This window comes from Kogia breviceps, chromosome 2 (genome assembly GCF_026419965.1).
Source record: "Kogia breviceps isolate mKogBre1 chromosome 2, mKogBre1 haplotype 1, whole genome shotgun sequence".
Lineage (NCBI taxonomy): Eukaryota > Metazoa > Chordata > Mammalia > Artiodactyla > Physeteridae > Kogia > Kogia breviceps.
The window spans coordinates 145,103,711-145,247,889 of record NC_081311.1 but is presented as its reverse complement, the minus strand read 5'-3'; the positions used below and the strand labels follow the sequence as shown (position 1 = coordinate 145,247,889).

The 144,179-nt window shown below is 35.8% G+C and overlaps 1 protein-coding gene and 1 long non-coding RNA gene across 2 annotated transcripts; both read right to left on the bottom strand.

Moving 5' to 3' along the window:
- Positions 1-37,203: 37,203 nt before the first annotated feature.
- Positions 37,204-51,432, bottom strand: LOC136793604 (uncharacterized). Its single transcript, XR_010839142.1, has 3 exons — positions 51,375-51,432; positions 40,999-41,111; positions 37,204-40,367 (listed from the first exon to the last, which is right to left on the bottom strand). It is a non-coding gene; the product is annotated as an uncharacterized lncRNA (long non-coding RNA).
- Positions 51,433-68,538: 17,106 nt separating this feature from the next.
- On the bottom strand, positions 68,539-128,960 carry MTX2 (metaxin 2). The gene is made up of 10 exons (XM_059052975.2): positions 128,658-128,960; positions 107,198-107,245; positions 106,102-106,148; positions 85,755-85,827; positions 80,667-80,743; positions 79,310-79,402; positions 78,764-78,802; positions 78,248-78,373; positions 76,745-76,821; positions 68,539-69,085 (listed from the first exon to the last, which is right to left on the bottom strand). The coding sequence occupies exons 1-10, from the start codon at positions 128,695-128,697 to the stop codon at positions 68,911-68,913; spliced, it is 795 nt and encodes a 264-aa protein (XP_058908958.1). The 5' UTR covers positions 128,698-128,960; the 3' UTR covers positions 68,539-68,910.
- Between the last annotated feature and the right edge of the window lie 15,219 nt (positions 128,961-144,179).

The following is a 144,179-nucleotide window of genomic DNA, read 5'->3' as shown; positions in this document are numbered from 1 at the left end:
TCCTGCAGTTATGAGTCTCATCATACTCCAACTGATAACAGGAAGGATCCAAAAGAAATTGCAATTTATCTGACATGTTTTTATATAGTCTGGTGAGGTAGAAAGAATATCGTGGCAGAAATTGAGAGAGCTGAGTTTTACCCTTATTGAGAAGAAGTAACTTGCTTCAGGGCCCTTGTAGCTTATTTCCTCAGTAGAGTGTAGCAGTTAAAAGAGTAGACTTCTGAAGTTAAAATTACCTAGACCCAAATCTACCATCCATTAGCTCTGTGATCTTGGACAAACTACTTAACCTCTTTATAGTTCTGTTTCCTTATCTGTAAACAGCAATAGTAACCTACCTCAGAGGCAGTGAGATTAAATGATGCTGTATATTCAAGGCACTTATAATAATGTGTATCATCATCACCCCTTTCAAGGTGATTTCTTTCTTGGAGTTGAAACTGGCAAATAGTTAAAGGTACTTCTTCCCAAACTTCAGCATGATCAGAACCATCTGGAAACCTTGTTCAAACACAAATTACCACAATTGCAGCTGAAGACTTCACCACTCCTCTCAGCAACTGATAGAACCACTAGACAGAAAATTAGCAAAGATGTAGAAGAACTGAACAACACCATCAGCCAACAGAATCTAAATGATGTTTATAGAACTCCACCCAACAAGATAATACACATTCTTTTCACATGGCCATGAAACAAATACCAGAGTAGACCATACACTGGATCATAAAACAAAATTCAACAAATTTAAAAGAATTGAAATCATACACATATGTTCTCTGACCATAATAAAATCAAACTAGAAATTAATAACAGAGAAACAACAGGTAAATCTCCAAATACTTGGAAATAAAACAAAATACTCCCAAATAATCCATAAGTGGAAGAGGAAAAACTCAAAAAGAAATTTTTTAATTTCATAGAACTAAATGAAAGTGGAATGCAGTATAATAAATTTGTGGGATGCAGCTGAGAGGGAAACATATGTTTATATTAGAAAAGAGAAAGCTCTCAAATTGAAAATCTAAGTTACTATCTCAAGAAACTAGAAAAAGAAGATCAGATTAAGCCCTAAGCAAGCAGAAGGAAGGAAATATTAAGAAAAGAAATAAATGAAACTTAAAACAGGAAAACAATAGAGGAAATCAATAAAGAAAAAGCTCTCTTTTTTTAAAGCAATAAAGTTAATAAACCTCTGATAAGACTAATAAAGACAAAAAGAAGACACAAATCACCAATATCAGGAATAAAATAGAAGATTTCAATACAGATGTTGCAGCCATTAAAGCGATAATAGGGGGTATACAAATAACTTTACACATAAATTTGACAATGTAGAAGAAACTGACCAACCAAACTAGAAAATCACAAACTACCAAATCTTAGCCAAGATGAAATAATCTAAATAGTCCTATAACCATTAAAGAAATTAAACTCATAATTTAGAATCCCCCTTCCCAAATTCCTGGTTCTGTATAGTTTCACTGGAGAATTCTATCAGACACTTAAAGAAGAATTAACATTAATTTTGTACACTCTTTTTCAGAGACTAGAAGAGGAGGGAACAATTCATCTTATGAGGCCAGTATACCCTAATACCAAAATCAACAAACAGCACAAAAAAAGGAACCTACAGACAAATATGAACTTAGACACAAAAATCCTCAACAAAATTTAGAAAACTGAATTTATCCATATATAAAAAATAAAAATTATATATTACAATCAAGTGAGACTTATTCTAGGAATATAAGGCTGGTTCATTATTCAAAAACAAAACAAACAAAAAGAAGGCAAGGCAGTAACTCAACAGGCTAAAGAAAAAAAATCATATGACCATTTCAACTGATGAAGGAAAAGCATTTAACAAAATTCAACAGGCATTCATGATAAAATTCAGGAAACTGGTTTTTGCTGATGAGAACTTTCTCAACTTGATAAAAGCATCTGCAAAAAAATTTACAGCTAATATCATACTTAATGGTGAAAGACTAAATGCCTTCTCCCTAAAATTAGGAACAAGGTAAAGATGTCCTCTGTAACTGCTCTTATATTTAACTCAAAAGGATCAGAGTCTTAAATGGAAAATGGAAAATTATAAAACTGTTTAAAAAAAAAGAGAAAATCTTTGGTACCTAGACTTGACACCAAACAAATAATCCTTAAATGGAAAATTTGATAAATTGGACTTCATCACAATTAAAAACTTTTGCTCTGCAAAAGACTCTGTTAAGAGAATGAAAAGATAAGCTACAGACTAGGAGAAAATATTTACAAATCACATATCTGAAGGACTCTCAACACTCAATAGTATAAATCAAACAATTCAACTAGGAAAGAGGCAGAAGATGAACCAGTATTTCATCAAAGTGGATATACAGATGACATATAAGCATGTGAAAAGGGACTTCCCTGGTGGCACAGTGGTTAAGAATCTGCCTGCCAATGCAGGGCACACGGTTCCATCCCTGGTCTGGGAAGATCCCACATGCCTCAGAGCAACTAAGCCCGTGTGCCACAACTACTGAGCCTGCGCTCTTGAGCCCATGAGACACAACTACTGAGCCCATGGCCTAGAGCCCGTACTCCACCACAAGAGAAGCCACTGCAATGAGAAGCCCGCACACCACAAAGAAGACGCAACGCAGCCAAAAAAATAAATAAATGAAATAAAATAATTTTTAAAAGCATATGAAAAGATGTTCAAAATCATTTCCTATTAGAAAAATGCAAAGTAAAACTACAATAAGATATCAATACACACCTAACAGAATAGATGACTAAAATTAAAAACAGTGGCCAGAAACTGGATCACTCATACATTGCTAATGTAAACATAAAATAATACCATCGTTCTGGAAAACAGTACGGCAGTTTAAAAAAAAAAAGACAACTAAATATGCAACTACCATATGACCCAGTAATTGTACTCTCGGGTGTTTATCCCAGAGAAATGAAAACATGTTGACACAAAAACAGGTACAAGAATGTTTACAACAGCTGTATTCATAATAGTCAAAAATAGGAAACTACCCAGTTGTCTTTCAGTGAGTGAGTGGTTAAGCAAACTGTGGGATATCCCTACCATGGAATATTACTCAGCCATTAAAAAGGAACGAACTGTTGATTCATTGAACAACCTGGATGAATCTCAGAGAATTATGTTGACTTAAAAGAATAAAAACCAATCCCAAGAGGTTACATACTATATGATTCCATTTACATAACAAAAATAAACTTACAAATAATAAATAAAATTGAAATAATGAAATTATAGAGATGATGAATGGATTTGTGGTTGCCAGAGGTTAAGGATGGGGATGGAGTGGAAGGGAGGGGAGTGGGTGTAGTTACAAGGAGAGAACACAAGGGAGCCTTGTGGTGATGGAACAATGGTGTATCTTGATTGTAATGGTGGTTGCATGAATCTATGCACGTGATAAAGTTGCATAGAAGTAAACACACACAAAATTGAGTGCATATAAAACTGGTGAAGGCTACATAAGTTCTGTGGATTGCCCCAGTGCCAATTTCCAGGTTTTGCTTTTGTACTCTAGTTATACAAGACATTAACATTGGGAGAAATTGGAAGAAGGACCTCCCTGTACATTTCTTTTATGTAGCTTCCTGTGAATCTATAATTATTTCAAAATTTAAAATTAAAGAAAATAAGCTCAACTATTTTAACAAAGGATGAGGCACTCAGGAGAAGAGGTTGGGTGGGTCTTTCTTTCACTTTTAACTTTATACATTTCTAAAATTGGTTGAGGTGACCATATCATAAAAATACAGATCTCAGGAGAAAATAAAACACAGAGTGATGGACTGCACTCCTAGAATTTCTGATTCAGTGAGTCTGGAGTAGAGCTTAAGAATTTGCATTTCTAACTGGGTCCAAGGTGAGCTGGTCTGGAGCCCATACTTTAAGAATCACAGATAAAAGGAAGTGGGAAATCATTTCAGTCCTTGCTTGTTTGGTCTGATCTTAAAAGTGCTTCTTAATCTGATGGTTAGATAGCTGTAGAAACTAATCTGAGCTCTCATTTCAAATTTCACAGAGGCCGTTCGTTCCTCTCAAACAGACAAATATAGACAAGTATCAGTTCAGATCAAATGTCTTTCAACTCAGACAAATGGCTGCTCAATCCAGTCCTGGAAAATAAATAAGTTAATAAAAATAAAATAGAATGAAATCAGTCTGTAAAGGGAGATATCCCCATCTAATCTGTATCTTAAAATGAATCAATCCTTCTAAAATGTCAGGCAAAACAGCCTTTGTGAAAAATCTCCTGCTCGGCCAGGTAATCCAGAGCCTCATATTTTTATATCAACCTCCCACAGGAAGGAAGGACAACCACTGTCTCCCTGAGAGAGAAGCTGAGGGTAGCTCAGTGAATAAAATGTTATTTTCTTTTTCAGTTCTTTTCTCAGTCACATTTCCTGCCCTCTTCTCAAAATGTTTATCACCACTAAGAGTCATATTTCGGTTGGACTATCTGGCAAGTGACTCCCTGCTGAACGGGCGGGGGAGAAGCCCCATAAATCAGAGACCTGCAGTCCACATGCAGCCTCCCAGCCAGTAGTGGGACGCACACATATTCTTCAAAGCTAAGTACTTCAGAGCAGCCCTCTTAAAAATGAAGATCCAGTTACTCAGAGCTGGAGAACATTAGAAATACCCCCAAATGTCCAAGTAAGTGGCACCCTGAGGGGCTGGGAATTGTTCCCTTGGTTTCCCAAGAGCCCTGATGAGTGCTGACTCTGGGAGCTCAAGGGAAGCATGCCTGTCTGCAACCCGGCCCTCTCTGATGTGAGGATGGGGTTCCCACTGGGACATCAGCAGATGGAAATAAAGTTCAAAATCATGGGTCTGTAATTATCAATAAGAGATCATGATAATTCAATATATTTAGGAAGTTCGGCATGTCTGCAGCACTTTACTCTTAAAAATAACAGTTTGGAGCATGAGCAAATTCTTCTAATTATTCCTACATCTAATGATTCCTTACTATTCAAAGTGTGTTCCTCAGATGCTAGCAGTGGCATCACTTGGCAGCTTCTGCAGAACGAGACCCTCCAGGTCCACCCAGGCCCAACCCATCAGAATCCGCATGCTAACAAGATCCCAGGTGATCCCTGGTAGGTAGCATATACCTGTGGATTACAGTGGGGGGAGCTGCTGAGAAAGGGGGAATACAGAAGCAGAGATCTCATGAGTGATGGGGTCACCACGACAAACACTACAAGACCAAGACGACACTGGTAAATTAAGTAATGTGGAGTTCAGACCTGAATGATCAGGGAAACTGCTGTAATCTTGACACTCTACTTGCCCTTCTAAAATGCCCCCGAAGGCTAGAAAGCTCAGTCCAAAGGTCAAACCTCACACCTTCCCAGAGAAGCATTAATTCAACCCCACTTACCATTTCCTAACTGAATTTCTTCCTTCCCAAATAACTAGGAGTTGGGCAGTTTGCAGAGGTTTCTTGTTGGGAAAAGTTTGGAGTAACTGAATAAAATTCCAGGTGAAATAGTCTGGAAAGACTGAAAAATGTATCAGAGAATCATTATGAATTGTTGCTTGTTCTTTCTTTGCTTTCAAACCTTTTGTTCTTAGTGCTGAAACCATAGACATTCACCAAGGAGGGAGGCTGGAAAGTTGAGAGGGTCTAGAGAGATCTTATTGGAATTAGTAGAGGGTTGAGTTTGGTAGGGTTTTAGAAAGCTTCTTGCTGTCTTACATTATATGAACCTTTATGTAAAACTATAGTTTTGTAATAATCATAGTAATCATAAATATATTTTGAATGACTAAAGTTTAGGTTTTATGCACAGTTTCAGCACCCAGTTTAACACATTTTATCTAATTACACAAATTTTTAAAAATGTATACTAAATAATGAATCTGATATTGGATTGGGGTAACTATGCAATACCTTTTCTTTTGAAATGATATTATTTTGATAAGAAGATAAATTTGTCCTTCTTTCGCATGGATAATAACTATTGTGTAAAACATTGGAGGAGCTTTTCTTACTTATTAAGGAGAATTTGTGAGACTTCTATTTGCTTAGGACTTCACAAGAAGCCATATTCACACATGTGTCTTTCCTTCCAGGAGCCTACAATCTAGATGAAGAGCCAGACATAAAAATATGAGATAAATTTTATGGGAAAAATTAATAGAACTTTAAATCAGAATATCAGGGGTGGGGGGCAGACAAATGAATTTCGCTGACAGATTAGAAATGTTACTGTCAGAAACGAGAATGAAAGGTAAGGAAAAGATAGGTGGATTGTGAATGGAAAGATGAACCTGGCTTTGCGCCAATGAGTAGGACATAACCACGAGGCATGGATTGCTGTATGTCAGTGTAAAATTAAGTGTAAAATGGACAATTAGTACTAGAGGGACTGAAAAGGGGAAGCTAAACAGACTAGTCAGAAATGAGCAGTGACTCAATGCTTCCTGAGGGAACTATGACGTATATTGTGCCTTAAAAGGGAAATGAATCAATTCAAGGTAAGGTAGAGTCAGATGATGGGGGTTGTGAAAGCACAGCAGGCATTTTAGATTCGAATGATGAGGAAAGAGACACCAAAGATTTTTAAAGAAGTGATGAAAACAGTGTGAAAGGAATTTGGGAGCAGGGAAAGTTTTCATCCAAGGCTTCCAGAATTAAAATCCCCATTGAGAGGAACAGATAAAAGATATATTTTAAAAGAAAAATAGATAAAACCTTGAGTCCAACCATCAGGGAGTTGGTAAGGGAGAGAACTGAATCTGACAGGGAGATTGGTAGTGCTAATGACAAAGACCAGAGGTATAGATGGGGGAAGAAAGAAGGATTGTGAATAGAGAGATGATGAACTTGGCTTTGGACATCAATAATTTGGAGGTGATAATAAGATAGCCCAAAGGGTAATAGGTACAAGCCAGCAGGGCTGCTCAGGTCTCAGGTCACACACCCCTGGGAGGGACTCTGCCTCCTTAACTTTTGCAACTGGGATTTCAATTGCTTCATCCTAGTCCCTGCCCTGCTGGGCTGATGGAAATATGGAACTTGAGTTTAGATGAAAAACAAGATTGTAGATACAGGCTTGGAGGTAGCAGCACAAGAGCAATTGTCATATTCATGAGGTCTTCAAAGTAGGCACTAAAGGGAAGAAAGGAAATAGGGCTGAGCCTTAAAGACTCCCTTTTGGAAACCAGAGAAGAAAGAACAGGCAAGCCTAACATAGGAAGGACAATTGAAATTAGGAAATTGGACACTTCTACTTAAACATGATAGACTTCCTAGGTGTTCTTCCTGCTAGTTCCTTCCAAATAGCCATTGAAATGGTAATTAAATGATTTTTGAAAAAGCATTTACTCACAAGGATTAAGAGAACAGGAGAGGAAGTGGCCATAATAAAATTGTGGAAGCTTAGAAAGCAGTGGACAAGTCTTAACTGTCCAGGCAGACTCAAGAAAACAGAAACTGAAGCCAGCAGCGGGGAAAAGCCCCACAAATATATTTGCACCATAGAAACCTGAAAGGTTCAGGAATTGGAGGCACTTGATATTTCTGGAGTCAGGGATGTGGGTGAACAAAAGGATTGGTTAAAATTCTATATATTCTATAGCAGTTATATACAGCAGGTCCCCTTCCCCAGCCACCACAGTTAGACAATACCCTAATATACCCCTAATCTGGCAGAATTCTAGAGTTCTAGCCTCTAGAAAAGTTGAATTAGAATAACTTTGGACACAGGGCTACAATCACAACCAAGCACAGAATTTCCTTACTAAAAACAGAAGGATTAAGTGAAAGTCTACTTATGGAACAGTACCCTTCCCCAACTGAACTCCAAGAATGCTGGGAGCCTGGCTTCTATCTCCCAGGCAGGAATCCTCTCTGAAAAAATAAACTGACCAAGCTGAAGAAAAGACAAGTAAATGTGAACAGCTGAGTCACTGCCCTAATGGAGGAATGCTGTCAGGTCTCCTGATATCAAAGCCTCGTGGTTATCGAGCCCGGAGCTGGGCACACGTGCACACAGCTTCCAGATTGCATGGTAGAGACTCACTCTTACAAATGGACAGACAGCCAAGGATCATTAGACATTTAAGAAACACTTCTAACATGAAAGACAGAAAAGAGATAAGGAAGGAATGCAGGATGGGTGGATCACTTGGGGAAAACAGAAACAATGCAGGAACAGAAGAAACAGTGACAAATAAGAAAGATCCTAAAAAATATACGTTATTAAAAGACATTCAACGAACAGTGAAAAGATTTTGGAAATAATGATCACTGACATTTTTTTTTTAAGTAGTAGCATGGTTGGCAGATAAAGTTGAGAAAAATTCCCAGCAATCAAATTTTTAAAATAAATATAAGACTGTGGAAGATATAAGATGAAAAATTCAGATGACCGGTTTGGAAAGTTTATCTTCTGATTATAGCAGCTTAACAAAGAAAGAATGGAAAACGAGGAGGGGAGGAAATCATTGAAGTAACTCCAGAAAAGAACACACAGAGGAGTAAGACATGGGGTTCCATATATGAGGGCTCTTCAAGTATCCAGCATAGTAAGTGAAAAAAAGGTTGATATCAAAGCTCATAATCATGAAATTTCAGAACTCTGGAAACAAAGAGGAAATCCAGAAACTTTGATATAAGGGCCACATACAAAGCATGGCATAGGAAATCTTAACAGCAAAATTGAAAACAAGAAGACTTTGAAGAAATGCCTCCAAAAGACTGAAGGAAAGTTATTCGCATATAGGAATTCTGTTCTCAGCTAAAATACTGATCAAATGTAAAGAGAGATTAAAACAGTTTTGGAAATGCAAAGAACAAAAGATCTCCTCTGTTGTTTTTTTGTTTTTTTGATTAGGAATCCAATAGGCTAGAGGCTTACTACCCAAAGGGGTGGTAAAACAAGAAAGAGGAAGATTTGGGATCCAAATCTACAGGGAATCTACATGATGATGGTAAAGGGAGCTTCTAGGGCTCCAGCCATGAGGCAGTCTAGACTGTGGCAAGGTGAAAAGGGGATTCTGGAGGGACGTATCTAAGAAAAAGGTTACCTGATTTGTTTGACTGTAGTCACAGAAACTTTACCCCTTTGTCCAAGATTTGGGGACAAATTAGAACAAAACCAGAAAACTAGGCAAATGAAAAAGAGAAAGAGAGTATTAATTCCAGGGGAAACAACAAAGTAGACAATAAAGGAAATGATGTCATACGTATGGCTCAGCTGTGAAAAAGAGGTACATAGTTATAAACTTCAAATATTGATCTAACCAAAATGGGAAAACAAATATGGGAAGGTGTCTGGAGGCAGGAAGTGTATGAAAACCAAACCTCATCATTAAAGGTAGGAAACCAATAGAAAATATCTAAAAGCTGAAAAAAAAATTTTAATTAAGGTATAATTGATGTACAATATTATATGTTTCAACTGTACAACATAATGATTCGCAGATTTTTTTTTTTTTCGGTACGCGGGCCTCTCCCTGTTGTGGCCTCTCCCGTCGTGGAGCACAGGCTCCGGACGCGCAGGCCCAGCGGCCATGGCTCACGGGCCCAGCCGCTCCGTGGCATGTGGGATCTTCCCGGACCGGGGCACGAACCCATGTCCCCTGCATCGGCAGGCAGACTCTCAACCACTGCGCCACCGGGGAAGCCCTGATTCACAGATTTTTAAAGGTTATATTGCATTTATAGTTATAAATATTGTCTGTATTCTCTGTGTTGCACCATATATCCTTGTAGCTTATTTATTTTATATATAGTAGTTTGTATTTCTTAATCCCCTACCCATATCTTGCCCCTCCCTCCTTCCCTCTCCTCACTGGTGACCAGTAGTTTGTTCTCTATATTTGTGAGTCTGTTTATTTTTTGTTATATTCACTGGTTTGTTTTATTTTTTAGACTCCACATTTAAGTGATATTATACAGTATTTGTTTTTCTCTGACTTATTCCACTTGCATAATACCCTCCAAGTCCATCCATGTTGCTGCAAATGGCAAAATTTCGTTGTTTTTTATGGCTGAGTAGTATTCCATTGTATACCACATCTTCTTTATCCATTCTTCTGTTGATGGACACAAGTTGCTTCCATATCTTGGCAATTGTAAATAACGCTGCTATGAACATTGGGGTGCATGTACCTTTTCAAATTAGTGTTTTTATTTTGAAAAAAAAATTTTTAATAGTCGTGTAAGGAAGTTATTCAGAAACATGATCACAAATACTAGAACAAATTAGAAGAGTTACAGGCGGTTGCCACTGGAAAGGACTCAGGAGCGAAAAGTTGAGCCAGGGGCTGCTGTTCTTAATTCTAAACCTTTAAAATATTTCACCTTTTAAAATTGTTATCTATGTACACCTCTGTAAGAGTTTAAAAAGTAAAGGGACCAAAATAAGTAGAATCAAGATATCAAAATAAGTTCGTATTTTAGAATCAGATGCATTTATGATAGTGAATGCATATTTCAAATTTAATGAAAAAAACTTGCTAAATAACCTTTCAAGTCTTGTAATTTCAAGTCCATATACTTTTAAAGGAAGAAAACTGAGAGGATTGTGATGGAATGGTATAGTCACAGTATTAAAAAAGTGGTTTTTAAGGTAGTTTCAATTACATTAAGTATATTTCAAAATCATAAGTGTGTTGTATTCTTCTTTATAACATATATTAATCACTCTTTGCCAAGTATGTGTTCATTCTTGTGAGTATTTAGAAACAACACTGGTTAAGTACAAGATCTCCAGTCCTCAGAGGTTTAAAAAAAATTCATTTCCCATGTTTTCCAGATGTTTATCTGCTAGAATTTTTCACTGATTTTTTTTTCAACTCACTGTTTGAACAGTTTTTCCCATTTTTAAATATGAATACCTCCAAACAGAGGCTCACAACACATTTCAACTTAGACACAAACATTTCGATGGGACAGAAAACTGCAGTTTATTCAAACAATAGATTAGGGATGAAATAGTGTCTTTAAGGTTGTTTTTGACATTTTAAAAGGCCTGAAGTATTTTTTATCACATTGCTGCCTGTTGTTCCTCTAGATACCTAATAACTTTGAAGAGAAGATCCCGGCACATTATATACACTGAAACCCTGTCCAATGCAAAGTGATATTTTTCTTTCTATTTTTCATTTGTGGATGCTGGCTCGAGTCAACAATATAATCACTTTCTCTTATTGATTTTCTTATAAAATGCATCCTTGTTAGATTCACTGATGACTATACATTACTGAAGTACCTGGTAAAATTTCATTTTGTTATTACCACCGCACAGGAGATGCTTTTTGCTGGATGAAAATAACTACTTCTCAAGAAGAAGATGAAACCGGGTTTAATGCAGAATTCCAGAGAATGGCATCCTTATTTGAAAGCTAATCACCAAGAACTCCTACCCTCAAATCAATTCAATATTATTCTCCGTTGAGAAGCTGCACTGTATCACTCTAGCTTGACCTGGGTTTTCCGATTGAAAGAAAAGATGAATTTTCCCACTTTAAACACTTAACAATTTAAAGCTTTAGCTCTTCAAAAGAATTCTGATTCTCTCATGACTGGCCTGTGCGGTGCACCTCCTAAATCACTCTGGATAGTTTTCAGTGGCCTGTATCTGATTAACTTGAATTGATTTGGGCTAGAAGATTTGTTAAAACAGCTCAAGTCAAATAGTGACTTTGTATTTGCAGGCCTGAGTAATATATAACCAATAGTTATTTTTCCTTCTTATTTGGGGTATGAAAATAAATTATGATATCACTTGATCCTCCTTTTTACTGAGAAATACTGAAGTAATCTCTTTCATTTTGCCAGAATTATAGGCTTCCTGAAATTCCTGAAGCACCACACTGACAAAAACAACAAAAGATACATTTATTTAAGTTTATTCAAAGGTTATGGATTATTCCTAGGAAGTCTACTTAAAAAGGAAAATAGAATGTTCATATTTATAAATTTGACAGGACATACTCTTACCCAATAATTTATTTTTCAATTAAATTCCATCTCAGCCTGTGCTGCTCCCTTATGGACTGTCTCATAGAGATAACTGTTTTAAAAAATAAAGTTAAATTTTCTTCTTGGTGGGAAATGGTTTTTAAAATCCATTTCTTATCTGAAATTAGAATGATTTTTAATTCTAAATAATGAAAGTATTCGGAACCCCACATATATTTGATATCAGCAAATTTATGAGTAAATCTTTAAAACTTAATTTTAAAAATTAAGACACTTAAAGCTAGCACTTTGCTACATAAAAGATGGCATATGATAATGCAACACTTAGTCTAATCTGAATAAGAGACTATTTTATTGTTTGTTTTTGTTTTTTGCGGTACGCGGGCCTCTCACTGTTGTGGCCTCTCCCGTTGCGGAGCACAGGCTCCGGACGCGCAGGCTCAGCAGCCATGGCTCACGGGCCCAGCCGCTCCGCGGCATGTGGGATCCTCCCGGACCAGGGCACGAACCCGTGTCCCCTACATCGGCAGGCGGATTCTCAACCACGACGCCACCAGGGAAGCCCAAAGAGGCTATTTTAATTCAACGTCATTTTATTCCTTTAAATTAGGCACAAGAACTCTAATTAGGTATTGCTAATAAGAGATTATTCAGGGACCTGATTGACAAATAGAGAAATGATTCACAATTATCATGCCAATTGCACAAGGCTGGCTGCTCCCCCAGACTTAAAGGCTGTCGTTTGTAGATCATTAATTTGCTTAACAAATCCTTTCTCCAGCCTAGATGTAAGAGCCCCATTCTTGTCTCCATTATCAGAGCTCTTCTGACTAAGGTTTCCTTACAGTCTACAGGCAGCACACTGGCTAGATTTTCCAACAATCTTACTTTGCTCCTAATTACCCTGCTGTCTTTGGATTAAACCGGAGCAAGTTATTCGTATATCTGCAAGCCTTAGTTTCCCCATTTGAAAAGTGGCGCCGAGGATCTGTACAAGTTCAAGTGAATCAAGTGTTAAAATCGAATCTGATTCTAAAAAAGATGACCAGGCAGATAGCCATTTTCTCCATAAATCATTGTGAGGGAGTTCTGACCACAACAACATCCCACTTGGCCATTGTATTAAATATGTAAACGAAGCTACTCTTTTAGGCCTTTCTGAAAAATATGCACTTAGGGACTTATAAACAGCATATTTTTATTCATTAAATCATTTTAAAAATAGGCTGTGAATGAGAACTTAAAAAGTGCTTAAGAAAATATTATTCATTCTGCAAAAGTTACTATGGCCCAGAATGCAAACTGGTCACTTGAGACTATTTTAAAGCTACGAGGGGCTTCCCTGGTGGCGCAGTGGTTGAGAGTCCGCCTGCTGATGCGGGGAACACGGGTTCGTGCCCCGGTCCGGGAAGATCCCACATGCCGCAGAGCGGCTGGGCCGTGAGCCATGGCCGCTGAGTCTGCGCGTCCGGAGCCTGTGCTCCGCAATGGGAGAGGCCACAACAGTGAGAGGCCCAGATACCGCAAAAAAAAAAAAAAAAAAAAAAAAGAACTACGAGAAGAAGGAGGCGGAGGTCACTGCCTTCCTCCCTCTGTGACAAGCCAAACTTCCTCAGACTTGGCCTGTCTACTCCTCAGCTGGGCTGGGCCCTCCACAGGGACTGATACAGCCTCCATGTGACCAAGATCTTTGATTTGAACAAGGCAGGAAATCACAAAACTAAACACAAATCTGCTGTTAAGGACAAAAAATGTACTTTGCTTTCCAGATTTTATTTTAAAACATTTATTCAGGCTTCCCCATGATTTCAAGCCCCACAGCCCAAAGGCATTAAACTGTATTGAAGCTTAATGGCCTGAAAAGTTTCCTTTTGAATTAAAGCACATCCAGTTACAAAGGGGGAGGGGAGGGCATCTGCAACTAATCTGAAAATTCCATTTCTGATCCTGGACTTTGAGGACATAAACATAGCCAGCAGAATACTTTCAAATCACATAGGGGAGAATATGACTTCTGGGAGCTGGGTTTCTATACCAATGCCTAGTTAAGAGAATTTTCCATGAGTGAAGAATGACCTTTAATACAGAGAGGTTTAGATGGGCGTTGAGAAGAAAAAAATAAGCTACATATGTTTCTCTAGACTCTGTTCTCACTAAGTGATTCACTTATTGTCGAGGAAAATTCTAGGAGCTTTCATTTTATAGGTAAAATGGGGACCTTGTTTCCAGACCAGTGGGCTCCAAAATAGGAATGAGATACTGGGTACAGGTAGAAAATTAAATTTTTTAAAATTTAGGTGTAGTACCTAGATCATCTTTAATTTTTCATTTGGTACATACAAAGTACATGTAACAACATCCCCTTAAATAAATAAATGTACCTATGCTGGGTACTTAAGTAAATCCAGAGACAACTCCTCTAGACACTACACCTGAGGCACAGTGAGATTATTCCCAATCTCAGTCCATAAAGGAATCCCTAGAATGCTGCAGGCACGGACCCCAAAACCCCAAGAACCAGATCAACAAGAGCTCTACCCACTGGTTTTCTGTTATTGCATTCTGTTCTTTTCCCTTTCATAAAAAAAAAAATGTGTACAGTATATCACCAATAATGGGGTTATAAGAAAGGTACAAACAGATGAGTCCTGTGCAAATCTTTATTATCAACTGTCATTGTAAAATATGTATACTTGTGTTTGTGCAAAACAGAGAAACTCTGACACAATCGTGTTCCATTTGATGCCCTATTTATTATGGGAGCATAGATCATCTCAGGAACAGAGACAGAGAAATGCTCACTATCAAAGTGGACATTTCTAATATCAACTTCAATCTGTTATTTTTGAAGAGCTATTTTCATCCTACATACAAACAGGATATCAAGTACAACTTTCTTTTGTTGACTAAATGTCAGTGTTTCCTCTTTTAAGTGTAAGTTGCCTGAATGGTTATTTAGCAAAAAGAAGAAGGGAATAATCTCTGAGAAATTCTTTTTCTAAGCTTCAGAATGTTCAAAGGAAGACAGAGTAACACAAACTGCTGTTTGAGGATTTGAAAAACATATTTTTAAAGATCTACATGACTTAAAATTTCAAAGTAAGGAAGAATCTCCACCCTCCAAAAAATGTGCAATCACATGAAAGTATTCCAATGATCATTGCCAATGGACATTGTATTTAAACAGTTTTTGTTTTTAAAAAATTTACATGCTCATAAGGTTTAATATATCATACTTCTTTGAGATATAATTGACATATAACATTAGTTTCAGGTTTACAACATAATAATTTGATATATGTATATATTACAAAATGATCAGCACAACAAGTCTAGTTAACATCCATCACCACACATAGTTACAATTTTTCTTCTTATGATAAGAACTTTTAAGATCTACTCTCTCAGCAACTTTCAAATATACAATACGGTACTGTTAACTATAGTCACCATGCTGTACATTATATCCCCATGACTTATGTTTTTATAACCAGATGTTTGTACCTTATACCCAGCAAAGTTGTTTAAGTCTCAAGGAAAACTAAAAACAATTAATATGATCAATTTGCTTTGTAACAACGATAGCCTTTCCTCAGGACCTTTCCTCTTAGCTCAGATGGCCAACCCTCACTCCCTCAAATGTCCCTCTGTTATGAACCCTCATATCTCTTGGAGACCCTCTCATAACTGTATTAAATGATTGTACACTTCTGGTTTTAAGATGCTATAGACTGACTTTTCTGTTCTGCCACATCACTTCTGAAAACCACCCCCAAAACAGTAAATGAAACAAGAAACAAAAACACAGGCTCCATCTCTATTGAGCCTAGGAGCCATCTGAAATCCTCAGCCATGGTTATATACACATGGAAAGCAGATGGAAGGTGGTAACTGACTTAACCAAGTGGAAAGGTTAAAGCTAAGTGCCTGCAGAGGGATGTACTGAAGAGAAGCCAGCCAACAGAATCCCAAAAGCAGGAAAGCATTTCCTCTAAGATCAGACAAGATTGTCTAGAGGAACAAGACAAGGCTGTCTACTCTGACCACTATTATTCAACATAATTTTGGAAGTTTTAGCCACAACAATCAGAGAAAAAAAAGAAATAAGAGGAATCCAAATTGGAAAAGAAGAATTAAAGCTGTCACTGTTTGCAGATGACATGATACTATACATAGAGAATCCTAAAGATGCCAGCAGAAAACTACTAGAGCTAATCAATGAAATTGGTAAAGTAGCAGGATACAAAATTAATGCACAGAAATCTCTTGCATTCCTATACACTAATGATGAAAAATCTGAAAGAGAAATTAAGGAAACACTCCATTTACCACTGCAACAAAAAGAATAAAACACCTAGGAATAACCCTACCTAAAGAGGCAAAAGACTGTATGCAGAAAGCTATAAGACACTGATGAAAGAAATTAAAGATGATACAAACAGATGAAGAGATATACCATGTTCCTGGACTAGAAGAATCAACATTGTGAAAATGATTATACTACCCAAAGCAATCTACAGATTCAATGCAATCCCTATAAACTACTAATGGCATTTTCACAGCACTAGAACAAAAAGTCTTAAAATTTGTATGGAGACACAAAAGACCCTGAATGGCCAAAGCAATCTTGAGAGGAAAAAATGGAGCTGGAAGAATCAGACTCCCTGACTTCAGACTATACTACAAACCTACAGTAATCAAGACAGTATGGTACTGGCACAAAAACAGAATTATAGATCAATGGAACAGGACAGAAACCACAGAGATAAACTCACACACATATGGTCACCTTATTTTTGATAAAGGAGGTAAGAATTTACAATGGAGAAAAGACAGCCTCTTCAATAATTGGTGCTGGGAAAACTGGACAGCTACATGTAAAAGAATGAAATTAGAACACTCCCTAACACCATACAGAAAAATAAACTCAAAATGGATTAAAGACCTAAATGTAAGGCCAGACACTATAAAACTCTTAGAGGAAAACATAGGCAGAACACTCTATGACATAAATCACAGCAAGATCCTTTTTGACACACCTCCTAGAGAAATGGAAATAAAAACAAAAATAAACAAATGGGACCTAATGAAACTTAAAAGCTTTTGCACAGCAAAGGAAACCATAAACAAGATGAAAAGATAACTCTCAGAATGGGAGAAAATATCTTCAAATAAAGCAACTGACAAAGGATTAATCTCCAAAATATGCAAGCAGCTCATGCAGCTCAATATCAAAAAACAAACAATCCAATTCAAAAATAGGCAGAAGACCTAAATAGACATTTCTCCAAACATGATATACAGATTGCCAACAAACACATGAAAGGATACTCAACATCACTAATCATTAGAGGAATGCAAATCAAAACTACAATGAGGTATCACCTCACACCAGTCAGAATGGCCATCATCAAAAAACCTACAAACGATAAATGCTGGAGAGGGTGTGGAGAAAAGGGAACCCTCTTGCACTGTTGGTGGGAATGTAAACTGTTACAGCCACTATGGAGAACAGGATGGAGGTTCCTTAAAAATAAAAAATAGAACTACTATACAACCTAGCAATCCCAGTACTGGGCATATACCCTGAGAAAATCATAATTCAAAAAGAGTCATGCAGCTCTATTTACAATAGCCAGAACATGGAAGCAACCTAAGTGTCCATCGACAGATGAATGGATAAATAAGATGTGGCACATATATACAATGGAATATTACTCAGCCATAAAAAGAAACGAAATTGAGTTATTTGTAATGAGGTGGATGGACCTAGAGTCTGTCATACAGAGTGAAGTAAGTCAGAAAGAGAAAAACAAATACCATATGCTAACACATATATATGGAATATATTTTTTTAATGGTTCTGAAGAACCTAGGGGCAGGACAGGACGTAGAGAATGGATTTGAGGACACGGTGAGGGGAAAGGGTAAGCTGGGACGAAGGGAGAGAGTGGCACGCACATATATACACTACCAAATGTAAAATAGATAGCTAGTGGGAAGCAGCCGCATAGCACAGGGAGATCAGCTCCGTGCTTTGTGTCCACCTAGAGGGGTGGGATAGGGAGGGTGGGAGGGAGACGCAAGAGGGAGGAGATATGGGGATATATGTATATGTATAGCTGATTCACTTTGTTATAAAACAGAAACTAATACACCATTGTAAAGGAATTATACGCCAATAAAGATGTTAAATATATATATATATATCCTTAAGGGAAAAAGAGAAAATATTGTATCCATGAAATAAGAAGAAGCTATAAAAAGGGAACAAATAAGAAGGAAGAGCTTTTAGAAAAGAAAAATATGACAGCAAAAAGAAAAAGTCCAGTAGAAGAACTGGAAGATTAAGTTAAAAAAAAAAAAAAATCTGCCAAGGAAATCCACAATGAAAGAAAAACATAAGAGAATTTGAGTATCAATGTAGACTGTTGTTGAACAGCTGATGAACAGAACTGACAGAAAGAAAAGTGAAAGTGGTTGGGGGAAATTATCAAATAAATAATATAAGAAACATTACCAGAACTAAAGTTTACAAATCTGAAAAATGAAAGGCCTTGTGAGAGTCTGGTATAACTAATGGAAAATATCCATATCAAGAAATTTTAGGACACTAGGGATAAATAGAAGATCCTAATAACTTCCAAATGAGAGAGTAGTAATCCCGGGACACACAAAGGGTCAGGAAGAAGAATGGCATCAGACTCCTCAAAAGCTACATTGGAACACAGAGGACAATGAAACAATTTTTTTTCTCAGGAACTCTTTTTTTCTCTCAAAACAAGTGAGCAAAAGAAAGAGAAAAATATGCGCTTCAAGAAAACAGAAAATCCAATGAAGGAAAAAGGCAAAGGAAAATCCCAGGACCGTAGGCCTCCAGAGCTGCTGGTTCAGATCAGGGCAAGAGGACCCAGGATCCAGGAGAGATGTTTCCAGGGAGAAAATGTCAGGAGGGAGGGTACAGGGAGAATGTGAGAGAGAATCTGATCGATTAACTCTGAGGGAAATTGTACTGGGTGACCAGAAGAGAGTATAGAAAGACATATTAATGGGTTCAAAGAAAACAAGTCCAGTGAAAATCAAGGGAGTTAGTAACTCCAGAGAAAGGAAAACATACATGAGAGAAGAAATGTAATCACGGGTACACTACTTAGCTCAGGCAACAATATTTATAGTCATATTTATAAACTCTGAAATACTGAATGAACCAAAAATCATGGGGAAAGACTGGAGGGTTGTGTAAGAGAGCTAAGTTCTCTCTACCAGAGGAGATATTCCACAGATAGTGAGTAAAACTGATGACTCAAGGGGAAGGATCATGCACTTACTGAGAAATATGGAAGTCATTCCAAGAGAAACAACTAAAAGAGCTGAAAGTAGTCAGAGGATGGGAGGCAGAGCTTTATTATGTAATGAATAAGACAATTACTCTTCACGGAAGACTTTTATAGCTTTTACCTAGCGATGAACATCATTCTGATATGCTACTACAAAGTGCCTTAGTTCTACACTTTAAAACGTAGATTATCATGTCCCTGTAAACACTTAATATCAAAAGGCAAAGAAATTCCTCCCATCCTACCCCTTTCATCACAGGCCTGCAAAGCCCTCCGTGCCAAGATGAATTGAATCAGATTAGACAGTCTTCTGCTTGTCTGAATAAAATACCAACTGTCTCCAACTTGCAGATGGATTTGTTTCAGAAATCCCCAGGCCAGTTGTTTGGAACTTGGGAATGTTTTTTCTTCCCCATCCCTATCCCAGGAGACATATTTTAGAAGATTATTCATCACAGGATTCTGGATGTGGCTTCCTTGGATTGAGGAGCAGGCAAATGGATGGGGGGAAGGGGGGATGACCATAAGTAAGATGTAGGTTATTGTTAAGACTGAGCTTTTGTGTTGGATGGTGGTTTCACAGATACTTATTACTTTATAAAATTATATTAATGAACAAGTAAACAATAAAAGCAGGACCAATGATAAGAATGTGTCATGAACCAAAAATTATCAACCCATTTCTACACACCTGAAGCCCAGTGGAGACAAAAACATATTATCCCAGATCCTGTTTAACTGATAATATAATATATGGCACATTTACCTATACAATCAGCAATTACCTGAAATAAATGTTTATTAAACATATCCTCAGGGGTAACACACTGAGCAAGTCCTATGGTTATAGTAATCCATAGAGACATGCCCCAGGGCTGTGGGTATTGGAGAATCATCTTTATCTTTCAGAATTCATAAATTATATGTAAATATATGGACCATTTCAAAGGTCTTTAAAACATACACGAAGTAGTTCCCTTATGTATCCCATGACTAGTCGTCCAAAAAAAAAAAAGAAACACAGAGTAAAATATGTTAGGAAAAGTATATTTTTATATTGATTGTTGGGATTATGAAAGCAGATTTGATTAGGAATATGGAGAGTTCCAAGAAGATCCAAGCAGGATCTGAAGAGATACCAGGGCCCTTTTGAGGCCTATAGTTGCTGATGATGCTGGTCCTTCCCTCTCCCTTGACACACATGTCCTTGAGTGCTGCTTTAAGCCTATCAGTCAAGATTAGGGACATATTTAGGTATAGTAAGTACATGTTAATACTGTGAAAGTAACTAAAGTCTCTAAATTCTCTACAAAAAGCAAATTTTCCCATTATTTCTTGATTCCTCCTCTCTTTAAAACACATTCTTTTTCCAGAGTTTCTCTCTAGTTCTCTTGAGTTTCGTTCTCTCATTCTAAAAATGTCTCTGAGAGTCTCGAGTACAAAACAGGCTTTAACCCAGAGAGATTCTGGTTTGACACCGTATTCCACACACCTCACAGACCACACACACTCACCTCACATATACCTGCTGGCTGCTCCATAGCCTGCAGGACCCTGAAGGTCAGGTCATACATCAGGGCCAAGGCTTCACATGGGCTCATTCAGAGAAAATGTACTAACCCTGCAGTTACACCTTTGCTGAGGGCTGGGCCTGTAGGCAGGCGATGCCTGATTCCTGGTCCCAAGACACACAGCCTTGTCTGCCTGCCTCCCAAAGGAACAAAGCTATAGGAAAATAATAGGCGAGGTGGTTAGCAGAAAGGTTTAGGAGGAAAATGTTCTCATGATTTGAGCAACACTTCCATAGCATTTACTCTTTGCCAGGTCCAAGTGCTTTACGAAAACTATTAACCTGTGAAATAGACACTGTTATACGCATTAAAAGATGGAGGCCAGAGAAATTAAGTAACCTGTCTAAGGTCACACAGCTACAAAGTGATGGATTTGATCCAAGCAGTCTGGCTGCAGAATCTGTGCTCTTAATTATGACTCTGTGCATCCTCCTTCAGCCTGAGATAGGAAGCCTTGTCTCTACCCTTATAATTCCTGGAATCACTAATGAGCTGATTTTTCTATAAGAACGAAGAGAGTGCTTAGCATAAACCCAGAAGCTACCTTTCCAGCCAAGCAGAGGGGCAGAAGCTACAATGGGGAGTGAGGGAAGGAGGGCCAGGGAACAGGTGCTTTGGACACTGAGAATTGGGTCTTCCTGACCAGACACACATGCAGTGGATAATCCTAGTGGCCAAGGGAGGGAGAGTTGACGCCCGGTGTGGAGGTCACCCACAGATAGAAAATAAACTATAAGAATCCACCTGCCAATGCAGGGGACACGGGTTTGAGCCCTGGTCGGGGAAGATACCACATGCTGCAGAGCAACTAAGCGTCACAACTACTGAGCCTGCGATCTAGAGCCCACGAGCCACAACTACTGAAGCCCGTGCATCTAGAGCCCATGCTCTGCAACAAGGGAAGCCACCACAGTGAGAAGCCTGTGCACCGCAACGAAGAGTAGCCCACCGCTCCTCGCAGCAACTAGAGAAAGCCCGCACACAGCAATGAAGACCCAACGCATTCAAAAACAAATATAAATTTAAAAATTAATTTAAAAAAGAAAAGAAACCAGAAGTGGAGGTTAACGTCTGTCTGAACTGAGAAGAGGATGTTCTGGCTCTCTGTGGATGGAGCACATTGAAAACTGAAGCCAAACCACTCTCATCAGAGAAGCATATAAATAACATTTACAGACCTTGGCTTCTGTGCCCATTTAACTCTGTGAACTCTCAGAAAAGGCCTACTATGAGGAAAGCACGACATACGACAGAATGGAGTAAAGAACACGGCCCAGATTTTTCTCATTTCAGTGAAATCTTGATTGTGGGCTTGGTATGCGTGAGAGGAGACCTCAGCTGCCAAGGGCACTTGAGAGCATCTGACAGCACAGTCTGCGGGGCTGAGAGCAGCTGAGCTTCTTGGAAGCACCACCAGTTGGAGGGAAAATAAATAAATAAATGGGGAAAAAACAGAAGAACCAACGTTAGTCAAGATAAAAGAAATCCACAATAGGAAGGTCAGCCACTCTAAGAATAACTGTCCTGCAAACACAAAACCAAGGCAAATATAACGTCCCCTACCTCAGCCCCAATCATCTGCCTTTTGAAGTCAGTGTTATGTTTCTGTATTTTTTTCTCCTTTATTCCCTATGGGTTCTTCTAAGGTAGGCCATTCTCTGTGAGAAGATATACGTGGGAAGGAGGGAGGTTTCATCTGACATCCTTTTTCCAGCTATTAAATTTGTGGTGGTTATTTTTAGAACAAAAGATAGTTTAAGAAATAATTAGATGCCCATATGTGATACAGTCCAGATAGCGGCAAATGTTTTTAGGATTACGTCTAAAAAATTCAAACTGACTGAAAAGGAGGAAAAAATAATGTGGATTTGAAGTTTATTAAAATGATCAGGTTTTTAAAATTCAGCAATATCATGTAGCTGTACCTCCATTTCCCCAATTGCATGCCTCACTGTTTGCATAAAACAACTGCTCTGACCCCTCCCAGCCCCCAGTCTGTGAGGCCAGGATGATCAGGTGGGCTTCCAGCAGTGGTGATGGATTTGCTGTGATCCACCCTCACCCTCTCCTGTTTCTGCCCATGATGAATGGACACCATTACAAGATGGCGTCTGGGGTTAGGAGTGCAGCCTAGGGGAGCTCACCCCCATGGGGGAATCAAACACTGGACCTTGGCCTCTTTTGTGTGATGCCTTAACCTACAGAACTAATCAGCCACGGAAAAATAAGGATGCTTATCACTGACTTGCCAAATAGCAGTGCTGTGAGAATATATTCTTTTTTAAAAAGAAAGGAAGAAAGAACGGTGATCTTAGAAGCTTTGCTTCCAAAGTAAAACATCTATTTAAATACCAACTAATATTATTTTAAGTCAGGGACAGAGGCAGTGGCAATAAAAGTGGTTTCTCTAAGTCAACAACTGGCTAGAGACTACATGTGCCTATAAAACGAGTTTCATAAGATCGTGCTTATTTTAGAAACATCAATACTAAAACAACAGTAACAGTTTTTCCCCTTAGTTTAAGCACTGCTTGGATATGCATTATATCCAGCCAAGCAATAACTGAACAAATTCCCCTCTTAAATTTCCCCAAGTTCAAGTACAAGGCTTTGAGCATACCACAAGCTTTATAAAACAGCCCAGCTTTAAGTATGCAATAATCGCTCATTTCCTGGCCATTAATTCAGACATCATGCAATCACTCAAAGGCATCCATTTTCCTTTGCTGCTATTTTGGGGACTGCCGCCCTATTGTCATCCCTGCCTTAGACCCCTGACTTCTCCGTCTTTTAATTAGAGCAGCAAGAACGACAGGCGGAGTCAGTCTGCTGAGGGTGATCCATCACAGGGCTCACTTTGCTCCCTGGCCTCGTAGATGACAGTTTATAAACAGGACATCTTGGATATCAAGATAACTGGTTAAGGAAACAGAAGAACAAATGGTGACCATCTTGTAAGCTACTTGCCTAAGACTATAAACTCTAGTCTAGGGCTGTATTTACTGACACTGTGTTTTGATTAAATATCCAAATAGACTTTACCAATGATGATACTTTAGAAGATGTTTTGTCTGAGCTTGCTCTCAAACTGATGTCATAACCTAAGAGTTGCCCAAGGTGTTAACTCATATTCTCACAACTAAGCGACAGGATCTGCTTTTGAGCTAAATCCTTTCCACATTGGTCAACGGCAATAGTCCCGGTCCTGAAAAAGAAAAAAACTCAACACTCGTGGGCTCATTCATTGTCATTACAGAAAGCACTACATATTAGCCTGCAGAGTATTGAATACTACTATTCAACAGTATTTTCCAGGTAAAAATAAAGGACTGATTTACGCCTGCTGTAATCTAACCCCATTATCCGGAAGAGAAGACATAGGACCCAAAGTTATATTGTGCTGTAATTCAACTCTACAATGTGGTGAGGTGGTGCGTGTGCTAGGTGCTGGATTACAGATACCCAGCCTTGCACTGCAGAAGCTCTCTGTTACAGGGAGTGGTGCTGGTGAGGCTGAGGTGTACAGCATGACACACGTAAAACCAGCAGTGTACAGTACAGAAGATGCTAAGATACAGGCTAGAGCCAGTCTGCCTAGGTTTGACTCCCAGCTCCTCCATTTAGTGTGCAGTTTACTTAAAACATCTGTATCTGTTTCATTACTATTTTGATGTGTTTCCTTCCAGTCTTCTGAGTGTGTCTGTACCTAGTATATATATATATATATATATATATATACACAAATATATACAACAAACTTGAAATCATATTTTTGCATATTTATGTATTTTATACACTAAAGAATACATCAGAAGCATTATTCCATGTTAATATTATTTCTCATGCCTTATAAGAACACACTGTATAAACACCCATTAACTTATCAAGCAACTCCCTATTGTTGGACATTTACACTGTTTCCATTTTTCACTATGGTAAATTGTGATGCATATTTTTTCCTATCTTCTAAAAGAGTTTAACAGTATTGGGTTGAAATATGCCATGAAAGATTTAAAAATCTCAATAAAATTGTTAAAACCCAATAGTTTAGGAGGTAATTATTCCATAACTTTTTCATTTTTCCTTGGTGATGTTCTATTCCATTTTTTAAAAACAATGCAGACTTTAGATACTGTAAGATAGAAAATAAATTCGATATTGAACAATGAATGTTGATTGACTTCCTAGGCTATTTCCAGGCATTGATTTAAGTGCTGAAGATACAGCAGTGAACAAAACAGACCAGCTTCAGCCTTCATGGAGTTTACCTGCTAGCAGAGGAGACAGAAAAACAAACACACAAATAAACATAAATTATTTACATCAGTAGGTGATGGTACTTGAGAAAAAGCTTGAGAGGGACACAGGTAGTGCCTGACAGGAGGGGGGAGGTGCTATTTTTTTCTAGAGTAGCCAAGGAATAATTCAGTAAGAAGGTGATATTTGAGCAGTGATTGAAGAAAGAGAGGTGAGAAAGTGGTCCCGGCTTAGTGAACAAGAAACAGCATGGAAGTCCGTTTGACTGGAGCCTGGTGGGTGAAGCAGGATGTGATAAAGGTGTGTTCAGAGAAGTAGGAGTGGCCAGATCATGTTGGGCTTAATACAACTTGTAAGGACTTGGAGTTGAGTTGGTAGACATGAGTTCTGAATAGATGCTTTCATATACATTCTGAAAGTATCCACTTCTTTCTAAAGTCCTTACACTCCAAATAACATTATCTGGTACGCATTCTCACTGATGCATTTTTATAGACCTTTCTCCCATTCTAATAACCCAAAATAAGTCCTATTAAAATCATTCTTATCCAAATGGCTATTCATGAGTTTAAGAGCTCTGTTCTTAAAAGCTTTGTGATTTTGTCAAGGAGAGAGAAGTATAAAGGCTAAAAACAAAAAGCAAGTAGAAGTCAACATTTTCCTGTACAAAAAATGAGTTTCCATAGAGATCAGAATTGGGACCATCTGATGTTTTATAAGTATCCTGCAAGAGAGCACAAGAAAAAGCTCCTGGATTATAAATGATACTAAGATAGCTAACATGTGAAATGCCCATAGAAACAAAATACTAGAAGAATCTCTCAAAATTCTGTGATTTCATGTAAATGAAATGAGTGATGAGTGTCAGCATTTAGAAGTCATGGGATAGGGAGGGTGGGAGGGAGGGACACACAAGAGGGAAGAGATATGGGAACATATGCATATGTATAACTGATTCACTTTGTTGTAAAGCAGAAACTAACACACCATTGTAGAACAATTATACTCCAATAAAGATGTTTAAAAAAAAGAAAGAAAAAAAAAAAGAATCTCCGGGATCTGGGCTTTCGGTTTTACCAAAGAATTCAGGAGCTTTCTCTACAGATACTGTCCCCCTGCCATGGGTACAAAGAAGTGAATAAATGCAGGATGGCATCAGAAAATGTAACAAATAAACATTCTTTCAAATAAATATGTACTGAACACAGACTATGTGCACTGTGTTTGCTGTTGGAAATACAAAGCTTATAGTCTCACAGCATGACAAATTGATGGAATGTGATGAATTCTTTCCTAGATGACATCACATGATACTACATGGAAAAAGAACACATAGCCTAGATGGTCAGGGGCAAGGAAGGTAAAAGAAGTGGTGGGAGTTAGCTGGATGCAGATGGGCTGAAAGGATTTGGTGTCCCAGAATGAAAAAACTAGAAGAGAAAAGGCCCACAGGGAACCTAGGAGGTGTTGAAGCTCTTTGAGTGGCTGGAATAGAAGTGGAGAGATGGGGCCTGGGAGTGATGAGCAGTGAGAGGTAAATACTTGTTCTGATCCTCCTGAGTACAATGGTACATCTGTATCTGGAAAAGCGCATGCAATTCTGTTCCTTGTACTTAACATCCACACATGGCCAGAAGCTTAGGTAAAAGGCAAGTAAAATGATCATGTTCATGAAGCAGTTTTCATAGAAAGAGAGTCTTAATAAATTAAGATTCCCTACCTCACAAAGACTAAAAGGGAAAATGTACCAAAATCTATGAAATTAAGATAAACAACTAGTAGGGTAACATGATGCACTTACTCATTAAATCGCATAGATCAAATTCTAGACAAAATCCAGCCAACCAGAGTATTTCATACATTAACCCTATCTAAGTCGATATCTCCTAAACCTGCAGAATCTCCAAAAGATGGGCCTTGAAATTTATATTTTAACAAATGTCTCAGATGCTTCTTACACTTAGGCAAGTCTTATACAGCTTAATGAATATAGTATGTAGGTGCTTCTAAAACATACTTAACGTTTCAATAGTTTGTAATAAATGAATGTGTTCTAAGAGCTAGGCTAACTAGAATCACAGATACAACTGTTTCACAGCCCAAATCCCAAACTCCAAATGTTTGGAACAAGGGTAAGAGCTTCACTAGTCTGAGTCAAATTTGATCCCTTGTTTTTTGGTCATTTCACTGCTTGCTAAAGCCTTCAACAAATGGCAGAGGAAACGTCACAAATCAACCAAGGACAGATGCTGATTCACTATACAGGGACACCCACAGTCCGAAAAGTCCAGAAAGACCTATTCCTGGATAATATAGGAGACCAAGAGAAGTTTCTTCTGGGCAAAATTTCTCATATGCTAAACAAGTGTAACAACTGTACAAACTACGTTTACAACATAATAAAGGTTACCAGCCAAGATCAGGATCACCCTACTACAGCCAAGTAACTTCTTAAGAGAATTATGTGAACTTCTTATATAATAGGGAAAAGACACTATCGCCAAAAGAAGGCACCTGTTATTTTTAAAACACGTATTGCCCTCACATGATGAGTGTGTAGGCCATTTGATAATGGTAATTCACCTATTCAGTTGCTTTCCCAGGAATGGGTTGTGTTCATTCTATCATTTCTGTTTCTCCATATAATTAAAGACTGGCCACTTGTGATATAGACCCTTATTTAGAAAAGGGGATAGTTCTCTAAAAATGTCAGCCCTAGTCATAGGTACCTATCAACTATCTTTCATTACTAAGCACTTTGTATTACAAGACCCTTTTCAAAATAAATTATGAGCCAATATACTTGTTCATCTGGTATATTTGTGGACCCCAGACACACATCAATGTTATTTTCTTATTTCCCCTTCAGTTCACTGGATGATAGATCTTGGCGCTGAAATGTTTCTTTCAATTAAGCTTGAAGTAGATCTAAAGATTCAGGATTGTAAACTCATTATAATGGGGGTAACATAGGAGAACAATACCACTGCTGGTGGCCCTGGATATCCAGATGTAAGCAGGTAGGGGTCCCTTATAACAAGTTTTAAATTATATCTTTGTGTGACTGGATTCAATGTCTATGAAGGAGACAGAATCAAAAAATCAAAATCCAATAAAAGGAACACTGGGCATGCAAAATCCGTAGTTGTGAAATATTTAACAAAAGACAAATATTGAACTTGGACTGGGGAAAAAAGACTTTGCTCCTATTTTGACCTGTTGGAGGTGAAGTGGAAACACCCAGTCTCACATCAAGCCAGAAAGCAGAAAGTGGCTGTGTGATCCAGCTCGGAGAGACTTAACTCCCTACGGAAGGGGGGTGTTTTCATTCTCAGAACATTGTACCTTACTATTTAATCATTCTAAAGGTTCTAAATGCCGAACAGGTAAGTTGTACCAGGGCCTCTGGACAAGGATTACAGACAGATGTCTATAAAGACAAAATAAACACATAGGTTTGGGCTTATTTTAGCCACAGTTCTGTGTTAAACTTTATAGACAGTAAATTCTTACCATATATGGTAAGAAGGGTCTCTTGCCAAGAAGCCCAACAACTAGGGTTGCCAAATTTAGCAAAGAAATATACTGAACACCAGTTAAATTTGAATTTCAGATAAATGATAAATAAATTTTTATTATTGAAGTAGGTCCCATACAGTACTTGGAACATACAAAAATATATTCGTTCTTCATCTGAAATTCAAATTTAACTAGGCATCCTACATTTTATCTGGTAACTCTACCAGTTCACTTCCACAAAGGGAGACCACACTTGAGTCTACTATAAGAAACTAAATTTGAACTAATTTGCGTGGTTCAATATTAGCTGAAGACCACGAGTGCTTAAGCCAAGAGCAGTAGATTTGATACAAAGGAAAACCCCAGTGATAATCTTGTCCTTTCCTAAAGTAGAAGGACATTGCATGTTAATGTAATGCTTTTATTTTTGTTAAATTCCCTTGAGTTAACATAATACAAAAACATAATACTTTGCATTTTATAGTAGCCTGTGTGAGGAATGTCGTCTCTACGCGAGTTTATGCACATTTCTCACGAGACTACAGTGACAAGGGACTAAGTACACACCTGAATTATATTTAACATAGGGAAGGAAGGAGTTGTTGATATGACCCTTAACACTTATAAATAGGCAAATTTGGGGGGGGTTGACTTGTTTGGGTTTAAGGTTTGTGTATATGCGTGTGTTTCAGGGTTCCCCCTTACAACAAAATAAATCTCAGAAAAGCACTGACAGGACTCTCCTGGTGGCACAGTGGTTAAGAATCCACCTGCCAATGCAGGGGATACAGGTTAGAGCCCCGGTGCATGAAGATCCCACATGCCGCGGAGCAACTAAGCCCGTGCACCACAACTCCTGAGCCTGCACTCTAGAGCCCGCGAGCCACAACTACTGAGCCCACGAGCCACAACTACTGAAGTCTGCATGCCTAGAGAACATGTTCCACAACAAGAGAAGCCATCACAATGAGAAGCCCACACACACCGCAACGAAGAGTAGCCCCTGCTCCCCGCAACTAGAGAAAGCCCACGTGCAGCAACAGTGACCCAACACAGCCAAAAAAAGGAAAAGAAAAGCAGTGACTATTGCACTGATATGAACAAATTATTTTTTTAAGTCGGCAATAAAAAATAAAAGTATAAATATTTTGGGCAATGCAGAATACGTTTATCTCTTGTTATAAAAAGGTAACTGTAAAGGGCACAGAATACCTCTAATTAAACATTTATTTGATTTAAGAAATTAATTTGTAGTAAAAAATACCAAGGTGACTCAAGATCAAAGATTACCATATATCATTCATTTCCAATTATATGGGATATCTTTGAGACTGAAGAAATTATTCAGCCAGCTACTATATTTCTTGGGTATTTGGATTTTTTTTAGTATACATAGAATCCTATTATTTCCCATTATGCACCTGGAAATCAGAAACTGATTTCAAAATAAAACTGAGATTGCACTTTATTACATACATTAGTTTCCCTTTTTTTAATCCAGAAATCACTTAAGCAAAAGAAATTCACCTTAATTGTTTTTTATGTCCCGCAACCTGGCAGTGCCTTACTCACCATAGGCACTCAATAAGTTGTGTTAAATGGCTGAATCAATGATTCCAGCAAGATTTGTTTGGAAAATAATTCAGATATTATATACAATATTAAAAAGTGTCGAATGCCTTTTGGCATGGGTTTTAACAGATAAGATTTGAAATGAGTTTTCTTTTTTGATCTCTATAATTGAGGAATCTAAAAAACAACTGAAGTTAAGCTTGAGCTCTAAGCCAAAATGGTGTATTGGTTTTCTCTACATCGGGGAAGGATTCCATTTGCATCTGTGGAGGAGAGCAGCAGACATTCCTGGATCTATTCATATCTTCAAGGAGACTCCCTCACGAAAGGAGGAAGTTTACCTACCACTTTCTAATTTGCCAGCTCTTGTTTCAAATACCATTCTAGCAAAAAGACAAACATTCTTTTTCTTCTATAACATTCTAACTCCAAATAAAATGAAATAAAAATTAAATGTGAGTTTCTTCACCAACACAGTGATAATAAAGCCAAGATCACAGTTTTAACTCCCAGATGTGTCCACTGGCATACTACAGAGAAGAACCAGGGCATGAAAATAAACCATAGCCCTCTCTACTCATACCTGCACTCATGATGCCTTAATAAAAGAGACTACTACACACTTTATATTTAACTAGCTCAGCACCTATAAGGTAAGCATTACATACTCATCTTACAAACAAAGAAACTGACTGCCCAAGGTCATAACCAGAAAGAAGTGCTAAGATTTGAACCCAGGTCTGATTGATTCCAAAAGCAGTGCTTTTGCTAAAGCATCAGGATGCCCCCCATTATACCAAGGGCAGATGGTTTACAGCAGGCCATCACTGCTAGTGGCTAGTTACTTTGGTACACATATCTGATTAAGATTGGATCAGGGGTGTCTTTTCCTATCTGAAAGGGCAGCAGACAATTCTGTTCTTTCATGGGGTGAGAAATGCCAAAGTTAGGACAAATCAGCTTTCACTAAGAACTGCAGAGGGGCACATAAAGTCAGATTAGCACAAAAAGAATGAGATACATTATTATTTCTTTCATTGTTATTTTTGGATGTCTGTTCTCTGTATTTTTCATACTAGCTTGCTGAAACATCAAGGTTAATGTCTCAGTCAGGTTCCAACTTCCCAAATGACCTTTATCCCAATTACTCTTTGATGCAACACCTGCTTCAGAAAAATTAACCTTCAAAGTGCTCCTGAAATGGAGCACTCTATAGATCTGTATCCCCTAAAAAATAAGCACTTCCCTCTCATCTTCCACTCACTTTTGGAGTTAAACAAGTTGAGGTAGCTGGGCTTACTGAATATAGTACATACTATCAAGGCTCAAATATTAAAACAGTATCATTTTGGTACACTAATAAACAGAACAATGAAACAGAATGAAAATCCAGAAGTAGATTTAGCTGCATATGGAAATTTAGTATATGATAAAGGTGATATCTCAAATCAGTAGGGGAAAATGGATTTTTTAATAAGTAGCATTGGATGAACTTGAGAGCTATATGTAAGTTTTCTAAACCTGAGAATGATATAAATCCAGAGATCCCAGAAGTTCAATAAACCCCAGTAAGAATAAGTGTACATGCATTCACACACACACACACACACCACCGCCATACCAAGGTATCAAATTGATGAAAACTAGGAAATATTAGAAAATCTTAAATATAGACGGAGGAAAAAAGATACATTACATAAAGAGAAACATAAAAAGTATGACCACAGATTCACATCCAAAAGAATGTAACAAAAAGACAATATCTTTAAAATGTTTAAAGAAATTATTGCCAATTAAAAATTCTATGCCTAAAAAATCCTTCAAAATGAAGGCAAATAGACAGTTTTAGAGACAAATAAAAGCTGAGAGAATCTGTCATCAGCAGACCTGCACTGCAAGGAAGGTTCTCAGACTAAAAGCACAAAAAAGAATGAAAAATACCTAGCAATGGCAAATATGAGAATTTATGTGAAAGACTTTTTTTTCTCATTTATTAATGTCATTAAAAGACAATTGACTAAGAGCAAAAATAATAAAAATATATTTTGTGGTGTATAACATATGTTTCAATAAAATAAATGACAATAATAATCAAAGGATGGGAAGGGGAAATGGAAGTATATCATTGTAAAGGCCTTATGTTATACAGGAAGTGGTACATTATTATTTGAATCTAGACTGTAACAAGTTAAAGATGCTTATTCCAAAGCCTACAGCAACCACAAAAATAAATAAATAAATAAATAATAATGAGAGAGAGGGAGCAATAAAAAGCCAATAGTAAAATTCAAATGGAATACAAAAAAAAAAATTACTTTCAAATAAAGAAAGAGAAGAGGAAAAAAGAAGGAATGAAGAACAGATAGGATAAATAGAAAACAAAGAGGACTATGGTAGACTTAAAGCCAAATACATTGATGATTACATTAAATATAAATGGAATAAATATTCTAATTAGAAGTCAGAGATTGTCACACTGGATTTTTTTAAAGCAATATCCAACTGTATGCTGTCTAAAGAAATGTACTTTATAAGCTAAAAAGTAAAAGTATGGGGAAAGTATACCATGCAAACACTAACTATAAGAAAACTGGAGTAGCCACAGTAATATCAGACATAGTAGATATCAGAACAAGGAACAAAGAGGAACATTTCATAATGATAAGAGGGTAAATGTATCAAGAAGATATAACAATATTAAATGTGTATTCACTTAATAAGAGAGCTTCAAAATATAGGAAAGCAAGAACTAACAGACCTGAATGGAGAATTAACAATCCATGAGTATAGCTGAAGACTTCAGTGCTCCTGTTCTAATAATTGATAGAACAAGTATATATAAAATCAGTAAGAATATAGAAGACAAACAACACTATAACCAATTTGGTCAAATTGACATTTATAGAACACTACAGACAAAAACAAAACGTAATTTTTTTTCAAGTGCATATGGAACATTCACCAAGATAGACCTTAGGGTGGACCATAAAACAATAAACGTAAAAGGACTGAAATCATATGGAGCATGTTTTCTGACCGTAATGGAATTAAGTTAGAAATCAATAATAAAAAGATACTTGGAAAATCCTCAAATATTTGTAAATAATACATATATGGATTGAAGAAGAAATCACAAGGGAAATGATATGCTATTTTGAACTGAAGGATACTAAACAGGCATCATAAATCTAAGCAGTGGCAAGAGAGACTTTATAGCTTCAAATTCTTATATTAGCAAAGAAAAAAATGTCTAAAATAAACTATGCTTCCACCTAAGGAAGGTAGAAAAAGAAGAATAAATCAAACCCAAAGTGAGTAGAGAGAAGGAAATCATAAAGCTGAGTATGGAGCTAATTGAAATAGAAAATGGACAAAGTATAGTGAAAATCAATGAATCCAAAAACTGGTTCTTTAATAGCATGAATAAAATTATAAACCTTTGACCAGACTGATGAAGAAAAAGCAGAGAAAACATAAATTAATAATACTATGTATAAAATAGGGGACATCACTACATATCATACAAATATTAAGAGGATAAGAAGGGAATTTTTATGAACAAGTTTAAACCAAAATATTTGATAACTTAGATGAAGTAGACAACTTCTTTTAAAGACACAATCACTAAAGAAACACAAGAAGAAACAGAAATTCTCAATATTCCTGTATCTACTAAATATATTGAAATCATTAACAAAACTCCCAGAAAGAAAAGTTCAGGACCAGATGGTTTCACTAGTGAATTCTATCAAACATTTAAGGAAGAAATAATGTCTGTAGAAAATAGAAGAGGAGAAATTTTTTAAAAATTATTTTATGAGGCCAACATTAATCACATTGATACCAAAATAAGACAAAGACACTACAAATCCCTCAAGAACACATGTGCAAAATTCCTTAATAAAACATATGCAATTTGAATTCAGCAATATCTAAATATAACATACTATACTATGACCAAATGGGTTTATCTCAGCAATTCTAGGGTGGATTAATACTTTAATCCAACTAATGTAATTCATTATGGTAACAGAACAAAAGAGAAAATTTTGTTTTACTAGAAATTAAACAGAAAGAAAAAACCTCACAACAAAATATTGGGTTGGCCAAAAATTCATTTGGGCTTTTCCGTAAGATGTTACAGAAAAACCCAAACGAACTTTTTGGCCAACCCAATACAACTAGAAGGGAACTTTCTCAACCTGATAAAGGGAATCTATGAAAAAAATTACAAAAAAATGTCATGTAATGGTGAACATATGAGATTCTAATATTGAATAATAACTTGGATTACTTAGTGATAAAATATTTTAAAAAGTGTTAAGAACTGTACACTAAAAAGTATAAAACATTGCTAAGAAAAATTAAAGAAGACCTAAATATATACTATGATAATTAGATGGAGGAAACAATATTATTTAGATGTCAATCTCCCTAAATTTAAGGAAATCCCAGTAAAAATCTCAGAAAGTTTTTTTTTTGGTAAAAATTGATTAATGGATTCTAAAACTTATATAGAAATGCAAAGGACTTAGAATCACCTAAACTATTTTGTTAAAGAAGAATAACATAGGAGGACTTACTCTGTCTGATTTTAAGACTTACTATAGAACTATAGTAATCAAAACAGTGTGGTATTGGCATAAGAACAGACATATAGATTGATGAAACAGAGTAAAGTGTCTAGAAACAAACTATTACATATGTGGTCAACTGATTCACAATAAAGGTGCCAGAGTAATTCAATATGGAAAGAATTGTCTTTTCAACAAATGGTGCTACAACAGCTGAATGACCATATGAAATAAAAAAAGGTCACTGACCCTCACACCATACACAGAAATAAATGTAAAAGTTAAGACTAAAATTTCCAGAATAAAATAATAGAAAATTTCCAGAATAAAATAATAGAAAATCTTTGTGGCTTTGTGGTGAGGAAAATTATTTTTAAATGGGACACAGAAAGTACAAACGTAGAAAGAAAATAATAATAATTGTACTTTATCAAAACTTACAACTTTTGTTCTTCCAAAAACATTCTTTATAAAGTGAAAAGGCAATCCACGTCCTGGGAGAATATATACATAATGATGACAAAAGGCTTATACCCAGGGTATTTTTAAAAATAAACTCTTAGAATCCAATTGAAATTGGACAAAAGATTTAAAGAGACACTTCACAAAAGGCGACACATGACTGGTCAGTGAGCCTACAAAAGATGCCCGATATAACTGTCATCAGGAAAATGTAAAATAAAATCACAGTGAAATACCACTACTCATGCACTAGAATGGCTAAAATGTAAATGGCTGCTAACACCAAGTGATAGCAAGGATGAGGAGCAACTGAAACTTGTAAATATTTCTGGTAGGAATGCCACATAGTACAACCACTTTGGGAAATATTCTGTAGTTATTAATAAGTTAAACATACATGTGTCATATGACTCAGCAATTCAACTCCTAGATGTTTACCCAAATGAAAACATATATCCACACAAAAACTTATACACAAATGTGAATGTTTATAACAACTTTGAACAAAATAGTCAAAAACTTAAAACAACACAAATGTCCATCAACAGGCAAATGTATAAACAAACTGTAGTATATCCAAATGATTTATAAAATGGATTTTTAAAAATGAACAACTGATACATGGGACAACAGGGATGAATCTCACATAGTGTTGATTGAAAGAAGTAAGACACAAAAGAGTACATATAATATGATTCCATTTATATGAAATTCTAGAATAGGTAAAGTTAATCTATAGTGATAGAAAGCAAATTAGTGGTGGTCTAAGATCAGGAGTTGGGTAGGGAGTGAGGATTGACTGCAAAGGGTCATGAAGAACTTTGGAGGATGATGGAAATATTCCATAGGTTGATTTTGATGATAGTCACCCAGATGTGTACTTTTCTAAACCTGAATACTGTACACCTAAAATTTACATTTACTATATGTAAATTATACCTCAATAAAATTGATTTTTAAAACTAGACTGAGATACTATTTCTTACCTATCAGATTAGTAAAAATCAAAGAGTTAGAAAACATGCTTTGTTGATGAGGCTGTGAGGGGAAAAGGAACTCTCATACATTACTATGGACAATACAGAATTGGATTAACCATAGGAAATTTGCCAATAGTTACCAAACAACATATACATTTACCTTTAACCTGCATATCTCACTTCTAGGACTCTATTACAAAGGTATATTAGCAAAAATATGGAAAAATATGCACACAAATTTTTATTAAAGCACAGTTTGTTCTGCAATAGAATGCAGAACAATGAGAAAACACCTAGATACCTAGAGAATATGGTATATTCAGGACAGAGATACAAGCTAGACTTCTCTGAACATGCCTTGTGTATCATTTACATATATGAATATACTGCTATTTATAGTTCCTAGTTCTGTTCACTGAAAATACCTAAAATGATGATCAGCCCCAGGAGCAATGAGTATCACTAAATACCACTAACCACCAAAAAGAACCAGAGTTTTTAAGAGATACAGCTGATCCCAGGTCTGAGAAAGAAAATGTATAAATGGATCACAATAAAAACCAAGGAAGCTGCCAAATACTACCTCAGTCAAAAGGACTCAGAGGTCAAGCTGAAAAACCTCCCACTGGCCAAAGATGGGACCATCTGAGCATCAATAAAGATGATAAATGCGTGGATTAAACAACAAACTTTAAAAAATCAATTTGTTCATAATGACTCTAAAATAACAACAACAAATACACTCATTGGTCACTGAAGAGAGTTAGGGAACAAATTCATTTATTTGGAAACTGGTAAATAAAGGGAAAGAAGATGCCATCAGCAAATTCAGACTGCAGAAAAGGTTACAGGACAAATACCTAGTTTTTGCCACAACTAAATGCCAAGAAAAAATAAAGAGATGGAGGAGTTCTCTATAGCTTAATCAAGAGTAAGTGATGCATCAACCTGACAGCAATGTGTGGACTTTATTTAGATCTTTATTCAAACAAACATAATTTTCAAAATACCTTTATGAGACAACAAAGGAATATGAACATTGACTGCATATTAGATGATAGTCAGGTATTATTGTCAATTTTGCTAAGTGTTATAATGGTACTTAATAAGGTTTCAAGAGAGCCCTTACCATTTAGAAATATATACTATGTTTAAAGATGATATATATCATCTAGGATGTGATTCAACACAATGACTTACAGAAAAAATGGGAAGAGAGGTATAGATGAAACAAGACTGTCCACAAATTCATTACTGTAGAAGATGGGCAATGGGTACAGGGAGTTTATTACATTAGTCTCTCTAGATTTTTGTATGTTTAAAATTTGTCATAATAAAAAAGATTTTTAAAGTGCCAAATGTTAACAGTTGAAAGAAAAAGGAAAATCAAGAACTGGACATGTGAGCTAAAAATAGATGTCACGCACAGGAGAGATCAGACTCAGTGAAAGCTATAATAAAATGTAAAGAAATAGTTCCAAAACTCAATCAAAGCAAAAAGTTAACAATCAGATAATATTTGATAAGTCCTGTTTGATTAATTAATTAATTAATTAAAGCCATGAGGTCCCTGGAGCAGGAAGGGAAAAGCAGCATATGGACCATGAGGAAACAGGTGCCCAACTAGAGCAGAGACAGAAAGGGGGCACCTCAGTCTGGAGGGAATAGTTAGCAAAAAATAAGAGAACAGTGAGGATCGGAAACTAGGGACAAAGCAGTGGAATGAAGATGATGGGTGAATTCTAGAGACTATTCATAAGAACAATTGACAGTACTTAATATTGCAACAAGGAAGAGAGAGGAGCCAAAGCTGATTCAATTCAATTCAACAAATATTTACCAAGTATCTGCGTGCCTTTCAAGATCTTGAAGAACTAATGGTCTTCTTGAAGAGATAAATAATTCAAACTATAACATATACAAATGTTTTATAACAGAAATTAGCATGAAATTTCTAGGAGAACAGAGATGAAGGAACAACTGAATAAATATTGATATTAACCAAAATGGGGAAAATACTGGAGGAACAGTAGTTTTAAAAGGACTGGTTTTTTTTTTTTAGGTTCTTATGGGACATTCTGTTGAATAGGTTCAACAGAGATGAGACATAGAGGTCATACATCAGCATAACGGCAATGACTTTCAAAATAAATAGACTAGTTAAGTTTGTTGGAAGACAATTGCCACCTTTACACTTTGGTCCTATGAGTAAAATATTTGCTACTATCAGCATCTTCATCAAGTCTAATTATTTATTTATTTAAATCTTTCCTGAATGCTAAGTAAAGAATATTCTAATTTAATGTTACAATAAAGAATTCCTGAAATCACCTAAACCTTAATGTCAAATTCCCTGATGTAACATTTAAGTGCATCATTTAAGAGAGATTAAAACAATTTATTTATATATGCTTGCCTCACTGTACTTATCAGTACAGATATAAAATAGCATAGTGATAATGGCTACCTTCAATGAGAAAAAATGTTATTTCAAAGATGGAAATGTAATAAAGCTTTGTTTTAAATGTTATATAATGAGAGAAGGCAGATGCAGCTCTGCTGATATAACTGAATGGAAGTAACTTTTCCAAATGAAAACAAATCATATTTCTCTTTAGAAATTTTTGTACTCAATTTCTGAATGCCCTGTTTTAGAATTTATAATTTCCTATAATTAGAATTTATAGTTTTCTTGGAAACTCTGGGAAATTGAGAAACTGTCTCTAAAGTTCATTTATCAGTGATCCAAATACATGCAATAGAGCAATGACTCAGGAGTGTTATAACATTTGCTGTGAATGTTTACACTGAAAAACACAATTTTCAATATCAATTGGCATCAAGAACTCAATAGTAAAAAGTGCCATATGGTATTACATTCATTTGGTATAAACAGGGACAATGCTGTCTCATTTTAATTACCATTTACAGTCATTTTCTTGGGTTGAAAAAGAAATCCAATAATACCATATATAAAATTAAAGGTGACTATGAGGTATCATTGAACATTTGCACATTAACTTCTTAAATTTATTAGAAAACAAAAATCCTTATGATGAGTCATTGTCATCTTATACACATTCTACATATCTTTATAGTGAGAAACAGAAGTCAATAGTTTAAAAAATAGCCTTGCCAATTTGAAAAATGAAGTAAAGTTGAGTAATGGTGTGGATGGAAAAGTTTATTTAACTTCAACCTCACCTAGATATGAAACGGAAGACTGCCTCAAGATCCCTATCCCATACAATGCACGTTTTTATTTTTATCTAAGCACGATACAGTCCATGACTAAACATAATCCAATTTGATTTGTGTTGCCGTGATTCTCCAAAGAACAAATCTATAAAATTACAACATGTGAAAGCTTAACACAGTGATATAAAATGGCAGTGGCATGGTTCATATCTTAAACTGACAGACTGATGGTGATTATTGCAAGGACAATGCCCTGCATATGTCAAACGATTTGCAAATAATTTATGTCACCTTCCCCTCCATTATTGTTTTTGCAGAGGACATAAACTGTGTCACCAATATTAAACTGTCTGCAGAAAGAGCCGAGCTCAGCTCTCTCCTCTCTGAGAACGCAGAGCCATCTGCACCCAGACAAACATGCACGTGGCCATCATTTGTCCAACATCTTACACAGTGTGAAGGTTTTTTACTTGAAATGCCAACCTGTGTGGCAGATGATGTATGTGTTTCCTCAGTCCTGTGATTACCGGGCCCGCGCCGCTGCGCCGCGCTCTCACCTCATCAGTTCCACAAGCTGTGCTCCAAGGTGCGTGAGGCATTTGCCGCAATATGGCTTCTGACACGCGCGGGGCGGAGGCGCTCTGGTGTGAATACCCGACTCCGGATTTTGTTCCAATCAGGGTCAAAGTCTGACCCGCAGAAATTAGTGTGGGTAGGGATTTAGGACTCAAAAACAGCGATTTAAAAACTGGAATGAATATATTTTGATAAAGGGGAAAGCAAAGGGCACTCTTGCTATCCCCTGGCTAACTACTGTGTCAAATGCCTCGGAAATGGCCTTTGTTTTGTTCCTTTGGAGGAGAACGCGGCGTAAGGTATACTTGAAATCACCGGTGGTAAACCGAACTGGCTACACCTACAACCAGAAGGTGATTAGTTTTAGGGATTTGCCATTGCTACAGACACGAAGTAGAGGGAATTGTCATCCCTGCAGACTCTCTCACAGACACAGATGGTAAGAGTGAGATCGTAAAACATAATTTCTAAACTATTAAGATATCTTTTCTTTTAAGAGCTCTGCAGAATCCAGACACTCGATTCAAGGCAGAATACAGCATTTTCCTCTGGTTTTATCAGGGAGGGAGAGGGAACCACAGAGGAAGAGAACTAAGAAGTTTAAAGATTGTCCCAAAGGGATCCGTTTAGACATCGAATAGCTTTTACAAAACCACACATTTTGATGAGTGAAGTGTAAGTTCATCAGAAACAAATGGATTTATTTTCCTATAAAATTCACGTGGACATAAAATATCTCCCCAACCTCCCTCTTTCAGTGATGGGTGGGCAGCGGGGATGGGGAGGAGCACTAAAATCAGACATGATATTTAGTTCTTGTCCTCCACCATTTATCAGATTTGGACATAAACAAAAATGTTTTCAAACATGGACATTGAAACTTCGACCCAAAGTACCTAATTTTAATTTAAGAAAATAATCCCTCAAAATTTTTGTTTGATAATCTGTAAAACAAAAATCTATGTACTTACCAAAATGAAACATCCCACTTAGGACCAGTTATGCTTATGGAAGTAGTGTAATAGAAGCCATCGAGGCCATCTTCGTAGTGACTCAGTATGATATGATTTCCAGAAATTGAACACTATCAATTGAGAATAACAGGCAGTTAACAGAATTTCCATCAATATTTGTCACTTCTGATTACCTGTAATTCTTTCAATTAATGACAAGAGGGAAGAAAATGGAAACATACATATGTTAATAATAAAATTATGAAAAAACAAGCATGATGGATTTTGTGAATTTACATTTGGGGACTTTTTAAGATGTGGCCAGCAGCCCCTCAGGAGTTTATCCTGACAGGTCTAATTTGCATGTTTTTAAATGAGCATTGTCAAGGTTGGCAGAGCCAAATTATACGCGGTTTACCCCTCCCCCATCCCCAGGCTTTTTGTTCTCCTACACCCTAAAAATACCAAGGAAATGCTTATTAAAATTTTCTCTATGTACAGAAGATTCTTTGGGAGATTCATTAAATTCGAATTGTGAAAACTAACGTCTTTGTAAACTGCCTACTGGATATTTCCATTTGGATGTCCAGAGTAACATGCCTACACTGGCCTCCAAACTGTCAACCACTCGTGAGACTGCTTTTCTAGAAACTATACTTTTTATGCTACTGAGGCTCAAAACCTTTGGCGCTACTTTTTCTTTCTCCACATCTGATTAGCTATCAGCCCTGTAAGCTTTTCCTTTCACACTTTTCTCAGATCTGCCCTCTATTTCCTTTTACTTGGTGACCTTCCTAATCCAGGTCTCTTACCTCAATTTAAATTAATGAAACGGTCTTTCATTTTTGCCTCCTAGCTGCAGGAAGCATCCAACACCTCACTTCCTGATCAAGCTTACTTGATTGGCAACAGCCAATTTAATCATATCTTATTCTTCTCTCCAATAACGATAACACTTTGGATTTGTGGAATGCTTCATAATCCACAAAGCACTTTCACATTAATTAATTTGTTTGATCGTCACAACAATCCTGTGAGGTTGGCGGAACGGGTATTCACATTTCCACTTTGCAGACCAGGAAGCTAAAACTTGGAAGGGGAGTGACTTGCCTGAAACCATGTACATAGCTACCAACTGGAGCCAAGGGTCCAACTCAAGTCTTTTTGACTCCAAGCCTGGAGACATTTCCATTATACCATTCTGTGTAGGATGACTGCATATTGCCTAATGTCAAAATTTCTGAAGTGCACTCAAAGCATTTTGTAATCTAGTACAAATTTACATTTATAACTTCATCTTTCATGCCTATCCTACAGAAACCTTCTGATCCAACCACATTGATTTACCTACTGTCCATGAACTTGCTGGGCCCTTTTTACTCATACTATGACTTTCTAAGAAAAGTTTTCCCCTATTCAAAATCTACCTACCTACATTTAAAAATGTAATTTAGTTGACCTTCTCCATGAATCTTCCCACAACCATTCTATTAAATGTCTATAATTTTTCACACGTTTAAACTCAGTATCATTTCTTGAATACTTAACTCTGTATTACCATGTCCCTTCTTAAATTGTTGCTTTTTTGTACTCTCATTTAACTATTCACACATCTTTGTCTGATCTACCCATATAGATTATAATCTTTTTGACAGCAGGAGCTATGTCTATCTTTGTACCTCCTTCAGAACCTAACAAATGCAATACTAAAATGTTCAACAAATATGTTTAATTGAACTGAATTCATTTTGATTGAGTTTTGTTAGTAGATGGTTTTTACACTTGGAATTTCCATTCTGGCATTATAATAGGATTCCATATACAGATATCCTGACCACCCTCTCTTAGATACTTTCAATCTAATTTGATATATTATTTAAAATATTATTTAAAATACTATATTATTAACCATCATTAAATGAGGAGTTTAAAATAAACTTTTTCTTGGTCTCTTCTAGAAATCAACTTTTCATGTGACACATTATTTTCTGATTACGTTTACACAGAGATGGTGTTCACTGACTCCTATTAGAAAACCACTTGAAACAACTTCGCTAGGAGAAATGTGTCATTAATCAGTGGTAATTATGTCATTAATCAGTGGTAATTATTAAATATATTGTAAAGCTTTGATGGCATACCAAATGAAAAGAACATAAACCTACATTTTGTTTATTCCTTTGTATATTTTTAATCATTTTAGGATAATTTTAACACAAGCATAAATATAATAAAGTTCAGCATTTCAATTTGCCATTCAGGATAATTTTCCTATTGTTTGAAAATATAAATGACAAATGTTTCAAGACTTTCTCTACTTACTAAAATGCATCTTCTGAAAAGTCAATCATATTAATCCTGGCTTATTTGCATTGATTCAGTCCTTAGCACACTTTCAAAGCTCTAACATCAATTGTCTACCTAGAATAACACTTATTTTACATAACATTCTCTCATCTACCTTCTTGTACATAGGGAGTATAACAGCTGTTGTAACATCCTTATGTACTAATTCTGTCACCTCTGTCATTTCTGGGTCTATTTCAACTGACTAATTTTTCTCCTCATGTTCTTTGCATGCCTGGTAATTATTTCTTGCAGGCCAGACATTGTGAATTTTACATTATTGGGTGCTGGAGATATTTATGTTAAGGTTTTGTTCTGGGATGCAGTTAGTTATTTGGAATTAATTCAGTTCTTTTGACACTTGCTTTGAAGCTATAGTAGGCAGGTCCAGACAGCCTTCAGTCTAAGTCTAATTTGGCCCTAATCCCCTTCTGAGGCAATGCCCTTCTGAGCACTCCATTTGATCCCCATGTTTACCAGGTAATCTTTCCAATCTGAACTGGTGGGACCACAAGTTCTTTGCAGCCCTCCATGAGCTCTAAAGATTGTTCTGCTTGTTCTTTTCCAACAGTTTTTTTCCTGAGTCTTGGTAGTTTCCTCATACCCTTGTGATGATCAACACTCAGTTGAACACTAGAAGTGGAACCCTCTACAGCTCTCCAGAGTTCTCTCTCTGTGCAGTTGGCTTATCTCCAGTACTCTGCTTTGTGAATTCTAACCACCTTGGTCTTCGTGAACTCTCAACTCTTGTCTTCTCAACTCAGGGAATCTACTGAGCTCTGTTTGGGTTCCTCTCTCCTTTGCTGCGGCATGGAGATGCTTTCTAGGCAGAAGTGGGGGTAAGTGAAGGCTCACCCTGTGTTTCCCTTTCATGCAAGGATCACTGTCCTGAACTATTGTTTCACATCTGAAAACCATTGTTTCATCTATTTTGTCTGGATTCTTTAGCTGTTTAAGGCAGGAAAATAAATCCAGTCCCTGTTACTCCCATAATGATGAAGTGGAAGCTCTTAGATGGCATTAATGAAAGGTAAAGATTACTCTAGAAGCCAGAGTAAAAATGAGTTTTTCTTATTTGGAATTGTGAAAAAAAAAAAAAAAAGAAAACCTAATGAACAGAAATGAAAATTTACCCTTGCTAAAATAAGCCCTTCAGAAATGGTATTTAGTTCAAAGTAGAAAAAGTAGAATACATTGACTGTTTATAGTAAAATCTTTAATTTATACATGATGAGGAGATAATTCAACATTTAAAAGGTTATTTACCTAACTTCTTTTGAACTCAGTTTAATTTCTTAATGGTCACAAAAATCATTGCTTTGATAGCCAGAAATATTTCCTTATGTACTATTAAAATATAAAGTATTTGTCCATTTGTTTTATTTGGTAGCAAAAAGCAAAAAATAATGTGACTGGCTACACAAGTCTGTTCATAGTAAAAAAAGAAAAAAGCGAGGGAGAATGGAGAAAGAGCAAGAAAAGGAAGGAATGAAATAAACAGAAAAATTGGTCTGAGCAAGCTGGTACTTTATTTTCTTACATGTCCCACTTTGTATTGGTAAGACCAGATAATGAGTAGCACTTTTTCTTTGTAACAATTCATTAATCAGAGAAATGATCCTTGCTAGTGTTTAGATGTTTTACTTAATTTGATACCTCTGGCCTGCTGCCCCACTAGTGCCAAAATTATTATTTCTCACCCAGCAGGTGATAAATAACAACTTCAGTCCTGATTAATATCATGAATCCTTCAACCTGACTAATGCAAAAAACTTGAGACCTACAGAACAAGTGGGTAATAATTGTTGCGAGAACTGTTGAGGCTCTGCTCAGCTTGTGAGGAAAGAAAGCCACAGGAAATGAAGCATTTGCTAGCAGTCCAGCTGATCCTAAGAGGCTTCATTAAGCCCATCTCAGTGACATTCACCATTTGAATACTAGTGCTAGATATTCTCCCACCCAACACTAAGTTTTAAGTATCTTCAGAGAAAAGAAACCACTAACTCATTTTTGCATACATTTAGATATTTATTAATGGATGAATAAATGGATAAATGAATAATACATGAGAAAATAGAATTCTTGCCCAAGTGCTCGACATTGTAATATGGGTCATTTGAGAGCTACATATGGTTATCTCTTGTCATTTCTCTAATAATGCAATTGTGCACAAGTGTAGTTTTGCTAAAACCCACAGCAAAATTAACATTCTCTGCTGGCAAAAAGAAAACTGTTAGTAATGGCCAGTAACTAAAGCCACATGGTGCCATCAACTTGATTATGATCATTTAGCACTGGATACCAAGGTAGTATACCAGTCGTCCTCAATCAGGCAGATGGTATGGGGAATATGTATTGTTTGAAAAGCTTCCCAGGATATTCCTTGCCTCTTAATTGAGAAACTTCTTTAAATGATACTATATATTTTAAGTCACAAGTCAATGGATTCATAATGGTGTCAACCAGTTGAACGTGGCCTAAAGACATATTTGCTTGGCAGGCCAGTTGTTTTAATTTCTATATGCTATTTAAATGCCTTATGCAGAGGGATGCATTCTCCAGTTTTGCACAGCCTCCACCATTCTCTATTGTCTTAATATCCTGTCCACTTCACTCATTCTGACTTCCAAACGGAGTTTATGATCCCTACCTTAATGTAAAGATATAAATAATAACAACCAAGGGGGAAAAAAATGAGAAAGTAACCTGGATCAAGATATGTGGTTAAATATATCCAGAGATTTTTCAAGAATCACATATTATCTAAGCATCAATTTCTTCAGTTAAGAAATATTTTACCTCTGCCCTATCTAAACAAGCAATGCCTGGCATGGTATCATGATTTATTGAAAATTGCACAATGTTACAAGTGATATGGTAACACAGAAGAGGGGAATGTAACCCAGCCTAGATCTCAGGATAACTCTTAAGAATAGTTTTAGCCAAGATTTGAAATAAATGGAGAAAGAAACAGAATGGAACAAGAACCCTCTTCCCTCAGTACCCAAACATCTCATAACGTTTAATAAGAAGTGAAGAAAACGACCTTAAATTGAAATTCTAGACTATTGATTCATCACTGATTTGCTCTTTAAATTAAAATATAAAATCTAAATAAAGACAAATAATATAAATTGAATTGGTAGTCAAAAATCTACTCCTCCCCCAAATCCAATAACCTTTAAGAATGACAATCCCTATATCATATAAGTTTCAGAGAACAGTGTCATCTAATTCATAACTTTGTATCAACTTTATTAAGGTACAATTTGCATATAATAAAATGTAGTTTGATGAGTTTTGACAAATGTATACAACTTATAAACAACATCAAAATCAAAATATAGAATTTTTTCTTTCCCCCCAAAAGCTCCCTTGTGCCCCTCTGTATTCAAGCAAAAACAAAAACAACCCACCCAAAACCAAAATACCTCACCCCAGGCAACCATTGATCTGCTGTTAATATAGGTTAACTTTCCCTATTCTAGAATTTCATATATCCATACATAGAGTATGTATTTTCACTGCTGGCCTCTTAGCTTCAGCCTACGTAATGGTTCTGAGATTCATCCAGGGTGCTGTAAGTCATAGTAGTCTGTCCTTTTATTATGAGTAGTATTCCATTGTTTGAATAAACCATAATTTATTTATTCATCTGTGGATGGAATTTGTTTTGTTTTATTTTTTTTCAAATTCCAGGCTATTATGAATTCAACTGCTATGAACATTCAGGTACAAATCTTTATATGGACGTGGTTTCATTCCTCTAGGGCAAATACTTAGAAGTGGATTTGCTCCATCATATAGCAAATGCATATTTAAGAAACACAGTTTTCCAAAATGCTTGTACCAATTTATACTCCCACAATCAGTGTGTGAGAATTCCAATTTTTCCACATCTTTGTCAACACATGGTAATGTCAAACTTTCCAATTTTAGCTATTTTAATAGGTGTGTAATGATATCTTGTGGTTTAATTTGCTTTTACCTGATGGCTAATGACATTAAGCTTGTTTTCATGTATTTATTGGACATTTATATCTTTTCTTTTGTATAATGTCTGTGTTATGTCTTTTGCTCACTTTTTAACCTGGGTTGTCTTTTTATTAAGTTCTAAGAGTTATTTATCTGTTCTGGATAACAAGACTTTTATCAGATATATTATTACAAAATATTTTCTCCATCTGTGGCAAGCCTTTTCATTTTATAAATTTATTTATCTATTTATTTATTTTTGGCTGTGTTGGGTCTTAGTTTCTGTGCGAGGGCTTTCTCCAGTTGTGGCGAGCGGAGGCCACTCTTAATCGCAGTGCACGGGCCTCTCACTGTCATGGCCTCTCCCGTTGCAGAGCACAGGCTCCAGACGTGCAGGCTCAGTAGTTGTGGCTCACGGGTTTAGTTGCTCTGCAGCATGTGGGATCTTCCCAGACCAGGGCTCAAACCTGTGTTCCCTGCATTGGCAGGCAGATTCTTAACCACTGCACCACCAGGGAAGCCCAGCCTTTCCATTTTATAAAGTGTCTTTGGAATAGCAGAGTTCTAAATGAAGTCCAATTTTTCAATATTTTTTTTGTAAGTGCTTTCTGTGTCCTATCTATAAAACCTTTGCCTACACAAGGACACAAAGATTTTTTTCCCAGTGTTTTCTTCTAGAAGTTTTAGAGTTTTAACTTTTACATTTAGATCTATAATACATTTTGAGTTAATTCTTATATATGCTTGAGGTAATATTGGAGGTTTTTTTTCCATATGATATTGAGTTGTTACAGAATCATTTATCTAAAAACTTACCTATTCTCCCCTTTGAATTATCTAGGGTTTTATCGATTTTATCTATTTTGTCTCTGTTTTCTATGTCATTTTGGGTTTATTTTCTCTATTGTTTATCCATTTCCTATTTTATTGATTTTCATTCTTTGTTATTTCCTTCATAGTACTTATTAGGGGTTAATTGCTCTTCTTTTTCTGGATTCTAGAGATGGAGGCTGAGATAATTGATTGTAAATTTTTTTCCTTTCCTTTTTTTTTTCTTTTTTTTTTTTCTTTTTTTGGCGGTACATGGGCCTCTCACTGTTGTGGCCTCTCCCGTTGCAGAGCACAGGCTCCAGACGCGCAGGCTCAGCGGCCGTGGCTCACGGGCCCAGCTGCTCCGCGGCATGTGGGATACTCCTGGACCAGGGCACGAACCTGCGTCCCCCGCATCGGCAGGTGGACTCTCAACCACTGTGCCACCAGGGAAGAAGCCCTTTTTCCTTTTCTAATATAAGCATGTACAGCTATAATTTTCCCTCTAGGCACTGCTTAAATTAAATCACATGAGCTTGGATATAGTTTCATTATTCCTAAATTCAAAACATTTTCTAATATCCTTTGTGATTTTTTCCTTGACCATGGGTTGTTTTGAAGTGTTTTGTTTAATTTCCAAATATTAGGGGATTATCCATGACCTAAATTTACTCGGTAACTATTTGTTGAGCACCTACCATATGCTCAACAAGTTAGTAAGTTTCTGGAAATACGGGACAGGAAAATAGCAGATCTTCATCCTGACTACTTAACCTTGCACAGTCTCTGGCAAATTAAAGTTGTTTACTGAATGAATGAATATAAGCACTTTGGGGGATGTAAAAATGAAATTTGATTAGAACTTAGCTCTCAAGAGTATTAATCTAGTGATAAAGAATATGATTGATACCAAGGGACAAAGACTACATGGGTATTCAAGAACTTGCCAGAATAATGCTTCTTGTGCTCATGAGAAATTCAGCACTTCTAAATTCTCCAAGGGAACAGATAATGGATGCCTAATCTGATACTGCTTTTAGTTGGAAAAACACTTTTAACATCACACAGTCAAATGACTGCCAATAAATGATACAGTAGATCTACCCCATATGAATAATGTGTTAAATTCTTGTTTACACAATTATAGCCTTATATGCAGGAACATATCATAGACTGTTAACTAACTTTCCAGTCTATTTAAAAAATCAGGAAAAAAAAAATCAGGGACTTCCCTGGTGGCACAGTGGTTAAGAATCCGCCTGCCAATGCAGGGGACAGGGATTCGATCCCCAGTCTGGGAAGATCCCACATGCCGCAGAGCAAGTAAGCCTGTGCACCACAGCTACTGAGCCTGTGCTCTAGAGCCCCCGAGCCACAACTACTGAAGCCTGCGTGCCACAACTACTGAAGCCTGCGTGCCCTAGAGCTTGCGCACTGCAACTACTGAAGCCTGCATGCCTAGAGCCCATGCTCAACAAGAGAAGCCACTGCAATGAGAAGCCCGCTCACCACAATGAAGAGTAGCCCCTGCTTGCCGCAACTAGAGAAAGCCCACACGCAGCAATGAAGACCCAATGCAGCCAAATAAATACATAAATAAGTAAATAAATAATCAACTATCATTAATAAACAACTAGCTAGTTGGAGAAAGATCTTTCCTATTTAAAAGCGTAGACATTTTTAAAAATTCAATTGACTTAATTTAATTAATTAGCTTTGTCTTTTCATTTTGAAACTCCATGTATGGTGAATAAGGAGACTCTCGTATGTTTTTCCTCATGCACTTTCTTCTTGTCTTTCAGTTTCCCTGTTTGTGATACAAATCCTCAGGGATTTCCTTAAGTACATACCTTGCTTATTCCAACAGAAAAAAGTAAAGAGAACTGGGAATTCAAACTAAATATTTACAATAAAAAGCTAAAAATAGCAATATCCTTACTGTTTTATTTTTAATGCTCTGTGGTTTTATAGGAGTGAAACATTACACTGATTAAAGTACTTTGTATTAAACTCGGTAAGCCAACATTTCTGATTAAAATGCCATAAAATTAGTCATTTTTCTGGTCTAAGCTATATTATAGTCTTTTATACATTATTTTTAAAATAACTTTGTTTAGTTTTAAAACCTAGGCAATGAAAAACAATAAGGAGCTAATCCCCCAGAAACAACTTTGTGCCTATAAATGGTATTTCTTTTGAATGTATGATTAAACCAAAATGAAATAATTACATGTTCAACATTAACAAAATACACGTTATGTGGGTGCAGAGAGATTTAAGTATGCTCTCCCCTCCCCAGTTTCAACTCAATAATCACTGAAAGTTCACATATTAAATGATTGGGTGTGAAACCCACAAACATACTGAATAATATCTAACACACCAAACTTAGGACATTGATCTAATACTCAGTATAAATTAACAAACCATCACCTAAGATATTAGGTAATATTTGTAATTTGGTAAAGTTTTCAAAATACTTAGTAAATACAAAGGGTATGATTGTTTTTTAAGGTATAGCCTTTTACTATCTCTCACTAATGGAGGAAGTTAGGAATCAGGAGGGAGAAACATTGTTTTTCAAATTAGAATCAATATTTTTTCCTCTAATACAATCTCATCAAGTAGGCAGGTGAGGCTATAATGAATACTTTATACCTTTAGTGTTTAAATAGAATGTGAGCAAATCAAATAAGCTATGTTTTAGAACTTTATAAAGATTAATAATTATGATATATACAGATATATCTAGCATTCTAGCAATAGATGTAATCAATTGGCACTAAAATTCTTCATTCTAATTATAACTGATTTTCATAAAAATAACCTGAAGCATTATCATATCCTAGAATACCTTCTGCTTCATTCTGAGTAATTAAGTTATGCCTGATGCTATTTCACTATTAATTACATCTTACTGCATTTTAATGATTTGAAAACTGAAAATCCATGTAACAAGAAATACTATAATTTACCATAATAACAAAAGTTACTGTAACATTTCTGGACAAAATTTCAAATTGGAATTAGTATGATAAGTATGGTATTTCTAATCAGCGAATTCATACAATTCTGTTGGAACAACTGGCTAGCCATTTGTATGAATAGGTAAATAAATGAACGTACAAATAATAAAGCCAAATCCTTAACTCTCTCAATTCTTGCCTCAAGATAACTTCCAGTTAGACCAAAATAAGCATACAAATCAGAAAGCCATAATAAAAAAGAATATATGACAATACATTTTTAAAAATTTAACTTACTTCTGGAAAAAATGAAGTCAAAAGCAAATGGCAAGCTGAGGACAAAGATCCACAATACCTGTGAAAACAATGGGTTAATTTATGCATAATACAAAGATCACATGTAAATCAATAAGGAAAAGAAACAATCTAATTGACAACGAACAAAATCAGACATTACAAATAACTAATAACTAATATGAAAATATGTTTAATCTCACTTATATAGAAATACAAAATCAAAGAGTGATGAAATACTACTTTTCACTTAGATTGACAAATATTTAAATGTTTCATGGTGAAACACAGTTTTGTGTGATGTGAACTGATATAATTTAGCTATATGATAGTGAACAAATTTCTTAACCTCTCTGTGCCCCCTTAGTTTTCTCATCTCTAAAATGGGGATAATATTACATCATAGGGTTGTTGTGAAGAACACATTATTTAATATCTGTAAAGAGCTTAGAATAATGACTCACATCTGCAACTACTATAAGTCTTTACTAAATAAATACACTTTTAAAAATTAAGACTTTATTTTTTAGAGCAATTTTAGGTTCACAGCAAAATTGAAGGGAAAGTACAGAGATTTTCCATATATTCCCTGCCCCCAAGTATGCAGAGCTTCTCCAACACATCCCTCACCAGAGTGGTACAATTGTTACCACTGATGAACCCACAATGACACATCATAGTCATTCAAAGTCCACTGTTTGCAGTTCATTCTTGGTATTATAAATTCTTTGGGTTTGAACAAACGTAAATACACTTTTTTAGAAGGATAATTTAACAACGTATACTCTTAAAATTTATCAAAAGCAAGAAACATATAAGCTTTCACAAAAAATTTCCATTAAAAATTTACCCTTCAGAAATATTTACATATTTTAAGATATATGTTCAAGAATGTTTATTATAATATAACTTATGTACACCGTAAACCACCTAAATCTCTTATTAATGAGGGTGATAAACTACTTATGGTACACCTTCATATAATGAAACATGTAACCACTGAACATGTGTCCACAATATTCTACCCTATAGCCCATAAACTGTCAGAAAAGATAAGTATTTTAAAAGAATATATCTATAGCAACAGTGAAAAACAAACAAACAAACAAAAAGGGCTACCAGAGGGGCAGAAATTCTGAAGAAATTCTGCTTTAAAAAATAATGCAGATGGGCTTCCCTGGTGGCACAGTGGTTGAGAATCCTCCTGCCAATGCAGGGGACACGGGTTCGTGCCCTGGTCCAGGAAGATCCCACATGCCGCGAAGCGGCTAGGCCTGCTGAGCCTGCGTGTCCGGAGCCTGTGCTCCGCAACGGGAGAGGCCACAACAGTGAGAGGCCCGCGTACCACACACACACACGCACACACACACACACAAAAAATAATAATAATAATAATAATGCAGATGGCATAAGATTTACATAGAAATAAGTTTGGAGGAAACCAAAGCTCCAAGTAGAAGCTGAAGGTTATCACAAAAAATGGCAACAGTCCAAGGAAACTCTGCTGGTAGGTACCACCTTATACAAATTGCAGGAAGGGATTTTAGGTATTCAAGTGATTAATTAGGAAAATTAATTCAGAGCAGCTTGGCTAATGGGGCTCTCCTCCATCTCCAGCTTTGGCTAAGAAAGAGGTGCTCAACAGCAATATAGTATTTGCTCTCAGAATGATGTAGTGAGCATAGATCTGAGATTAGAGAGACAATGAAGCACACATGTAACAACTAATCCCAAGAATGAGGAAAAACACACTCACAAACTGCCACCAAACTCTACTTAGAAGCACATCATGGAAAATGAGAAGAACCAGACAAGGTAATATAACTAGCACCCACAAAGAAATGTGTAGCAATTCTCAAAAACAAAGAAAGACAAGCAGACAATGAAGAATTGGCAAACATATAAAAAAAACCAATTCCCTGAGAGAAAAGACACCCAAATTCAACAGAAAACTGCATCCCAGAACAAAGCTCAAGAATATTCATAGGAATACAAAAATATACAGCCCCCCAAAAGACAAAATTAACAATATCTGACATCAAAAGTTACCAGGTATGCAAAGAAGCAGGAAAATACAACTTGTAACAAGGGGGAAAAAATCACTTTATATGCAGCACAATATAAAACGTTCAAGAAGTACTCAAAAGAAAATCTAAATGAATGGAGATATTTACCATGTTTTAAGAGCAGAAACTCAATATTTTTAAACTGTCAATTCCCATCTAATTAATCAACAAAAGGAGCTTCTATTTTTATTTAACATTAACGTAGAGGTGCTAGTTACCACAATATGACAAGTAAAAGAAAGTTTAAAAGAAACAAAACTGCCATTATCTAGGCATTATATTATTTTATCTATAGGAGACCAAAAAGGATCCTTAGAAATATCATTAGAATAAAAACATTCAACAAGATTACTGGATAGATTTCATACAAAAGTCATGGACATTTTTTATAACAACAACTTAAATATTTAGTTGTTATTTATAATGGCTAAAAATAGAGTGAAAAAATAGAAACAAAATCAACAAAAGATGTTCAAAACCTCTATGGAGAAAAAAAACCTTATTGAAGGACATTAAAGAGATATGTGGAAGCATGACACATTCATGAATATAAAGACTCAATTTTGTAAACGTAATGATCCTTCCCAAAATGATCCAGAGATTCAATGTAAACCCAATCAAAATTCTTCTTGTTTTTGATGGAATTTTAAAAGTTGATCCTAAAACTGACATTGAAGGGCAAAGGTCCAACTTCAATTTATGAAGATAAAGAATAAAATGGGGGATTTGCATTATCACATATCAAAATTTGATATAAACTATAGTAATTAAGAGAACTTGATTTTGATGCAAAGTAGGACAGCCATACATGGAATAGACCAATACAATAGAGTCATCATAAATTATCTCCAAAAAACTCTGTATAGAGCACAGAAGCCAGGTAGGCAGAGTTTAGTTAGTTTTTTGTAGAACAATTCTTCAAGCTAACCAGTTCTTGAAGAACTTGACTTTTTTTTCTTTTCCTTAAGTTTTATAAAGGAGTACTATGCAGTTGAAAATTATACCTTTCTCAACATATCTGCTGTCAGTCTCCCATTATCTTTCTCCACAACTGTCAACAAAAAAGTAAACTGAATGTGCTTAGGAATTTCATAAAGTGTTCTTTGTGGTATTACCTTTAATACATCATTTAAGGTCTCCACTCAGTTGGTAAAGTAGGCAAGAACTTACAAGGGGAACACTAAAATAAATACATGGAAATATTTTGCTTAACATCATACAATGGGTATAGTTTCCAGTTACCTGCTCTATGACACTGAGATCTACCATAACCATACTGGTTCACAAGACTGTGTCCACTGGACTGATTAAAATACAGAAAGTAAACTAGCCACAAGGCTTTAGGAGTCACTTCCCATGGAAAAAAAGTAAGGCCTTATTTTGGAGTCCCATGAATGAGAGGACTGTAAGACTGAAGCCTGACTTATACATAAGGATTGGGAAGGATGTCCTGCATAAACTAGGCACAAAAATCTCAAATCATGAAGGAAAAGATTGATCATCACTGACTATATAAAAATTGAGAACTTCTGTACATTAGAATACACCATAAAGGGAGTGAAAAGACAAACAACAAGCTAGGAGACATTTGTAACCCTTATAACCAAGTAGGCATTAATATCTATAATACAAATAGGACTCCCATAAATCATAAGAATAGGCAAACAACCCAACAGAAAAATAGGGAAAGCCACTAGGAAGAGTCAATACAAAAAAAAAAAAAAAAAAAAAAAGGAAGAAGAAAATGGCCAATAAATATAAATATGTACTCAGCTCATTGGTAATCTGGAAAATACTAACTAAAGCCCAAATGGAAAAAAAAATTGTCCAATAATTCCAAATGTCTGCAAAGTGGTAGATAAGTGTTAAGTGTGTAAACTGGCACAAACATTTAGGAAAACAATTTGGAATTACCTAGTGAAAGACACATACCTGACAACCCAGCAATTACACTCCTAAGTATATACCTTGGAAAACTTCTTACACATTTATATCAGGACATATGTACAGAATTGTTCATAAGCAGCATTTTTTTATAACAGCAAAATTCTGTAAACAGCCAAAATGCCCACTGAGAACAGAACAGAGAAATAAAGTGTTGTATTTGCATATAAAAGAATACTATGTAATTAACCACTGCTAGGTGCAACAAAATGAATGAAATTTTTAAACGCAATATTGTGTGAAAGAAGAAAAACACAGCAGAATGCATATAGTATGATTCCATTTATAGAAATATCAAAAGTAAAAAATTAAATCATGGGAATGATTAACACAAAATTCAGGATAGCGGGAACCTCCAGTGGTAGAGCAAGGAGTTGAGATTAGATGAAAATAGGGTCAAATAGAGGTTTTAAGATACCAGTAATGTTCTATTTTTTAACCTAGGTGTGGATATGATCTACGTAACAACAAAATATTTTAAGAACATGTTTATATATTACATCTTCAAAAGCAGACTTACATGAACTTTGGGGCAACATATATTATAAATAAAGCATATAAAAAAGAATGGGGGTACAGACCACCTTGACTTGGTAACTGTTGAAGTGAGTTAGTGGTTCATAGGTACATGGGAGTTCTTTTCATTTTCTCTTCTTTTTGTATGTTTGAAATTTTCCATAATAAAAATGCTTTAAATAGTCAGCACTTAAAATTCTTAATGACCATTTCTTGCCTCAAATATAAAAAGCAGATGGCAGAGTAGAAGGATGTGTGCTCACTCCCTCTTGTGAGAGCACTGGAATCACAACTAACTGCTGAACAATCATTGACAGGAAGACACTGAAACTCACCAAAAAAATACCTCACATCCAAAGACAAAGGAGAAGCCGCAATGAGACAGTAGGAGGGGCGAAATCACAATAAACAAATCCCATAACCTCTGGGTGGGTGACTCACAAACTGGAGAACACTTATACCACAGAAGTCCACCCACTGGAGTAAAGGTTCTGAGCCCCATGTCAGGCTTCCCAACCTGGGGGTCCAGCGACAGGAGGAGGAATTCCAAGAGAATCAGATTTTGAAGGCTAGCGGGATTTGATTGCAGGACTTTGACAGGTCTGGGGGAAACAGAGACTCCACTCTCGGAGGGCACACACAAGGTAAGTGTGTACAACAGGACCCAGGGGGAAGGAGCAATGACGCCATAGGAGACTGAACCAGACCTACCCGCTAGGGTTGGAGGGTCTCCTGCAGAGGCAGGGGGATGGCTCTGCTCACCATGGGGACAAGGATACTGGCAGCAGAAATTCTGGGAAGTACTCCTTGGTGTAAGCACTCCCAGAGTCATCCATTAGCCCCACCAAAAGGCCTGGAGGCTCCAGTGCTGGGTAGCCTCAGGCCAAACAACCAACAGGGAGGGAACTCAGCTCCACCCCTCATGAGACAAGCTGATTAAAGTTTTACTGAGCTCTGCCCACCAGAGCAACACCCAGCTCTACCCACCACCAGTCCCTTCCATCAGGAAGCATGCAGAGCATCTTAAATAGCCTCATCTACCAGAGGGCAGACAGCAGAAGTAAGAAGAACTACAATCCTGCAGCCTGTGGAACAAAAACCACATTCACAGAAAGACAAAATGAAAAGGCAGAGGACTATGTACCAGATGAAGGAACAAAACCCCAGAAAAACAACTAAATGAAGCAGAGATAGGCAATTTTCCAGAAAAACAATTCAGAATAATGATAAGTGAGATGATCCAAGACCTCGGAAAAAATAATGGAGGCAAAGATCGAGAAGATGCAAGAAATGTTTAACAAAGACCTAGAAGAATTAAAGAACAAACAAACAGAGATGAACAATACAATAACTGAAATGAAAAATACACTAGAAGGAACAAATAGCAGAATAACTGAGGCAGAAGAACGGATAAGTGATCTGAAAGACAGAATGGTGGAATTCACTGCCACAGAGCAGAATAAAGAAAAAAGAATGAAAATAAATGAAGACAGACTAAGACACCTCTGGGATAATGTTAAAAGCACCAACATTCACATTATAAGGGTACCAGAAGGAGACGAGAGAAAGGACCTGAGAAAATATATGAACAGATTATAGTCGAAAACTTCCCTAACGTGGGGAAGGAAATAGCCACCAAGTCCAGGAATTACAGAGTCCCAGGCAGGATAAACCCAAGGAGAAACATGCTGAGACACACAGTAATCAAAATGACAAAAATTAAAGACAAAGAAAAATTATTAAAAGCAATAAGGGAAAATGACAAATAACATACAAGGGAACTCCCATAAGGTTAACAGCTGATTTCTCAGCAGAAACTCTACAAGCCAGAAGGGAGTGGCACAATATATTTAAAGTGATGAAAGGGAGGAACCTAAAACCAAGATTACTCTACCCAGCAAGGATCTCATTTAGATTCAACAGAGAAATCAAAAGCTTTATAGACAAGCAAAAGCTAAGAGAATTCAACACCACCAAACCAGCTCTACAACAAATGCTAAAGGAACTTCTTTAAGTGGGAAACACAAGAGAAGAAAAGGACCTATAAAAACAAACACAAAACAATTAAGAAAATGGTAACAGGAATACACATATCGATAAGTACCTTATATGGGAATGGATTAAATGCTCCAACCAAAAGACACAGGCTCGCTGAATGGATACAAAAACAAGACCCATATATATGCTGTTTACAAGAGACCCACTTCAGACCTAAAGACACATACAGACTGAAACTGAGGGGATGGAGAAAGATATTCCATGCAAATGGAAATCAAAAGAAAGCTGGAGTAGCAATACTCATAAACAGATAAAAGAGACTTTAAAATAATGTTACCAGACACAAGGAAGGACACTACATAATGATCGAGGGATCAATCCAAGAAAAAGATATACCAATTATAAATATATATGCACCCGACATAGGAGTACCTCAGTCCATAAGGCAAATGCTAACAGCTCTAAAAGAGGAAATCGACAGTAACACAATAATAGTGGGGGACTTTAACACCTCACTTACACCAACAGACAGATCATCCAGACAGAAAATTAATAAGGAAACACATGCTTTAAATGACACAATAGACCAGATAAATTTAATTGATATTTATAGGACATTGCATCCAAAAACAACAGATTACACTTTCTTCTCAAGGGCACACGGAACATTCTCCGGGACATATCACATCTTGGGTCACAAATCAAGCCTCAATAAATTTAAGAAAATTGAATGTATCAAGCATCTCTTCCTACCACAATGCTATGAGATTAGAAATCAGTTACAGGGAAAAAAACATAAAAAACACAAACACATGAAGGCTAAACTATACATTACTAAACAACCAAGAGATCACTAAAGAAATCAAAGAGGAAATAAAAAAATACCTAGAGACAAATGACAAAGAAACATGATAATCTAAAATCTATGGGATGCAGCAAAAGCAGTTCTATGGGGAAAGTTTATACCAATACAATCTTACCTCAAGAAACCAGAAAAATCTCAAATAAACAATCTAACCTTACACCTAAAGGTACTAGAGAAAGAAGAACAAACAAAACCCAAAGTTAGTAGAAGGAAAGAAATCATAAAGATCAGAGCAGAAATAAATGAAATAAAAACAAAGAAAACAATAGCAAAGATCAATAAAACTAAAAGCTAGTTCTTTGAGAAGATAAACAAAACTGATAAACCTTTAGCCAGACTTATTAAGAAAAATAGGGAAAGGACTCAAATGAATAAAATTAGAAAAGAAAAACGAGGAGTAACAATGGACACCACAGAAATACAAAGCATCCTAAGAGACTACTACAAACAAGCAACTCTATGCCAGTAAAATGGACAACCTGGAAGAAATGGACAAATTCTTAGAAAGGTATAACCTTCCAAGACTGAACCAGGAAGAAACAGAAAATATGAACAGACCAATCACATGTAATGAAACTGAAACTGTGATTTAAAATCTTCCAACAAACAAAAGTCCAGGACCAGATGGCTTCACAGGTGAATTCTATCAAACATTTAGAGAAGAACTAACACCCATCCTTCTCAAACTCTTCCAAAAATTGCAGAGGAAGGAACACTCCCAAACTCATTCTATGAGGCCACCATCACCCTGATACCAAATCCAGACAGAGATACTACAAAAAAAGAAAATTACAGACCAATATCACTGATGAATATAGATGCAAAAATCCTCAACAAAATACTAGCAAACAGAATCCAACAACACATTAAAAGGATCGCTCACCATGATCAAGTGGGATTTATCCCAGGGATGCAAGGATTCTTCAATATACGTAAATCAATCAATGTGATACACTATATTAACAAATTGAAGGAGAAAAACCATATGATCATCTCAATAGACGCAGAAAAAGGTTTTGAAAAAAATTCAAGACCATTTATGATAAAAACTCTCCAGAAAGTGGGCAGAGAGGGAACCTACCTCAACATAATAAAGGCCATATATGACAAACCCACAGCAAACATCATTCTCAATGGTGAAAAACTGAAAGCATTTCCTCTAAGATCAGGAACAAGACAAGGTTGTCCACTCTCACCACTACTATTCAACATAGTTTTGGAAGTCCTAGCCATGGCAATCAAAGAAGAAACAGAAATAAAAGGAATACAACTGGAAAGGAAGAAGTAAAACTGTCACTTGTGCAGATGACATGATACTATACATAGATAATCCTAAAGATGCCACCAGAAAACTACCAGAGCTAATCAATGCATTTGGTAAAGTTGCAGGATACAAAATTAATGCACAGAAATCTCTTGCATTCCTATACACTAACAACAAAAGATCAAAAAGAGAAATTAAGGAAACAATCCCATTCACCATTGCAACAAAAAGAATAAAATACCTAGGAATAGACCTACCTAAGGAGGTAAAAGACCTATACTCAGAAAACTATAAGACACTGATGAAAGAAATCAAAGATGACACAAACAGATGGAGAGATATACCATGTTCATGGATTGGAAGAATCAATATTCTGAAAATGATTACACTACCCAAAGCAATCTACAGATTCAGTGCAATCCCTATCAAATCACCAATGGCATTTTTTACAGAACTAGAACAAATAATCTTAAAATTTGTATGGAGACACAAAAGACCCTGAATAGCCAAAGCAATCTTGAGAGGAAGAAATGAACCTGGAGGAATCAGACTCCCTGACTTCAGACTATACTACAAAGCTACAGTAATCAAGACAATATGGTACTGGCACAAAAACAGAAATATAGATCAATGGAACAGGATAGAAAGCCCAGAGATAAACCCACATACCTATAGTCAACTAATCTATGACAAAGGAGGCAAGGATATACAATGGAGAAAAGACAGCCCCTTCAATAACTGGGAAAACTGGACAGCTACATATAAAAGAATGAAATTAGAACACTCCCTAACACCATACACAAAAATAAACTCAAAATGGATTATAAAGACCTAAATGTAATACCGGACACCATAAAACTCTTAGAGGAAAACATAGGAAGAACACTCTTCGACATAAATCACAGCAAGATCTTTTTTGACCCACCTCCTAGAGTAATGGAAATAAAAACAAAAATAAACAAATAAACAAATCCTAATGAAACTTAAAAGCTTTTGCACAGCAAAGGAAACTATAACCAAGATGAAAAGACAACGCTCAGAATGGGAGAAAAACATTTGCAAGCAAATCAACGGACAAATGATTAATCTCCAAAATATATAAACGGCTCATGCAGCTCAATATTAAAAAAAACAAACAACCCAATCAAAAAATGGGCAGAAGACCTAAATAGACATCTGTCCAAAGAAGAGATACAAATGGTCAAGAGGCACATGAAAAGCTGCTCAACGTCACTAATTATTAGAGAAATGCAAATCAAAACTACAATGAGGTATCACCTCACACTGGTTAGAATGGGCATCATCCAAATATCTACAAACAACAAATGCTGGAGAGGGTGTGGAGAAAAGGGAACTCTCTTGCACTGTTGGTGGGAATGTAAATTGATACAGCCACTATGGAGAACAGGATGGAGGTTCCTTAAAAAACTAAAAATAGAATTACCATATGACTCAGCAATCCCATTACTGGGTATATACCCAGAGAAAACCATAATTCAAAAAGACACATGCATCCCAATGTTCATTGCAGCACTAATTACAACAGCCAGGACATGGAAGCAACCTAAATGCCCATCAACAGACGACTGGATAAAGAAGATGTGGCACATATATACAATGGAATATTACTCAGCCATAAATAAGAACAAAACTGGGTCATTTGTAGAGACGTGGATGGACCTAGAGACTCACAGAGAGTGAAGTTAGAAAGAGAAAAACAAATATCGTATATTAACGCATATATGTGGAATCTAGAAAAATGGTACAGATGAACCCATTTGCAAAGCAGAAATAGAGACACAGATGTAGAGAACAAACATATGGACAGCAAGGGGGGAAAGCAGGGGGAGCGGTGGTGGGATGAATTGGGAGATTGGGATTGACATATATACACTAATATGTATAAAATAGATAACTAATAAGAACCTGCTATATAAAAAATAAATAAAATTCAAAAAATAAAAAGCAACTCAGATTTCCCATTTTATAATGTAGAACGCTAAAAAGAGCATTGCTTCCTCCCTTACAGTAATGACAAACACCATATAATCTGCAAATTCACCCTGGTTCTTGAACCCAGCAGAGAGCTGAGGTTGCAGGGCCAACTAACCCAAAATCTAAGGAGAAAAGGGACACAAGCACTTGTTTACCTGAAAGACACTACTGGACAACAGTAAGAACTTAGCTAATATTTTAAATTAATGACTAAAGGCTGAGTGTGAGCTAACAAAAGCCTATCAAAACCCTGGAGGCCACATATGAAAAGAGGAATTCACATTTACTCACAGGATCTTCTTGAAGGAACTCACAGGAAGTTCACCAAAAAAAAAAAAAAAAAGGCAAACAAACAAAAAAAAAAAACCCAAACGGGAGACATGGTGGGAATCTGAGAAAGAGTCCGGTGTGGTTCCCTGGAGAGGAGAATAGCAGCAACTACAGGAAAGGAACAAAACCCCACCTGGATCCTTCTTCCCTATTTCTCACATGAAACAAATATATCAACAAATCAGTTGTATATCCACATGCAAAAAAACTCCAGAGAACACTTAAGACTCTTACCTCACCCCATTAAAATTAACTCAATATGGATCATAGACTTAAATGATATGAGCTAAAACAATATAACTTCTACGAGAAAACATGGAAGAAAATCTTTAGGACTTTGGATTAGGCAAAGATTTCTTAGATATAACAACAAAAGCATAATCCAGAAAGACTTGATAAACTGACTTCATCAAAATTTAAAATTTCTGCTCTCCCAAAGACACCACTGAGAAAATGAAAAGACAAGCCACAGACTGGGAGTAAAGCAGTATATACTATTTGAACACAGGCTCTGATTAAAGATATATATTGTAAACCATGGGTAATCACTACAAAAAAAAAAAAAATTAAGGTATAAATAATAAGCCAATAGTGGGGATAAAAGGCCTCATTTTAAAAAACACCTCAATCAATCCAAAAGAAAGAAGAAAGCATTAAAAGAAACATAAAAGCAAATAGAAAATATCTGGCATGACAATATATTTTAACCCATTTTCATCAATAATTACATTAAATGTTAACACCTTAACCACATCAATTAAAAGACATTGTCAGGTAATCCAAGATCCAATTCTAAGCTGTTTACAAGAAAAAAAAATTTTTTAAGTATGTAAGAAGGCTAAAAGAAAAATGATGATATATATATAGACCTTGCAAACTTTAAAGAAAACCTGGGTAGCTATATCAAATAACTAAATTAACTGAAATAACTAAATTAATATCAGACAAATAACTTCAGAACAAGAAATATTACCAGGAATAAAGAAGGACAGTATATATCAATGAAGTGATCAATTTTTCAAGAAGAAATATTCCCAAATATATATATATACCTAACAAAAGATCTTCAAAATGCATGAAGCAAATTGATAGAAATAAAAGGAGGGGAAAAAAAGCCACAATTCAACACTCCTCTCTCAGCAATGTAGAACAAGTAGGCAGAAAATAAGGATATAAAAGACCTGAGCAACACTACCAACCAATTAGATGAACTGAATATTTATAGAATTCTCCATCCAGTAACAGAAAAATGCACACTCTTTTCAATTACACATGGAACATTCACCAAGATAAACCATACACTGGACCATAATGCAAATATTAACAAATTTAAATGAACTGAAATATAAAACATGTTCTAGAAATACAACAGAATTAAAATAGAAATCAATAATAGATATCTGGGAAATCCTCAAGTATTTTCAAATTAAAGAATACATGCAGGGAACATGGGTTTGTGCCCCGGTCCGGGAACGGGAAGATCCCACATGCCGTGAAGTGGCTAGGCCCATGAGCTATGGCTGCTGAGCCTGCGCATCCGGACCCTGTGCTCCACAATGGGAGAGGCCACAACGGTGAGAGGCCCGTGTACCACAAAAAAAAAAAAAAAAAAAAAAAGAATACACTTACAAATAGCCCATGGGTCAAAGAAGAAATAACAAGGGAATTAGAAAATATTTTGAACCAAATGAAAATAAAAGCATGGCATTTCAAAATTCCATCCAAGCAGTGCTTTGAGGGAAATTTATAGCATTGATGCTTATATTAGAAAGGAAAGCTTTGAATCAGTCTATGCTTCTATATTTAAAAACTATAAAATGTAGAGCAAGTTAAACTCAAAGCAAGAAGGAAGGAAATAATAATAAGGGTAGAAAAGAAAATGAGAATAACAAAACTACAGAGAAAAATCAATGAAACCAAAAGCTGGATTGGGGAGGGGGTTGATCAATAAAAATTGATAAACCTAGCACAGACTGACCAAGAAAACAAGAAGATAAAAATTACAAATATGAAGAAGAAAAGAAGGGACATCACTACAGGTACTACAGAAAGGATAAAAATGGAATACCAAGAACAACTCTATGCCCATAAATTCAACAACTTAGAGAAAATAAATTCTTTGAAAGGCACATGCCAAAGCTCACTCAAGAAGAAACAGATGATCTGAATAGTCCTAAATTTATTAAGTAAATAAAAAAGAAACCTTCAGGCCTAGTTAACCACTGGTAAATTCTACCAAACATTCAAGGAAGAAATAGTACCGAATCTAAACTCCAGAGTATAGAAGAGGAAGGAAAACTTCCTAACTCGTTTAATGAGACCAGCATTAACCTGATACCAAACCCAGAAAAAAGCATTACAAGAAAGGCAGAGACCAACATGCCACATGAATATGGAAACAAAAATTGTTAACAAAATACTAGGAAATCAAATCCAACAATATATAAAAAGAGTAATACATCATGATCATATGGGGTTTATCCCAGGACACTAATGTCAATTCAACATTTGAAAATTACATAACTCACCATTTCTGTAGTCTAAAGGAAAAAATATATATAAAATCACCTCAACAGATATGGAAAAAGCTTCTGATAAAATACACCATTCATTCATGATTTAAACACACACACACACACACACACACACACAAACTCTGAGCAAACTAGAAATAGAAATTTTCTCAACCTGATAAAGGGCATCTACAAAAACCTACAATTATACTTAATGGTGAAAGACTGAATACTTTCCTCCTAAGATCATGAATAAGGCAAAGACGTCCAGTCTCACTGCTCCTGTTCAACACTGTACTGGAAGTCCTACTGCAATATGGCAAAACAAGCAAAAGGCATACCAATTATAAAGTATTAAATAAAATTATTTCTATTCACAGAAAACAAGACTAAGTAGAAATACTCAGAGACTGGGAATTCCCTGGCGGTCAGTGGTTAGGACTCTGTGCTTTCACTGCTGAGGGCCCAGGTTCAATCCTATGGTCAGGGAACTAAGATCTCACAAGCCAGCATGGCCAAAAAAAAAGGAGAAAAACCCAGAGACTCTACTACAGTCTTATGACAAATACAATTACCATAATTTGATAAAAGTGTAAAAAAAAATTAAAAATAGAAATCCGATCCCAATTCTTAGGAACTTAAAAATAGATTAGGAAAATATTTCTATCAATCTAGATAAAATCATACTTTTTAATATTTCCTTTTGACTCAATGAAATTTACAAATTATCTCATAAGAAGCAACTGGTTGTAATACTTTAAAACAAGAAAGTAAAATAAGTGCAAAAAATTATATCATCTTAAATTTTACTTTAGAATGTAGTATTTTGAAATATCTCAATGTACAATTGCTTTTTACCCATTCTCACTAAATGACAATCATAAACAATAGTAAGAAAACTTGTTATCTATTCATCAAAAAAGTATCAAAATATATTAGTCGCTTAGATTGACATATTTTATAATTTCTCCTTTTCCTGGATTTAGGGTTCCAAGTGAATTAACACAATATCTACTCATCCAACATTCAAATCAATTAAAAAAGTAACAAGTTGGGCTTCTAAAGGGTTTTATAGAAGATACAGTTGGCCCTCCATATCTGCAGTTTCCACGTTGGCAGATTCAACCAACTGCCTGTCTAAAATATTTTTTTAAAAAAACAAAAAACAGGAAATTCCAAAAAAAGCAAAACTTGAATTTGCCTCGCACCAGCAACTATTTACATTGTGTTTACAACTATTTACATGGCATTTACATAGTATGAGTTATTATAAGTCATCTAGAGATGATTTAAAGTATATGGGAGAATGTGTGTAGGTTATTGCAAATACTGTACCATTTTATATGAGGGACTTAAGCATCCAAAGATTTTGATATTTGTGGGAGGTCCTGGATGACTGTAGTTATTTTAATTTTTTTTTTTTTTTTTTTTTTTTTGCGGTACGCGGGCCTCCCACCGCCGCGGCCTCTCCCATCGCGGAGCACAGGCTCCGGACGCACAGGCGCAGCGGCCACGGCCCACGGGCCCAGCCGCCCCGCGGCACGCGGGATCCTCCCGGACCAGGGCACGAACCCACGTCCCCCGCATCGGCAGGCGGGCTCCCAACCACTGCGCCACCAGGGAAGCCCTGTAGTTATTTTAAACCCAACAACATACATCATTCAGAAGTCATCAAATGACAGGGTAGACTATACCTATCTTGATTTAAAGTTTCTCACTACTTATGACTTAAATTTTAATTTAAATAAGGAATCATGCTACTTACTTTAAAATTCAGTACACACCTAAGTGTTTTGGCAGCAAAACCCTTAACTCTTTGGTCAACAAACTAGCTTTTCAGTGGTAATTTTCAGCTACTGTGACTCGGCTGGATGGACCCAAATTTAAAAGATAAAAGTAGGACTTCCCTGGTGGCGCAGTGGTTAAGAATCCGCCTGCCAATGCACCACACACGGGTTCGAGCCCTGGCTTGGGAATATCCCACACGCTGTGGAGCAACTAAGCCTGTGTGCCACAAGTACTGAGCCTGCGTGCTGCAATTACTGAAGCCGGAGAGCCTAGAGCCCATGCTCCACAACGAGAAGCCACTGCAGTGAGAAGCCTGCACACTGCAACGAAGACCCAACGCAGCCAAAAATAAATTAATTAATTATAAATAAATAAATAAAAGATAAAAGCAGGTATTAAATAACCATAACTGAATGTCAAGGTTTCTACTTTTTAAGGCATTCTGTTTTGATGGTGATTCACTGAACACTAGAGAAAAACAAGACCTCTATCAAAGTGATCCAGTCAGTAAGTCTTAAATAAGAGTAAATATCTCAACTTGGAATAAACAACCATTGCCTGCCAACGTTTCTCATATTAAGAGAATACAGTCAGTTGTAATGATTAAGATTAAAATATCAGAGCCCATGTTGTAATATCTTTATATCCAAAAAACTCGAAGAAAAAAGTCTAGATTTTATATAACTGAGTACAGAAGGTACTTGTTCTATGAAATGAACGTTATGGTATTATTAAAAGAGCATCATTCAGTATAAAACAAGCATACAAAACTACATACCAAAAAAAAAAAACCTGTCAAAAAGCAAAAGCACAGGTAACTTGGAATTTTTTATTTTAATAATAAAACAAATTACAAAATTAGTTCAGGATAGCCATAATAAAGAGCACTAAAGTCAAAAGGGAGTACCCAGGGGCTTCCCTGGTGGCGCAGTGGTTCAGAGTCCACCTGCCAATGCAGGGGACACGGGTTCGTGCCCCAGTCTGGGAAAATCCCACATGCTGTGGAGCGGCTGGGCCCGTGAGCCATGGCCGCTGAGCCTGCACGTCCGGAGCCTGTGCTACGCAACGGGAGAGGCCACAGCAGTGAGAGACCCACGTACCGCCAAAAAAAAAAGGGAGTACCCAAAGTTTATGTAGGACTTGGGCTAAGGAGAACCTAATACATCCCTTATAAGGTATAAATCTCTAATCTTAAAAATAAAAATAAAAATGTAGTGTTCTTTAAAAGCCAAACAGATGTCAGACGCCTAGGTTTGAATTCCAACTCTACCACTTACTAACCCTATGAACTTGGGCAAGGTATTACCCATTTTGGGTCTCCATTTCCTCTTCTGTGAACTGGGAATAATAACCTTCATAGTTGTTGTAAGGATTAAATGAGTTTAAATGTCTGGTACATAAAAAGAAATATAGAAGTACTACTATTCTAGACATTTTCAAGAAATTATTTGTACATCTGACTCTTTCATAGCATCCCTGGCTTTACATAAAATATTAGAAAAACTGAAAGAAATACAGCATATAATCTTTTATGTTTATGTATAAATTGATACTTCTGTGAAATCTATCCTCCCTTCCCCACAAAAGTTATAAAACAGCATTATTAAAATATTATTTTCTCCAAAAAGAAGTTTCAAAAAAACAAGGTCCTTGAAACTTATCCCTTTATCAAATGTAAATTATAACTGCTCTGATGAAATGTTTTTAAGTTCAATAAAGTTTAGATAAGAAAAATGCTCTTAAATGGTAATCTGTTCCAGGATTTAATCACTTTGTAATCATGCACATTTTCTAAGTGCTCACTGTTAAGAACATTCTTCCCATGACCAGGTTTACCATGCATTACATCTAGCAAAGTAATCGTGGAAGTATGGAATACAAATTATTGCCTTAGAAAAGACTGTTTATTCCATGTATAAAGCTCAGAGAGTAGCTTTCAGAAAGATGGAAAGAAAGTATATACACCGGCCACACAGTTGTTTGAACTTTATTCTGATATGCATACATCTGTCAAATAAACCAAAAATTTCAAGATATAGAGTACAACATATCAAATGAAATCATTCAAAATTATTTTAATTATACACAAATAGCAGTATAAGGTACACATATACGATACATTATGTAATTTGTTTTGAGGTTTTGAAAAGCAGTATTTTTGGTTTTAAAATTCTGATACCATTATCTATTACATCATTCAAGTAACATGTATTTCAAAAGTTAAACTTTTAAAAAATAATAACTAAATTAACACATAACTCTAAGATAATTTGATGGATGAGCTGACTTTACCAAAATAGTGTTGTTCGATTCTTCTACAGAAAGCAAGGAGGTTGCTATAGTTTTTCACCTTCTCAGAAAGTTCATCATTGGTCAACTGTGTGGTAAGAATAGTGTACAGATGGCCAAATACCAGTGCATCTAGTTCAGTAGGCCTAAGACAAAAGCAGAAATGAGAGTAACATGAACAATGTTTAAGTTGTATGGTAGACTATATACTATTTTTTTATTTTAAACACTTTATTCATCTATTTAAAAGAAAAAAAGTCATGTAAACAATAAATCCTACCCCAATTTGATAGGATTTATTCTATTTTATTGGAGTTTCTGTTGTAAGATATGAAAGAAAAAATATCTTTTAAACTATGATCTGCTAGTTGTGTGAGTTGCTTTTTATTTATTTATTTATTTTATTTTATTTTTTTGCGGTACACGGGCCTCTCACTGTTGTGGCCTCTCCCGTTGCGGAGCACAGGCTCCGGACGCACAGGCTCAGCGGCCGTGGCTCACGGGCCCAGCCGCTCCACGGCATGTGGGATCTTCCCAGACCCGGGCACGAACCCGTGTCTCCTGCATTGGCAGGCGGATTCTCAACCACTGCGCCACCAGGGAAGCCCGTGAGTTGCTTTTTAAAATAGCATCATTTAAATGTGTTAAAATAATATTGGTGTAAAACAAAAAGAATGTCATACAAATGGAATTATATAGTATGTAACCTTAAAATAATAATAATATTGGTGTAAATATCATATTCATTTTATTCATTAATTTATTCACTAAATATATACAACAGGTCTCCAGTGTGCCAGGAGCTATGCCAGATGCTAAAAATATAAAAGCAAGAAAGATATTCTAAGACATGGACACAAAACATAAATTACCACAACACAATTAATAAGTGCTTTTGTAGATGCATAACCAAAATGCTGTCAAAGCAGAGGATTTCACTGTGGTGCTAGGAAAACAGAATGATACCTGATTACCTGATCACCATATTACAAAATGATTTAATTTTAATTTTACCATTTTTTTTTTTTTTTTTGTGGTACGCGGGCCTCTCACTGCCGCGGTCTCTCCCACCGCGGAGCACAGGCTCCGGACGTGCAGGCCCAGCGGCCATGGCTCACGGGCCCAGCTGCTCCGCGGCACGTGGGACCCTACCGGACCGGGGCACGAACCCACGCCCCCTGCATCGGCAGGCGGACTCCCAACCACTGTGCCACCAGGGAAGCCCCAATTTTACCATTTTAAAAGCAAACTTAGCTTTCTGAAGAAGATGTAAGAATGGCTTCAACAAAATTTTTTCTATGTTTTATTTTCCCTTTAATTATATATTACTAACAAAAAGATGAAATTTATCTACCTTGCTACTAACGGTCTATAAATGGGACATCACCAATCTATATTACGTTAAAATAATTACAGTAGACCCTTGAACAACACTGGTTTGAGGGCTTCCCTGGTGGCGCAGTGGTTAAGAATCCACCTGCCAATGTAGGGGACACGGGTTTGAGCCCTTGTCTAGGAGGATCTCACATGCCGCGAAGCAACTAAGCTCGTGTGCCACAACTAAGCCCATGCACCACTCCTCTCTGAGCCTGCACTCTAGAGCCGTGAGCCACAACTACTGAGCCCGTGCTCTGCAGCAAGAGAAGCCACCGCAATGAGAAGCCCGCGCACTGCAACAAAGAGTAGCCCCCACTTGCTGCGACTAGAGAAAGCCCTTGTGCAGCGACAAAGACCTAACGCAGCCAAAAATTAATTAATTAATTAATTTAAAAAAAAATACTGGTTTGAACTGTGAAGGTCCACTTACACGCAGGTTTTTTTCAATAAATACGTACTACAATACTACACAATCCAGGGTTGACTGAATCTGCAGGTGCAGAACCACAGACGCAGAGGTCTAAATGTAAAGTTATACATGGATTTTCAGCTGCAGCAAAGGGTCAGCACCCTGAGCCCCCTCATTGTACTGTACTAGTACAATATTACTAAAAGGAGAAAATACCATTATTATTAACTAATTATTGCTGTCAGCCCTACAGTGAAAAAGTTACTGAGAAAACACATTAGTCGACCTAAAATGTAAAAATATGTTGCAGTAATCTCGTTTGGCAAAATAGATTTGGGGGTCTGTCAAATCCTAACTCTGTCACTTACTAGCCATGTGGCCTTGACCGCCACTAATGAATGACTTCTTTTAATAGTTGCACGGCTTTGCATCTCTTCATGCCACTAATTCCTAAAATATTTATCTCCAATCTGAGTCTCTCCACTAAAGTCCAGAATCATACATTCAAAGGCCTATATAACAATTCCACTTGAATGTTGAATAAGCATCTCAAACCTGCTTGTCCCCTCATCTTCCCAAAATAAAAGTCACCACTACCCACCACCTGTTCAAGCCAAAAATCTGAGTTACTCTTCAGTCCTCTCTTTCTCTTACCCTCCCATATCCATTAGCAAACCTGGTGAGACACAACCACCAAAATATGTCCTGAATGCCACCACTTATCTATATCTGCTCCAAGCATAAAACATTCGAATGAATTTCCACTCCACTTACACTAACATGCCAAACTCCTTATCCAAAAGATACAAATTTTAGATGATCTGGCTCCTGCTTACCTCTTCAGCCTCATCTCCTACCATTTTCAACATACAACCATAAATGGTTTTGCTTCTTCCATTTGAACATAAACTCTAGCCAATCTTAGGGCCTTGACCCAACTATTCCTGCTGCCTGGAACACCCTGCCCTTGACTTCATACTGCTGGCTCCTCTTTGTTTTTCAGAACACAACTTAAATGTCACATCTTAGTTTGAGTGGTCAGCATCCCCTGACCACTCAAACTAAAGTGGACATATAGCCGCTTATTGTGATGTGATCCTATTTTAATTCTCTATATGACACTTAAAACTATCTAATATTTGTTTTTAATTAATTGTCTATCTCTTTCTACCAGGACCTTGTCTACTTGTTTCCTCCTGTGTCCCCAACACCTGGAACAATGCCTGGCCCAAAGTAGGTTCTCAATAAATATGTGTTTAATGAATCAATAAAAAGCTGTAGTACTTCTCATACCATACTATAACTGTTTACTTAATGTTTCCCCCATTATACTCTAAGTTCTCTAAAGATAACACTGCATATATCTTTATAACCCCAGTTCTTAGCAAAGTATCTAAGGAACTGAATGGTTATTTGCTGAATGAATATATGAAAGAGCAAAGAAAGCATCCTGCCTAAATTGTATAGGATATTTAATTTTTCAATAGTAGTTATTCACATTCTTCCAAAGCCCTCCCTCTTTTGACACATTCATGAAGTATTAATCAAAGTCAAATGTGCAATTTATGGCCATGTTTAAGAGGGTAGTCAATAGGATAGTTTAAAAAAATCACAAGTGTCCTGGGACTTAATAGCACCATGATCCTAGCATTACAGATGAAGAATCAATAACAAATGGATAGCTGAAAAAAACCAAGGATGTAGAAGGTGGATAAGTATTGAGCTGAGGCACTTTGTGAGAAGTGATATAAACACCAACTCTTCCAGATCCCTAAACATATTTCTTAAAATGTGTATCTTACCAATTTAGGATTTATTTTCCTAATCCTTATTTAGGATTAACTACCCTCTGCTTCTTGTATTAGAGCCTAAAAAAAGGTGAATATATTCTCTGATGCAACTTCCAGTAGGGTAGATGGGCATCTTTTATCAATAAGTGAAGGCTCTGAATGAGCTCAGGTATGAAGGTATGTTCAAACCAGAGTAGTCTAGAAGTACCCCTGAAGTGGTCAAAATATTATTTGCTTCAAATATACATCCACATAACTCAAAAGGTGCTGAATTATATAGGGTAATGAGCATACAAAACCTGATATGATGTTACCTAAAGATAGCAACTTCATGACAAATTACTTTTAGAACATCTAACACGAAGTAGAATACACTATACTAAATCAAACAAAACACACACATAACTTAATGCATATTTTTTGTAATACTTACAAATTTCAGCAACTACTTATATTAGTTGACTCTGACATATATGTTATCAATTCCCACAATTCTTTCTTTTTAAAAAGTACACTGTGGTAGTGGTGACACAACTGTATACCACTGCTAAAACTCACAGAACTATACACATAAAAGCATCAATTTTACTTTTTGTAAATTATGCCACAATAAACCTGACTTTTAAAAAGAGCAATAAGCTCAGAAAAATATTTGCAACTCCTATGAGAGACAAGGACAAAAAATTACACTTTAGCCAATACTTCCACTGAATTGTTTAACCAAGCCAAGATTTCATGTACCTCCAGTTTTAATTACCTTTACTATACAATATGGAGAGAAAACATAACATTTCCACCCTTCTGCTTACTAAGTAGCTTGTAGAGTGTAATTTGGATACAGATAGCAACTCTCCTCCTAAGACCTTCAACATCTTTCACATTGTTGCCTTCTCATCTTACATTATCATTCTTTCCACATTTCTGTTGGTTACCTACCATTCTTTTTTTTCCAGTTTTATTGACAAATAATTAACATACATCACTGTATAAGTTTAAGGTGTACAACAGGTATAAGTTTAAGGTGTACAACAGATGGTTTGATTTACATAAATATATTGTAAAATTGTTGCCACAATAGGTTCAGCTAACATCCACCAGTTATCTACTATTCTTTCATTTGAATATCAAAATAAAAACGGTACCAATAAAATGAGAATGTTTTCCTAACCTTTCCCACTAAAAATTTTTTTGTACTTATCTTTTTCATTTTCTTCAATTATTATGGTTCCACATTTCTTTCTCTCTTTCTGATACGTTTCACAGTCTAGTTTCAAAAACATTAATTTTGTCTGAATGTTCCCTAATTTTTCTTTCCCATTATACTGTTAACTTGTCATTTCTTCATACTAACAGAAATAATCTACATATCCTTTCTTTATATATCAATCACTGATCTTTAGGACTATCATTCAAATTTGTAAATCAAGCCCCTTGCCATCAACTTTGCTATATTTTGTTTTTGGATATTTTTGAGCAATTTCCCCTTAATTTTCTTAACTAGTGATTTCTCAATTGAATAAACTTCAATGAAATCCCATTACCCCCTGAAATTATTCTTAAGGTTCCCAAGTAAAATTTTTACATCATTTCTTCAAAATACTTTCCTATCAGTATATGAAGGTATATTTTCAAATTTTACCATTTACTTAATGGTTAATAGCAGTATTTTTTCTTTTTCAAACCTAACTCCTTTTCCAATTTCTCATTCAATTTAATCTAGTCTTAACCAACATTTACTGAGCTTCCTCTAATAGGTTTTGTTTGGAAAACACAAACCCTCAAGGAGCTCATAAATGCTTTGGAGTAGTATTAACTTTTTCTATACTGATTACATTTAGAAAAATTATCTTTTTCTTCTTCCCCTTTATTAAAAAGGTAACATGAAAATATCACTTCAAGAAAAGTTTTAGTTTTTTATTCCAAATCCACTCACCAGGTGAAAGGGAATAAATTACCCAGTCTTTGTGTAGGTGTCTTAACAGATATCACATCAGCAAGATCACAGATATAACAGATAACACAGATTTTATTTGAGTTGCATTTTAGAAATATGATTTAAATATTTAAAAGCTATCAACTATATATTATGAAGGATAAAAAGGACAATTGTTAGTATCTACTTTGTATTATTTCTAATTTTTTTCAAATTCACTTTCCTTTCTCCTTTCCACCATTTAGCTTCTTTGTCCTCTTTTCCCAATTACTATTCTTGCTGCAAGATCTCCCTCAACTATCTTTCCCTTTCTCTCATCAAGTAAAGCTACTGAATTTCTTTCATGAGGCCTCTCAACATGTCTAGTAGGTAAGCTAGAAGAAAAGCTGATTCTAATTTTAGAGGGTAAGGAGAGGACACACAGGGAAATAAATTTTAATATTAAACAATTGGGTAAAATTAAAAATTAAAACTATTCTATACTTCAATCATAAAAATGTTTATCTAAGTCTCATATAAGGTAAAATTATTTCAAAAACCTACATCTTAATACCAGTTAAACAGTTTCTCAATTGTTTTTGTACCTATTCTAAATTTTGAATTTTTCATTACAAGTTTAAAAATAATTATACCCGAGCTGATCTCCCTATGCTATGCGGCTGCTTCCTACTAGCTAGCTATTTTACATTAGGTAGTGTAAAATAGCTCGGTGCTTTGTGACCACCTAGAGGGGTGGGATAGGGAAGATGGGAGGGAGATGCAAGAGTGAGGAGATATGGGGATATATGTATATGTATAGTTGATTCACCTTGTTATAAAGCAGAAACTAACACACCATTGTAAAGCAATTATACTCCAATAAAGTTGTTAAAAATAATAATAATTATACCGTCATGAAGAAAAAATTTTTTTGATATTTCCACTGAATCACATGCCAAATGATACCTGGTTACTAACTCTTTGACACTGAGTTTCAATGAGGAGAAAAATAAGTTAGATCTATTATCCTGGCTTCCCATGGAGACAGGGTACATAACAAAACTAACTCCTAAAACAGAGTGATACACTTCGAACAATAAAATGCACCCCTTCTGAGCTTTTCAGCTCCTAAGAATTCCTGTATCAGAAAGAAAGGGGACTACATAATACTAACATTTTGATACCTTTCTTTTGTATTGGAGACTAAACAACTAGAATCAGCATAGGCAAACATCACTAGAAATAAGAACATAGCTGTAGAAACTTTACCTACCAGGATTTCATGGTTTGAACTCTATGACCTTTCTGCTTCAAAGATCAACAGAGCCCTATTTTATTTTAATATCAGTTATATAGCACCTACATTAATATAACTTTAATATTTCCAAGCTATCATCAGTCATTTTTGCTACAAATATTAGTATCTCTACCAAAAGATGTTTGATATAGCTATAGATGAATGCCTATGAAGATGTAATAAATAATAGCAAATAAACCTTTTTAAAAATTATCAATCTAAAAATCAAGCGATTTTTATTAAAAAGCCAAGAAAAGATTAGAATTCTAAGCAAACCAATGAGGTTAAAATGCTAATTTAAACCCATCTTAGACTGGATCACAGGATAGCTGATTCTGATATACTAAAATTGTAACTTTAAAAAAAAAAGGAAAATTCATTCTTTGCCTACATTAGATATTATTTTCCAAATTACAAAAAAATTCTGTCTTAATAAAACATGAATTATTCAATTTACATATATACACATACACATATTTAATCTATATCCTTCACAATTATTTCTGTGCTTTACAAATATTTTCATTAAATTTTAAAAGAAAAGTTCATAATAATGCTTGTCCAACAATATTTTTTACGGTTTAGTTTTATTCACTTTTCTAGTCCTCAGGGTATCATCCTATACAGACAAGTATGGCTAGGTTTCACGTTTTAATAGTAGTTTGCAAGCTCAGATTTTGTTAAGATGTCATAGTTCCATACAAAGCACCTTGAACTACCTCTAGTAGAACCTCTATCATATCATACAATAATGACTGGTTTACATTGTCTACCCTCAGAAGAAAATTCTTAATAGCTAGCACTGCATTTTAGAAAACTTGGTCTCCCAGAAGCTAGTGCTACGCCTGATACCCAAGAAATTAAATGGTTAATGAATGCAAAAATGAACTTTAATATAACTAAATCTTTTCATAAATATTTCTTGATAAAACAATTCCTCTATGATAAAATGTTTGATACGATATGTATGATAAAATAATAATATAGAAAAGAAACTAACTAAAAAGAATAAATTCTTACTGCTTATTGAAGAAATATGGTTGTGTTCCCAGTCTTTGCGAAAGAGCTTGACAGCACTGGTCTACATCTTCTAAGACCTAACACAAGCAACAGACCCCAAAGAAAAATATTTAAATTAGCAAAGCAATAAAATGTGTCTAAAACTTAACATGTATCATAGTTTATAATAAAAATATAAATTTAGGTAACCATTTATAGTATATTTAAATCAGACTATAGACCATATAGAGAACATATGTAATAATTTCTATACAAGAAACAGGAAGAAAATTTGAGAGCAAATTTCCTTTAAATACAAGTACATTTAAGTTACTTATAAGGATTATGATCAAGAAGGTTTTTATCTCGGGCATCCCTGGTGGCACAGTGGTTGAGAGTCCGCAGGGGACACGTGTTCGTGCTCCGGTCCAGGAGGATCCCACATGCCACGGAGCGGCTGGGCCCGTGAGCCATGGCCGCTGAGCCTGCGCCTCCGGAGCCTGTGCTCCGCAATGGGAGAGGCCACAACAGTGAGAGGCCCACGTACCGCAAAAAAAATAAATAAATACAGTTTTTATCTCAAAACTCTACTCCCTACAAAAATGTTTTCCTGAATTCATAAAATCAAATGATTTCACGTATATTAAAAAATCTGCTTCATAAATAAGACGCTGCTGACCTACCATGAGTAAAAATCATTTGAATTGTTTTCCCACTAGTGGAAATAGATTTTATTTACTCCATCCCTATTCATTTACCCAATCCCCCTTGTGGCCAATGGCACACATCAATGAGTTGGCTGACAAGGACTAGGGGTATCCTTGAAAAAGAGCCATTAATTAGCTTAATGATGCTCAAACTCATGACTTTGACATGATATATACTTTTATAATTTTGCTACTTCAGTAAATTTAAGACCAAAGAAAAGCAGGTATATTAAGCACTGCATCTAATAGGGTTGGGTTTTTCTTTTTAAGCCCTGATGCTGCAGATCTATATTTATTGGCATAAAAAAATGTCCCCAATGTATTGCTGAATGCATAAAAAAAATTATAGAGTGCCAGGTATAATATGACCCCATTTAAAGAAAATGCTATTAAGAGACACCTAGAAGAATGTTCTCCATATAGTTAACAGTGGCAATTTCTAGATGGTAGGATTCCAGCCAACTTTTATTCTGTTTTTGAAGTTTTCTGTATTACATAATTTGTTTTACAATAAGCATGTGTGATTTTTATAAAACAAAAAAGTATTTCATGTCAGAGAAAATAAGCGCAAATGTTTTGTTAAATTTTTTTTATTATGTTGGGAGGTTTTTTTTTTTTTGGCTGCGCCACGCAGCATGTGGGATCTTAGTTCCCCGACCTGGGAGGGAACTGGCGCCCCCTGCACTGGAAGTGCAGAGTCTTAACCACTGGACCGCCAGGAAGTCCCCTGGGATTTATTTTAAAGGACCAACAATTAAAAATCTTTTTTCTTTATGTATTAAAGTTGAGGGTTTTATCAACTTCAATCTGAACTGACCTGGTCCAGAGTCTTGTTACCCCATCCAATAGCTTTCATCTTACGTCTGACTTCCCACTGTTTCTGATAGGCCAAAATATGATTCAGAGGCCAAGGGTAAGGAGATCCATACCTAGCATGAGTGATCTAAAGCAAAAAGATTATGTTAAAAACATGATTCTAAAGACATAGCCTGTTTTCACAAATAAAATTCTAAGGGAAATATATTTCCAGAGATCACAAACAGAGCAATCTGAAAAAATAAAACAAAACAAGACATAGCTTGCAATCTAAAAATTAAAATTTTAAACCATTCCCTTTAAAAATATATAAACTTTCACATACTCTGCAACCAGTTATATCAAACAATGACACACAGCTTCCCTAAAATGTATGTGCAAGCAAAATTAAAGTGAAAAACTATATCACTAATGGTATAAACCACAATGTTTCATTTATGAGCAGGGACTTATGATTCTGAGCAAAAGTGTTTTTTCATTAAATTTTAATTAAGATAAATGCTGCAGAACCACTCACCTCCCCTACAGTAGCTTCATCACACCACTGAAGATACAACTAGGAAAAAAAAAACAGTCACCAAAACTTTAAAGTATCAAAGAGAAAATGGATAAAGAAAGTTATTTCTTGCCAGGGTGATTTTTTATAAGCCAACGTCATAAAAGTCACATATGTGAGGGTTGTTTTTGTTTTTTCTTGGCTAATGTTGCTACATAGAATTATTAAACTTAATGGTGGTACCTATAAAAATATTTCTTATTCATAGAATACATCTCTAAATGCCATTAAAGTATTTTACAGATACCATTTAAGTGAATTTCACAAGACCAAAATAAAATAACGAGTGGGCAAGAGTCACTCCTGTTTACAAAGAGAAAAACTAGATATGATAATATCAGGCAACTTGCTCAAAGATAATGATCAAATAATTTGGGTAGCCACACTAGCCCGAGAATTTGCTTGACTGTTTTCCTATTTTTCAGTAACTTTAACATAACCCATAAGAAAGATGATCTTTTATGAGAGAAAAAGCTTATTTTCAAGGCCTATTATCTTCTATTATACCTCTGCAGTCAACAGCATATTGTTGACTAATTCCATGTAGGCTTTCATTTCTGCTTTTTGGACTTCATCCAGCCCATCACTAAGAGAATGGCCCTAAAGGGAATTTAAAAAACTTTAAAAGAGCATCATATTAAATATACAAAAACTTTCAGTTATCTTACTACCAAGTGATACAACATCAATGTTTTACTGCAAATGTCAAATGGATTAATTTCCAAAATGCTCCCTAAAACATAATTATTTTATGTGAAAAAATTATACTTTGCTATCACTACAAAATATTAATAAGAAGTATTTACTTGTCATTATAAAAATGTATATTTCAAGAGACAAAATTACATTATTATTTCACAAAAGAAGAAAACAACGATGGTCAGTAAACCCTGTTTTTTTTGAGACTAACCTTTTTAGTAATAAAATAAATTCCAAAGATTGACATGTGTTACTTATAAAGTGGTCAAAGATTTTTTTAAATGTTATTAATAAAGGACAGGGATAGACACTAACTTTTAAATTCTAATACAGTATAGTAATGAGTGGATGCATAAAATAGTATAAGCTTTAGTTGTAAGATTTTTAAAATGCATACCCTATAACACTGTATTACCACTCTTAGGAATTTATACTAAGGAGATAATTTAACAAGTGTACAAAGGTGTATGTACAAGAATATTTATATTAGCATTCAATAACAGCAAAAAATTGGCAACAACTTCAGTGTCCATCAATAAAGACTTAAATAAATAAATTATAATACATCCATATGATAGAATATTATACAACAATTTAAAAGGATAACATATATCTATAGTCATTAAATGGAAGAATTTCCAAACACATTGATGATTTTAAAAGGCAGGTTGCAAAATAATACATAATAGTATGACTTGTATTTTTCTACATATGCAAAAAAAATTTCTGGAAGCATGTTCCACAAAATGTTAATGGAGGTTGTTCTTTGATAACTATTAAAATCTAAACTGAATAAAAATTCAAATGGGTAAATTAGTATTGATACATTCAACTTATAAACATATTCTGTAGCTCCCTTCTCAAAGGTTAACCTGATATTTTACAACAATGAAGAGTTTTCATTTGTGACCAAAATTCTCATAAGCATGAGTTAGAAAATTATCTATCACTTTGTAGAGGTCAAATGGCCTCTTTTGCCATTGACTTACATTATGGGGGAAAAAAAAACTTACTCTTTAGAAATATTTCTCTGGTAGTTTATATCAGCATTTTGTAAAACTAGGTTAACTTAAAATCAACGTAAATGTTACAACACCCTAAAGAATTATGAATGACTTATTTAAAAGTAACTATGATCAAATGCATTTAATATCTTTTTTATTACCTTGGCTTTAACAAATTGTACTATTGGACCAAGTTCCGATACTACTTGATTTCCTACGTGAATAAAAGGTACTTTACCTGTTGAGGGAGAAAAAAAATGTGAAAACACTCTCCATAAATTAAAGTTTGTGCTAAAAAGGAAATCAACACAAAACTGGGATACGTTTTATTAATACACAGTTTCCTAACACTATGACTTTTGAAAATTATAGTTAAATGCGTATGTTAAATTCTAAAAATTTTTAAACATTAATTACTAATTTTAAAACAAAAGAACAAAACAAGGAGATTCATTCTAGAGTTCTTATATGTAATAACAAATCACAATATTCCCTTTTCAGAGCTAACACTATTAAAGCACTATATAGTAGTAAATACTAATTATTCAAATTATACGAACCAAGCCTAGTCATTGGTTCATGACCATTGATAGATCTGAAAAAATTTAACTGGGCCTTCTCTTCAGAATACAATGAATCAATCTATATTTAAACTACATCTATGAAGCTTTTTTTTTTTTTTTTTTTTTTACATCTACTACTTTCAAATCTCAGGTACCCATTCAGATCAATTGTTTAAGCACACAATGGTGCATTAATAAATGTATCTGACTCAAAAATATCAGGAATTAAGACAATAACAATCTTTGAAGGTACGCTAGCTTATGAATTATAACACAAAGTATGCTCCCAACACATGTGGGGAAAAAAGAATTAGTATGCTTACAAAAACTGGTTTCCCTAAATAAATGCCACATTAAAAAAGTAATATTTCATTTTTTAAAATACTAATAATAGATGAAATTATCAGAGAGGATGATCTCCAAATAGCAATAAAGTCTACCTCAAATGCTAGAGGATGAAACTTTGTCAGACCTAGTTCAAATAGAGTTCACACTAACAGCAGGCTTCTTCGTGGTCCTTTTCAACAGATTCACTCCTCTCTGGCTTAGACAGCCTGAGGGTAATGGATGAGGTGCACAGCACCAACAAAAGCTTCATCTGCGTCCACAGGACATTACAAAGGAAAGGCAGGCCTTTTGGAATACAACTCAACAGAGGTATTTAGAAGACATTTCCATTTACCAATATAAAAACACTGAATTCTGCATTCCTTTTTTCTACCGCTTTATAAACCTTGTAAAAGGTTTATAAAGATAAAAAAGAAAAAAAGAAAAAAATTTCTTATCTGCATTAAAAATTAGATCATACTCTTTTTTAACTTGGGATAATATCTTTGTAACTACTATACTGATAGAAATAGTGAAGGTCCTCTGAAATAATATGACCAGAGAATGAAAACTTTGTGAATGAATGTCTAGACTGAAGAGTATTTTGGGGTGGTACATTTTGAGATCAAAGTATATTTCTCATTTTCATTATCCAGTTTGCAGTTCTTGGAAGACAGAGTTTATAGTGGCATACCTTGTCTTATTGTACTTTGCTTTATTGTGCTTTGCAGATATTGCGTGTTTTTACAAACTGAAGGTATGTGGCAACCCCGAATTTGATAAGTGTATTGGTGCCATTTTTCCAACAGCATTTGCTTACTTTCTGTCTCTGTATCACATTTTGGTAATTTTCACAATACTTCAAACATTTTCATTATTATTATATTTGTTATAAATATAAAACTTTAAAGGATGAGGAGTTGCTTCTTATGGGAGCAAAGAAAGTGGTTTCTTGAAATAAAATCTACTCTTAGTGAAGATGCTGTGAAGACTGTTGAAATGACAACAAAGGATTTAGAATATTACATAAACTTAGTTTATAAAACAGCACCAGGGTTTGAGAGGATTGACTCCAATTCTGAAAGACTTTCTACTGTGGGTAAAATGCTATCAAACAGCATTGTATGCTACAGAAAAATCGTTTGTGAAAGGAAGAGTCAATCGAAGAGGCAAACTTCAATGCTGTCTTATTTTAAGAAATGGCCAGGGACTTCCCTGGTGGCACAATGGTTGAGAATCCACCTGCCAATGCAGGGTACATGGGTTCGAGCCCTGGTCCGGGAAGATCCCACATGCTGCGGAGCAACTGAGCCCATGCGCCACAGCTGCTGAGCCTGCACCCTACAGCCCGCGAGCCACAACTACTGATGCTGTGTGCCACAACTACTGAAGCCCATGCACCTAGAGCCCGTGCTCCGCAACAAGGGAAGCCACTGCAATGAGAAGCCCACGCACCACAACTAAGAGTGGCCCCCGCTGACCACAACTGGAGGGGGCCCGCGCACAGCAACAAAGACCCAACACAGCAATCAATCAATCAATCAATCAATCAATCAATGAGTAGATGAATGAATGAAAGAAACAGTAAGAAATGGCGAGAGCCACCCCAACTTTCAGCAACCATCACCCTGATCAGCCAGCAGCCATCAATATGCAGGTAAGACCCTCCACCAGCAAAAAGGTTTTGACTCACTGAAGGCTCAGACGATGCTTAGCATTTTTCAGCAATAAAATATTTCTAATGGAGATATGTATAGTGGTTTTTTAGCCACAATGTTATTTCACACTTAACAGACTACAGTATAGTGTAAACATAACTATTATATGCATCAGGAAACAAAAAAAATCCATGTGACTCACTTTATTGCGATATTCGCCTTACTGTGGTGGTCTGGAACCAAACCCCACAGTATTTCAAGGTATGCCTGTATTTTATTTCTTTTCTTAAAAATACTTTGAGCATTGTAGATTCTGAAGCAGGGAAGCAGTGTGGGTAGTCAATTGAATATTCATATATCTCTAAATACAAAGAAATAAATAAAAATCAAGGCAACAAGGGACTTACCTGGTGGCGCAGCAGATAAGAATCCACCTGCCAATGCAGGGGACACGGGTTTGAGCCCTGGTCCAGGAAGATCTCGCATGCCTTGGAGCAACTAAGCCCACATGCCACAACTACTGAGCCTGCGCTCTAGAGCCCGTGAACCACAAATACTGAGCCCGCGTGCCACAACTACTGAAGCCCAGGCGCCTAGAGCCCATGCTCCGCAACAAGAGAAGCCACCTCAATGAGAAGCCCGCACACCGCAATGAAGAGTGGCCCCTTCTCACCACAACTAGAGAAAGCCCGTGCACAGCAACGAAGACCCAATGCAGCCAAAAAATTAATTAATTATTTTTAAAAATCAAGGCAACAAGTTAGAAGTAAATAATGTTTTCTGTCACTAGCCTGACTTAAAGTGGAGCCAGAGTTATATCCTTATTATTGGAGGTGATCAGGCAAAAGCAGAGTGAGACAGTTATTCTCTGGCACCAATCAAAGGTCATAAAGAACAAACTCAAAGGCCCTGCTTCTCATTTTAGGCAGAATAATCATTTTTGGAACTTTTATATTTAAAGAGAGCAAGAAGATGCTGCCAAGCAAATTTATTTATTCAGAGAATATTAGAAATAGAAAGGACCTTGGATGTCATCTAATCCAACCACCTCATATTACAGATGAAGCCACTGAGGCTCAAAGAAGAGAAGTGAAATTTCCCAAGAAAACTGTTAACATGTGACAAAGTCACAGAGGGTTAGACTAAAAATTTCCTAACTCTTAGCTAAGTGGTCTTCTGACTATTCCATGATGCTCTCTGCTTTAAAAATCTACCAACAACCAGATCAAACAAGCAAATAAAAATATAACACATTCCCATGGTCACCCAAATACTAGAGACATGATGAAATTTAAATACCTTAATAGAAAGTGCCATTTTCATCTACCTATAGGAGACTTCTCCTATGCATATATGTATATATGCATGTATTATAGTCTCTATACTATTTATGTTTATCTTTCCTAGAATCTATAAAGATGGATAACTACCTAGGTAATACTACATATAGTACAGTCATTTTAGGAAATAGGTGGATAAGCTATATGGCTTCTCCTTGATTTGTTAAAGATATTAACTTTAGTATTAGATTACTAACTTTTTTATATGTATATCTACACTCTTTGTATGACTACACAGAGGAAAAAGTTAGACAGAACCCAATATAATTCATTTCACCAGAAATCAATAAAGTTTATAAAACCTATGTATAAATTTAAAACAAAATGATTCAATTAATAGCCTTCAAGAATCTAAAAGATGTATATGTTTATAAGTCTAAAAATTCATTTACTGAAATGTTTTTAAAATGTATATTCATAAACCTATAAATGTAGAGGTATTCATATAGAATTTTCAGTGTGTATAGAGAGGGTGTCTTCACAGCTGTTGACAATTACTACCACCTTAAGAGTTTATGATGAAAAAAATGTCATTCCTAATGATCCAAGTCATTCCTAAATTATCACCACAACAAAGAGATCGATAAATGTCTCCCTAAAAAGCTATGTAACACACTTGTACCAATCAGTTATATTCAGTATTTAATCATAAAGCAGTGGTTCTATGCGTTATTATTGCTCCAGCAAAACCATAATTATAATAACCCATACCAATTCTATTTATTTATCAGATTTGGTGGCACTATATTTTTATATTAAAAATTACCTGAATCATATTTATTTAAAACTGGACCTTAATCTACTAATACATGATACACAGAAAAGGCAATACTGATTATAAAAAATAGCAGAAAGGCTAAAACCTTAATAAGAAAAAGTACCTTAAAAACTTAAAATGAAACAAAAAGAATCAGAAACCAAAGACATTCAGATCTATGACATGTTAATTTAATTATTCCACAATCTCTCTTCTTCCATCAGCATAATGGGAGAATACAATTTAGAGAAGTATATTTAACAATAAATAGATTCACATAGTAAAATCTGTTTTCTGAAGAAGGAACAGTCTTATGTAAATAAGACTGGGGGAAATCTGAGATTATGTATTTTCTTGACATTTACTATTTGAAACAATTCCCCTAACTTTCCAGTAATCATCTCTAACCACAGAGTTGAAATGAGTAGACATGTCACCCCAAGACTGTCAAGTTTGCAACTGTTACTTTATAGAATGGGAAACTTCTTCAAAGGGTTAAAAAAAATAGGCATTTAAAAAATCTAGGTACAAACTGGACTATCACTGCAATTTTATCAATGCAGAATATTAACAGAGAAGAAAAACAAAACTAAAAAACACTTACCAGATGGAGACATATATTCTGCATTTGCCCTGCAAACCACTTTGACAGGCAGATTACACATCTGCAAAAAGGCCTGTCAACCAAGAGAAGTCTACAGTAAGTCTAGTGAAAAGTATATGCATATTCGAACACAATTTTTTATTTATTTCTTTTCTAAACTTAAGTAATATCTCAGGAAAAGAAAAAGAATGAATCAACTTAAAGTGAAAGATTTGTACTCTAAGACAAAAATAAAATGTCATTTCAATACTAAAAATCAATATGACTTAGACACCAGTAAATGTATAAAACTTAAAGCATTTATACACACAAATGTAAATTATACACTTATATTACTGCATTAGTTTATGTAAGTCAGCAATACTGTATATTTATTTAATTTTCTTTAACAGATAACTAAAGTCCAAACTTTATAAGCTATTACTAACTTCCACTACTCTTTACAGAATCCTTATCTTTCCTGTCTTAGGGGAAAACTCTCAAAATCTTATTTTTACTACTTCAAAGTTCTCTCCAATAATACTCAACATCCTAATGTGTAGCTTTCAGGCTTATTAACTCACTTTTTAAAGATATAGAATTGTTTATTTTTACTTTGTTTATAGCAACAAAAATTTTATAAGTGACTTAACTGTCTAACAATAGGGAACTGGTAAATTATTTATGGTAAATGCAAACCATATAATTTTATACAATTTTTTTAAATCATTAATTATATGTTCACACATGACTGCCTGAAATAAGAACTTTATTTCCAAAGCTTCCTTCCAACTGGGTGTGACCAATGTCTAAATTCTGGCCAATGGGACTCAAAGTTCTGGGCAACTGCTCCGGAAGTTTCTTTAAAAAGAAGAGATATGACCTCTCCTCTTTTTCCTTCTTGCTGACTAGAATGTGAAAAAGATGACTTACAGCCACTATAGCCAAACTGAATCACAGTAGAAGCTGAGCGTTGAAGACGGCAGAGCAACAAGAAGAGGCAAGAAGCCTAAGTTTTTGATAATCATTCAGTCCCAAACCTGAATTACTTGCATTAAAAAAAGAAAGAAAGAAAAGAAATAAACTTCTATCTTTTTAAGCCACTGCTATTTTGGGTTTTCCTAACTCACAGCCAAACCTAATCTTGACTAATTTACCAACAATTACTGTTTCTAGGTTTAAACAGCACCTCACCCAAACAAAAGTTGACTCCTCTATGTCTATGTAAGTATAACTAACAGTCCTCTAAATACTATAACCTATGCTCCCAATTTATAACAATAATAGTGAGCTTCTTGGTTGGCCCAAAAGTATGGACTCCAGGTAGTGGTTCTCAAGCTTCAGTGTACCATCAAAGTCATGTGGAAGGCTTGTTAAAACACGGTTTGATAAGAAGGGAAGAATTAGAATAAGTATAAAGAGACCTTTCAAGAAGACTGAGAAGGAAGAAGGGAATTAAGAAGGGTCAACTCCCTTCTATTATATATGTATCTGTACCCAATGATGGAAAAAGGTTGAGCTCATTAAAACACATATAGGAAATAGGCTGAAATGACAAGAACCAGGCAGAATAACTGACATACAAGATCCATGAGAAGATAAAAAGGAATGAAATAAGAGCACAGGTGGAAGCATCTGTTTTTTTCAGGAAACAGGACACTTTTTCCACTGTACTTGCAAGGGGTGGTCAGCATCAGTGATGATGATTGCAAGCTGATAAGTGAGAAGGACAAGAAAATGAGGGAGTGCTCTTATTCTGTGAAATGGGAGAAAAATTGCCGAGAATGTAGGACTAAGAGGGGGTTTAGGCCTTCAGAAGAACAGAAAGAATTTGAAAGAACTGCTTAATGCATCTTCTCAAAGGTCAGAATAATACTCAGTTGTTAGTTAACAATCATAGTACTGTATAAAATAGTAAATATGGTATATTTTGCTAACCTCCATGTATATTGGTAACTGTACTAATCATTGTTCCAAAAAGCTGTATTTCACTAAGAGAGATTAAGCAAAATTGTAACATTCTACAATCAAAGCCGTGTTTCCAGTCCTGTGAATTTTTTACTTCTCTACTAAAAAATAACTGGCTTAATTTTAACCAATTTAACAACATTCAACTTACCACAGACCTCAATTGACGGCACAATTCTACTTAGCCAAAGGTTAATTTTATAGCATTTACTGCAATTATTCTTCATCCCTGATTCAGAAGAAATTTTCTGAATTAATCTGAATTAATCACAAAGAAGTCTGATGTCACAAACACAGTATGTTCATCCAAACATTAAAAATGCAAACCAAAACATTGCCATTACTGTCTTCAAGAATATAAAAATTCCAAATCCAAAACAGACTTTGATTCAACAGTATTTCCTTTCTCTTGTAGCATAGGAGAAAAATCTCTGAGGCTCTCAAATAGTACTTTCACCTTTCACTTGCATTTTCAATCTCTATCAGCACCTCAAATACTCTAATTAAAACAGGTATGATATACAACCTAAAACACATTTTATTTTCAATTCTGAATAGCAATCTGCATACTTTTATTCTTATGTAAATACAAAGAAAAATGTAGTTCTAATTATAATAAGGAAAGTTAGGAAAATTCAGCCAACTCCTATTCCTCTGTTGGATACATTATTCCAAACTAATTCAAGTGACTGACAACATAAAATAATTTAAATAAAAAATTTAGTATATCCTATGAGAACAATGATTTATAACTGTGCTGTCTAGTATTGTAGCCACTAGTCACCTGTGGCTATTTAACTTAAATTTAAATTGATTAAATTTGAATAAAATTTTTAATTCAGTTCCCCAGTCACACTAGCCATTTCACATGCTTAACAGCCACATGTGGCTAGTGGCTACCATACTTATTGGCCAGTACAAATAACAGAACATTTCCATCATCACAGAAAGTTCTACTGGACAGTGTGGGTCTATTGCAATAGCAATGGTAATAGCAATAGCAACAGCAATGGTAATTGTTGCATAAAAGATACCTTAGCAAAACAGGCTGACATCATCTGAAAGAGATTAGGCTAAATATTATAAAAAACAACCTGCACAGTATTACAGTGATGACTGTGAGACATTAAACACCACGATATTTTCAATTTTCAGAAATATCTAATATAGGGTTCACTCATTTGCTGAGCAACACCAACTGACAAAATGGGTCAGGTAAGTTTATTAAAATGTGAAAACTAAGAACTTTAGAATGAATAAATTAAAGCACAGCCAATAAATATATTCTTTGAATATAAATTTACTGACTACCTACACATATGACATGGTAGGACTTTTTCAAACACACACGCACACAGAACATAATAGCCAGTACCTAACGTCTAAGACCCTGAAATTTAATTAGCTTCATGTAGTTTCAATATATTGAGTGAATTAATTAAGTTCATAGCGTCAAAAAAATTCATTGAAGGGTATGTCTATATATTCTTTTATTTCCACAAAAAATTCAAAGGAAAATAGTAATAATAGATCATCGAGAACCAGTTAAACATGAAGGATTGAACTTACACATTTACCTCTGCAACCTTTCAAAAAGTCCAATGAAATAACAGTGAAGAAACAGAAAATGTGTAAACCCAGAAAAACACAAAGAATGGAAGAGGAGACCAAAGCAGACCAGAGATGTGAACCCATTTTTATAAGATAAAAAGCAGCCTTAGCAGGGCAGAGGAAGCTGAAACCTAAGGGCATGCAGAAGAGAAAATCAATACATTTACATCACAGAAACTGGGAAGTTTCCAAAACTGGAGGCACCAAGTACCACAGAAGGCAGAGGTGAGGTAAAGGACTAAAAACAGGAGAATTGGATGAAAGTCTGTAAAAGCATCAGACAACTAGCCCGCCCCCAATCTGGCAGAAGACAAGGGTTAATTCTCTGGAGAAACCCAACCAGAGAGGCTCCTGACTCAGGACCCAAGCATAGCAGAGGGCCCTGGGTAGAGGGTCACACTGGAAGGAAGGTTAAGGGAAAGTATGTACACCGTAGAAAGCCATAGCACCCTCTCCCTCTCAGCTCCCAAACACTGGCAGCCACATTAAGTGCTCCAGAGTACCCCTCCATAGAAAACACCTACCAATACTGATGATTTTAGTGAGGGGTAGGGACAGTGGCCAAAAAATGGCCACTGTGCAATCAGTCTATAGTGAAGCCCACATGTCAAAAAGTCCCTCAGTGCCCCATCAGCTTTTCAGTGCCTCACTCTTAAATATAAATTGTTAGCAGAGATCAATAGATATTTGAGGAAAGCCTCAAACATACAAAGCCAATACAAACTACAAAAAAAAGTAGTTGAGAGGAAATAGAAAATGCGACAGCAACTTCAAAGAAAAATTATAATGGCTAATATTCACTGAGCACTTACTATGTGCCAGGTACTTTCATAAGAGCTTAACTCTATGAGGTAGGTACAAAAAAAAAAAATCCCTATTTTAAGATCAGAAAACAGAAGTACAGGGAGGTCAAGGAATCTATTCAAGGCATACAGGAAGAAAGGAAAGGAAGAAGGGGGGAAGAAAGGAGAGAAAAAGGGAAAGAAAGGAAAAAAAGAAAGAAAGAAAAAGGGGAAAAAGGAAAATGAAAAGAAGCAAAGCATACAAAGGACTGAGATGACACTGAATGTCTCAAAAGAAGCTCCAAAAGCTAAAGGATGGCAAAAGGCTTTCAAAATTCTAAGGAAAAAACTTGCCAACCTAAAATACTACATGTGGCCAAGGAATCAATCAGGTGTGAAGATAGAATTTTTTAAAAACATAACACAAGCAAGGTCTTTTTTAAAAGCCTAAAATAAAAATAATAAACCAAGAAAAAAAGAACATGGGATGCAGAAAATTAGGGAATCCAACATAAAAGGAAGGCAAGAAGAATTCCCTGAATGATGATGAATAGCAGTCTCAACAACCAGCTGTGACGCCAACCAAGAACGAAACTGTCCCAATTAAAGTAGAAGGAACAGGGCTTTCAAAGGTAATAGTTCCGGGGCTTCCCTGGTGGCGCAGTGGTTGAAAGTCCACCTGCCGATGCAGGGGATGCGGGTTCATGCCCTGGTCCGGGAAGATCCCACATGCCACGGAGCGGCTGGGCCCGTGAGCCATGGCCGCTGAGCCTGTGCTCGGCAAAACAAAACAAACAAACAAACAAAAAAAGGTAATAGTTCCAATAAATAAATAAATAAAGGACCTGATGTGTTTGACCATTATGAGGGGGAGTTTTACAGTTCAGTCAGTTTAGGAAAGAAAACTATCCAAATAAATTAAATAAAGCAATTATTTACTCAACGGGAAAAAAATCATATAGAAAGAATATGTTCATTGTACACTAAGCCACTCAGCTGGGGTCAATATTTACATTCTAATTATAATATAAACACTGAATATTAATTTAACAAAAGTTAAAGAACTATTGGGAAGATGGGGAAGCAGAAGGGGAAGAGAGCTGCAAATGGTAAATTTCGTAGTAGAATTCAATAGATATATTTAAATTAAAAAATGAAACGGCAACACAAGCATCTTACTTCGAAATATAGAGGTAAATACCCAGGGGGAAAAAATACAGCTGAAAGAATGGAAAGTGGTTGCTTCTGGGTATCAGGATTTGGGGTGAGGTAAGGGTGGGACAGTCGACTCTTTTCTGTGTGTGATAAGACTCGCATACATTGATGGTGGGAGTGGTAAACGAGCCAACCACTTTGAACTGTTTGGTAATATTGACTATTAAGCAGATGCCTACTCTGTCAGCCAACAATTCCCCTCCCAGAAATACACCAGAAAGAAATGAGGCATATAGCCACTAACATACAAGAATAAGAATGTTCCTAGCAACTTCATCCATATAATCAAATAAAGGAACTCAAATGTCCATTAACATGAGCAGCAACTCTAAAATTCCTAATTCCAAGCTAAAAAGGATATATAATGTTACCAATTGCTATTATAAAAAAGCAAAAAATATTAAAAGATTACACATTTTTCTTAACTCTAAATTCTTCAGAAATAGCATACTTGGAGAACTTTTAAATCAGAGAAATTCTAGAAACAGCCCCAGAAGGTAACACCTATGATAATCTATGAAGATTCTAAATTCTATTGCTTCAGTAATTACTTCTGAATCATATCTTCTGGGAACTACAGCTCAAATATTTTGTAAAAACTAGTTTTGAGAAATAAAATATATCTCACTTACATATAATTGAAACTAAGGCCAGGAGTCTAAGAAATAAGAACAATCTGTTACCAATCAATTCGACCCTTACATATACTTTAAATCCCATATTCAAAAGTTGTTATTTTAGATAACAGTGCCACTCCTTTTAATAGATCATAAAACTAGCATCTTAAATGTCGGGGGAAAACCTAACACATGTTGCAGATAAAAGAATGTCTTGTGATTGCCGGGGTCGGGTGGGGTGGGGGGTGGCAGCAGCGGGAGGGATGAATGAACTGGGAGTGCGGGGTTAGCAGACGCAAACTACTATGTACAGACAGGATGGATAAACAACAAGGTCCTACTGTAGAGCACAGGGAACTACATTCAGTATCCTGTGATAGACCAGAATGGGAAAGAATATGAAAAAGAATGCATATATATGTGTAACTGAATAACTTTGCTGTATAGTAGAAATTAACGCAACATTGTCAATCAACTATACGTCAATAAAATAAATTTTTTTAAAAAAGAATGTCAGGAATATAGACAGGGATCCTGTAACAGCAATCCTTCAGTAACATGGTGGCAAGGCTTCTGATGATTCCTCTTCCTTCTCATTTCAGAACCCTCTGTCTTCTAAAACTAGCTTTTACTGCTGTAATTCCCAACTATGTGCCTGGTACATAACAGATAATAATTATCAGCTCAATGAATAAATGAACAAACACACAAAAATCTGAACAATACATAAACCACAAAATAAACAAAGAGTAGAGAATCCAAAACTCAGTACACCTAGTTCTAGTCATATATGAATTTTTCTAAATGAAACAACAGAAACTTCTGATAATAAAAACACAGGGGAAAAAAAAACCCAAACAAACAGGGGGGAAAAAAAGGCTGCTTTTGTCAAAATTCAAAACAAAATTTATACTCAACCACTGGTCGGGGTATAAATCAATGTAATCTTTTTAAAGGGCACTTTGGTAACATCTACCAAAATTCTAAATATACATAGCCTTTGATCCAGTAATTGTATTGCTAGAAATATATCATATGGGCATATTTACATAAGATTATATAAGATACATGTAAGGATATTCACACCTAAGCCCTATTTATAGTAACAAAGTAATAATTATAACAATAGCCTAATATCCATCAATAAAAGACTGGTTCAATAAACTGTGGTGAATTTATTAATGGAATATTTGTAGCCTTCAAAAAAGAATGGGGGGCTTCCCTGGTGGCGCAGTGGTTGAGAGTCCGCCTGCCGATGCGGGGGACGCGGGTTCGTGCCCCGGTCTGGGAGGATCCCACGTGCCGCGGAGTGGCTGGGCCCGTGAGTCATGGCCGCTGAGCCTGCGCGTCCGGAGCCTGTGCTCCGCAATGGGAGAGGCCCACGTACCACACACAAAAAAAAAAACCAAAAAAAAAAAAAAAAAGAATGGGGTTGCCCCTCAACTGAACTTCTCACACTAAATTCCAAAGACATTTCTCATCTGGGCTACTGAATGACATAAGACAGTATACACCAAATGCAGAATTCCTTTTTGTGTTATTTTTCTTCTAAAGGCCTGGAGCAAATCACTTAAACCATAGCTTAATAAGGCCTGCAAAAAGCTAATTTATTTGGTCCATTGCATAGCTTCCTGTGAACTAACTTGGTAGGAGGGTATAATTTTGAATATCTAGAAGAATGAATGGAAAGCAATTATTCACTCATTCACTCACTCAATAAATATTATTGAGCACGTGCTATATATCAGAAACTGTTCTTGGCACTGGGAATAGAGTGGTCCCAGACCTCATGGAGTTTACATTCTAATGGAGACAGATGATAAGCAAATAAACCAGAATAGATCCACTGTGATTCCTGCTACTTAGAAATACAAAGCAGTGTGAGGGTATTGCCATTATATGTAGGATGGTTAGATAAGGGTTCACCGGTAACATAACATTTGAGCATAAACCTGAAGAAAGTTAGGAAGCAAGCCATGTAGGTTTCTAGGAGAAGAGCAGTCCAAGTTCAAAGCAGTTCTATGCTTCAAATGGAGTGTTTGAGGAACAGCAACAAGACCTGTGTGACAATGCAGACTAAGGAAGTGAGTGGTAAGAGACGAGCTCAGAGAGACAACCAGGAGATCATGTAGGACATAGAGATAATTGTAAGGATTTTGGCTTTTAATTTGAGTGAGACGAACAATCATTACAAGGAGTTGAGCTGAGGATTGCTGGAATCTGACCGACATTTTAAAGGATTACAAACCACTATACAGAGATTAGACTGTAAACAGTAGAAGGGTGGAAACACAAGAACTAGTTAGGAAAATTTTGCACTAATCCAGGCAAGAAATGATGGCAGCCCAGGCCAGGATAGGAGAGCTGGAGGTGGTAAGAAGTCAGATTCTGGCTATGTTTTCAAGGTAGGGCCAAAAAGATTTGCTGGTAACTGGATGTGGACATAGCAAAAAAAGAGAGGACTCCAAAGATGACTCAAAGTTTCTCACATAAACAATTAGAAAGATGGAACTGCCATTTACCAAAATAGGAAAAACTGTGGGACGAGCAGGTTTTGGTGGGAGGAGGAAGATTCAGGGGCCTTTAGATGGTCTTCTCTAATTATCACTTCTCTGTTAAGACTTCTGACAGGCAATGAATAGCAGAAAACTCTGCTCTCTTTTCAAAGGCCTGGAGTTGCAAATGGCATAGTTATATGCTTTGAAACCAGATAAACAGATTCTAACGAAACATCAAGAAGCCCAATCTCAAAGACCATTCCATCTCTTTTATGAACAAAGGTGACAGAAATACCTACAAATCAGTATCATCTTTGTCAACACTTTTCCTGCAAGTATGGTAGTATCAAGGTGTTAATAAATGGGTAGAGCTACAGATATTATGCAGAATAAAAACAATCAAGGACAGTTTTTATCTTTGATCTTTTCTGCATCTATAGCCCACCAAGCTTAAAAACTGAAAAGTCAATTTAACACCTGGTTAAACAAGAAGCTTTAAGAAGCTAAGAAACCATCTGATAAGAACAGTATTATCTTCTGAAAATTTACTGAGAAGTAACACATGAAGGAGCCACTGTCAGCCAGAGTCCTTTAAAATCTCAGCAACTATGGCCCAGTTGTCAGAAAATTTAAAATAAGCATGCAAGTCCCACAATTAATATAAGTAGGTAAGCAGAATAACATTAATGAGCAAATCAAACAAAACAAAACGTATACATATCTAGTTTCTTCAAGTCTTTATTCCCAAAGAAAAATATTAATAATATTCCAGAAAGAATCTAGGGGGAAATCAGTGAAATTAAATTTAAGCCAAAAAGTCATCAATTTCTTTTACAGAAAACAATAATTATGATCGTCCCTGACAGAAGTAAGGAAATAGAATCTACAACCTTAAAAACCTTAAAATATCAAATATCCTTTGTTTTAATTGCATTATGTTAACAACCACCAAAAAGGCAATTAAAAATATTCAGTTCATGAAATGGTGTAAAGGGCTCAACCCTGGTTGAATGGAAACACAGCCAGCCAACAACAGGTCCATCCTGGTCACTGCATTTGCACATGGAGGATGCTGCCTCATTGAGATGCTGTCCTTACCATCATTTAGAGTAATTTGATTTCTGTTGCTGATTCATAAGCGTACCACTCTTATGACTGGGCTACTATCAGCACACTCTCACTCCTTATTTGTCACTGGTTAAGTGCCCTAGCAGAACCTAATGGATCCTAACAGAGTAGAGATTTAAGAAGCAAACTGTTTAAGTGGGAGACTATAGTGTCTTTTGAAAAATGGGAATCCCCTGCATCAGTCTTAAAAGTCAATATAGAACAAAAAAAAAAGTTAATAGAGCAGTGAGACAGCTCTGGTTGGAATCTTGGTGATGACTGTGTTAATCTGAGAAAGTTCCTTTACCTTGTAAGCTTTCCCATTTCTAAAATGAAGACACCTTATTATGCAGATTAACTGAAGTGTTGTATGTAAAACACTTTTCAGACTGTCTGGCACACAGTATTTCAATAAATATAAGGTATTATTAAAATTAGTAGTAATAATATTAGTAATAATAAATACTCATAGATCTAGCTGCAAAAGAAGAAAGACTATTTAACTTTGGTGATTTCAAAAGAAAACTTCACTTATTTTATTACCTATTAACACCTCCTTAAGAGAAAAGGGCAAATAATAATTATATCCTGTAACTTATATTTATTTATAATCAAAATAGAAAAATTGTGCACTAAGACAGAAATCTCTAAGTAGATACTAAAAGAATAAATAAGGGAACATAACCAAAAGCTTATACAATATAAAATCTTCTCAACAAGGCAAAAACAACCAAAGACATTTTGATATTGACATAAACTTTTACTTTACAAATAATTTTTCAAAATCATACACTGATGAAACTGATAAAAGGCCTCCCCCTCCAGAACATAAGTTCCATTAGTACATGATGACCATGCCTATCTTGTTCACTGCTTTATCCTCAGCACACCACAGGTTCTCAATAAATGGTTGCTTAATGAATAAGACACAGATATTCATAATAACAAATACAAACATACCTAAGTTCATAGAAAACGAGTAAGCTACAACAATGATTAGCATTTTGTTATTTTATGTTACCAAAGCTCACTGTATTAAAAAGATCAATGTAACTCCTGTTAAATTCAGAGGTATTTAAGCAGGCATGTTTTAGAAAAACAATAACAGGAATTCAACTTCTTAAAAAATTAGCTATGCAGAAATAATCAGAAACCACAATTCAATATTCATAGAAAGCTCTAAATAGAGCAAATTTGTTACCAAAAACATGAAATGCTATTGGGAGCACATACGAAACATCACATCAGAGAATAGGACCTTCCTAATTAACACAACTCTCACCTGAATACCACTCTTGGAATATATGACTCAAGTTTAGATATATCACTATCTGACATCTGTAGAAAAAAATCAAGTGCAGAACGAAAGCAACAAAAAAGCTAACCAGAATAGGAAAAGATATAAGCTTTCCCTGTTAGAATTAAATATAAATAAAAGTAAGTCATAGGGTCAAAATTAAGTAAAAGAGTTATAAAATAGTCAAAGACACAGAAAGAATAATTCTTGTAACGCAAGAACCTAATACAGTACCAGTCACAGAGTTGGCACTCAATGAACAATTTGGGAGTAATGACAGGAAACTACTTTTTTTCTGAGTTCCTATAATGAATGTTGTAAAGTTTTGTGATTTACAGATTAAATATTCCCAACTGAGAAAAATGACAACAACAACAAAAAAACCCACAAAATTTAAAATTCTTTGGGTAAGTTAAATAGTAGATGGCAGCAATATAAAATGTATTCATTTCATTTTAATAACCTAATGGTAACTCGATACTGAATCATTTACCAATGAGCAACACCAATTAACTTCTTTTCTTTATTCCAAAAATAAAATGAACATTTATCTTATAAGTTAAATATATAACAATACTCTTTAATTGCACTTAAGCAATAAAATCAACATTGCTTGCCAATAAAAATATTAAAAGAACTCAAAATTTTAAAGAATTGTCCTCAATAACCTTTTAAAAGATTGGGTGCTTTAAATTGATTAACACTGTGGAATTTAAGGGATAATAAACATAGTTTCTAAATGTATGTAAACTTAACATTAACAAAATTATCCAAATTCTAAATAGAAAAAAATCCATTTTCAGTCCAACCATTACCAGTTACCCTTAGACAGCAGGCCTCAGGTTTTCTTCTTTAGGACAAAGCTTCTATTCATTTCATAATTAAATTTGAAATATTTTAGGTAAGAACTCACTAAGAACTATTCTAAAGCACATAATACGATTTTCAGGGCACAAAATAAAAATGGTTCTGAATTTTAATTCATATCTGTTTTACCCAAACATAAAGGAAAAAGTCTGTGACAACTGAAGGATTATTTTCTACCTTACTGAAGAGACATGTTTTAAAATTAAAAACCATGAACAAATCTATCTACAAAATAATTCATTTTTTATATCAAACAGCTGCAGACCCTGTAACTGAAATAATGTATCTAAGCTCACAAATGAAAAGTGTTAGGTATCATTCTTGAAGTGACAGATTAAGTTCCGAATCCAGTTAAAGTAATAGCCATATTTGTAGTTTAACATAAATTAAGACCTTAATTATATTTGTGACTATTTTAAACAAAATAACAAATTCCTTTGTACCTGGCAATGTAATTTGTATCAAAGCCAGGTTCATTTTCCAAACCAATCTATTTCACACTGCAGAAATACTCTGGTATAATGGTATAATGTAATTCTTGTTGTAGAATGTTGAAAGAGTAGATTCACTAAAAGCACAGAAGAGGTTTGAAGATAAATGAAGATGCTATTCATTCAAGGGTAATTTCATCTTAGAACTATATGAAAGATGTTTCGCTCACACGGGGTAGTGTATGGTCTCAAATTTAAGTGCATTTTCAGCTCAAATATAATGCTGCTAGATCGATTATGTTGATACTGTATATCTAATCATGAAGAATTCTAGCCTTTTTCTGTTTAAAAAATAGACTGTCATTTTTTTCATCTTACTGCTATGTCTTTATTGTTCTGTTTAACAGCAATAAATTTTAAAATCCTGCTTACTATTTATTTTTTAAACAGAAAAGTATACGGTTGATACTCTAGCTTGCAACCTCTCAGAACTACAGAAATGTAAATTTCTGCTAAGTTAAATAGATACTTATAGTAGCAAACCATTACCCTGTATAACCATTTTATATTATTTCACTAATTACTAAAAATGACAACTCTAATAGCCACCTAATTCTATTTTGAATATACTTCATTTTCACAAATCTGTAAGATTAATTTAAATGTTGTATATATGCCATACCATTTATGTATTGAGGGATTAATATTAATACTGAGAATTTTTTTAATCTGCTAAATTCTATTTGCACTTTAAATTCACAGTCATCTTTCCTAAAGGTCACATTTTATACATTTAAATCATTCCAGGTGTTATATGCATATATCACCAAAATGCTTTATAATACTTCTGATATAAAAAAGGTAAGGTAATGTAACACATTCAATCTGAAGAATTTAAATTCAGTGATATCAAGGAAACATCTGCAGCCTCTATTTGCTGCTGTTCTGTTTTAGAACACTGAAAAGAATCCACTAAATTCTCTCTATCCCTTAGCTTTCCTTCTCCTAATCCTGAAAGTGAACACGGAAGCCTCATTTTGCAGAAAATGATCAAAGTGGAAGGGATAAACATACTTTAAAAAACTAAAATTTTACACTTATAAAACTTTAAGAAAGTTATATCAATTTTAAAATGTTTTACATAAAATAGTATTCTATTAATTCTCTATTAAAATAAATGTATCGGTGCATTCCCACCTATTGTATTTATATCAGGTTTAAACTGACACTTAGAAACTACATACAACCATAAACAAGTTGTTTAAAGTAGAAAATGTATTAAACCAAACTGAAAATTCAAAATCATCTCCTCTAAAATTCTATAGGTAAGTTGTCCACTGGGACCATCTGAATGACACAACAAGTTTACAACAGCTATAATTTCATAATCACAGTTCTTTCTCCAATGCAACAATTGGCCTGCAGTCCTGAAGGAAAGAGAGATACTCTTTCCTGTTCTTCCCCAATCACTACATTAGGATGTTATCATTTAACTTCAAATTAATATGTCTACCTAAAAAGCATCAATTGTGAAAAGGAAAAAGCAAGGGTCAGCTAACTGCTTATCAGCAGATCTGACATGTTAGTGTCCACGGCCCAGTATTAATGGGGCCTATAAAAATGCTGACATTTTTAATGATTAAAGTTGGGGGAGCATATAGAGAGGCAGGCTCTCAATGGAATAGCTTAAACTATATTTTCCTACTGTTAAAATAGGACTTCGGTCTCCCAGTTTATTTCCTTTTGTACCAATAGTAAATAATTCTTTGGGGTTATATGACTAGATATAATTTTTAAAAAGCAAAACAAAATTTTTTTTATAAAAGCCTGTGTTAATAAAAACCACAAAACCTGAAGGAAAAAAAACAACATATTCAACGGAAAGAATATAGTTTTTTTCTGTTGTGTTCCCTTTCACTTTTAGAGATTAAGTATTTATTCACAAAGGACAGGAAAAAATAAGAATATTATTTCCCTTAACCCGAGCTTAAATGTTATTCTTACTTGAAGTAAAAAATGAAGAAGTAAAAAGTAAGATTACTTTTTCATTCATCATTCTAATAATCATCAGTTTGAGACACTCTCTAAAAAATAAATTCAATAACTAAACTCTTACAATATTTAGATTAAGTCATACAAAAAAGGAAAACAGGTTTCTTTTTAAATTGGCTTCATATATAATAAACAAAAATCCTTTCTAAAACTTACTAGAAGTAACATTTTATTATATAAAGATATTCACAAAATATGTATATAAATCTTTGAAGCAAAAATAGGCACTAATTCAGCATTCAACATCATCTTGTAGTTCTATTGTTTTCACTTTTTTCAAAAGAATTTCCCATTTATTACCTAACTTGAACTTCCTAATAACCCATAACATAGGTAATACTACCTTTACCACATCTCAGAGATCCAAAAGCTGCAACATATCTATCTCTCACATCTTAACATAATCCGTAAATTGTAAGATATAATTTGCTAGGAAACGTCAGAAATGATTTTTGAATTTAATTTTGAATTAAAAATAAAAATTAATTATTTTATTTTTTGGATAAAACTCCAAAGGTCTGTATCACTGGACTGGACTGGTATGCGGCAAAGTGTTACAAGGGTGGACTCTAGACCCAGACTCCCTGGATTTGCATTCCAGCTCTGTCAAGTACTAATTATATAAGTTTGGGCCAATTGCTTAACCTCTCTGCCTCAACTTCCTAATCTGCAAAATGGAAATAATAATGCTACCTACCTCATATGGTGCTTGTGTGTAAGCATTATCTATGATACCTAAAGTACATAGAATAAGACCTAGCACATGGAGTAAGTGCTGTGTAAATTCTAGATTCAGTTATTATTGTTGTTCTTATTAATATTATCTGCAGAATGGGGATTATAACAGCACTGACCTTATACAGTTATTTTAAGGATTAAATGAGTTCATAAGAATTAAGTGCTCAGCACAGTGATGAGCACATAGTAGGCACTCCACCGATGCTGTTGGTGTCTGTTTACCTCCGCAATTTGTGGGCTCTATGACTCTGGCCAGAGCTTTCCTGAGCTTCAGTTTCCACATCTTTAAAATGAGCTTAACAATAGTGCCCTAAACTAGGGTTACGGTAAAGATTGAATGAGATACTGAACATAAAAGCTCTCTCTAGAGTGCCTTAGACAATAAAAGCATTCAATAAATACTCAATTTTAAAACAAACCTTATTTAGTATTATTAAAATAATGGTTTGTTTGAATTCAATCACTCTATATTAACAACTTTTAGTTACGGAATGAAACAATGAATATAAAAATTATTAATGTTCATACAGATTTAAATATGTCCAAAAATAATTCTTACACCTAACATTTATTTTAATTACTTTAGGCATTACAAAGCCTGCAAGCTTCCATTCCTGATGCTGACACTGATTATGTATATTTCTGTCAAAGAATCAGGAAAGAAGGAAATAATAACCAATATTCATTGCATGTTTACAATATGCCAGGTGCTTTTCTAAATGCTTTAATTTTTATATATATTTTACATATTTTTTAACACATTCAGTCTTCATGACACCCAGTAGGATAGCTTCTATTATATCTCCATTTTACAGATGAGGAAACTTGAAACAAAGAGTAATGTTTAATGTATTTGGAACAGAGACCAACCACCCATTTCATTTGTGGAATCTGCTATAAAAGACAACATATACTGAATCAGTAAAGACATAAACTTCTTGAAGAAAAATCAAATGAAACATTTTCTGCAGAAAACTTTGAAGTCCATATGCATTTGCTCATACAGTATTTCTGGACATGTGCTGCCCAATACAAGAGCCACCAGCTACATAAAGAGTACTTGAAATGTGGTTGGCAGAAATTGAGATGTGCTGTGTGAAATACACAACAGATTTTGAACATAATATTTAAAAAAACAAAAAAATCACATTAATAAATTTTATACTGATTACATGTTAAAATAATATTTGATAATATTAAATAAAATATATTATTAAAATTAATTTCACCTGTTTCTTTTTACTTCTTTTACTGGGGCTACTACAAAATTTTAAATTACATATGTGGGCAACATTATATACATTATATATCTACTGGACAGTTGATTTAGGTTTAGGGGATGAGAGGATAGTGACAGAGAATTGTTATCAAAATTCTTTCACCAACCATTACAAGCTTCAAAGTGGAAGTAATATTATGAAATAGAAGATTTCTCTCCCCCATGTTTGTCTATGTAAACCTTGCCATATATATGTGTGTGTATATATATATTTATACACACACACACACACACACACACACACTGCTCATGAGAACCAGAGGAACACGCTACTCTAATACTTCAAAATATTCAACATACAAGATTATTTTATGACTAGGCAAACACTTCAGGTAATACCAATACTTTGTGGATGAAAGAAGGAAAGCAAAAAAAAATTTATTTTCTTTTAAAATGAAATCATAAAACTTCCTTCAACCAAAAAAAAAAAAAAGAAAAAAAAAAGAAAATCTAACCACTTAGTTCCAGGAATATAATAAATGCCAATTCTATGTGGTAAGTAAAATTTAAATTTCCTGATGGCTTAATTGGCAGACTACTGAAATATCTGATGCTTGATATCTGATATCTTCTAGAAAATATCCAGTTTATGGATAGCCATCACATTGTTTTGATCAATTTTATACATTTAACTGATTCTTCTAAACGGATACTGGTCCACTACATAGAAGAAAATTACTCCATAAAGTTTACATCAGATATCTGGAAAAGTCACATTTATAGTCATGGCTACTATCAGCTGTCGAGTCAAAGAATATTGAAGAAAACCAAGAATTTTTAATATATGCTGGTTAATTTATCATCTAAGTGACATACGTAGGATAACAAAAAAAACTAAAACAGTTATGCAAAATTCTGCATTTTAAAAGGTTCTTATTTTCTGGTTTTAATTGCAACTGTGATTTGAGATGCCATAGTGAGAAAGCAAATTAATAAGAACCATAAAAACAGAATTACTAGATATGGTACACACTAAGATTTTTTTCTTTCCTTCCCCAGATTATTTAAAATGTTAATTTTTTTAAACAGTAATAGAATGATATCTTGGTTTGTGCTGAAAACTAGTTAAACCATCTTTTCTAGGGTTTCTCAACATTGACACCATTTACATTTGGGGCTGGATAATTCTTTCTGTGGAGGGACTGTCTCGTGCACTGTTTCACAGCATCCCTGGTGTCTACCCAATAGATGCCAAAAGCAGTCTCCCTAGCAGTTGTGACAATCAAAAATGTCTAAACACTGTCAAATGTCCTCTTTAGGGTAGTAATCCTCCCTCAGTTAAGAACTACTGGTCTATTCCTACCCAAAATACAAATGGGACCTAATGAAACTTAAAAGCTTTTGCACAGTAAAGGAAACCATAAACAAGATGGAAAGACAACCCTCAGAATGGGAGAAAATATGTGCAAACAAAGCAACTGACAAAGGATTAATCTCCAAAATATGCAAGCAGCTCATGCAGCTCCATATCAAAAAAACGAACAACCCAATCCAATGATGGGCAGAAGACCTAAACAGACATTTCTCCAAAGAAGACATACAGATTGCCAACAGGCACATGAAAAGATGCTCAGCATCGCTAATCATTAGAGAAATGCAAATCAAAACTACAATGAGGTATTCACCTCACACCAGTCAGAATGGCCATCATCAAAAAATCTACAAATCATAAATGCTGGAGAGCGTGTGGAGAAAAGGGAACCCTCTTGCACTGTTGCTGGGAATGTAAATTGATACAGCCACTATGGAGAACAGTATGGAGGTTCCTTAAAAAACTAAAAATAGAACTACCATACGACCCAGCAATCCCACTACTGGGCATATACCCTGAGAAAACCATAATTCAAAAAGAGTCATGTACCACAATGTTCATTGCAGCTCTATTTACAATAGTCAGGACATGGAAGCAACCTAAGTGTCCTATGACAGATGAATGGATAAAGAAGATGTGGCACATATATATACAATGGAATATTACTCAGCCATAAAAAGAAATGAAATTGAGTTATTTGTAATGAGGTGGATGGACCTAGAGTCTGTCATACAGAGTGAAGTAAGTCAGAAAGAGAAAAAAAAAAAAAGGTCATGAAGAACCTAGAAGCAGGACGGGAATAAAGACGCAGACCTACTAGAGAATGGACTTGAGGACACAGGGAGGGGGAAGGGTAATAAGCTGGGACAAAGTGAGAGAGTGTCATGGATATATATACACTACCAAATGTAAAACCGATAGCTGGTGGGAAGCAGCCGCATAGCACAGGGAGATCAGCTCGGTGTTTTGTGACCACCTAGAGGGGTGGAATACGGAGGGTGGGAGAGAGGGAGACGCAAGAGAGAAGAGATATGGGGATATATGTATATGTATAGCTGATTCACTTTGTTATAAAGTAGAAACTAACACACCACTGTAAAGCAATTATACTCCAATAAAGATGTTAAAAAAAGAAAAAAATTCACTGTGCCCTGAAGCTATCTTTTCAAAAGTATAAAGATTGAAGACACTATTTCACACACAGCAAATAATTTACTTGTGCTATCAGTTATCAAGCAAGATTGCTTCTACCACACTTATAAACCCTTCATTCAACAAATATTTACTGAGTACATTTTATAAGCTAGGCACTGTGTCATTAGTATTTGAAAACTAAACTTAAATTTCAACTTCCTTATCCCCCCTGCCAAAAAGGCAGTATAAAGTCCATATTTATTAAATATAACCAACTAAGAAGTTCTGCCTCTCAAAGATTACCGTAAGAAAGAAAATACACTAGTTATAGTACTAGTGCCTAAAGATAAAATATAGGTAAGTAAATAAAATAAACAAAATTTATATTCTTGGTAAAAATATATAAATCTTCTAAAAGAAAGAAACTTAAAAAAGCTCATATTCATACAAATAAATTATTGTCCAAACACATTTCTTTCTATCTTTTCCTTCTTTCCCTGCCTTAAACAAAATTAAAATGTACTGAATGACATACTATGTATCAGACAGTTATTAAGCCCAGATGATATCAAGTTGAATTTTAAAAAAACAAGATGACCAAGTACCTAGCATCATGCCCTAGAATGCAGCAAAGCAGTCCCTCTTCTTCCTTTTCTTTCTGTCCTCAAGAAGCTCACAGTCTCATCTCCAACAAATGTCATATCTTAGATTTCTCTTTTAAGTTATCTTTTAGGTGCTACACAATAAAATCCTCTTTGTGATTCAAACTATGTAAGCTAACCAAATGGCAACTAAATATGTAAAATGTTTCAATAATTATAATTCCATAATCTACATAAACATTTCTCTTTTTTTTAAGGCAAACAATTCCCAAGTAACCTATTCTTCCTATAGGGCAGTTTAAAGTTTACAGGGCCACTAATCTTTTGGATTACACAACTGTGATATACAACTTGAAGAGATTATATTCAGTAAGTGGTCTGGGGATAACAGACACTAATGTAATCGATAAATATATAAGGAATGGCTGGAGAAGAATATTTTTGCTTCATGATTACCAAATGGATTAAGGCTAGAATGAGAAGAATGAGAGAATGATGCTTAAAAATATGTAGTGAATAAATCTTTACAAATAAGTTAGAAAATAGTTTTGTGCCTATAAATGAACATATTACCCCAAATAATCAATACATCATATCTAGCCAAAAGCAAAACAGCAAGTAAAGAAAATGCACCTACAACGTAAGTGATGTTTATAAAAAGAATGAATAATGAAGATTTTTATGTTCATTTTACATACTGACAATTATCTGAATAATATTACATAATAAAATTATACTTCACAAAGAGATGTTATATTGATAATGATAAATCACAAAAAATTCTAAACATACAGTATCAAACTGGAGAGGAAAAAAAATTTGGAACTCAAAATTTTTAAAATTACATTATTTACATACCTGCACAGCAAGAGAAGCTGCATTGTCAGAAAGCAAAATTTGCTCCCCTGTTTAAATACAATGAAAGGTCTGAGTCAAAAGCATAACTGCTAAACAAGTAAAATACATTTATAAGTGTTTTTATTTTAAAAAACTATTCCTATTTCTAAAAAGAAAATGTAATCATGAAGTTCTATATCAATGCTGTTGTGTCTGTCTATATGTCTATATCAATGTGTGATTATAATTTTGATTAAATTATCATAGTATGTAAATAACAATGAAACAAAACTATTTACTCTGAAACTATTTGATCACTTATTGTATTTTATCAACAATTTCCTCTAAAACTAATTGATCACTTACTGTATTTTATCAACAATATGTAATGAAAATCACTCACAAACAAATTCGTTTTCCAAGTTTTCAAGAAACATTCCTCTTCTTTTCATTAAAATTCAGTAAAACAGTACCTCTACTCAAACCTTTCTAGTTAAAAGTAAAAGCATTCAAAGTCATATAAAACCAGCTTACAGTTAATATTACACAGTGTGTCTAGGTCTGTCACACAAAAGAAAGATGACAAGTTCGCTGCAATAAAAATTCCATGCTTAGAAGACTAGGGCTGCTGCCTATTAGTCTTCATTACTTTGCAGTCTTCTGACAACTGTAGCAGGCTGCTGAGCCCCAAATGGGGTCCATAATGTGACCTGATGATATATGAAGAGCTGCTAAAGGGAGCCTGAACCATCCTAGCCTATACATTTTAACAGTTCCTTTCTACTGAGAGCCCACTTTACCACAGGACTTCAAAAATCTGCTGTGTCAGCTATTGGCACAGTAAATCTGCCAACTGCTCCTGCAACCACATCATTTTACACTGCCTACAGCAGCCAATATAATGAGTCAATAATAAACTAAGGACCTTATAGGCCATGAATAGTTGGTTTACACTGGCAGATATAAATTTAGGTAAAATCTCCTAGACAGATTATACAAGGGAATCCCTTCTTTATGTTTTATGTTCTCTTTGCAAAGGATTATATTATTGAAGGGTGTTTTTGGTAATAAATATATTTTGATACAAAGCCATTTTTTACTGAGAACAAGTACCTACCTTTCAGCTGCTGATATAATGTAGCATTTTCAGGCCAAGGTTCTGCAGCTGTGGAAACACAACAGTGATAATTAGGCACATAGGGCAAAAACATATCAATAACCAACCAAATTAATAATCACATACATTTGCCTAGAGCATTTAAAGTCAATTGTCAAGGATATCTTAAATATTGCAACTAGTCACACTACTTTAGATTCTATGGGAACCTATATAAGCAAGTTAGATAATTTCTTTTAAGTGAATGTTTCGTGGCAGTTTCATTTTTTATGGGGAGGTGGAAGACATCTTGCCCAATCAAAAGGGAAAATTTTAAAAATAAAACAGCCTAAATGCTACTATTCCTTTAGCCTCCTTCAAACACAGACATATCCAAAATATTACTCATGCATATAAAAAGATACTGAATTTCAGTTCACTATCAAAAAGAAAAATAGTGAAGCAATATTTATATTTTACTGTAAACTTTTAAAGAAGTAAATTTTCAAAAGACAACACTGTATGAAAGAATCAAATTCATCTGTATCAGGCTGTGCATCTTTCCTCATAAGCTGGTAGTATTTAGACAGAGGAATCCTGTTGTTGTCTACATTTCATTGCCTTGACCTCACCAATACCATCTCACAAAAACAAAGGGAAGTAACATGATGAAGTAGTTAAGTACCTACAATGTGAAATAGAGCTGCTAAAGCTAATTTTAGGCCTGAAGCCAGGCTTGACCTTGACTCAATCTCTCATCCAGAGAAGACTCCAACTACAAAGAGAATATTAGCAACCTACCAGTTGTTGGAAAAAGCACTAGATTTGAATTTGTCTAATCAACTGCACTTAAGAAGCAATGCCTCCACTGACAGAATATACAGTATATCATTTGTTGAATTCTTCTTTGTAAAAGGCATAAAACATCAGAATCACCAATTCTAACACTCTATTTGCTGTCAGCAAGAAAGTCAAATATGAAATTTGATAATAATTGGTATTTTTCTTACTGTGTTTAAATTAATACAGTCTCTGTGACACAGTAAGAAATTATTTTTTTAATATATACTTCCAGCTGTTTTTTTAAAAAAGAAATTTATACACATGAAGCATTATTTTCTTAAGACTGATCATTTAAGATGCACTAAAACAGTCAGGAGTGGGAGGGAGGGGTGGACGCCTTAATTTCCTTTTACTTCCACTTTAGAATGAAAAGAAGAAAATTGTAATATTATTGTAAATTATAAATTTTGGTTTGGTCTGAGCTACACAAAATTAAACTCATACTTAGGGATAATACATGAAGTTAACAAGCAAATAGTGGACCATACACAGTTTTGCACACTTAACCACAGTCTTACAGACCTCCCTTGACCTACCACGGGTTTACATCCCGATAAACCCACTGTAAGTTGAAAATGCATTTAATATACCTCACCTAACAAACATCATAGCCTAGTCCAGCCCACATTAAACGTGCTGAAAACACTTACATTAGCTTACAGTTGGCCAAAATCTAACACAAAGCCTGTTTTATAATAAAGTGTTGAATATCTCATGTAATTTATGGAACACTGTACTGAAAGTGAAAAACAGGGTGGTTTTATGGGTACAGAATCGTGGTAAGCGTATCAGTTGTTCACCCTCTAGATTTTGTGATTTCGTGGCTGACTGGGAGCTGTGACTCCCTGCTGCTGCCCAGCATCAAGAGTACCTAGTTAACATATCGCTAGCCCAAGCAAAGATCAAAATTCACAATTTGAAATAGTTTCTACTGAATGCGTATCGCTTTTGCTTTATCATAAAGTCGAAAAATCGTAAGTCAAACCGTTGTAAGTTAGGGACTGTCTATATACATATACGTAAAGGCTACTGAATTTCAACTCACATACCAAAACGGCAATGCAACTAAATATTACTATATGTTACTGTAAACTTTTTAACAAAGTAAAATTTCAATAAGAACCCAATTAACCTGTGTAACAGTTTTAAAAATAAAAGTCAGGGAAACAAAAACAAGGTGACATCAGCAATTTACTAAAGAATAACCTTTTAGGATAAACTGTATGATCAGCACACCTACACATCTATATAAGAAACAAGTGCTTCCCTGGTGGCGCAGTGGTTGAGAGTCCACCTGCCGATGCAGGGGACACGGGTTTGTGCCCCGGTCTGGGAAGATCCCACATGCTGCGGAGTGGCTAGGCCCGTGCTCCACAATGGGAGAGGCCACAACAGTGAGAAGCCCGCATACCGCAAAAAAAAAAAAAAAGAAAAAAGAAAAAAAAGAAACAATACAACGAGGTTCATTCATTATAAGAGTCTACATCATCAGACTCAATTATATGCATTATATTAATCTTATTAAAGAAAGCAATAAGGCATAGGAATAAAATTTACAAAAGTCCCAAAGACTTTGAAATTAAGTTCCTTGAGGGCACAAATGTGTCATATGCATCTGTGTATGCCACACTGTGCCATGTTTTGTGTGCAGTTCGTGATCATTAATTGTGCATGGAAAGAAAGAAACCTACCAGTCAATCCCCTAAACATTCTGGCTAATCAAAGTTTTACTGAACTTAATTATCAACTATGTTAAAGTTATAGGGTGCTCTAATTAAATATTCTGGTAATTTTAACTTTTGGTTAGCTATTTTGTGTACATATTAGACATGAATTACAAATTTTCAAAACAATGAAAAACATACATTTAGCATTAAATATATGCTGAATATAATTTAAGTGTTCTTTGATAAATCAGAAGCTACATCACTACTCAGCAGTATCAGAGTTCTCTGTTATTAAGAACCTAAAGCTGGAAATGGGGATGACAGAGTATATTTTCCTTGCTCCAATATACAAACTATGTTCCAACTCAGGAATTATTATTGAAAGTAAATTCTCAGAAAGTAACTCTGCCAAAACATTTGATGGTATCTTCACAAACAGAACCTATCATTTAAAAAGAGAAAGCAAGTTGGCTAATATAAACCTATATAACCATGCTATTTTAGCAGCTTGGAATTCCAGTATACCCATAGTCCAGGAGGCAAGAAATAGCAGAGTATGCAGGGATAAAACATTTTCATCTCTTACTAGTTTTACTTTAGTCACCCTAAAACGTTTTAGACCACAGACTAATTCAATAATGAATAAAATTTCATGACTCACCTATCCTATTTTCAATTTCTACCACCAAAATCTCTCCCTGATGTGAAGAGCCTTTTTAAACCTGCCTTAGGGAAGGGCCAGCCTTAGAATAAATATAGAAGGTGAGACTAAACGTTTCTGAAAAGGAGACTGATAGAAAATGAGGAATGAGAGATAACGTTGTCCAACACTGTCAAGGTGCCAGTTACTGGTATTATTTGCATATCAAAAGTAATTTTTAGGGCTTCCCTGGTGGTGCAGTGGTTGAGAGTCCGTCTGCCGATGCGGGGGACACAGGTTCGTGCCCCGGTCCGGGAAGATCCCACATGCCGCGGAGCGGCTGGGCCCGTGAGCCATGGCCGCTGAGCCTGCCCGTCCGGAGCCTGTGCTCCGCAACGGGAGAGGCCACAGCGGTGAGGGGCCCACGTACAGCAAAACAAAACCAAAAAAAAGTAATTTTTATGCCACACACATCAAGTTTGTGTGGCTCTTGGAATAAAGATCGACTTGGCCTTACACATCACCCTCTCTCCCTCTCTGGCCTCATCATTCCTCTCCACCCACTCTATACACCAGCACCAATGGCCTTCACCCAGTTTCTCAATGCATCACATTCCTTCCTGCCCCACAGATGCATTTAAGCTGTTTCCTCTACCCTGGAGCTATCTTCCCCTCCTTTCATGTCCTTACATCTCAGCAAAAACATCACTTCCTCAGGTTGGGCCAGCTTCATGGACTTATAACCTGAACAGCTTGCACAGGGCCCATACTTAGAAGGGCTCCACGGGTGGTTTTATGTTCTGCTGTGCCAGTCTTGAGGCCCCTGTTCTTTTAAACAGGGGCCTCATATTTTCATTTTGCATTGGGCCCTACAAATTATGTAGCTGGTCCTGTCCTCAGGGAAGACTTCAGTGACCTCTGGAATAGTTCAAATCCTCTCTGTTTCAAGCTTGAATAAGATGCACACTTCTTTGTACCACTTATCACAGTCAACATTTTTACAGGGATTTGAGGACTACTTGCTTACCTCCCCCACTAGAAAATAAGCACATGAATCCAGTGTTCATGTCTGATTTTTGCTTACCACTTCATTCCTAGAACCTAGCACCAAACAGGCAATCAGTAAATGCTGGTTGAATAAATGTTTGTGTTTACTATTACTACTATCATTATTATGATTCTGTACTGTTTAGGCTAAGAATGAAGCAGGGAAGATAAGAAAACTACACAACCTGGCCAAAAAAAAAGGGAAACTTTTACCCAGAGAACTCCAATACTACAACCAATAACACAACTATAAAAATATTAAACAGCTGCCTGAAATAGTTGGCAGAATCTAATCCTGTAAACTTACCTATGCACTGACCCTAAAACTGGAAATCTGTTTCTATGTTTTATACCAAATATACAGTTTTCACTGGATAGTACTGTTGAAATGCTCCTAAGACCAACACAAGGCCCTCAACCATCTGACAAGTCATCTCACTATTCCCCTTTCCATATTCTTTAACTCTAACATAGGGATTATCACTTTTGAAAATCTCATGTCCCCATCAATAAAATACTTGAGTATGCAGACCCAAATAGATTTGGAAATCATATGGCTGGTACTCCAAAGCTAATAAATCATGCACATTATAAAACATACACTAAAAAAGAAAACAGTTAAATAATAAATTGAAACCTAAGTTCCAATATTTTCTTCCTGTACTTCAAAGGATTGTCCTGCATAAAACAGGGTATATATATATACCTCACCCCACCTTGGAAAACACTGTTCTAATTAAATAACTACTTATTTGAAGTTTCAGCAGGGAACCCAGCCATTCACATACCCTTGAACAAAGAAGAGTCCTCCTCTATTCTAATGAAATCACCTTTTCTGACCATGAAAAAAGCTTGGAAAGAACACAGACAAATTAATTGGAGGAGTGGGGAATACCTGCCTACCCATCTACCTAATAATAGGACCCTTGTATCCTACCAGAGTACTTAAAATTTCCCCCATATACTTCATACTTCCTCACCTTAGTGACTTTGCTCAAATTGTTCCCCTCTGTCCAGAATATTCCTTCCCCACCACATACCCAAATACTACACCTTTATCAAGTTGAAGCTTAAAATGCTACCTCTATCAAGAAGGCTTCTGTAACTAAACAAATCTAATTTCTCCTTTATCTATACTGCTCATAGCAGTTTGTACTTGTCTTATATCATATATTGCTTTCTTCTCTATTCTATTATTATGTCAATATCTTATCTCCATTTCTAGGCAGTAAGTTCCTAGAATGTGAAAATTCCTATGGTCCTGAGATTATTTATTGAAGACTAGGCTTCTCAATTGCTCTGAACGTGAATATGGCATTTATAATAATATGTACAATACATGCCAAAATATGAAATTCAAATTAAGCAATATTTAAATTTTTTTGGTCTAAGTATCATTTAAAACTAATCTTTATCACAAGAGTTCCAAAGTAAAACTACCCACCTCTCAGAAATTAATTCTTTCACAATCAGAAACTACTATATCATTTTCATACCAAAGCAATAACTTACTTCAAGATACTCTTAGTGACCTATATTAATTCATTCTTGAAAATTAGAATGACTTCTTGTTCCCTAGCAAAAGGCCCATGAAAGTGTTTATCATTTTTATAAAGAAGAAATATATTCCTATTTTACAGGTATAAATAAAAAACATCTAGAAATAAAGCAAATATCAGAACACCGCATAACTTTCTATGCAAATAACACTATTAAAGGTCTTTTAACCCCTTTATCCTTTACTTTCTTTCCAATTTTGCCCAGGTAAAACCGCCCTGAGTATTTTACACTAGTGTCTCTTTTACCAGGAGCAAAGGTGATTCCTCTTAAAGCCTCAGCCTTTAGTGATGATAGCTTTTTTTATGCAGAGGAATGTTTTTAAATTTTTCAAAGACATTTTCTACCTCCCATAAGTATTTATGTTGGAGGAGAATAAAGCTTAGAAAGAGAGAGAATACATACTTTTGGACTTTTGGAAGCAGTAATATAAAATAAACAATGCATAAGTAAATAAATTTGGGCTAGAAATACACACATGATAAAGCAAAACCCATAGGCCCCCAAAATACTTGATTCTCATTTAATTATCTTTAAGGTACCTATTATTTTTAAGATTTATCAACCAATATAACAAAAACATCAATATCCTTTACTACAAATCCATTGCAATTTTTAGAGAAATGACTACTGGCCAACAAATTCACATATGTATATACCTAGGTTTCTTTTTTTTTTTTTTTTTTTTTGCGGTATGCGGGCCTCTCACTGTTGTGGCCTCTCCCGTTGCGGAGCACAGGCTCCGGACGCGCAGGCCTAGCGGCGATGGCTCACGGGCTTAGTTGCTCCGCGGCATGTGGGATCTTCCCGGACCAGGGCACGAACCCGTGTCTCCTGCATCGGCAGGCGGATTCTCAACCACTGCGCCACCAGGGAAGCCCTACCTAGGTTTCTTAAAGACTCCATTTTACCTGCAGTATTCTCTATAGTATCAAGTTGGGTGATAAGTCATTCTGGTGTCAAATAATCTATCTACTCCATTCAATTCAGGGTACTTCACAGTACGAAAGTGCTATGACCTAATACACAAGTCTAATTCTAAAGTCCATCTCTTGATGATCTAATCTAAAAGGACAAGAGAAGGGCCATAAAAAGATGCCCTCTGTTGTCGGGTTTTGTTTTTTTTTTTTAATTCTTCATTCTTAATGTACAACATGACTCCTCTGGCATATGAATGTAGGTGAAGACATAATTTGTAGGATAATAGGCACTAATATTACATGCCGCTTCAGTACTGTCATATTTCCAATCCATCAAATTGATTAATGCTATAATAACTGTATACAAACCTATCATTTGTGCACTAATGAAGTCAAACCCAGTTTATCCTTAGGCAACTAGATTCCAAAAGCTCATAGATGTCATCTCTTCCACTTCCAAAGACTATTTAGACAGTCTAAAGGAATAAGAAACGCATGCAACCTATCTCCAAATTTGGATGTCGTTCTGCCAAAGGTGTAAATGCAAATATGACTAATATAACAAAATGCTCAAAGAACATTTGACAGCTCTTAAACATGGACAAGTTACTGCAAGACACACAGAGAAAAGAAGGAAATAAATTTACTGTTTGACATAAATACTATACTGATGATCTCAGTGATATCAACATAGACACTAAGTTCAACACCTGTCAAGTTTTACACAGTTATGATATGAAGCCTTCATTTAAAATAGATTTAAAAAAAAAAAAAAATAGATTTTTAAGATGTTTAGAGTTAAAATATGAGGACATGTGACTTTATCAAAGCTAGAATTTTAAGAGCTATATATTAGATTCAACAAGTCAGCCTGCAAACTATAGTACAATTCAAAGATAACACTATATCCCAGATAATACTGATCATGAAATGATTAAATAACGATATCCTTGAGGTACTGTCTCATAGGGGATGTTTAATGATACTACATAGGATATGTAAGTAGGACGTGACTCTTCACACAATAAGAGTTTAAAATCATTCTCAGACTTCCCTGGTGGTGCAGTGGTTAAGAATCCACCTGCCAATGCAGGGAACATGGGTTTGAGCCCTGGTCCGGGAAGATCCCACATGCCGCGGAGCAACTAAGCCCACGCTCCACAACTACTGAGCCTGTGCTCTAGAGCCCAGGAGCCACAACTACTGAGCCCACGTGACACAACTACTGAAGCCCACGCGCCTGAAGTCCGTGCTCTGCAACAAAGTGAAGCCAACGCAGTGAGAAGCCCGAGCAACGCATCGAAGAGTAGCCCCCGCTGGCTGCAACTAGAGAAAGATCGAGCACAGCAACGAAGACCCAACGCAGCCAAAAATAAATAAATAAATTTATTTTTTTTAAAAAAATCCTCCCATCACCTCAACAGTTGGAGATCAATGTTCATGTCAGAAAGTGGCTCATGTATCATACAACCCAGGGAATATACCCAATAGTTTATAATAACTATAGATGGAATATAACCTTTAAAAATTGTGAATCACTATATTGTACACTTATAACTTATACAATATTGTACATCAACTATACTTCAATTTTTAAAAAATTTAAAGAAAGTGGCTCATGTTAGAGAATGGAGAGGTGTAGTGCCATGCTGTCATTTCCATAAACTTAAAATAGTTCCAATACTTAAAACACTGACAGGTAGTATTTTGTAACAGTGGTAAGGCTACTCTCTTAGTCCACTTGGGCTACTATAACAAAATACCACAGATTGGGTGGCTTATAAACAACAGAAATTTGTTTCTCACAGTTCTGGAAGCTCAAAGTGCAACATCAGGGTGCCAACATGGTTGCGTTCTGGTAGGAGACCTCTTCCAGGTCACTGACTGCGGACTTCTTGCTGGGTCTTCACGTGGTGGAAGGGGCTAGGGAGCTCTCTGGGATCTCTTGGCACTAATTCCAATCATGAGGGCTCTGCCCTCATTACCTAATCACCTCCCAACGGTCCCCACCTTCTAATACCATCACCTTGGGATTAGGGTTTCAATGCATAAATGTGGAGGGGACACAAACATTCAGATCATAGGAGCCACTTAAAAAATATACTGCAAGGAAGTGCAGATAGAAAGAGTAAAGAATACCTTAGATTGAAATAAGGGTCCTGAAGCAAGGAGCAGACATTCTTAGATAGACTAGAGAAGTGTAAGACAAAAATACAAAGGGATTGCCAAACTTTGGAAGAAGATTCACACTAGAACCATTCCCTTGGCTACAAGTTATCATCAGTCCTTAAAAACTTGATTGACATCAGAATCCACTGCATATTCTTTATTGCTTGTTGCATATAAGTATGTGTAGTAAACTGTACATAGCCCTCATTTTAGAAAGTAAATTAAGCCACATTCTACAAATGCGTTTTATCAGTCGTTCAATAAATATTCACAGAACACACACACATATATATACACACACACACACACCCTGAATATAATGTGCCAGGTGCCATTCTAAGCACTAGGGATACAATTATAAAGAAAATCAAGTAACTGCCTTTAAGGCACTTAGACTTTAGTGGTACCATATGGCCCATCTCCCTATCTGTTATCTTTATAATGTTTCAAGTTTAAAACTCTGATTGAATACTGGAGCCTATCTGAAAATAACAATAAAATTATCTAATACACACATTACAAGGCTTAATTCTGTCTACATGTTACACAGAACTAAGAAAAAAAATTACATAAAACAGTACACAATCTCCAGAAGCCCATGGCAGACAAATCATCAACCCCACAAATCCCTCATCAATATCTCCAACCACCTATTCATTTGTAACAAAGTGGTAAACAAAGGACTAAAATGATTCAAAGTGAGGGCACATGAATGAATGATACATTAGAATTAATATCCAAGGCAAATGGGTTCTAATATCCTGCCACTCAGGAGGCAGAAGAAGGAAAGCAAAACAGATTGAAAATTCAGGAAAACTTGTAAAGGGCAGAAATTTTCTCTTACAACCAAAGTTGGTGCCCAAATGAAACTAGAGAATAATGACAATCTACCTCTTTCTGGTCAAAAACTACCTAGACTGCTACTGAGGCAGATGATAATGGTGGGGGGCGGGGGGGCGGTGACAGCAGTTAAGAGTCCCTTAAGACACTTACAACTAGTATCTAGAATATATAAAAAACTTACAACTCAATAACAAAGATGACAAATAACTCAATCCTTTCAATGGGCATAGGATATGAATAGATATTTCTCCAAAGAAGGTACATGAATGGCCAAACAAGCACATGAAAAGATACTCAATATCATGAGGCATTAGAGAAATGCAAAGCAGAACCACAATGAGATGCCACCACCTCACACCCACTAGAATGGCTTTAACCAACAAGACAGACAATAACAAATGTTTAGAGATGTACAGCATTTGGATCTCTCACACATTGCTGGTAGGAATATAAAGTTTGGAGGTTTCTCAAAATGTTAAACACAGAATTGCCATTATGACTCAGCAATTCCACTCTTAGGTATTCACCCAGGAGAAATGGAAAAACATATCCACACAAAGATTTGTACAAGAATGTTCACAGCAGTGTTATTCACAGTAATCAAAAGGTGGAAACAACCTAAATGACCATCAACTGATGAGTCGATAAACTAAATGTGGTATATCCATACCATAGAATACTATTTAGCAATAAAAAAAAGAGCCAAGCATTAATACCTGTTACAACATAGATGAACTTCAAAAGTATTATTCCCACTGAAAAAAGCCAGTCACTAAAGAAAACACATTGTATGATTCCATTTATATGAAATGTGCAGAATAGGCAAATCTACAGAAACAGAAAGTAGGTTAGTGGTTGACTCAAGCTGGGATGGGAATGGAAATGTCTGTAAACAGGCAAGAAATTTCTTTTGGGGGTGATGAAAGTGTTTCTTCTACAAATGGATTGTGGTAATAATCACAACTCTGTAAATATATTTAAAAAATTAACTGTATACTTTAAAAAGGTATATAAATTATACCTCAGTAAAGCTGAAATAGATTTTAAAAGACTTATTGCATTTATTGTGCACTTAAGTGCTTGACATAGTAACTACCTCACAACAACTTTATGAGGTAGACACTACTATTATTATCCCTATTATACAATAAGAAAATTAAGGTACAACCATAAGTAATTTGCCAAAGTCACAGTGACTAATAAGTGACAAGAGCCAGGGTTTGAACCCAGGTAGTCTGGCTCCAGATTCAATGAACACAGAACTGTACTAGCTAACCTCTTACAAAGACCACAAATAAACGTTCTTAGGTAATAACTGTAATAATTAATTAATTATAATTAAAGAATTTACAATCATCCTACAACAATGGTTCTCAACCATTAATGTATACGAATCCCCTAAGGAACTTTGTAAAATTGCACATTTCCACCAAACCCTAAACTCAGAGATTCTGATACTGCAGCAACGAGGGCCAAGAATCCAAACTTGCCACACACACTCCCAGTAAATCTGATGCAGATGGTCTGCGACCACCATCAAACAAACAAAAAAGTACTGTCCGCAGGACATGGAGTACACTTGAAATAAGATTAAGTTCTTTTCACCCCTTTCATTCATTTGCCTCATAGAATGTGGCAGTAAGGATCTATGTACATTAATTTTATTCAAGAAGATTTTTGCCCATCTTATTCTACTTAAGTATTTGTGGATATGGCTTAAAGCCATGTTTTAAAACATGCTTTAGAAACATGTTGCAATTTAATAGTGTTCCAGAATAAGCTTTTAAGACTAATGAACTGAGGCTGCACTTGCTTTGGAACCAAAAAGTGGTTAAATGATAGTTTTTCCATTAGATGTAATCAATAAGGAAAGTAAAATTAAGTTAGTAGTTATGAGACTTGAACGTGAGCCATCTGAACCTATCTATGTGACACTAGAGATCAATTTCAAAATGGTATTCAAGAATCAATTTCATAAAAGTGACAAACTTCTGCAGGTTAACAAGGGTGAAGAAAACAAATTCACAGCATCAGCAAGCCAATAACTCAGGCTAAAATGAATACAAGTTAAACTGAAAACCTTCCATTCTTAGTAAGGATTCATGCGTTATCCTCTCAAATGGTTATGTTTAGACTTCGCCCCATTATAAAAAAAGATCCACCATTTTTCATTAATTTCCAATAAACAGCAGGCCAACTCCAGGTGACTATGAATAGATAGGAACCTTGTAGCTAGGACTCAAAATTTGAATTCTCTTTTTAAAAATGGCAATCTGTAATTCATAAAAGAGGAAACACTGACACCGTGTCTGAACTTTTCTCAGAAATAGAGATGAATGTGAGATCAATAGCAGAACTATGCAAAAACAGCTGGTTAAGATTAAAAGTGCAGTATCTGGCCAAAAAACAGAGAGAAGACAAACAGTCCCACACAAGCATCAGACCTCAACATTGTTAACAGTGTTAACCTTCAAGATTTAATGGTTCTCTAAATCTAATCCTAGAAAATGGAAAATAAATGTCCCTCCAACTAAGAAACAATCCTCCCCACTACTCTAAACCAATTACAATCACTGTAACAATAGTACCTATTATTTTAAGTACCTGCCCTTTTCTAGTACGGGACAAATACTCACTCTCTCATATCAAGCTAGGTAACCAAAGAACTCTCTATTCCTCCTCCCTCACTCCTCTCAGCTAGCCCTGAAACAAAGGACTCCCTACAGAGGATGTGATCTGTTGTTATACCTGCAGAAATCTTGACAGAATTGCCAGATTCCCCAAGAACAACAACAAGAAAAAACAAACAAGAAATAAGATAACATAGACTAACCATCACAGAATCCCTTCATGAACAGAAGCACAGGGATAGAAAATCCTCAGAGAGGCAGAAAAAAATATATTAAAGCATTTAACTAAACAACCATAGGTTATTAAACTTGGAAAATGTACCAGGGACTATGATAAATAGACAAAGATGAATATAAAACTGCCATTGCTCTCTAAGATCTAATTTTGTTGAGCGGGTCAGGGGCACAGAGCAGAGGGAGAAGAGGTGACTGAGATACACATAACCATTTACAATACAATAAATGAATACAGGTGGTGTAGGGAAAAAACATAGGTCTTGAAGTGAGACATGCCTGGGTTCCCCTCCCAACTCTACAACTTATTGCCTAAGTGACCTTAGCCAAGTTGCATAACCTCTTCTTGCCTCATTTACTTAATCTGTAAAAAGGGGAAATATCATCTACCTTGTAAGGTTCTTGGAAGAATAAAATTAGATAAACTATGTAAATGCCATATACAGTCTCTAAGCTCACAGAATGTACTCAGTAACAATTACTAATATAAGCATCAGACCAGAGGGATGTATAAAGCACTACAGGAATCCTCCTGAAGAAATAACAATCTGCTTGAGGAAGACAGGAAAGAATTCACAAGAGGAGACGAAATATGGACTGGGTAAAAAAAATAATCACGAGTGCACTAGACAAAAGGTGAGGGGCAGGGAGAAGGGTTGAGATGTTCACTAAATATCTAACACCCCTAATTCAGTTTGAGAGAAGGGAGGTAAAAGGCTCAGTAAATTAGCATTTCTATTACAGGATACACCATTTTGTATTTGTTTCAATGGATCTGTCCAACACACGAATGTTAGTTCAACAATCGCAACAACTGTTACTCATTTTTGTACCCCAGCACTTAGCAGAGCACCTAATGCAAATTAGATACTCAACCTAAAAATATATTCTGTGGAAAATACAAGCAGGTCTTTTGCTATCTAAAGCCTAAAAGATATCTGACAGTAAAAAATTGCTATAAGTCTGGAAATAAAACCATCTAACCAAATTAGGAATGTTAACATCTCAGGTTAAGCCATGAAGAAACTTCTCTGGTTTATAAAAGTTCTTAGAGATAAAAATACATAATCAGTACAAAAACATATCTAAGTGTAGAAGCATAATGAAATGCTTTTTATGGTTTCTATTTTGCTAATGCAGTTACAGTCAATGGGAATTGCCATGACAAAATGATTGTTTTCATGAAAAGAATCTTCTTTATTACTAAGCAATCAAATTTCATTTTTATTACTGATGTAGGAAAGTTCAAAACCATGATTCATTTATAGAGCGTACAAAAATAAGAAAAGTGTTCAAGAATAGAGTACAGGATCATTTACAAAGCAATAAAAAATTAAAACGTGCATTTCTCTTACTGGCAAGGCAGAAACTTCTACACATAAATGTCTGTAGCTGGATTTGCTGAATATTATAACTTCTGTCTTTGAACAAAAAATGAGAAGCGTGAATTTAATATCTCATCTTCATTTGACATCTTCAGCCCAACTGAAAACTGCTTATCAAGAAATATCAAACATGTTTGAAAAATGTTAAGAAGTTTCATGTTTTCTTTCAATTTTCACTCATATATGAAAGGCTTGAGCTAACATTAATAACTCAAAAGTCTTCACAGAAGACTGACAAATTTTATGGGACATATATCACCAAAATCCTTTAAGTTAAAAATGAAAAATCATGTAATTTCAGAGTACAGAATGTTAATGAAGCACACAAGAATATCAAAACTCACATTATGCTTAATATGGACTATTATACGATCAAAACAAGCCTTTCAAGTGATCGTAACAGCATACCAAAGTTTTCTAAAAGGAAATAAACATTGCCTTTAAGAATCTGGTTTTCAACCTATTCATATGATAAAATAGGTCACACTGCTGTCAATAAACTGTTTTTTGCCTCTAATCTGAAGTATAACCTATTTTGTCTTTGTTTTGCTTTTCCATCTGCCCCTTCAATATCAACTTTACATGTGCCAAGGTGATAAGCACTACGGTATGAGTCTATTCATACAACTAATACAAATGAAAAAAGATTCTCTGAAATGTAATGGCCACTTCAATAACTTCTCAATAATTCCTCAGTGCCTTCCTCAATACTGGAGAATCCTCAGAATGTGAACTACAAATAACTAACAAAATATCTTTATTTCCAAGAGCAAAAGAATTGAACACATTGTATTTTTTCAAATATCTGTTGCAATTATTAGATATTAGATATACAGATGTAATAGCCTTGACTACCATTTCCTTCACTCTTAATAAATCTTGTGAGCAATAGCATCACTTCTATTTTACAAAGGACTTTTAACCCATAGTTTCCACTTTGGGCCTCTAAGACACTTCTGAAATGCTTTCAAAGTCCAAATTTCCCAGTATTCATGTGGAAGAAAGATGGAATAAAAAGCACTTTATTATTGATATAAAAACAAAATTTTTAAAACATGCCTATATTGATTATACTTACTTTCAAAATGCTTACATATGGGTGCCATGGAACCTGTAAAACTACTTTCCTAGATCATACCATAAATTAATGCAACTGTGAGAATGAAATTATTAATAAATTTAAATAATTAAGCACCTGCGTGCTCACAATGAGATAAATGAAATATTCCAAGTCTTCTTTTTCATCCTTTACATAGTTTACAGAGCTTCTAAATAAAGAACATAACAGATATTGTCCTGATTTCAAAAGATTAATAATAATCATAGTATGATGAAATTAACTAATATGCTTAAACTATATCAACACATTAGTGAAGTAATAAGATCATTCAGAAATTATGGTATAGAAGTTAATAAAAATAAAGACACTTTGGATATTTTGCTGACCAAAATGGTAAAGGTTACAAAGGTAACATCCTCAGAGGCACCTAGGAAACAAAAGCAGTAACAAACTACCACATACTGAACATACCATGTACTACCCTAGGTGCTTAGATTATAAAATATACTATCCCTTTTCACAAATAAGCAAACTGTGGCCTAGAAAGCTCTGCCCAAGATCATAAAACAGAAAGCAGAACTGAGCTTAGAATTCAGTTGTCTCACTCCAATGGCCTTGTTCCTAACCTTTATACTCTATTAACTAACAGAGTTTCAATTTCCTCATCCATAAAACAAGAAAAATGCCTAACATGGTCAAATTGTTAATACTAGCAACTATGTATCAATATATCATCTAGCACAGTGGGTCAAAAACCGACGCTTACTCTTATCATCAACCAGATACTCAGCAGCTAAGTTTTTAAGGCTAAAACCTTTCGGCAATGCTAACAAACAAATCACCACTGAAAAAGTCTCAGAGTATTTATACCTATGACCTATACTGAATATTCAATTATATAATGAAGATAAATATGGCTGGAACTTATCAAAGGTATAATCTTGAAACAAATATCTCATAATAATTTATTACAGGAGTAATTTTAATAAAATAACTCTTTACAGATGTTTTATATTATTGAAATAAATTATGTATTCTGTTTATAAGTAATTTTAAAAGCTTTACCAAATTTGTATCTTCACACAGGAGGACAGAAGCAAAGTCCAGTAAAAGAGAAAAACTGATAGGTAAATGAACTAAAAATATTAATGAACACTTATTGAGTGCTTACTATGTGCCAGACACAATGCCAAGCATTTTCTATCTTTTGTCATCTATTCCTTAAATAATCTATAATTATCTTTACCACTTTGCAAATAAGAAACCTAAGGCTTAAAAAGGCAAGTAATTTGCCCAAGGTCACACATTTAGCAAGTAGCTGAATAAGAACCCAGGTCTGACTTTCACTTCCAAGTCCACAGGAAGTAAGCAAGGTGAAGGAAGTGATCAACACTGTAGGAGATTCCTGCAGTTTAGCGCTCAGCACCTTTCTAACTTTTTGCGTGTATCTGGTGGCACTGTGGAGCCCTAAAAGCTGGAGTCACTCCTGGTAAAGAGATGGGCAAGTGAGTCAGGCCTATCACAGTACTCTGTCCTTTTGGCTACAGTGAATACTCCAAATATGGTCATACAACCCAAATTGGAATACTCAATCCTTCCCCGGGATATGTGCCTACCCAACTATCTGAAAAAAATAATTTTTTAAAATCTGAAACTCAACTAATGTATTGGAAAATTTTGCCAGTTAAAAAAACAAGTTAAAATTTAAAATACACAGGCTGTTACAAAAGATTTTGAAAACCACTCAATATCCAGGACTATTTTCATCCTTTTAAAGTTCTTAATCTAGCATATCATTATCTAGAGATCCAAGCTATTAATTCAAAATCATAAGCTACCATTTATTTCCATGTCACTGAGTTAAAAGAAAAATTCAAAATTCTCTCCCAGTTTAAGAAATTTATCCAAAGAAACTACTCAGATACACAAATATGTATTTGTAAGCACTGTTTACAAAGTCATATACACCTGTGATGGTTTTGAGGTGCATTAAACTGGCTAGACTGAACTACATCTGCCAGAATACCCCTTCTACTATCTATTAGGGTGAGCTACAAGGGGTATCCTCCAGCAGGTTTTGGGAAGACAGAAGGGAGGCAACAGCCATTTTGTAGCAAACACCTCCCAGTTATTCAAATACTAATCTAGGCGTTGCTGTGAAGGGATTTTGCTGATACAATTAAAGTCCAGGATCAGCTGACTTTGTGTTAATCAAAAGGGAGATTATCCTGGGTGGGCCCAACTTACTAACAGAGGACCTTAAGTCCTCCCTGAGCTGGGGCTCCGCAAGCAGCACCTGCGGCACGTGCTCCCTCCTCCTCCTGGACCCCCTTCAGGGCTGTCTGCCTTCGAATTTAGCATTTGCTTGGCCAACCCCACAACAACAGCATAAGCCAGTTCCATGCACACCTGAGCGCGCGCACGTGCGTGCGTGCGTGCGTGCGAGTGTGTGTGTGTGTGTGTGTAGACAGAGCTAGAACTAGCACTACAGCTCCTACCACTTCTGCTTCTCAGGCCGAACTAATACAATACCCAAATACCCATCATAATAAGACTAGATAAGCTAATTATGTTTTCTTCATTACTGTGAATACTAATGCAACCATTTAACAATGATGATATATATGTCAGTCCATTCATAGACATGGAAAGAGATCTCGATATGCTACATGACAAAACAGATTACAAAAAAGTAATCATATTATATATTATGTTCATTTTTTTTTATTTGTAGGGAGAGTAAATGAGGTAGCTTTGTTCACCAAAGTTTTGATGATGAGGATGAGATTTTAAATTTATGATTTTAGGTGATTTTTACTTTGTATTCTTTTGGATTGTTTTCATTTTCTACAGTAGTAATGTATCATTTTTATTATGAGAAAAAAAGAAAAAAACAATAAACCTTTCTTATTACACAGAAAAAAAATGTCAGGTAGACTTACAGGCTAAAATGTGCTCAGAGTCTTAAAGGACAGACAGGAGTTATCCAAGCAAAGTGGACAGTTCAGGGAAAAGGCAACATTTGCCAAAGATGGACACTAATAATAGTTTATTTATTTACTAATAGTTTAGAAAGGCAAGAGTTCAAGGAAAGGGGTGATGAGAGATGAGGCTGGAGAGACAGACTTGGAATATAACTCATGGAGGCTCTTGTATGCCTCACTCCATTCTACTGACAGTGGGGAACCAATGAGGTGTTAAAACAAGAGGAGTTAAATCTGCATTTTACAAAAATAAAAATAAAACAACACAAACAGACAAAAACCCACTGAGGCTTTGCAGTGTAGAGGCTGTACTAGAAAGAGACCAGACTGAAAACAGGAAAACCTATTCAGACACTACTACAGTAATCCAAGCAAGAAATAACAAAGCCCTAAACTAAGGTAATAATATAGCAGTGGAGATGGAGAGAATACCTACTGAGTCATAATAAGGAGTAAAAATTGAGAGGACTTGGTGAGAGATACACTAGTGGTAAAGAGACAGAAGTGGTTCATTTAAATGGGGGAGTTCAGAGAAGGCTTTCAAAAAGATCTCCTTATGAATGAGGTTCTCAAGGAGGGCACTTCATGAATATCACAGACAGATGTAAGATGCCCGTTAAATGTTTCCAAAAGAAATACCAGTTTGTTGGCCCACTGAAAGAAAGAATAATAAGCAAAGTGTTAAACACATTAAAAATAGAGCTCTCAACTACAAAAACAGATTCACATTTACTGATTAAGTTATGTAGATATGTATCTCTAATCTCTTGAGGTTGATCTCTTCCAAGAAAACCATATTACTGCCAGAGGCAGAATGCTGTGATTAGTTGTTGGATTTGAGTCACACTTACAAGTCAAATACCTATTTTCGCTGTTGCCAAAATATAATCTTTCAAATTTTTAAAATTAGAACCATTTAAATTCAAAAGTAAAATATTCTCACTCCACCAACATCCTATCCTTATTACCCTGACATTACTAGTTAAAATTAGTTGAATATTCTTCTATATTTTTCTTTGCTTACATATACATGTTTATACAGGGTTCATTTATTTAACAACAGTGGGTTCATACTATATACATACACACATATACACTATTCTATAACTTGTTTTTACTTAAGATAATCGGAGTTTTCAAGCCAATACATTTAACAGATATACCTCTTCATTTTTAGTATCTGTAATAATGTGGGCATGCCATAACTTAGGACATTTCTGGGTTTTTGCTATTACAAATAATACTACAATTATTACTGTTGTATATTTCTTTAAATAATGGTCCTTCTATTTCTATGAGATAAATCCCATGAAGAAGAACTTCTGGGTCAATTAATGGCATTTAAATAAATATTGCTATGTTAAGTTCCCAAAAAGCAGTGATTTCTTACAGACTCACCAGTACTTTGAGGGTCCAACTGAGTGGAAATTAGTGGAGAACATCCTTTCATACATTCACTGCTGATTTGCATTTCCCCTTTTGTGAACTGCCTGTTCCTGGTCCTTTATCTTTGATTCTGTTGGACTGTCTTTTTCTTAATGTGTAGAAACTGATGTCTCTTATCATACAAAGCTTTTTAAATTTATGTGCAATAAAATCCATAATTATTTTCTTCCATGAACTCTGAATTCTGTGTCTTGTTTGGGCCTCCTACGCTATATCTCCGATATTTTTTCCTAATTATTTTATTACAATTTGGTTTTTGTTCTTATTTTACACTTAAATCTTTAATTCATTTGGAATTTATTCTTGCAATGTTATGACTTAGGAGTTGTCCCAACACCATTTATTGAATTACTCATCTATAAACGTCTCCTCCTAGAGTGACCACTCCAAATAGCTAAGATGGCAGACTGATAAAATTCCTAGAAATTCTTAAATTCCACTAATGGAAGCAAAGTTCCAAACTTATTAAAAGCTTACTAAAAGATATTCATCATTTTTTCTTTAAAAGAAACCACACATTAGGGAATACAGTATACCAATATCAGCATACACTGAAATATTTTAACATAGCAGTAATCTAAATTAAATTAATGATCTAACTTTTTTAAAAACATAAATGGTATAAATAGAAATAATCGTTGTTTGAAATCTCAAGATTATTCATTGATTCAGGTCGCAAATATTTACTGAGCACCAACTGACAGGTCCTCAAGATACTAGAGACAGGGACTTTCCTGGTGGTGCAGTGGTTAAGAATCCACCTGCCAATGCAGGGGACAGAGGTTCTAGCCCTGGTCCGGGATGATACCACATGCTGCAGAGCAACGAAGCCCGTGCGCCACAACTACTGAGCCTGCGCTCTAGAGCCCACGAGCTACAACTACTGAGCCCACGTACCACAACTACTGAAGCTCACATGCCTAGAGCCTGTGCTCTGCAACACGAGAAGCCACTGCAATGAGAAGCCTGCTTACCGCTACAAAGAGTAGCCCCCGCTCAACGCAACTAGAGAGAAGCCTTCACGCAGCAATGAAGACCCAAGGCAGCCAAAAATAAATAAATAAATTTTAAAAAGAAAAAATGATACTAGAGAAAAAATAAGTATTATCCCAGCTTTCATGAAGCTTGCAATCTAGTGGGAGTTTCCCTCTCTTTTAGAAAAGTCTTTAAGTGAAACAAGGAAAAAAGAACTATGTTCACACAAAGGCAATGAAAAACATTTTGGCAAATTCTATAACACATTCAGTACTTTCCATTTCAAAAATACCACCTTATTGTAAATGTACCTATTTATCCTCGTGACTGAATATTTACCGTACTCACCGTGAAAATACTGCTAGAATGTTTAACTCCATTTAAAGATTAACTATTACCCATCAACCTACACCTACAATAGTCTCCTCACTTTCTCAACAATATTTAATTTCTTTCACTACAGCAAATAAGAACATCGATAACAGAAATACATTGTAAATCTATTTACATCAATCATGTTCAGTCCCTCAAATCAAAGGTGTTTCAAAAAATTCATGTAGACTTAAAAATGTGTCAATGAATCCTACACACTTAGCAAATGGTAATACTGTGCTGCTCGGAGAGGAAACTTCGGTGGCCACTCAAATGACAATGGCGACTCACTAGTGACAATCACCTTAAACTTCAGGTCCCAAACCGAGGCTGCCCCCATACTTAATCACTGAAGCCTTCGAAAGCCCTGCCCCTGTGGCCACGCACCCACCTTAATTCCAACCCACGGCGTTCTCCACGCACCCCAACACCTCCAGGCCCAGTGGGCAGCTGGACAAAGCAGTGCCCAGGAAAAGTAGATGGAACTCCCAGTCCCACGGGGTGACCTTGGCCAAGTTTCTCCCCCTCCGTTTTCTCATCTGTGAGATGCGGCTGGTAGTCAGTGCCCACCTCCATCCCCAGGCCTGGTTTCAGCGTCTAATGCTGCAAGGCTGGAAGAAACCTGAAGTTCTAAACCCCACAGTGCTCCCCACGACTGCCCCACACCGGTCCCCGCCTCCCTCCGGGTCCGCGGCCATGCACACGCTACCTGCGATCTGCGAGACGAAGGCTTCTGCCACTAGAGACATGTCGGCTCGGCGGCCTTGCGCCCGCGGTTCCTACTCCCCGGGAACCTCAGCGAACTCCTGCACAACCCGGCGGTTCCTGGTACCTAACAGACCTGGCCCCGGCTGAGGCTCGGACTAGCAAAGCCCACCCCCGCGGCGGCCGTGGCTGCTCGGGCGGCGAAGACCCCAAGGTTACCAACAGGCCGGGCCAGGAACTTCCGGCGCAGCTGACAGCGGCGAGAGAGCACTTCCGCCGGCCCCGCCTCTGACTCCTCCCGGCGTTTCTGTTAGGCCTCACGGCAGCTGTGGGCTGCCGGTGGGCGGGGGGAGGGGAGGGAGAGGGGAGAAGGGTGTTTGATTCCCGACTCCAGCCTACCCGGCAGGCTGGGGTACCCCAGAGGTTTTCAGTTTCGTTTCTAAGCGAGGATTTTGTAAGCAATTAACTTTTTTTTAAAGTCGTTTCAAACAACAAGCATTTGTTTGCTCTTGATTGTATAGGTTGGTGATTTTTTAAATTCTATTTTTTTACATAAGTTTTAAAGGTTAAACTCCATTTACAGTTATTACAAAATATTGGCTATATTCCCCGTGTTGTATTCATACAGTACATCCCTGTAGCTAATCTTACACCCCGTAATCTGTACCTCCCACTCCGCCACCCCTGTATTGCCCCTCCCCCCCGCCACTGGTAACCATTAATTTGTTCTCTATATCCGTGAGTCTGTTTCCTTTTTGTTATATTCACAAATACAATATTTGTTGTATTTTTTAGATTCCACAAATAAGGGATATCATCAAGGCAAGTAACAGTTTTAAGTGTCCACTGGATACTAGGCATTTAAAAAATATATACAGTATTCTGTTTCATGTCATCCTCTAGATGACCAATAAGATTATGTTATTGCCATTTTACAGATAAAGAAACAGGCTTAGGAATTTTAAACTGCCTGCGCGGGGAGTCCACCCAAGCCCAGATTCAAACCCACATTAATTTCCTCTGTTCAACTATACTGTTAGGTTGATTAGTCCATGGACAGATGTTAGTGTTTATTTCTTTATTCAAACATGCTTGCCAGAGAGAAGGCGGCTTGAGCAGCACCTAAGCTAAAAGTTTGCCCTTCATCTCTGTACACCTGAAATGAAGCTCATCTTGGAGAATAAAATACTCCAGTCACACACTTCAGTTCATCCCTTTCAGGGGAAAGAGGGGCAGGAAGAGGAGACACCTAAATCCCATAGGTGACTTTTTGCCCCTTAACCTAATAACTTTTAAAATTATACATAAACAATTCAAGAAAAATCAGACTATATTACAGATTTAGAGGAATGAAATATTACAAGTGAAACAGACTTCAGAGATCATCTGGAGGGCCAAAGCCCCTCTTTCACTGATGATAAACAGGTTCAGAGTGATGAGGTGACTCATTTTAAATCACACAGTAATTGGAAATCCAAGCCATAGCAATTAGGCAAGAAAAGGAAAGCAAAGGAGGGTGGGAGGGAGGGTGATGCAAGAGGGAAGAGATATGGGAACATATGTATATGTATAACTGATTCACTTTGTTGTAAAGGAGAAACTAACACACTATTGTAAAACAGTTATACTCAAATAAAGATGTTAAAAAAATAAAATAAAATATACCTAAAAAAGCAAAAAAAAAAAAAAAAAGGAAAGAATAGAAATTCAATTTGGAAATGAAGAAGAAAAACTGTCACTATTTGCAGATGCTATGATATTAAATGTAAAAAACCATAGGGCTTCCCTGGTGGCTCAGTGGTTGGGAGTCCGCCTGCCAATGCAGGGGACACAGGTTCATGTCCCAGTCCAGGAAGATCCCACATGCCGCGGAGTGGCTGGGCCCGTGAGCCATGGCCGCTGAGCCTGCGCGTCCGGAGCCTGTGCTCTGCAACGGGAGAGGCCGCAGCAGTGAGAGGCCCTCATACTGCAAAAAAAAAAAAAAAAAAAAAAAAAAAAAAAAAAACCCTAACGACCACCAAAAAAACTTTAAACTAATAAATGAATTCAGTGAAGTTTCAGGATACAAAATCAATACATAGAAATCTGTTGTTTCTATACAGTAACAACAAAATGTCATAAAGAAAAATTAAGAAAACAATCCCATTTACAATTCCATCAAAAATAATAAGATAGGGACTTCCCTGGTGGCACAGTGGTTAAGAATCGGCCTGCCAATGCAAGAGACACAGGTTTGAGCCCTGGACCAGGAAGATCCCACATGCCTCGGAGCAACTAAGCCCTCATGCCACAACTACTGAAGCCCGCTCACCTAGAGCCCATGCTCCGCAACAAGAGAAGCCACCGCAATGAGAAGCCCGTGCACCACAACGAAGAGTAGCTCCCACTCACCGCAACTAGAGAAAGCCCGTGCACAACAAAGAAGACCCAATGCAGCCATAAATAAATAAATAAATTTATAAATAATAATAATTGATTTTTAAAAATTGAAGAGGGCTTCCCTGGTGGTGCAGTGGTTAAGAATCCGCCTGCCAATGCAGGGGACATGGGTTTGAGCCCTGGTCCGGGAAGATCCCACATGCTGCGGAGCAACTAAGCCCGTGTGCCACACTACTGAGTCTGTGCTCTAGAGCCCGTGAGCCACAACTACTGAAGCCCACGCACCTAGAGCCCGTGCTCCGCAACGAGAGAAGCCACCGCAATGAGAAGCCTGCACACCGTAACCAAGAGTAGCCCCCGCTTGCCACAACTAGAGAAAGCCCGCGCACAGCAAAGAGGACCCAATGCAGACAAAAATAAATGAATTAAATAAATTTTTTTAAAAAATTGAAGAAGACACAAATAAATGGAAAATATTCTGTGCTATGGATTGGAAGAATTAGTATTTTTAAAATGTCCATAATGCCCAGAGCAATATACAGATTCAATGCAATCCCTATAAAACTTCCTATGGCATTTTTCACAGAAATAGAACAAACAATTCTAAAATTTGTATGGAAGCACAAAAAACTCCAAATAGCCAAAGTAATCTTGAGAAAGAAGAACAAAGCTGGAGGCATCATGCTTCCTGGTTTCAAACTATTTATATTACAAAGCAGTAGTAATCTAAAGAGAATGGTATTAGCATAAAAACAGACACATGGATTAATAGAACAGAATAGAAAGCTCAGAAATAAACCAATGTATATGGCAGTTAATTTATGACAAAGGAGCCAAGGATATACAGCGGGGAAAGGACAATCTCTTCAATAAATGATCCTGGGAAAACTGGACAGCTGCATGCAAAGGATGAAACTGGACCACTACCTTACACCATACACAAAAATTAACTCAAAATGGATTAAAGACTTGAATATAAGACCTAAAACCATAAATCTCCTAGAAGAAAACATGGGCAGTAAGCAACTTGACATCAATCTTGGTGATGATTTTTTTGGATTTGATACCAAAAGCAAAGGCAACAAAAGTGAAAATAAACAAGTGAGACTACATCAAACTAAGAAGCTCTGCACAGCAAAGGAAACAATCAACAAAATGAAAAGGCAACCTACTGAATGGGATAAAATATTTGCAAATCATATATATGTTAAGGGGTTAATATCTATAATACATAAAGAACTCATACAACTCAATACTTTTAAAAATATGATTTAAAAATAGACAGAGGGACTTCCCTGGCCATCCAGGGTTTATAGGACTCTGTGCTTTCACTGCTCAGGGCCCGGGCTCAGTCCCTGGTCAGGGAACTAAGATCCCACAAGCTGTGCAGTGCAGCCAAAATAAAATAAAATAAAGTAAAATAGAAATGGTCAGACAACTTGAACAGACTTCTTTCCAAAGAAGACATACAGATGGCCAACATGAAAAGATGTTCAACATCACAAATCATCAGGGAAATGCAATTCGAAATCACAATGAGATACACCACACACCTGTTAGAACACCTATCATTAAAAAGTCAAGAAATAACATTGTTGTTGAGGATATGGAGAAAAGGGAAACTTGTGCACTCTAGGTGAGAATGTAAGTTGGTGTAGCCACTGTGGAAAACAGTATAAAGTTTTCTCAAAATAATTAAAAATAGAACTACCATACAAACCAGCAATTCCAATCCTGGGTGTTCATTTGAAGAAAGCAAAACACTAACTCGAAAAGATATATGCACCCCCATGTTCACAGCATTATTTACAATAGCCAAGATTTGGAAGCAACCTAAGTGTCCATCAACAGACGAATGGATAAAGAGGATGTGGTATTTGTACATACATGCAATGGGGTATTATTCAGCCATACAAAATAATGAACTCTTGCCATTTGCAACAACATGGATGGACCTTGAGGGCATTATGCTAACTGAAATAAGTCAGAGAAAGACAAATAACATATGATCTCCTTTATAAGTGAAATCTAAAGAAAAGAAAGAAAGAAAAGAAAAGGAAAAAAGCTTATAGATACAGAGAACAGATTGGTGGTTGCCAGAGGCAGGGTGTAAGTATTGGGTGAAATGGCTGAAGGGAGTCAAAAGGTACAAACTTCCAGTTATAAAATAAGTCAAGGGGATATAATGTACATCATGGTGACCATAGTTAACAATAATGTATTGCATATTTAAAAAATGCTAAATCTTAAAAGTTCACATCGCAAGAAAAAATAGAATAAATCTTAAAAGTTCTCATCACAAGAAAAAACTTCTGTAACTATGTATAGTGACAGACTGTTAACTAGACTTATTGTGGTGATCATTTTGCAACTGTACATACAAACGTGGAATCATTTAGCTGTACATCTGAAACTCATGTAATGTTGTATGTCAATCATACCTCAATAAAAAAAGAATCACACAGTACATTTAAAAGTCAGATAGCTTACTAAGTTTCTGCAAAGAAACCTGATGTTCCAAAAATTATTGCCCATGACATTTAGAAAGCAATGTTTCCTTTCTTTATGCTTCCATAGGTCTCTAAAACTGTGTGACAGTTTATTGTTCATATTTCTGCCTCCTTAACTAGTGCATTAGTTTCATAACAGATAACCACAAACTGAGTGGCTAAAAACAATAGAAATTTATTCTCTCAAAAATGTGGAAGCTAGAAGTCTGAAATCAAGGTGTCAACAGAGCCATGCTTTCTCTCCAAGCTGCAAGGAAGAATTCTTAGGGAATTCCTCTTTGTAGCTTTCGGGGGTTGCCAGCAATCAGTCCTTGGCCTTCTTTGGCTTATAGACACATCACTCAAATCTCTGCCTCTGTCATCACACGGTGTTCTCCCCCTGTGTCTATGTGGGCACATTTCCCTCTTCTTATAAGGCACCAGTCATTGGCTCAGGGCCCACCCTAATCCAGTATGACCTCATCTTAAATTGGTTTCATCTGCAAAGACCCTATTTCCAACTGGGAACCTGAACCAAAGCCCTGAGAAAGTGCTGAGGATTTGGATTGGCAAAAACAAAACAAGTCCATAGGGCAGGGGTGAGCCCCAAAATGGAAGAGAATGGCAAGAGCAAGGGACTGGGCACACATGTAAGAGAAACAGAGCAAGATTAGAAGAAGAGGAGAATTCACCCTCCTTATTTCAGTTAAGCTTCTATGACTTGATGCGTGGTACATGGATGAGCTGGGCTGGCTGAAAGGTACTGCGTTGGGACTGACACCAATCCTGTTTTAGCAAGCTTTTGAGAAAAAAACAAAGATCTGCTAGGGGAAACTGTCTATGCTCAACTCTTTCTTCATTGTAGTCAGGGAAACAGAATCATTGGCACCATATGGATTCACTTTTTCTCCCTGACTGATGGTTCTTTGCTTCCCACACAGGCTAATTTGTGCTGGAAAGAATCTATAAATGTGGGAGGTCTTTATTACTAAAAATTAAATCCAATAAAATGCAGATGTCCTAACGGTGCCCACAAACAAGCTGTCTTTGTAATAAATAGCCAACTGGAGAAAATATATTTATGCATCTGTATTAGAACAACTGGCAGATTTAAAACTGAAGATCTGTTTAAGATCACCACAATTAGGGAACATACAAGAAAACAAGCCACTGGAATTTTTAAGAATGAGGTTATAAAACAAAAGTGCTAGGGAATTCATATGTTACTAAACGGATAATCACACAATTATTTAAAATAAAATATTAATGCATGACGCTAACAGCCTTACTGTTTGCCCTAACAAAATCACTTTTCTTGCAAAACTGTTCTGTCAATGTCATTTTCATGTCTTAATCTGGATTTTATATTACCATGTTAAATTAAAAATATATAGTGATCATGATGAATATATGCTTTATTAAGCTTAAAGTACTAAGGCATTTTATCTTCATTTTGTTTTTCTGTAGCAGAATGTTAATATTTTAAATGTAAATATTTTCTTTTTTCAAAAATGCCTGCAAGAAAAAATTTGAGATTTCTTCAAAATTATACTATTTACTTAACAATGATATAATAAATTCAGGTCTTTTTTATCAAATTAGTTCCCCCCCAACTCCCATCAACAGAATTAACTATCATTAATTCAATCAATCCAAATAGAGTGTTAATATAGTTAAAAAACAGTAAGGTAACCATGTTATGCACCAGAGCTTTTCTGTTCATCTGTTAACAGTTTTTACTTCTTTAAAAACAATGGAACTATTAGCAATCTAATATATTACAGAGATTTTTTTTTAAAGGGTACAGAAATGTGACAGCCATTGGTTCTTGGTTCTTATCTCTCTCAACCCCTCTTTCCCGCATATTGTTTAATTCCTAAGAAATCATGGTCAATCCAGGACTATTAGGTTCTTACCTCTTTCTCACTTTCTGATCCCACCCTCCTGCATTTTAGGTTAGCGCACACCCTCATATGAACTGCAAGTCTATTGGCCTACACTTTGGGAACTATCTACGTTATCGATTCTAGTGGGCCTAGATTCTTCAAACATTAACTGGTTATCAAAAGAAGTGAAAATGCTTAATTTCCAAAATATTCTGCAGAATATGTATGTTACCTCGTTTTCACAGCTTTACCTTATTATTGGGAGCTGAGTCTCTTAACCGTATCTACTGAGGGTGCTCTTCACTGGTGGTAGATAAATGTCTTATCTACAGTTACAGGAACTGAATGAGTTAGGACTTTTCTGGTTGCAAGTTATAAAAACACAATGAAACCTAACATAAGAAAGTTTGAGTTTTTTGCCTCACAGTGGCAGAAAAGACACGAGAGTAATTCCCAGAACTGAATGAAGAGCTCTAGGAGCCAGGACCTTAGTGCTTCAGCTCTCTGTCTCACCACCTCTCATCTCTGTTCAGCTTTTTTTTTTTTTTTAATTGAACACACACCTTCTCCCAGATGGCAGGAAAAATAGCTGCCAGCAGCACCGACTTAACATCTTCCTAGTTGGGCAACCCCAACTTCCTTAAATCAATCCCAGGGAAGAATGATAATTGCTTGGATGTTCTCACCTCTGGATTAATATTTTGTCCAAGTGAATGGGTTCAGTGATCAACCAGGCCAGGGAGAAATGGGACCTGTTATAAGAAGGAAAAATGGAAGAAAAGATGCTAGGAGCCAAAACCATAGTACCACAGTCTATAGTAAGACTCAAGAGTGCTACACTGTGGCTGCCACTTGTTTTAAAACTAGAAAAGCCATTTAAGCTCTTTGGTATTTTTCATTTCCACAAAGGGGATAATAAAATCTAATAACGCCTTAACTACAGTCTCTTGAGGTGGGGGAAGGAGAGAGAAATTCAGATGATTGTGTTAACTAAAAGGAAGAGCTGAGGATACCTTCAACAAGTTATATTTATTATTTATATATATTTATTATGACATTATTATACTTACAGAAAAGTAATTACTTTTACATAAATGTAATAAGCTAACTCAGTCCTAAATCACTATAGCAGTAAACTTACAGGTTTGCAAAACAAAACGAAAAACCCACACACAATTGTCTCATCCCTTGGTGTATATATTATCCTTCCAGAGCTGGCTAACAAGGATATACGCTTTCTGAAGCTATAAATAATATGTGTGAATATAACAACATGGAAACATGGAAATATGAATGATGCAATGTTACATAATAGCAGAATGTGAAATGTATTTTATTGTGAATACCACTATGTAACAATGTGTTCAAAAAAAACTGGGTGGGATTTCTCAAATGTGGTAAAAGTGTCGCAACAAAGGGATGGAATTTTGATTTTTTTTCTTTTGGCTGTCTTCTAAACTTTCTGTCATATTTTTTACCACTTTTACAACTTAGGAAAAAAGTGTTTTTATCACACTGAGTAGAACTTTTTAGAAGGTGACTAAGAGGGCAAGCACACTGGCCTGTCTACATGCAGGCCTCACAGTACAGGTCTCCACAGCCTTAATTATACTCTTGAGAACCTGCCTTAACCAGTTCCACGTTCCATAGCAGAGATTCACTGCTACGGTAATGAGAGAAGAACACGTGCAGACAGAACAACATCCAAAATACATTACTGCTTGATTGCATGTCCTTAGTCAATGCTGCACACACCTGGACAAGACATATCTCAATGCGTGACTCCTATCGTCAAATACTGAGTGGTGCATTGAATAGGGAGAAACTGGCAAAATTTGTAGACTGGTTACAGAGACTCTTGCTTTTGATGATGGTTTGGCATTGACTTTAAACTTTGTCTGAGTTTTCATATTTTACCTTATAACCCTTAAACAAAGCTGAAGAGGAAAGTGGTTAAGGAACCTGAAGCAAGAGTGTCTACAACATGTGTGTCACCAACAACTGGTAAAGAATGGGCCTAAGACAGCAGAAATTTGAAAGGACCTCTGAACACTTGGAGACACTTCGAGGAAAAGGTTCTCATTATGGAAAAATAGGTCACCTCTGATATAAAGTTGGCATCTATAAGATTATGTCCATCAACATGGCCACCACTGTTTTCCTTTGCCCTTTTTTCAAATCAGAATCTGTATTAGAGCATGAGATTTATTCACTCATTCATTCATTCATCAGGTAATTATTGGACCCCATTTTGTAATGCTAGGCCCTTAACATGATCATGGAGATACTATGGTGAACAAAATTCAGTGTCTGCTCTGAATTACCATCTAATTGATATGGACCCAGTTGAGAAGATGGACAAGCAAACAAGCCATTTCAACAGTGTAACAAGTGTTATGAGTGTCCAAACCCATTCAAAGTCACAGGCAATGTGACCTAAGAAATATTTTAAGTTGCTGTGTTGCCATAGCAACCACAACTCTTCAGGGTAAGTGAAATGCCCTTGCCAGGACACCAAATGCCTTTCTGAAATTAGATGTCTGAAAATTAACTCCTTAGGCTGGTACATAGTGCACCTTCAGTAACCTGAAAATTCATCAGATATCTTAGCCTTCACAGGGGTAATGAACAACCTTATTTTGGCACATGTGTGAAACTCACAGTCTCTCAGGGGCACGATGTGCTTCTGTTCATGGCAATTCATTATTTTTTTTCCTTTCTAGATAAAATGAAAACATCTCACCATATACTCCTCAAAATCAAAAGCAGTGATTTTAAGCTGTTGGTCAGTTCAAATTTCAGCATGAAACATTTGGTATCTTACCAGCTTCCCTTTTTTAAAACAGTATCCCAGAAATAAAACACAGGAACTCAAAAGGAATAGAAACAACTAATATTGGAAAGCAGCACTTCTCACCAATCACAGCAATGTTTCCCATTTTCTTCCTGGAAAGTTTTTAATAAGTGACTGAATATTCCTCTCTTTGCTGTTGAACCCGGTCATTCACATGAACCCACATGAACTTTACTGAGATCTTCTATTTAGTTTTGTCTGTATATTACTGTCTGTAAAGAACCTAATTCCAACTATAAAAGTCACAAAGAATAACTGCCTTTGCTTTGTTTAAAGTCATATTTATAACACCAGTAGTGTTGTTAGGCTACTACTCCAAAATCATGAGTAAAGGGTACTGTATGAGGAGCACTCAAAGCACATTAGTTGTATCTCAACTGTAACCTAAGGCTGAAGTATTAAAAACTCAAATAGGAAGGCCTTTCACTAGCTAAGGAGGGATAAAAGAATTTTGTTTCTTTGCACAGGACTCCCTCATCCAGTTTTCTCCAGAGGATTTGTAGCTAAACTCCCCTATATCTGAGAAAGAGAGCCTGCATATATAATGTATCTAGAAAGATGTAGTTTCACACATACATAAACACAATTGTGAAAAACAACGAATCTCAGTACCTTAAAATACGATGAAGACAGAATGAAAAAAGATGATACCTAAGAGAATTTTTTTTAATAATAATAAATTGGGCTTCCCTGGTGGCGCAGTGGTTGAGAATCCGCCTGCTGATGCAGGGGACGCGGGTTCGTGCCCCGGTCTGGGAAGACCCCACGTGCCGCGGAGCGGCTGGGCCCATGAGCCATGGCCGCTGAGCCTGCGCGTCCGGAGCCTGTGCTCCGCAACGGGAGAGGCCACAACAGTGAGAGGCCCGCGTACCACACAAAAAAATAAAATAATAATAATAATAAATTTACTTTGGTATCTAACAACTTAAAGGTAATATAAGTAGCCAATATATTCCTATGATAAACTAAAAATATATCTTTCAACTTTTCTTTAGTGTCCATCATGTTGAAGTGTATGTTAACAGCAAGATATAAGGCTTTTAGAAAAAGAATGGCATACTGGAAAACACTTTAAGCTTACCAGCACTGCCTGATCATTTTGTGGTAAGAAAGCATATTAAGGAAAGTATAAGTTGAATTAAAACACACAGTAACAAGCCTAAAATTAAAATAGTATCATAGCCTTCTCAGTATTTTTTAAAATTTCAGTTCCTGAGTATTGAAGTATATCTTCCTAGTAGCTGTAGTTAAGTCCTTTTATCTAATTGTTTTTAACTATTGTTTTGAATAATTTTAGACGTATAGAAAAGGGACAAAAATTGTACAGAGTTCCCATATACACTTTATTCAGTTCTATCTAATGTTAATATCTTAGGGAAAATATAATTTTATGTTTTATGTAAATACAAAATTGTGTTTGTAAATGTAATGTATTTGTAAAATGTATGTGAATTTTTAAATGTAAAATAAAACATAATAAAATTACTGAAACCAGGAAATTAACAGTGATATAATACCATTAGCAAATCTACAGACCTATACTAATTTCTCCAGTTTTCTTACTAACTTACTTTTTCTGGTCCAGGCTCTCACATGCATTTAATTGTCATATCTCTAGTCTCCTCCAATATGTGACAGTTTCTCTGGTTTTCTTTTTCTTTGTCTTCCATGACATTGACACTTTTGAAAAATACTGCTCAGTTATCTTGTAGAATGTCTCTTAATTTAAATTTCTCTGATATTTCCATGATAAATTGAGGTTATGAGATTTTTGGCAAGAGTCCCCCAGAAGTGATGTTGTATCTTTTTCAATACATCATATGAGGGGTACACATCAATACATCTTATTACTGTTCATGTTCAATCTGATCATTGGTTAAGATACTATCTATGAGTTTTCTCCACTGCACAGTTACATTTTATTTTGTAATTGATAAGTACATTGTGGAAGATACTTTGAGACTATACAAAATCCTGTCTCTGATCATACTTCTGTCCGCTAATTTTGATATCCATTGATGGTTCTTGCCTGCAACAATTATTACTTTGATGTTTGCCTAATGGTGATTTTCTACTTTTGTCTTTCCTCCCACATTTATAAATAGAATCCTACTTCGAGAAAGGGCTGTGCTTTCTTCTCTTTTTAAAATTTATTTGTTTATTTGATTTTTCATTTATATCAGTAAGGATTCGTGAATATTAATTTTATTCTATTGGTTATAAACCAAAGCTATCATAGTTTATTTTGTTGCTAAATTTCCCCAGATTTGGATATTGGTAGATCTTTCAAGTTGATTCTTGTGTCTTTTCAAAATGGCTCTATGAGTTTTTGAGCATTTCCTTATTTTCTAGCACTAGAAGATGTTCCAGGCTCATTTTGTATTTTCCCTGCTCCAGCCATGGAATCAATCATTTTCTAAGGAAGCCTGATTTCTTTTAGTGGAGTGGTAGTTAGAAACCAAGATCTGGTTGCTAGGTATGCCCAATGCTACTGGGTTGTTATTGCTTTCAGACCCACTCAGTGAACAAAGGTAGGAAATAAATGTGTGTATAGTAACGCATGCACACACACACCTATATTTATTTCTAAAACTATTCATCCGTGTGTGTGAATATATCAACACATATATATGTGTGTGTGTGTGTGTATATATATATATATATATATATATATATATATATATATATATCAACATATATAAAAGGGTAAGTGGTTTAGCTAGCAAAATTAAGTTTATTCAGGAATAGCAGAAGAATTGCAGTTCGGGACATGCAAACCATGGTGTACCATAGGCAAATCTAGAGAACAGAGGAGAAGCCATCTTCTTTTACAGAGAAAAGGAAGAGGTTATGAGGGGCTGTCTGCCACAGAAGTTTATTGGAGGAGAGCAGGAGTTGAGGGTGGTGGTAGCTTCTGGTTGGCTGAGTGTAGTGGTTTCTCATTGGCTAGGGAAGGAGAAAAATCTTTCCACCTTCTGCAGAGGTGTAAAGCAAGCTTCTTCCCACTGGAGTCTGCAAGGAGTGGCAAGTGGTAGTATATGAGAGCTCCTGCTTCAGGACTTCCCCACTCCATTTTAAATGAGGTTTCCTTTATTTTCACAATACATATATGTATACATTATATAAAATATATATTATAAATATATAAAACCATGAGTTCATACTGATACCTTCAATTTTAATCCAACACCACAAAATTCATTTTAGCCTTCCCCCCCTCCTTATTTGTAACTTCTTTCTCCGACAGTGAGAAGCCTGGCTCACATTATCCACAATATATTTTCTTATTTGTTCAGTCATAGTGTACACATAAAGTAGTTTCAGAATTGCAAACCCATATCCCCATGGGAAACAAATTTACTAAGTAGAGTACAATATTTCTGTGCGGGACTTTTGGCTTTAGCCTTATAGTTTATAGCTAAAAAACTATTTTTCCAAGGTTTGTTAAGCTAGTTTTTTCTTCCCCATCCATTTCAACGTGACTATGTTATTCATTTAATACATTTAGGTTCATTTATGACCCTTCATGTTCTAGTTGAGGTTACCCCCAAGTCCTGGCTTATTTCAATTATTTGTTTTGGGGAGGGGGGAGCAAGTGAAACACTACCATGGTTCTAAGAGTCAAAGCAATATAAAAAGACAGTCACAGAGAAATGTCAGTCTCCCTTATTCATTGTACACATTCTTTCTACCCATTCTCATCCACTCCCTATAAGTAACCAATCTCATTATTTCTGGTTTATTGTTCCTGCATTTCTTTTGTAGAAGTTAGCAGATAAATGTTTCTTTTCTTAAAACCTCCTTCCTTTTTACATGAAGTAATTTATCTTCTTCAGTGTCTTTCTTTTCTCATAAATTTTGAATGTTATCCTGTATGTTCTTACATGTTTATTTTTACACATGAACTTCAGTATCAACTTATATTGCTCCATAAAAAAAAGCTTGTTGGTATTTTTATTGGAATTGCATTAAATCTATACACTGATTTAAGGAGAACTGACATCTTTATAATGTTGACTCATCCTATCCAGGAATAGAGAATGTCTCCCCATTTGTTCAAGTCTACATTTTTGGCTTTCAGGAGTGTTTTAAATTTTTCACATCTAGGTTTCTCACATTTCTTATTATGTTTATTCCTGAGTATTTAAATCTTCTTTATTGCAATTAAAATGGGGTTTTCTCCAAATTTATGGACTGTAACTGGTTATTGTTTGTGTGCACAGAAAGGGGCACATATTGTGGGAAGAGAAGTGTAGACATGTCGAATTTGAGGTGGCAGAACAATATACAAGTGAAAATGTTTTGGAGGCATTTTGAGATGCAGGACTCAAGCTAGGAGAAGTATTAGGGACTGATTTTTTTTTTTCTTTTAATCTAGGTATGAATGATAATTGAAACCAGGAGAGGGAATGTAATACCAAAGGAAGAGAGTTTTTAAAAAGAAGATGAAGAAAAAAACTGGGAGCTGAGGCCTGAACCTTGAAGAACACCCAGGCTTAGGACACAGAGTGGTAGGAGGAACATCAGACTAAGCGAAGTCACAGAGGCCAAGAAAGAAGAAAGATCCAGAGAGTAAAAGTGAGCCTCTATGCAGAAGCTGCAAAGTCAGTGAGGCCTGAGCAAACGCCATTGAATGCAGGTAATTCTGGTGTTTTCCAAAGCTCAGAACTAGCAATCTAGTTCCTTCAGGATGATAACAGGTATTATTCCAAAAATGTTATGGAAATCAAAAATTTTTGAAAAACATTGGATTAATCAAAATTAAACAGGATTTCTCAGAGCTATTAACATGCTTCCATGGATTATGAATTCCCATAAGACAGAACAGTATGCAGATCTCTACACTTTTTTTTTAACCAACCAAAAGTTAAAGAAATTATAGTAACAGTGGAAGCCAGGTAACAAAGAGAGTTGGATGGATTTCTCATAAATCTGTTCATTGAGATGTAGCATTCATTTAAATAGAAGTCATACTATGTGCAAAAAGAAATATTTTGCATATGTTTTGTATTAAATTAACCTAATGATACCTTTTTTTTTTAAATTTATTTTGGCTGCGCCGGGTCTTAGTTGCAGCAAATGGGATCTTCACTGCAGCATGTTTAGTTGTGGCATGAGGGATCTTTAGTTCTTAGTTGTGGCCTGCAGACTTCTTAGTTGAGGCATGCATGTGGGATCTAGTTCCCCAACTAGGGATGGAACCCGGGCGCCTGCATTGGGAGAACCGAGTCTTACCCACTGGACCATCAGGGAAGTCCCACCTAATGATACCCTAACCAATCTTTTTTTCCAAAGGGATTCTCAGGACAAGATGTATCTTGGAATACACTTTGGAAATTTTAGAGCACACTGTAAACCAATTTTCTTCAACCTCCTCTCTGCCCTCAAAGTCAAACACAGAATCTAGGAATTTTATTTTTATTTTACAGGAAACAGAACTTTCCTACCCTGGAAGATAGCCACAGAGTACTCCTAGTGTTGATACACGGCAGCCCCAGCTGAACAGCATGCTGAGAATAACTCTAAAACAGGCACCTGTGAGCTGGGGAAGCAGGAGGGTGCTCTAAAAGAAGAGAGGGGGGCTTCCCTGGTGGCGCAGTGGTTGAGAGTCCTCCTGCAGATGCAGGGGATACGGGTTCGTGCCCCGGTCCGGGAAGATCCCACATGCCGCGGAGCGGCTGGGCCCGTGAGCCATGGCCGCTGAGCCTGGGCGTCCGGAGCCTGTGCTCCGCAACGGGAGAGGCCACAGCACTGAGAGGCCCGCGTACTGCAAAAAAAATTTAAAAATTTAAAAAAAAAATAAAAGAAGAGAGGGACTCTGTTGAGGGTTAGGGAGAACACCAAACCAATGGAATCAAAAGGCCCAGGAGTATTTGGAAACTCACATTCAGTGTAGGAGCACAGTTCCGGAGGACTTT

Excerpts from the sequence above, each read along its gene's own strand:
- MTX2 (XM_059052975.2), bottom strand. The coding sequence starts at position 128,697 with ATGTCTCTAGTGGCAGAAGCCTTCGTCTCGCAGATCGCAG. Across the intron at positions 106,149-107,197 it reads ATTATATCAGCAGCTGAAAG|GGGAGCAAATTTTGCTTTCT; the intron begins GTAGGTACTTGT and ends GTATTTAAACAG. Across the intron at positions 76,822-78,247 it reads GTAACAAGACTCTGGACCAG|GTCTTAGAAGATGTAGACCA; the intron begins GTCAGTTCAGAT and ends TGCTTGTGTTAG.